The sequence below is a fragment of the Candoia aspera genome, chromosome 1 (assembly GCF_035149785.1).
Source record: "Candoia aspera isolate rCanAsp1 chromosome 1, rCanAsp1.hap2, whole genome shotgun sequence".
Taxonomy (NCBI): Eukaryota; Metazoa; Chordata; class Lepidosauria; order Squamata; family Boidae; genus Candoia; species Candoia aspera.
The window spans coordinates 244,338,817-244,482,995 of record NC_086153.1 but is presented as its reverse complement, the minus strand read 5'-3'; the positions used below and the strand labels follow the sequence as shown (position 1 = coordinate 244,482,995).

The window sequence follows — 144,179 nt, the reverse complement described above, 5'->3', positions numbered from 1 at the left end:
AAGAATAAATCATTCAATACTGGATGAAGTAAAAAGCATATTGTTTACTAGAAGCACTAATAATGAAGCTAAAGCTTAAATATTTTGGACATGTAAGGTAAAGACAAGAATCATTGAAAAAGACCTTGATGCTTGGAAAAATCAGAAGGTAAGGTAGTTAGATACCATCACTAATAACACAAGCATGAGCTTACAAGACCTCAAATAAGTCATTACTGAAAGACAATCCTGGTGAAATGATGTTCATCAGGACACAAAGGGTTGGAAATAACTGAACAACCAAGTAATGGTGTGTGTGTGGGTAGGTGGGTGTACTTTCTCCCCAGATACTAATCAGAGTGTACGTATGCATGCCGTGTGTGTCTGTTTTTGTAGGTCTGTAAGTATTTAATCATGATGGGTATGTATGGGTTGCTGGTTTTTTCATATCTATGTGTGTGAGAGACGGTCTAATAAAATGTTTCTGCTCTCCCCTTATGTTGCATCAATATGTGTCTGTATGTATATGTGCACTGTCTAGGAGGAAGGGAGGCTTACAATGGAGGTCTGTTTGTGTGTGTGTGTGTGTGCGCGCGTGCGCCTTTGAGTCATTGTTGTCTCCTGGCAACTGCCTGGACTACTCTGTCCAGTTTTCTTGGCAAGATTTCAGAAGTGGCTTGCCCTTGCCTTCGTCCTGGGGCCGAGAGAGAGAGACTGGCCCAAGGTCACCCAGCTGGCTTTGTGCCTAAGGCGGGACTAGAACTCACAGTTTCTAGCCTTGTGCCTTAATCACTACACCAAACTGGCTCTCTGCAGAATGGAGGAGTCAGCAGCATTCTGAGCCACTTCCCAACTGCCTCTCCCATAAGGATGAGGTGAAGGGGTTTTCCTTCTCTCTCTCTGCAGTGTCTGGCACAATCTAGCCTAGCTGGAAACCACTTTTTTCTTTTGCTGACTTTTTTTGCCATCCCAAGTTTGGTCCTGTTCTATTCTGTTGTTCTGTTTTTGGAAAGTTAATCTGACGATGGCAGGCAGACAGGCAGAGCCCCAACCTCTTTATATAACTTCTTTCCAACATCCAGTTGGGTTGGAAAGAACAAAAATAGAAATCCCCTCAAGCTGTATGCAAGCAAACCTGAACAAAAAACTCTTTAAGAACATCACACCCAAGATATTTATGTCCATACTGGAACACTCTGGCATGTTCAGAGTCCTGCTGATCCAAATAAACAGGGCAAAAAGAAAGAACAGCATCTGCTGCCCTTCTTCTCTGCATGTTTTGCCCTCAGCTCCTGATCTGGGGAAATTGTCAGGGAGCAGAAGGTGTTTGGGTCCCCTCACAGGTCACCAGCTGCTCAGCATCATCACATCTCTGGGCCTTTGGGATGCATCTTTTAAAAACATAAAGCAGGATGCTACACCCAGTGAGTTACTGAAGCTGCCTTGATGAGGGCCATTCTGAGAATCCCAAAGAAAGGTCAGCAGAAGATGAGGCACTGTCATCCTTTGCTATTTCAATCAGAAGGTGATAGGAGAGAGGCAGTGATATACTTCCCTGACAGGGGAAGCGAGAGCCTCGCTTTCCACTTCTCTTAAAATAGCACAATTGAACTATCTGCATTACAATTTGCTGCCAGCTGTAATTGGAGATTATGCATGCATATCAACTCTCCTTTCAAAACATTACATTTTGCATTATTTATCCAGGGATGCAAATTCTTCCCTGCTTCTCCCTGCTTGCCTATTGCCAGTTTTGAAAATCTGATGCTAAAATCCATGTTATAGCTTGATTTTCAAAAGAAGGGACATCCAGTTGCCCTACTGGTGTCACAGCCTTTTGGCAAATGTGCCTAGCACGTCACTTTGTAGAAAAAGGCTTTCATTGCCTTTCATTTCATTGGAATATTCTAATGAAATTGATAGTTTAACTGTAGATATGGTCATATCTGTTATGAAATTTGCTACCGCTTAATCTTGTTTGGCTACAGAGATGAAGGACGGTGATCCTGAATGAGAAGTTGTGGGAAAAATCAACCATGAGGTTAATTAATACAGGGTTTAGGTCATCCTGAAAAATCTATTCACAATCTAAGGACATAGATGAGCCCAACAAGTTTTGATTAAAGGTTGGTTTTAAACCAATATATTTCCTACAATACCACAGAATCACTTTATATCAGACCTGATTGTTTTTCTACAGTTGGCTAAGCACAAATCATCAACTCCACCATATTCAATCTTCAACTGATTTCACACACAACCAATTCTGTCTTCAAATTAGATGCTGGACATCTATGGAGCAGGGAAGTCAGCAGAAGAAGGGTTTTGTAGCTTCCTCAGGCTTATCACTATATACAAGACTTCTATTTGAGCTGGTTCTTGGTAAAGGTGGACAAAAGAACTTGATCAGTAGCTAGAGCTTGTTTTTGCTAGTATTAATGGTAGGCCTTAACCCTGATAAGAGCAGCTGAATAGAAATGAGGAGGAGGTAAACCAATATATCTGAATAGCATAGGTTGTAGTAGCTTTGAAGGCCACATTCTGTAATGTTTTCACTAGCGGTGGTTGAGAATGCAACTCCCAGCATTACCGTTTTCTGCCATGTATATTAACATTGATTAAAAGGCTCCCTGGCTCTCCACAACTCCCCAATTTAAAAAGACCCCAATGGGGGACTTCCCTCATAAGATCTGCACTTGAGATTTTATCACAACATGACAGTCGTAATGTTTTACAAAGAAAAGCAGGAAATTCACACAGACACTTTAGTTATCTTACCGGTAAGTATAGGAACAACATGAGTATTTCTTGGAAATTCTCTCTTCCTTTGAAAGAAATTTCTGAAGCAAATTCTTGCCAATCATCTGGGAAGAGAACCTCTTATCTGGCAAAAATATAATCTGTCACCATTAGCAAACACATTATTCACATTTGTGTAAATCTTGAGTACCCCTCAGTATTATACTGAAGTACTACCAGATAGGATGTTGATGGCAGGAAATGGCTTGCTACAGAACTCTAAGATGAAGAGAACCGTGTCAAGGCCCTTTCCTCCACACTTAATTCCCCTGACTGAGGAGCTCTCTAAGAACTTACAGTTGATGGCTAGGAAAGGTGTAAAGACCTTTGAATACGCTGATGCCCAATACTAATATTTAATCATTGGTGTTATTCAATGAACATGCCTTGGTGACCATAGCAACTGCATACCACATAGCTCTCACAGTGGGTCGGCTTAGGGTGGGTGTGGAAGGGGATAGAAACATTTGTCAGCCACAACATCTTATCACCAGCACACTAGAAAATTGCTATTCTTGGTAATGAAAGAAAATCTTGCCATGACAGTGCTTCTCTTATCCATTATCTGGTCAGGAAGTATTGGAGATGAGGCATTTGCATGATTAGCTAAGACTGAATAATTATTTTTCTTATTTGGGAAACTTTGGTCCTATGTTGGTTCCTTAGCTGTGATATAAAATGCAGCCTTTTTTTAAGCAGAACAATGAACCAGATGATGATCATGATCATGATCATGATATTGTTCAGCTGTGGATTTTGGAATGATGATGTTCTGACTCATAAGTATAAAAGAGGATATGTCTTTCCTGAAAAAAAAAAGTACGTAGTTGTCTCATATCCCTTTAGTTATGTACCATTCCTCAGAAGTATCATTGCTATGAAGAGTATAAAATCCAAGTGGCCATAAAAGATTTAATTCAGTGAGGAGAGCTCTAAGGCACCAGCCACCCCCAAGAATAACTACTACCCTTCCCACCCCTGGTGAGACGGCAGAGCCAAGGGGCCTGCCTCACCTCCAGGGACAGAGTGTTCCAGAGGGCGGGAGCTGCTGCAGGGAAGGCCCGCCTCCTGGGCCCCTCCAGATGGCATTCTCTTACAGACAGGGTCCATAACATGCCCTCTCTGCATGACCGGGTGGGACAGGTCGATGTCATGGGGATGAGACGATACTATTTGTACAGTATTATACAGTAACACTGTTCCGGCTCACATACAAATTCGACTTAAGGACAGACCTTGGGAACAGAAGTGTATTACTTCGAAAGTTTGGTGTCCTCGTAAGAACGTCACCACCTTCAGGAGACTGAACAGTGCAAGACCCTGAATAGATCAAGTGATTTCTGAATACAGTAGTGGTGGTGAACTATTTCCCAAAACATTTATGTCTTTTCCCACTTCTGAGATCAGAAAAATAGGGACAGTGAAAGCAATGTGCATATAATCAGAGAGATTCTTAATAAATACAGTATCTATTCCTGAGCTTTAAATAATTATTTAAATATCCGCCTGACATTAGTCACATTCAAGACTTGTGTAGTAATAAGTTATGCATTGCTGATTTTCTACTTATAAAACCCTGTGATTTGGTTGGAGACCCAATCAATAAAATTTGGTTTTAACTGAGCTTCACTGGAATAAGGGCTTCGCAGTGTAAGGGCTTCATTTCAGCACTAGGTCATTTGTATGAAACAGCACAAGTGGGAAAAAAGAACCGAAAAGCAGGGATTTTAAGCACGTGAAGTACTATTTTCGTAACATTACTTCCAACATTATAATCTAAAACATGTCAGCAACCTTGTCCAAAAAAAGAAAAGAAAAAAAAATGTATGAAAACATCCAATTTGGAATACCAGGATGTTTTCACTGCGCTGTCGCAGCATAAGGGCAGTGCATACTGACATTTACCAAAGCGTCTTCCATTTTCACTGGCTGTTTCTTCAGCTGTTCTGTAAGTGAAAAGAAAAATTCATAAAGTATCCAACGCCGTGTTCTAAACCAGTCTTGTTAGCGTACGGATCCTCCCTCTATCCTGAAATCCTTGATCATGATATCTGATATCACTCTTCACTTGTTTTTCATACCTATGTTACCAACATCGTGCCTGCCGAATGCATATGGACTATAACTATGATCATGCTGGAATGGAATTCTGAGAGCTGAAATTCAAATACATCTGAAGAACATCAGATCAAGAAAGGGTCTGACAACTTAGTTAATTATCTGACATTTCTTCTAGTTGTATCTGTGATTATCACTTCCCCCTTTTTTTAAAAAAATATTGCCTACATTTTTATTCATTGGTGTATTTTTTTTTATTAAGTTTATGAGCTGCTTTGCTCCATATGTAAATATTCAAGGAGGTGTACAACAATTAAAATGCTCTGATCCCCAAACTAAAACAATGCTATGACTTAAAATAATATAACTTTTAATATCTTTTTTTTCCTCAGTGCTGAAACTTACTGACTCTAGTAGCATCAGTTATCATGGGATACAGTGATGAACGCTGGGAATTTCCACCACACTGAATGAACAGTTGGCCTGGCTCTTTTCACTGATGTCATCTAAAAATGATCATGCCACACCATATATTTTAGCAAAACACTTTCTTGCATTTAATACAGCACCTCCTTTTATGATTCCAGAATGTTGAGTGGCCAAAACAAGATCCACTTTCCTCTTTGAGGCAAAATGTAAGCATGTTAATTTTTTTTAAAAAGAGAAATTACAAAATAAATTCCATACAAGAGAATGACAAGAAGATTCCCAAGATGTTTCCTGAACCATAGGTGAGCCTTCTCTTTGCTCCTAAATTAACTAGGCAAGGACCTGGTTACTTTACTGAACGAGTGCCAAGAATCTGCATTCAGGTGTTTGTGCCAGCCTTATTTTCTTTAATGACTCACAAATGGATCTCTGTATGCGTGGTGATCTTTCTATCCTTCCCAAAGAGACTTTATTCTCTAACTATTTTCTTCTATTTTTCTTTCTACAGTATATCGCATTTGCCTCCCTCTTCTTCATTCTGGTTTCCATCACTACCTTTTGCCTCGAGACCCATGAGAGATTTAACCCTATCGTTAACAAGACAGAGAAGGAAATTGTTGGAAATGACACCCAGGTGCGGGTCTATCAGGAGACCGAGACGGAGGCTTTCCTGACCTACATTGAAGGGGTCTGCGTGATTTGGTTTACTTTTGAGTTTCTGATGAGGGTCATTTTCTGCCCCAACAAGATGGAATTTATCAAAAATACCTTGAATATCATTGACTTTGTGGCCATTCTCCCCTTTTACCTGGAGGTTGGACTCAGTGGCCTGTCTTCCAAAGCTGCTAAGGATGTTTTGGGCTTCTTGCGGGTGGTCCGGTTTGTGCGAATCCTGCGAATTTTCAAGCTGACCCGCCACTTCGTAGGACTGCGGGTTTTGGGTCACACTCTCCGTGCCAGCACAAATGAATTCTTGCTGCTCATCATCTTCTTGGCACTGGGCGTCTTAATCTTTGCCACGATGATCTACTATGCCGAGAGAATAGGTGCTAAACCCAATGACCCTAGTGCCAGCGAACACACACATTTTAAAAACATCCCCATTGGCTTCTGGTGGGCTGTGGTCACCATGACTACCCTGGGCTACGGAGACATGTATCCTCAGACTTGGTCAGGCATGCTGGTGGGGGCCCTCTGTGCTCTTGCGGGTGTGCTGACCATTGCCATGCCTGTACCCGTCATTGTGAACAATTTTGGAATGTATTACTCCTTAGCTATGGCTAAGCAGAAGCTACCAAAGAAAAAAAAGAAGCATATCCCACGGCCGCCGCAGCTGGGATCCCCCAATTATTGTAAATCTGTCATAAACTCTCCACACCACAGTACTCAGAGCGACACATGCCCACTCGCCCAGGAAGAAATGTTAGAAATTAACAGAGCAGGTAGGAAACCTCTTAGAGGAATGTCCATCTGACTTTTAATCTCCGTCCTTTCTAGAGCTTGAAAGATTCAGTCAGACTGCTTTCTTAGCCCAATGGGTAGCACGTTACCCCATTACTGTCCCACGACCGCATATGGAATCATGTGTGGGACATACAGGTTGCAGGGACAGGTGACGAACAGGAAACCCTGTTAAGCAAAACTTAGCAGTGCACAGGTCTGTTAGGAGCCTTCAAATCAATCCTGTTTAACAGGATACTTAAAGGATCTGAAGGAATAACTAGATTGAGCAGAAGCATATTTGTAGAGTTCTACAACTTTCACTGACAGACTACGTTTCTATTTCAGGATGGTTCTCAAAGTTTGTCTGCTGCCTAGTGTATTAGCAGCCAAGGGCACAGTTCTTGCCCTGGAAAGAAAACACAAATGTACCGTACATTTTCCCCTAGCTTTCCCCTTTTGTTCTTAGCTACTTCTAAAGTTGCAGGAAACCATGGATTTGGGGTGGGGGGGGGGGGTTAGAGGAACAACGTAAACAGTAACTTATATCTACATGCAGATCCATAAGGAAAACACTTTTTTTTCCCCCAAGTGGTTATTACTCATTAGAATGACAGCTTAGATTTCTTAAAGACCTGTGATGAGGTTTGGAAAGGAACAAAGCTAAATGTAAGGATTTCGTTCTGTGGCAGGCACTTCAACCCATTTGATTATAGTAGAATCATACAGAAGCTTAGCACTTAGAATTCAAACCACAAGGTGCATCAATGCTTTCTCATGAAAACTTAGTCTACAATCAACAGCTTCTTCAACCATCTACTATTAAAAGGCTGATTGAAAAAGGGGAGCATGGTGGCCATTTGGGGCAGATTTGTTCTGAAGAGCCTTGAGCGATAATCTCACAGGGTATCTTTTAAAATAACAATAACAATAATGATAATGATAATGATAAATGAAAGCAATAAGAAAATATTCCCATTTGGACAAAACTATTTTTCACATTGGTTCAACATAGAGGTTGGGGAATAAGAATACTGGTCATCATGGAATATGTTATAATATCCCATGGCTAGTGGTCAGTTATGGGACTATCTCAGTTTTATGAGACTCCTCAAAGAGCACACAAACATACAGGGCTTTGATCTGATTAGTTCAACCCCATAATCTACCTCTACCCATGGAATATAATTGACCTATTCTGTGGAAAAAAATGTAATTTTAAGGAAAATAAACACAAATTATTTTGGCTGGTGAAATCAACGTAAGTTGCAAGCCATGTGCAATATTCAGCCTAAGTGTTGGGTGGCGGGGAACACTTCTGATTGGTATATATTGAGAAAAAGTCATTTATACAGCAGTTCATGCTAAACTTTAGTGATTAAGAAACCTGTTTAAAGGATGAGCTTATGATGGTCTTGCAGTACCATTTATTTATTTACTTTTGTGGAAAATCTAATTTATTGCTCCATGTGGGTGAGGACTCTTCTCTTTCCATCTCATAGCCATGCATGTGGATGCTATTGAAAGAACACAAAAGAAGTATAACTTTCCTTTGTGTGTGTGGCTTCACCAGTGCCAAATGCTAATTTCTAGGAGATGACGAAGTGATAGTAGAACTTTTCAGTTATTTCTTTGTGGAACTTGAAAATCCATCCAGATGGGTAAAAGTTTTCATTTTTGCCTCTGTTTTTCCTTGTGGATTTTTTTTTAATCTTTTAATTTAATTTGAAGACTTCCATTGCCCCAGGCTGGCCACAATCCATGCAAATGACTGCCTCGTTACTGTTTTACCCTTTGCACATACCTACATGGTTTGTCTCTGCCCATTCTTCTCAGGTTGCAAATGCTTATCACAAAGTCATCACCAAGAATAATGCAACTTCTTCATGAGTAAAGAAGTACATGTATGATTCTGTAACACAGGGACGATAAAACAATGCTTACGAAGCAGTATGCTGCATACTTCCAATTGCTGAACAATGTCCCTGCATATTGGGTGCCTGTAGTCCAGAGTAGAACCATTTGGTTTTCATGGAGGCTCTAAAATCATATGTGACCCATGTGGGTAAAAAGGTTCTGTGGCCACCTGTTATCATTGATCTATTTCTTCTTACATGTAGAATTCTGTGCAGAATGAAATGAACTGGACTGTATATGACATAAGCCAAGCAGCTATTTCGTACTAGTTATGACTGGACTAGCACCTCTATGCAGCCAGTTCACATTAGGGTGTCAGTGCAAATGGTTCTATACATGAAAAAGATTATGTGCAGAAAACAATTGGCCAGCTTGCATGCATGAGCCTTAATGCCAACCGTTTGTTTCTGCTTTTCATCAGCTCCAAGAGCCCATTTGTAATTTGTTTAATAGAGTTGGATTACAGTACCTGGTCATTTATTCAGTACAATTGAAGCAAATGTTTAATACTTAATTGGCAGGGAGGGCAGTAAGAAGTTGAGGAGGGTTCTGTCATTTTCAGAATCAAGAGATCTGGAGATTCCAAGGTGATAATGTATGCCCTATTTCCTGTGTATGAGTGCCATCATCACTCAAGCTTCTAAGTATCAGTCCCAGGACTTAGATATCCCAACCCTGGAAGTGAGAAGAAACCAAAGAGAATCACAACCAACACACAATTATCAGTGGCTAAGGAATAGATAGCATCTGAGAAGCACTGTAGATGCCCTCTCTATCGTAGGTTACTTTAGTTACTCTCATCTTCAGATCTGAACATGCTTTCTTTACAAATTTGTTATAATTCTTAGCATGTAGTGATCAGCTACTACCTTGTTGTATAGAATACAAGGAAGCAAGCTGCTTCAGAGGCAGACTTAATTAATGTTATGTGCACCTTGCAATAAGATATTGATCAGCTGTAGTCAGTTTCTGGTGCAGTAGGAAATTTTTAAAGTAGATTATTTTAAAATAATGTATTAAGATATCCCAAATTTCATTTAAATCTCCCTCTAATGGCTGCTGTCATTGCCAACACTAGTAAATTCCAGTTCCTACATGTTTGCACAGGTATCTGTTTTCTCCAGCTTTTACAGTCCATGTTACGGAAGAGACACTTTTTTTTTTTCTTCTGAAGAGTTTTGGAGTGCTTAAAAAGCTACTGAGAAGAGTAAAATGGGTGCATTTGTGCACCAGGTACCTAGCTGTCGTCATTCTGGGAGAAACATTTGATGTGGCTCTGTGCTTGGTGCAACTTTCCAATGGTTAGAAGTAGGGAACATTTTCTAGGCTATCAGATGAGCTGGGGTAAATACCATGCTCAGGCTCGGGCCAACTCTAACAATGTAGTAAAGGTATAATAGTGGATAATACGTTGTGTTTGCTGATTCTACTAAGGTGATATGAGCCTAAGCACCACACAACTTCATTTAGGATGGTCTAGATGTCTTTGTTTTGAGGATTCATTAGAAACTGCATAACCAGCTTCACTACAGGATTGCACTACCTACCTCATAATGGATAGTTTACTTTAACAGAACTGTTTTGCCTTATTGAAGGAAAAGTGATTCCTGATCTTAGTTGCACAGAAGCAAAATCACTAAAGCCAGCGAGGTATATTTGAATGCAGTAAAAGTCAGGCAAGATTGTATCTGGTGAGCATATTTGCAGTTTTCCGAGCTTGATGTGAGCACTTTCACAAAATGGCTGCCATAAAAGCACCTACCTACTCACATTCATAGATTTGTTCAGTCAAAAACACTAATGTATCCAACAGCAGGCTAGTGATGGTGCTCCCTGCCATCTGCTCTAACAAACTGTCTTCCCCCTACCTCCAAAACGCAGTCTATAATCTCATATTACTTTGCCTTCTTCCTGGAACTTCAGCAGCCACCCGCCATTATTGTTTTCTAAGAATGCCTGCAGAACCCATGTGAGTCCATAGGCACTCTTGCAAATCTGTATGGTGTTTGATTTGCAGCAAGACAGCTTCCCACCGTTTTAATTACACAAAAAACTGGTGGAACATGGAGTCTAGTGGCAGTGTCCATGGGTATAGTGATGTTCCCATTACCTAACCCAAAGGGAACAGTACATTTGCGGCATGTCATCACTTAGGAGTAAAGTGTGCTTTTCATATGCAGAAGGCCTCAGATTCCATCTCCAATATATCCAGGGTGAGCTTGGAAGTTCTTCTGGAACGATGTGGAATTCTCCCATTTAATAAAAACAAAGCAGGACCGGTGGTTATGCTTAGCAGAAGTTGACTCCTAGGTTCCAGTGAAACAACCCTAAACTTTATCCATTAAATGATCATTCTACCCCAGCTCATCCCACACCCACACAGATGCCAGACTTAAGGCAAAATGAAGCCATTCCAATGTTCAGATTTATAACAGGCTTAAATAACGGATATAACAAATACGTATTTGTTTTAATCTGGGGCTCATTACAGAAGCACCATTTTTATGTTCTTTGGACTGGAGCCCTTACCTTTCTTGCTATCTTTATCAGAACCAAGAGAAGAGAATTTGCGTTTCAGACCTTTCCCTGAAAGAGAGAAAAATCACCAGAGATTTCACGTTAACAGGCCATTTATTTATGAAAAAGAACAAAAAGCACGATATGTTTCAATCACTTAATTTAACACTGTTTGCCGCAATGATCAAGTCATAACTGTGATTCAGCTCCTCATAGACCAGTGAGAAGGATATAAACATAGTGAGGGAGGACATTACGTTTCCATGGGTATGCCATGAAAATGGGGTTTACGTAGCAAGCTTTCCCCCTTGAGCCTGTTATACTGAGGAACACTTTTTAGGGGTCTTGCTAGCATTACATTGGACATTTCTCTGCTGAGACTGATGAGGCTGGAGAAACTCACTGTGTGATTGCCTGATGTCATACAATAAGAAGTCTAAAGCATTATGAGGTTAAGGAGGAGAACATGATTGAGGGATGCAGCTTTATTATATGGGGTTTATGATGCAGACTCACGTCTTAAAGGAGAATTTGGGATGGATCCATTCTGAACTGAAACAGCAAAGCATAAACACTGACATCTTGCTATTTTGGATTCTTCTGAGACAGGGAAAATTGAGATTTTTCCAGATTTCAATGCAAAGTCAGTTTTACTTTGGCTGTCGCTTTTGCTATGTCAGAGATAGAGACACAAGTAGAAATTGAATAGAGTTTGAAGGGTTATTTATTTCCCCAAACTTGCATTGAACTCGAATTGCTGTTGGAACATTTCAGCCCACCTTGACTTAATTTGTCTCCCTAGAATCAATATAATGGTCTAAAAGTCTACATTTCTTTATTAAAACACATGATTTCAAATAGTATGCATAGCGTTCGCTCCTCCAATATTATCCTTACTAAGAGATTAGGTTAAAAGGTAGGGATTGACCTTATCTGAGGTAAACTAGATCCTGAATTCTCCGGATTCTAGACTTTCACATTCACCATGACACCACACTGGCTGTCCTTCAACACATTCCATGTTTCTATAATTAAAATAAATAGTTCAATGATTATGCTGTTTATGATCATCCCAATTTGAAATTCTAGCTTTAGCAATACAATATTATCTCTGTTTAGGAATGTCTAAATCCTGGATTCACTCATGTGTGACTAATAAATAGAGGCAACTGTGTTTCAGTTCCTTAAATACCAAGATTGGACAATCATTCACTCTCTGTTGCAATGAAAGCCTGGCAGCTATGTAATTTACTTGACACTGGAAATTCATGAATGTGAATGTCAGTCACCCATGTGAAACTGGGAAGGAGGAAAATGAGCAGCTCTCTACCTTGTGGCGTTATTCAAATCTATTTGCTTCACTGAAAATCATGCCATCACAGGGTTACGTTGACAGCCATCTGACCTTCATTGGTCACTTCCTGCACCAATGCTAATCGACATCAATGCAGCTGTGCTAAAAAAAATCCAAGACAATGATCTGATCTGAATTCGGAATTATGCCTTAAAATCAGAACTTGCAAAAAAAAATGGGAAGCTAAAGCACTGATGATTTGAATCCTGGAGCTGGTGATAAAGTTTATACTAGGCCACTAGCAGAGAACAAATGATGGTTAGTTTGCATAACTAGAAAAAGGAGCAAATGATCATTTCATAGGGATCTTTTCAGTGTACTTTTTCTTACTCTCTTATACATGTTATCAACTTCTGCTGAGGTCCTTCTGCATCTGCTATTTTCATTAACTAACCATTCTTGTGCTCATGGTCCTTCACATTCATTCCCATTCCATGAATGGCACATATCCCATGATCATGATGTTGCAGTGTTTATTATCTAAGAATGAACCTAAACTCAGGGATCTTAAGGGATAATAGGGAGAGGTAGTACCCACATTAAATCTCCCTCTCCCAGCTGTATCCTGAATGTAATACAATATCCTTCAATGTCTGACCTGTGCATAAAGCATCCTAATAGAACATTGCTATGGCGTTAGTATGATTTCATAGATAGGGCCACTATCTATGATAGGCCGTAAGTACTGCAAGACCACTTCAAGTTCCGAGGTACATGTTTGGAAGTGCTGCTGGGAACAAACCTTTTTTTCAGGATTGCCCAACTGAAACTTTCCAGAGTGACCTGTTAAAGAAAGACTGCCTGACCTTCACATGCTTATTTTGACCCCTTGGCTTCAGCTGTCAGTAAACCATTGTGCCACCTCACTTATTCTTAGAGGTATGAGACAGTGTGCCTCTAAAAATGGGGGTATTGTCTAGGAGGGAGGTCACAGTGTTGGCCAGTAAGGTTTGAGAGAGATTATTCGCTGAAGGAACTTTCCTGGGACCTACACTTCCTGGAAGGATCCAATTCAACTCACTGGTGAGTAAATACTCACAGGTAGGTTGGGAATAAGGGCCTCTGGGTTTAGCATGCTAAGCTAAATTTTACCAACATAAGTTCTATTGGTATGAAGATGACATTGAAGATCACACACAGAGACACACGCATGAGACAATGATAAGCGTTATTAAAAGCAATATTACTGGTTCAAAAAAGCTAAAGTGATAAAGCTTTGAAATAGCTAAAAAATCAGCTGCTGTATAGGAACAAATGAAGTCTTTACATGTTCTTCATGTTTCTCTTTTTCTCTCTTTCTCACTATTTAGTTTATTTATTTATTTATTTACCTCTATATGTTGCTTCCAACTTATATATGTTACAGACTGTCACATTTTATATTCTGAAGTTTTTCTTCAATTGTCATCAACCTGAGTTCCATACTGGGCAACAGAAGGACATTAGAATACAGTTCTTTAAATCCAAAACAACAAGGGATATCACAGGCTGTAGGTAAAGTCCACTGAGGTTGTGACACACACACAAATCCTGATGAAAAAGGTATAAGTGCCAAAAGAAAAAGTAAGTACTTGATGCAACATGGCACTAATTGGCTATGCTGCTCTCTTTAGTACTCTCTGCATGGGAAACAAGTTAAGTTGCATAGCTCTCCAGCAGAATAATTCCAAAATGTATCTGCTGAAAGAGAATTCCACTCCTGTTTTCAAAATCACTTCTACCATAGCTCCAAGCTGTACTTGCATCCCTCATCTTTCTAAGCTGTCATGTTCTCATTTCATCATTACTTGTCTGGGTTTTCTTGTCTCTTCTGTAATTCTTTATATTATAATTAATGACTAATATGCTAGCCTACCCTTAACAATTGAGATGAGCCCATGATTTTCAATGGAACTTACTCCTAAGAAAGAGTACTTAGCATTGGAATGAGTCATCTCCTTTTCCCATAAACAGTGGAGCAGAGATGGATCTTCCTTTTGGAATCCCTCCAGAGCAGCATTTCTCAACCTTGGCAACTTTAAGATAGGTGGGCTGCAGCTCCCAGAATCCCCCAGCCATCTGGGGAATTCTGGGAGTTGAAGTCTACCTATTTTAATATTGCCAAGGTTGAGAAACACTGCTCTAGAGCTCTGGCACATATAAATATCCAATATTTCTTTCTGAGCACAGTCTGCTGCACAAGGTAGATGGATATTTTGCTGAACTAGAGCCTGATTGAAAATGTCCCTTTTATTTTCAATGAAGCAAATCTTGATAGGTGGTTTTGTGTTTAGCTCTCAATAAAAGAGAAATAAATATATGGCTGTAATCTATAATGATATCTCATTCTGAATGCATACAGAAGGGGAAAAATTATTGAGGCTGGATCCTAATTTGTCACATTTTAATTGAGCCTAACTTAAGTCACAGTGATTAAAGCATGAGTAACTGGAATGAATTCCATTACAAATACACATATAAATATGGGGTGGGGTGGGAAGAACAAATAAATAAAGAGTATTAACAATTCGTCCAGTGTAAATCAGAATTCTAAACTTAACAGTGTAAGTGCAGTCTCCCAAAAGTGAATTAAATGTATGATTGAATTAGAATTTTACCAAATCTAATGAAACCATGAATATAATTGAAGAAATATTTTCACTTTGAAACTAACAGCTAAATAACTTGCTCTCAGTTAGAACTTAAACAAAAGTTTGTTTTTATGAAGAAATAAAATCCTATTTTTAAATTAGCTTGAAGATTTATTTATTAAAAAGAAAATAACATCTTTAAGTTAGGTGCCATTGAGTCAGGCCCAGGCCCTAGCAACTATATGGATAATGCCCACCATCTCAGCCTGCCCAAACTATAATCCATACCTCTTCCAAGGGCATTCCAGGGAGCATCTAGACCCCATTGATCCACCTGATCCATTCTCCCCTTCCACTTCCCTCAATTTTGCCAAGCATAGTTGTTTTTCCTAGTTTATCACCTGCTCTCATCTGAAGCCCCAAGTATGTGACTTTCCACTTCTTGATCATCACTTCAAGTGACTAGTCAGGACTTTATTTCATCCAGGACCAACTGGTTTTTCTTGAAGCCCATGATACTTAATAATGGTTTCTAGATCCATTATCCTTTGAATAATGATTCAAAGGCATCTATGTTCTTCCTTTCGATCTTTCTCAATGTCCAGATTTCACAGCTGCATGTTACTCCTAGAAAAGCCATTACTTTAATTATTCTGATCTTCCATTGTCACAGAAATACCCTTATCTTTCATGATCTTGTCTAAGTTTGCCCTTGCCTTCTTCCCTTGAACCAAACTCCTCTGCTGTCCATCTTGATTTGAGTCCAAGAAAACAAAAACTATCAACTACATTCACTCCCTCACATCAACTGTGAATTCATTAGCATGCTGGTTGACATTACCTTTGTAACTTTAACTTTAATCCAGAATTTTCACTTTCCATGTTTACTTATTTAATGAGCTCATTTAAATCTTCTTTACTTCAGCTAACGAAGTAGGGTTGTCTAGATATCTCAGACTGCTGGTGTTTCTAGCTTGAATTGTGATTCTAGCTGACATCTCTTCCAGTCCTGTCATGTTTCATAATAGATTTGCTGAACAAGTTAAACAGATATGGGGACAAAATGCGTCCTTGTTTCACTCCCTTCTCTATTCTGAACTACTGTATCTCTCCCTACTCATTTCTAAGAGTAGGTAATTTGGTGATATGTGTATTCTTCTGCATCTCCCTCCAGTATACACTCTGGGGCACACAGTCTTCTTTCATATGTATTGACATGGAGCTGTTAGCTATTTAAATGCTGCCTCTCCTGTAAATAGTTCAATGGGCATTTCATCTGCACTGGTTGCTTTTCTGTATGACAGCTGCTTTACTGTCTCTTTACTGTAAAGAGACAGTAAAGCAGCTGTCAGATCCTGAATACATTGTCTCTGAAATTGTTTCTGCTATTCTATAATCCTATTGGTAAAGGATTCAGGTAGATATATTTTTTCTTTAACTTCATTTGCAATTATTGGGCCTCTTCCCTGATTACTCTTGTCCTATATCAGTAGTAAATTTTCTGTGATTGCTGTTCTTTAAAACATCACTAATCACTCAACACAACGTGTTTGTGTTATTTTCATCTATTTGCTGACCTTCTTGACTGAGGGTCTCTTTTTTTGTCCATTTTGCTTGGCATCAGAAGTCTGTGACCATACATCCTTCATATTGCTCAAGGATTTCATCTTCTGTCTTATCTGAATAACAGATAATATCCTAACATGTATAACCAAGCACATCCTTGGTGAAGTCATTGTTGACAAACATTACCCCTTGATTCCTTCACATGGTCTTATGCCTTGAATATATATCATATGGTCATCTGATTTAAAGTAACTAATCTGGCCCACTTAAATTTACATATGCCTAAAACATCCAATATAGTGTGCTTCATTTCTGCTTTGATCGTTTCAAATTTCCCTTGGTACATGCTTCTCATATTGTGTTTTCCAAATTGTATATGTCCTTGAAAAATGAGGACCTCCTCTTTTAGTACTGGCATCATCAGTGACCAGACTTCCTTACAGCTTTGGTCTGGTCATATCATCGCCTCCAGTTCCTTTCCAGTAATTATAGGGACTGCTTTCTGACATGAGGTTTTCATCATCTGGCACAAAATTTGTTTCAATTTTCAGCCACGTCCATATAATTTTCTTCACAACAGTACAGAAGTGGTTTGCCATTGCCTTCTACCAGGTTTGATTTTGGAATTCTTTCTTCTAAGTGGATTGGCTTCCACCTAGGCTGCAGAGGCCCATCTTCCCTCATGCCTGTTTTGGATTATCTTTAACCCACTTTATCAGCAGAAAATGACCCTACCAAGAGCTGCCATTCTACCAGCATTGCTCTCTGGGTCATTGAACTTACTGATCCATCCCATCATGTCAACTTTCTAATCACCTGGTAGGGATAACTTAGCCTATCACTCTGCAAAATTAAGTATGATGTGATAAAGTTTTTTAGCAAGTCTCCTAAATGCAAATTTTATTTTAGACTGCTTCATCTGCATTTCTGGCTTCCGTAAAGTGCTTCACTGAGTCCCTAATCACAAATACAGATTTCAGGAGCCTTTTAAAAAAATACTGTTCTTTTTAAAATGCATCCACAGTGACAGTGCAAATAATCTCTTGATGGAGTTACAGTTGCTCATCGGTGAAAATGCACAGAGGAAACAATTCAATTGATGGGAGAAATCCCATCCAATTTTCACCTATCCTAGTGATCATCCCTCAAAATGTTCCATTCTTTCAAAATTAGATTTTGATATCCATTTCACTTGGTAAAAACCCTTCCCTAAAGAAAAAGAGTCAGGGATTTTGGCCCCTCCCCATCTGGTGACATCATGATGCTCACATGAGGACCCTTGGAAGCTAAACAATTTTTATGTTTTCAAGTGTGGTCCTGATCTTAGTTGCCCACCTGCTTATTTTTGCAAAATGCCACAATGTTCTGTCCACAAGCATTTCCTAATTCTGACAGTAGAGACATTATTTTTTATGTTGTGTTGTTTTGAAGCACTATGCTTTCTAATACAACTGTGCAGTGCTTTGTGTTTTATTGCCATGCCAACTTAAGAAAAGCAGCAGCTGCTTTAAAGCATGCAAAGAGATGGTGCATTCTCACTCCCACATGCTTTTTGGAATCTCATTCAAAGCATGGAATAGACCTAGTATCTAAGATTTTGCATATTGAGCATACTGATAGTGCTCACTTTGGTATCATTTTTTTTAAAAACCTTTATTTTGCATTTACAGAATTTGCAAGAGGTCAGAAGCAGAGGCATGGAGAGATGTCCATAATTCCATGCTTTAATTTTTTTCATTTTCTATTTATAAATGCAAGCAAACAAAATATAATAGAAAGCAATAAAACTAAATGTGACATCCATTAGGTTTCAAATAATTACATGAATCAAATATTATATAAGGAGAAAAATGATAATATCCCTTATCAAGAAGTTAATAATTGCCCTTTGTACTTTTCTTCTACCAATATAACTCAAACTCACTAATATTTTGACACATTCAGAGATCATCTGGATATACCATGGTTTGATATTTGAGCTTTCTTTGGCTCCTTCAATGCCATTTCTTACTTCTTGATTTGGGCAGCCATTGTTGCTAAATCAGAAAATTAAGAATTGTGCTTGTCCACCAAATCAGAATTGACAATCTGTTTTAAGTTAAAGAAGAGCAGCACAGGCCATTGTTTGTTGATTCCAATGTAATGCCTAAATTCCTTCCTTGAATTGGGAATTCACGAGAGATTGGTTGAGAATCAAGGGGATGGAGGATAGAAAATTCCTGTAATTTAGGAGTTGGCAAAATGTTCAGAAGTTGGGCACCATGAAGTCACTTTTCATGATGTCCAGACAGCTTTTTTAAAATCAGTTTTAAAAGAGGATGAAATCTCTAGTAGAGCAAAATGTTATGAGAGTTCAATTGTCTTGGCCTAGTTCATATGCTGTCTTAAGAAATGAACACTTAATACCCAGCTTGTAAATGCCAATTTCTGTGATCTCCCCTCTTTTTCTGGAGGATTAAATGAATAAATTTTATTAAAACCCATGTATTATTTATTCCTGTTGCAACCAATGGATCAACATTCAGTTGATCCCAAATAAAGCAGACCCTGCACCTGCAGGAAAACCGTTAGGAAGAAAACATTATTAAATGTGATTATTTACACCCTACCATATGTCCACATGCTCCCTTGCCTTGGCCACTTTTATATGTCGTGATTTAATTGCTCTGTTCTGTGGTAGAGGTCCTGATTATGTGTTTCTTTTAATTAATTTTTGTGGAAAATTAAAAATCTCCATAATATTTTACAAAACATTGTTAGGACACATCATTTCTTTCTTAGGAATGGCAATACATGTATGAACACTCAAACTTTCTCAAAATCCAAGTATCTCTTTTTGGTTGGAGGAAAACACTAACAAAAATGTAAATGATACAGTGAAAAAATGAAATACTCTATATTTACAAGCAGGTCAATACAGAGAATGTAGGAGTGGGGTTGGCAAATTTTTCAGGTGGCAGGGGTCATCAAGCAATTTCATATAATGAGACAAAATACTGGAAAAATAGAATTAAAAATCATCAAATTTTCACAAGTTCCTCCAATCCCATGGCATTTTGACAATCTCACTATGAAATCTGAGATTTCAGGATTCACACCTAAAATCTCATGAGATTTCAGTGTTCTCACCAGAAATCTTATAAGATTTTGAATAAGAACAGTATGCTCCCTGGTGAATTAGCAACCTCCTTGAAATTTTATCTTTTACATTAAATTTTAGTTTTGCATTAAAAATGGGGTTGCTTGGATATTCCCTTCAGACGTTCGGAGTTTAGTGCTGTTGCCACCTGCCATTAGATTTTGTGTGCATCAGGATCCTGTTATATTAAAGATACTTGGCACTATCCATTTATAACAGCTTGACACAAGAGGCTTCAATTTAAAAAAAGCAGGGTAGAACTAGATATGGTTAAAACTCAGCATACTAATTTGGTAAGGCACATCATAATGCCATGGGCTATTTCTATATTATCATTGTCTTCCAGGTAACTGTAATGGTAAATGTAAAGTAGTTAATTCCTAAATAAACTATAGAGTCAATATAATAGGTATAAACTATGGGAATGTAAAAATAAAAAATAATTTAGCAAAAGTAATTTGCCCACCAAATACACAAGTACCAAATGGCAGATTCAGAGCACCCTTACCTAAAATTTTATAACAGGAATAAGAAAGAAGATCAGCTTAGGAAGAAACCTCCTAATGTTATTTGTATATGTCATGCTCTTCAAACTCTTAAGTCTCAGAAAGTTTTCAAATTATTTGCTGGTGAAAACATTTTATTGTTACATGGTCTCTTTTAAATGAGGAGATTGATTTTATTAATTACACATTATGAATCAATGAAACTACCATTCTGAACAAGTCTGAGCATTAAATTCTAGCATAAGAGTGGAATATATTAGTGCTCCACCAGTTTCCCCTTTAGCTAAAACTGTGTAGAGACGCCTGCTATGTCTATCCAGCTATCTTTACGTAATAAGCATTGTGCAACTGAGATTTTGAATTATGCAGTTATCAATACTGCGCCAGTTCCTCTGAAAGGGTTACTTTTACATAAGGTGATTCCTTCTTAGCCACACTGAACTATGCCATATTTCACCTATATTCCTAATATACTAATTTGCACTTTAGTAAACTTTTAGAAGAGCACTTTAAATTGCTTTGAGATTGTGAAGCAAGTCACACAGAGGAAACAAAGTCAGTTCTCTTAAAAAACATGTAGATGGAAACATGTTTACAAGCCATTTTTAATCATGTGCCATGTATGTTTGTTTTCCAATCTCATTTGATTACCCAGAGATACTTAGCATCCTCTGCTGCCATAGAAATATGCAGGGAGGGGAAACCATCAGTCAACTTCTTGGCACATGGATTTTTACTGTAAAACAAAATCCATGTTCTACTACCACATTTCCATCGCATGCTATGTGTGTCTGCGTAAAATGAGTGCCACTGTTTTGTACATACGAAAATGGAAACTACTTATGTGCGGACAACTTTGTTCAAAATTCACACCAGAGAAGATGTAAGACAGCAAAGCTAGAAGGTTCTCCAGTACCACAATCTGAATCATTAGTGCCAGCCTCAAAAATATTGTGAGTTCTAGGCAGCTAGATGAGAAACTGTTAATTTGGGTGCCAGCTTCCATCATACTAGCTATAATCACATTTTCAATTACAGACTTCTGCTCACAGAGTTAGGAGCCATGTTTCTAGCAGGCTAATGTTCTCTTCTTTCTGTTTTCCCCCATTAACATTTTTCCTTTAAACAAGAGCGCCCTGCACTTCACCGAGGTACCTAGGACAAATGGGCTTCTTTTTTCCCCATACTGTTACCACCTAGTTGTGGAACTCTATCGAGAGATTTCATTTCAACGAAAGCATGCTTAGTGTTTCAATAGCCTTCTGCTTATATGTTTGAAGATTCGAAACTGAATGGGGAGGTGGCCAAGGCGGCGCTGGCAAATGAAGACTGTCCCCACATAGACCAGGCTATGTCACCTGAGGAAGGTCTGCCATTTACCCGTTCTGGCACTCGGGAGAGATATGGACCTTGCTTCCTCTTATCAACCGGGGAATATCCCTGCCCGCCTGATGGAGGAATAAGAAAGGGTATGTAGATAAGGTCCGATAATCACATAGATAGTAAGATAGTTTAAGATATGATTTATTGGCCAGTATTAAGTTTGCTTGAGAATATTAGTTTCTTGCACTAAAAATAACAGCCAGACACCTCAATCCATTCATCAGGCAAGAAATGGTGATGCCCAAAGTTTGCACTTGTGTACCCTTTGCAGATAATTCCATCTGATATGTAAGTCTAACATATCCTTTTATCAGACCCTATGACCTTAGTGGTCATATGACTCCACTTCAGATTTCTTCTTGTTATTATTGCAGTCCTGGGCCAGGTTGATGCCAACTTTTTCACCACCACAGATATTTTCAGCACTATTGAAGTTCTACTGTTGGTTCCTTCTTTAACTCTTCTTTCCTGTAAGGTTGGCAGAGGCAAGAAGGAAGGTCTTTTGTGGCAAATGCAGGCTTTTGACAAGGGAAAATGGTCATTAAAACATCTCTTTAGTATTTCCCCTGACACATGATCATGTCCCAATATGGGCTTTAAAATCCTAGTTTGGGAACCACCAAGTTAAGAAAAGCTCCATCATCAAACAGGCTAGTCATCCATGTGTCTAGATTTCAAGGGTCGGTATATCTTCCTGCATATTGACATGTGGAAGATACTATATTGTTAAAGCTAGTAATTAGTAGCTAATTGGACAAAGCAGGCATATTGCATAATTTGCCCACCTCTGTATTTTAAGATTTCCAAGTTGAAATTCTTAGTTTAAAAGCATAAATGGCTTTATAATTCAGAGAAATAGCCACTTCCCCACATACCACCACGAAGACCTCTACCGCCATTTTATGCTCCCATGTTCAGCTGTATTGACTGATGTTAAATTTTTGTTTTACTGCAGTTTATTGCTGAGCTCCCTGAATATTTCTGATAATACTGACTGCACACATTAAAGAAAGGAAAATAAGCAAATGGTGGAATATTTAATCTAAATCCATGACAATTAAAATGCCAATTTCTTAAACTCGCACCTATGATAAGATTAACAAGTGTGTATTTAGAAAAAGTGTATTTTCTCATTTAACTCAGTGTAGGCAAAGGCTCTGTTGTGCCCATGGTGCTTCAAATGAGCAGTTTCTTCATAAGAACGTTATACTGAATGGTACATTCTCAGTTAGGTAAATAGAGAGCCTCTGCTCATGCTGGGTTTGGGTGATCATCACAAAAAACCTTGTGGACTGTAGCTGCAGGTTATAACAATGTATCTAAAGACACTGCAAAAACTGTAGAGTGTGACCCATGGCACGAACCAGTACTTCACCAAACTTGAAGGATGCATTGCATGTTGACAGGAAAAAAAAGGGCGGGGGGACAGTTATAGAGTATACTTAATTATAATTGCAAAGTTTACTAATGGTAAGATACAGCAGGATCATTGTACTTTCATGTGAAAGTGTTTTTGCTTAAATTTACCTTTGTAGCAAAGTGCTTTATACCTGGTTCTGTACTGGAGACATGTTGGTCATTTTCCATCAACCTGAGCCCTGGTTCTCGGTTCAGGGCTTTGTGAGTTTGCTGCTAAAAGGTTCCTCTTTTAGGACGACAAATGGACAATTCCCACAAAGCAACCGAAAGAACAAGGCTCCACCAGTTGATTGAAAGTGCAGCCAGCTGGCTAAAGGAGTTACAAATGTCAGCATATTGTTGGCCTATGTTGGGGTGGGTGGGGGAATATATCAAGAACACCTTTGGTGTTTCTACAGAATTTCATTCCATAGATTGCATAACAATGGCTATAATTTGCTGAGCTGTTTTGTGCATGACTAAAAACTGGCAGAGGGAAGAGGAAACCAAATGCATGCAAAAATGCTGGTAAACAAATTGAGTAGTATCTCTATAGCAACAGAACTATAAATGCTTTTGATTGGGGGAGTTGGAGATAGAGACATTTTTAGAATCGTATGAAATGCCAAGGGTTCAGTACAATCACATACAACACAGTGACCTGGTAGTATTGCAGCTGCTCTGTGACAGATTGATGGTTTGTATTTATTTCCTTATTTTATTTCCAGCTCCTCTATAACACTCCCTATAGCATAGCAGGGGGACTTCACTTAAACATAGGATTTTTTTTTTCTCCCCCATTTCCAGCCAGGGCCGCGTTGCAAGGGATACTACTCTTGGCATGTCAAAGCATGAAGATGCTGCTGATCAGGCTATACTTCACTGATTTTGACCATTCTGTTGTTGATCCAATACTCTGTTTTGTCTTTTGTTTTTCTTTTAAAAGGAGGTTATGAAATGTTATAGAGCCTTAACAGCATAGTTTGCATAAATGGAAAAATGGTAAAATGATCCTTCTAGCCTGCATCCTGGAATTCTTCTAACCTAATGAGACATTCTTGGTCTCCCACTCTGTAGCATGGATCAGTAGCAGAGAATGGTCTAGATAATCATAATAAAGTTAATAAAAAGAGGGGAAAGAAAAGCAATGATTTTTAATTAGCTTACGTGGTGTCACTTGTAAGCAGATCATGATGTTTGAAAGTATTATGGCTTTTGGTAGCATTTCATAGGGTTGATGTTACTACTGGTGTTAGTAACACTTATTTCGACCACATCCTTGAACTCATAGTGCTAAATTGACACTAAATGGGTATTAGTTGCTTTGGCGGGCCATAATTCTGCATGATATTGGTACATAAGATGCTAAGCTGGAGGCACCACGTAGTCTCTTCTAGTGGTGCACCCCATCCTGGTATGTGCTTTTCTCAGCTAATGGTAGATCCACTGGCTGTTCTGAAGTGGGTTAGATTGTCATTTAGTCTAATGCTGAAACTTGCCAATGACTGAAGATTTTTGCTTTTCTCAGGATATTTTTGAGCCATAGGAACCTTACCGGGGTGTGAGCAAAATACAAGCAGTAGGATAAAATTTTGCATGCTGTCTCTTCTATGTTGGAAGCAATAAGATACACTGTAGAGAGGTCTCTAGCTGGCTGGCTGACTGCATGGGAAAAAAATATTGGTGGAGAAGAAAATTGGCTGCCTCTGCATGTAGCTCTTTCTCCTTTAGTCCTCCTTTCTATAAAACACCCAGCTTGGTTTGAAAAGCACAGGAGAGAAGCTCAAGTATTGATTATATTCTTTACATGCAGATCTTTGCAAAGAAAGTCCTGTCATTGCTAAATATATGCCAACAGAGGCAGTCAAAGTGACTTGACATGGAGAGAACGAGATGGACAATGATGGCTTATAAACGTCTGGGTGGAACTGTGCAGGCATAGAAGACCTCTTCTTTTGGACAAATGTAATCTCCCTCCATGCAAGTTTGCAGGATGATTATATGTGGTTTCAAAGGTAAAAAGGGAGATATGCAGGATTTCTCTATGGCCAGAATGTAACAAACGGCAGATTTTTTGTTGTTGTTGTTTCATAGCATGAATTGCATGAAAAAAGAAAACCCCTGCGATTGTACAAGTAACTTACTTTACTATTAAGGGGGTGTTTTGGGGGGAGGGAGGGGAGACAAAGTAATATATTTTCTTTCAAAGCTCTTTACTTTTAATATGTTGTGGTAGCCAAACTGTAAAGATATTCTAAAGCCGTACATTCCTTTGCAATGGATTGCTTTTTTGTATACACAATCAAAAGGGTGGATGGTTTTAAAAAGTGCAATTGGGCAGTCACATTGACCATGCCTTCATAAATTCATCACACAGAACATGAAAATTGAGAACTTTTCATTCAACTAGACTTGTGTAAAATGTACAAACAATCTTCTTTTCCTGTCTGTTTTTGTTGGCATGCTTGTGAAATCTGGGACCAGTTTTTGAACTTGACAGAAACAACTGGTCTAAACTAATTTTCCAGCTCTGTACTTTATTGGTGTATAGATCCAGTGTGAAGACCCTTCATGACAAATTGTTTATATTAAGTGATCAGTAAAGAATCTAATCAAAAAGGAACCAACATTGTTTTTAAAAAAAAAAAAAAAAGCAGCAGCAGCAGCAGCAACTGAGGATTTACAATATACAAATCAGGAAACTACTTCGATATAAATTTATCTCAGAGTTTTAAGAAACAACAAAATGGCATTGTATGCAATTTAGAATTCTGAATAAAATGCATGCACAATGTTATGCAAAATAATTCTAGCATGAAATAAATTTTGTGTAATGGTGTCAATGCCTGCTGTATAGTGTAAATCAGAATTCCTTTCTGAAATGTTCAGAACTTCCCAAAGAAATGTTTTTGAAATTGTGAATAAATACCATACAAAGATTCCCAGTGGAACTATAAAAGAAAAGAAGCTTGCTTATGCTTTGCTTCTAAAATGGTAAACTGGTGAGTGCCTAATGAAGCCACCTCCCGAATCCTTGATAGAACTCATGTCTTCAGTCTTCACAACACTAATAAATACTACCAAAATTGAGTAGATAAAATCTAGAGAGTTTGGTAGATCTCACTCTATCCCTTCTTTCTCCATTAATAATAAAAGTGTGGCTTTTTAGTTGATAATGTGAATTCAGTGTTTCTTACTTCTGTGGTTCTCTTATCATCTGGAAGCATTTAGAAAGATGTAGAATTAAATACATTTTAGTAATATTAAATGATGTCTTAAATTACCAAATATTAAAGGTAGTGACAGAGATGCGAATCGTGCCATTTTATTTCAGATTCAAAGAAGAAACTATATAGAACTTTTGTCAAAAACTTCTTGTAGCTAAAACACTGAAGCAAAGCATTACAGTTTCACCACATCATAAGATCTGACTACTTCCTAGGAAGAAGGTAAGGCTTCTGGAACTCCTGATGATGATGATGATGATGAGAAAGCCCAGGAATGAAGTATTTCATAGAATAAATGTAAGAAGAAAAACACAAGAAGCAATAAGAGTTACATGAACATACAAGATGCTTTACTTTTCCTCATCCCACTTCCAAAAATCTTTCCATTCCTTTTTTAAAAAGAAAAAAGAGAAACAAAAAAGGCAGGGAAAAATCCAAAAGAATTTTGATACCTTTCTTATCCTTGAATGTTTAGGTCAGTGCATTTAATAAGAAAAAATGAGACACCAAATGTATTAATTAGTATTGCAATCCACATTTCTAAATAGTCCTTTACTGGAGACATCTATCAATAAAACATTTATTCATATATAGGAATGTATATGCATGTTCTTCAGAACATTGTATAAACTGATAAGAGCATGGATATTGCAGTATCAGGATTTAATCTATTTATTTACATTGCTATCATAAAAACACATATGTTCCTTTATTTTTGTGTTAGTTTCCCAACCATTAGTATATAATACCAGAGCACATGAAAATCTGCAAATATCTTCAATCTCCAGAACAATAATTACTCTGTGACATAAGTCTAAAAGGGAGTTGCTATATTACAGGATCACATCACATGAACCAAAGTTGTACTTTGAACATATGTCCATCAAGTAACTGAACCAATTAATTTTTTCCCTAAACAGACACAAAGATGTCAAATAAACATAAAATCTCATGGAAATAATCATAATCTGATATCGGTTAAAAAAATATCACATAGATGCCAAATCAGTCTTCTATTGCTATTCATATACTGGAAATCTCTTGAATATTTAATCAGGTGCCTTCTAGCAAGTATTTACAGCTAGTTATTATAGCCTTATTATTTTGCAAAGAACATGTTAACGCCTCTCATGCTAAAAAATTCAGCACGTTCCACTCCTAAAATTTACCATTGGACCAGGCTGGTTGTCCAATAAAGCTCCATTTGAAAGCCAAACTTTAAAGGAAGCAGTCCTGTGCTACCTGGGACCGTGACCGAGAGGATCTTGGCCTCCCAAAGTCTCTTTGAGGAGTGGCAGAGGCTGTTCTCAGAGGCAACCTGTGGAGCTGCAGAACTCTAGAGCTTTCTTATTCTTCGTGCATGCCCAAAAGGGACTCCAACAGCCCTGAGACAGGGATCGATAACGGCCTCTGCAATCAATGGGACGGAGATGCAGCAGCATCAAGAAAACCGACACACGCTTTCTCTACCTCTTTCTCTCCCATACACACCCGCATCCTTCTGCCACTCTGGCTTTAGGGACGTGGCAGTGATTTGAAGGTGGCAGTCACGCCATTTTGCCTAATTCTGCTTCCTTTCACCGAGATTTCTGTTTTTCTAGTTTGGGCTCAGGGTGCTTGTGAATGCCTTTCCAATTTTTCTTGGTATCTTTTTAAAGCCCCCTTTGTTGCTGGAGGTGGCAGAGGATCCTAGTGCTGGTGGTGATGTTTGTGGTTACACATCTTTCGATCTCTCTGAAGCTCGCACTGAAAAAGACCCACAGGAAGAATTCCCTCATGCTGTGTTCCCTTGGCATTCAGTGAAAGTGGGAGGCTGCCAACTGCTGAAGACGTGATTGTACATGGAAGGACAGCATCTTACCGAGGCCACTTGGCTACCTGGCAACTGAGTATGTACAAGAAAATCATACTCCATCAATGGTCACTTTTCTGAAACTTACGATTGCCTTTTTTTCCCACCAGACAGTGATTTACTGCATAAACATCAGAACAACCCTTCTCTGAACTGGATGCTTTTAAAGTCATAGATATCCTGCATCTCATTCTCCTATTAATGCCATAAAAGGCTTATTTTGGGCAAACATATGAATCCTAGGTGTGACTTTTGCCCAGCGATGAGTCAGAGAATTCTGAATTTTTCTGCTAATCGGCAGCTTGAACCTCCCAAACTGCTGAAGGGATGGTGATTCTACCCTATTTCCCCCATCTAGGACAAGTCTTTCTTTTATTTGGCTCTTTTTCATAAAACTATATCTATATACGTTCAATCCTTTCCCGGATGCTTTTCGCAAGGTCTGCAGTTTTTGATAAAGCAGGAGAAGCAGACTCTCCACAGTACTAACAGCATGGCAACTAAGCTGTGCACACTTTGAAAATTACTCCCAAAGAATCTTTGGAACTTGCAGGAGCACAGAACTTCTCTGTTACTCATTAAAGCAGCCTCTTTTTTTTTTCAGGCTTCTAGATATGCCTGAAAAAATGATGTAACTTCTTGAAGATTTGTTTGAACTAGGGACTCGGTGCTAATTCCAGGGCTGACAAATCCTATTATTTGAGGAATAATTGTATGGCTCTATAGTTGCCCCTAACCTACGGTATTTTTTTTCTGGCCCCACTAGCAAGATAGAACTGGCAAAGCAGTGTATTTGCCTGAAAAGAGTTGGCTTTTCTGCATTTCTTTACTGCCATCTAGTGATTTTTTTCTGCAAACCAGACCTGAAAGCCCTAAGTAGTAGTCATGCTTTCCAGCTTTGCACCTGGGAAACTCCCAGTTGTGAACCTCCATATCCGGTGATGAGAGAAGAAAGTGGTTTCATTTATTGCACCTTAGGGATGAAATTTGTGAATTCTATTTTTTTACTTAAGTTAAAAAAAAATGGAGGGAGGAAAGAGCAAGAAACTACAGTATATTTCTGTAGTCAACCATAGTTAGACTGCTTAGATGCCATATTGGTCACTTGGATGTAAACAGACCTATTTGTGTAGTCAACTATCACCCAGGAATTTGAATTGTAATATTTGTATTGGGTGTATCTAAAACTGTTGGGACTGGATTATTTTAAGTTTTATTTTTGCTTTCTGCTCTTTTTATTCTTTGCCTAGAATAAATGAAAAGAGGCAAAAATTATTTTTAGTGCTAAAAGTCAGACATGAAAACAATTCAATGTAATCATCAGATTGGATGGAAATTAATACAGAGCACACAAATATTAGGCAAGTTCCCAAGAAAAATACAGATGAAATCCATGCTAAAATGCATATAAACTAATACTGCCATCATACACTTTAACATTTTTATCAAAACTCAATTCTGCTGTTTAAACAGATTCTAGGCCTGAGAGATAATAGGGCAAAAAGAAAAGATGTACCAGTCAGCGTACACTCCCCCCCCCCCACAATCTCTGCTGGATTTCTCACCCATCATGAGATCTAAAAGCCTCCCCCTCTCTCAGTGATTCACTTTGGGTAAGATCCATAATTCCCAATATTACAGCAGAAGGGGAGAAGGGTGACTCACTTGCCTTCCAGCTTGGCCTTCTTTGATGTAACTTCAGGACAGGCTCCAAAATCAATCATCAAAGAATTCTGTACTGCAAGTCTTTGGAGAGCAGATGGTGCAATCAGGAGGCCTCTTCTGGGATTCATGATCATGATAGGTTGCAGCAGGAAAGGAACTCCCTATGGGGAGTAAAATCTAAGCCACCAAGGTTCTGCTGATCAACACCAGCATCTTGATTTGCTGGAATGTCACAGCAACCCCCTACAGAAAAGGACTCCTAACAACCCTTCTCTCTTTAAAGGAAGAAGATGTACCTAAGTAGGGTAAAACCTGCTAAGATTTAATTATTTTAATGCTACAAGGCAAAAGTATCTCAGTAACTACTTCTACGGCATTCGGTAACATTGTCATTCTGTTGCAGTAAAATCAACAAAAATGTTGTGGCATCTTGACAAGGTTGTTTGTTGTTTTTGATTCTGTGATGGACCCCAGACAGTTGCAAGTGGACTCATTCTACCTTTAGCAATCCAAAGACAGTACCTGGCTATTGTTGGTTTGTTTTATTTTGGCAAAGATATTTTATTTGTGATTGAAGTAAGATGGAAGTAGCAGCTGAAAAACATGGGAGATCAAATGCAAAAGATATCCCAGTCTAGACTCCCCATAAAATTCTGTGGCTGAGAGTATAAACAAAAGTACAACCCCCATATCAAATGGGTTCAATGAAAATAATGTTATATCCTCCAAGAGATTTCTGCCTAAATGACTGCCTGAGTCTCACATTAGAGTGCATGCCTATCTTAACTGAGGCTAGGTAAGTTTTCTGAAAGCTACATAAAAGGACATAGCAGTTGCACAGAGCAGATTAATGCTGCATTTTCAGGCAGCAGATCCATGGCTTGCCATATGAACCAGTGGGAGGCATGAGGCATGGCAGGCTGACCCTGCAAGTAGTAGTCAGGAAAAGTCATCTCTATTATTCTGTTATTTGAAAAAAGATTCTAGCTAATGACCTTGTGATAAAAGCCAAGCATAAGAAGCATTAATCTGGGGTGGGGGATGATTATTTCATGCAACTTGCCTTTTTTCTTTGGGCTGAGGTTTCACAGCAAAAAGGGAAAAAATGATCACTGGAAGAATGCTGGGCAGGCACAAATGTGCATGCCAAAAGGGAAGGAAACAGAGAAGAGGGAATGCAAGAAGAGACAGAAATGAGCTGAGTATTGAAGCCCATCAGAAAAAGATGTGACTGTGGAGTCCTTGATGCTCCCTGAGCTTGGTTGTTTGCTTACAGACGTTTCATTACCCGACTAGTAACATCATCATGTTACCTGTTTGGGTAATGCAACGTCTGCAAGCAAACCACCAAGCTCAGAGAGCACCAAGGACTCCACAGCTCAACCTTGAGCTACAGATATTCTCTTCTATTGAAAGATGTGACTATTGTCCTTTTGTGACGCTTCACCTCCCAAATAAAGCAATGCTTTTGTTTAATTTCAAGCCAGCCGTCATGGTGTTTTATGTCCCATCAATGCTATATCCATATCCCACTTACCCCAAAAAAAGCTTGCCCCAAAGAGGGAAGTCCATTTCCCTTTTCTACAAAGAACCTGTGTCTTTTAAGACCAAACTAGGGAAAATTGGAAACAAATGGTTTTCAATGGATTTTGAACCTGCCTGCTTTGTTTTTCCTGTTAATCAAATATATTTGTTAGTGATTAAAACTTTGGAATTGGATCTTGACCAAAGGAATATGAAAAGAAATAGTTAATGCCTTTTAATGAGCTATCTATATTTTAGGGTCCTTTGTCCCCAAATGCCCTGCTGAAAACCAGAGCAGTATTGTATATTAAATGGTCTCCCTGATTTTGATCCAAACTGTGGTACTCTGAGAGTTTGTTCAACGATAGCCAGCGAAACGTGTGTGTTACTTGGAATACAGGAAGAGCATTTCCTACAGAGGCCTTTAAAATGCACTCTTTCGCAATGCTGTTTAGGTGCATCAACATTATGATTACACCATTAAGGGAATAAAATGCTGGAGACGTATCATCTTTTTATAATATAAAAGGAAACAGGTAGTTTAAAAGTGTACCTTTTCCCCCAAAGCATCATATCGTAGCTGTTCCTCACAGCTAGTTTTCGCTAGCCAGCTGCAAAGTGTTCCTCTCCCTTTCACCAGCTGCACTCTAAACTGCAAGCTATTTCTTCCCATCAGATTCATCAAGCCAAACACCTCTTCCCAAGCATGTAAATATGAACTGCAGTTCTCTATCAATGGACTATCACAAAAAACTGAAATTCCTTCCAGAATGCAAACTAAAGTATATGAATTCCTGTTACTGCTGCTACCTGCAGGCTGGGATTGGATACATTACTCCCCAATCATAGCTACCTATTTTTCAATTATTTTCTATGGAAGCAGTCCCTGCTCCAAGGCAGTAGATCAAACATTGGATTCAGACTGAGCCAGGAAGTTCCTTCTACAGTTCTCTCTTTGGGTAGCACACCTCATATATTGGCCATCATGGCTGTCATTTAACTGGGCAAATAGATTAAAGGGGTAGTACTTGACTTCTTTCTCACAGATGGACAAAAGGAGCAGACCGTGCCTGAACTACTTGTTGCCACGTACTTCTGATCTGACAGAGACTTTTCATTTTTGCTTGACAGCTGTGAAACTGGGCTAGCTAATCACCCCGCTCAGTTTTTATTTATTTATTTATTTAAATTGCTTATGGCTGCCCACTCCCATAGATTCTGGCCAGCTTATGCTGCAATCTTGCTCATGTAGATTTGCTCACAAATGTTCTAGTTCATTCATCTGCTTATCAAATGTGCTTCTCTTGTTTGAGCTTTTTCTTTTAAATGCAAAATACATGAATCTCTTTTAAGAAATAAAATTCTAGTCCTCTTTTTAATTCTCATACTCATCACTGCCAATTTAACACTGGAACAGGAGGTCTGCATTCTAGTCTTAGCCATATATCATGCCGTACTTTATGAATTAAGACAGTTTTCTTGGGCCAAGACTAGAATAATAGAATCAGCATTGGAAGAAGGCATTTAAGCAGTGCCCAGCTTTCTGTTCAATACAGAAATCCAAATAAAGCATCCCAGATGGCTTGAAACACATCCAATGAAGGGGAGGCAACCATCTCTCTGAGCTTCACTGAACTGCCCTTAATTATAAACTTATTTCTAACAATACATTTAAGCCTGCTTTTCTTTAAATGTAAATCCAGTATTCCATACCCTGTACTCTGGAACAAGAGAAAGCAGGCTTTGATCTTCTCAGCATTAACTTTTTGAGCATTTAAGAATGCTACCATACTTCACCCCCTCCCCACCCCGTCATCTTTTCTCGCAGCTAAACATATCTAGCTCCTTCACTCGATCTTCATAGGCTTCTTTCCCAGATTCCTGATCTTCATTGCTCTTTCTCAGTTTTTCTGAAACCTTCTTAAAATGTGGTGGACTTGAAGTGGAATCTGATCAAAATGGAAAAAAGTAGAATGATTACTGTCCATTATGTGGAAATTTTATTTCTATTTCATTGCTATAATTGCATTCACCTATATTGTAGGCACCTCACACTGCTGAATGGTCTTCAGTTTGACATCAACTTCTATTCCAAACTCTTTTTCATAAGTATTACTGAGCCATGCTAGACCTGTGCATTGATGTTTGTTGAACTTTGCACTTGGTCCTGTTCAATTTCATTACGTTAATTTCACCCCATTTCTTGAATATATTAATTTTATTTTGGTCTTCTCCACCAACTTTGGTGTTATCTGCAAATCTTATACACGTTTCCTCTACCTCTTCATCCAAATCATTATTAAACCTATTAGTCCTCTCCAAATGCACTACCATTTCATCATTGGTCAAGATGGCAGGGCTTAATGGAAGTTGATTCAATATATCCGAGGGACACCAAAGTGCTCATCCCAGGCTTAGGCTACAGTATCTGTCAAGAATAAGTCCTAAAACGTGGCTTACAACTGAGTAGCTATATAGTATCACATAGTTTACATTTCAATTCCACGAAATTTTACTCATAGTATTTCTATATCTCCTTACTTCTAAATAACTCCAACTTGTGCAGTTCTATATTATGTACCTTCAAAAGTCAGGTGAGAAATTTAAATGTATTTTTATATTGAATTTATATTATATGTTTTAATCTTGGTTAGCCAGCCAGAGTCGCATTTGTGAGATGGGTGGCCATATAAATAAGTATTAATTAATTAATTAATTAATTAAAATTAATAAGTAAGTCCAACCAAGTTAAAAATGACTTATACCCAGATAAGTTGTTACAGGTTTACAGCACTGACTATGCTTTGATATATTATTTCATTTATTCATTCATTCAATTTATATGGCCACCCAAGACCCCAAAGCAAATTTGGACAGCTAATTTAAAAAGACAAACAACAAAAAATAAACAAACCTACATTCCAGGCTGTCAAATTCATCATGCACCTCTCAAGACGGGCATATCCCAGTTACTTGATGCTATTTACCTAGAGGACACAGAATTCTTACATTATAATGTTCTAATTTTCCTTTTTGTGATGGTAAGGTAAAGGTAAAGGTTTCCCTTGACATAAAGTCCAGTCGTGTCCAACTCTAGGGGGCAGTGCTCATCTCCATTTCTAAGCCGTTAGAGCCGGCGTTGTCCGTAGACCCGTCCGTGGTCATGTGGCCGGCATGATGACACGGAACGCCGTTACCTTCCCGCCGAAGCGGTACCTATTGATCTACTCACATTTGCATGTTTTCGAACTGCTAGGTGAGCAGGAGCTGGGACTAGCAACGGGAGCTCACCCCGTCGCGCGGATTCGAACCGCCGACCTTCCGATCGGCAAGCTCAGCAGCGCAGCGGTTAATGATAGCTTTTGATCAACCTCAATTTTTTATTACTAGAAGTGTGTCCCAGGGATATCCAATAGAAACTTGTCTAGCAAACAGATGAAGAGACTGTGAAGAACATGAACAGTAGGAACACAAAACTTTACATGAACAATCATACTTCAGTTTAATTTAATAATGTTCCATTTCTATCACACAGAATAGTAATTCAGCAACAGTTTTCAGAGGACTAATAGGGTTGAATACATAGTTTAGGAGGGCACATAAGGCCCTGGAGTTTCTAGTTCTATGTCCCAGTATACATGATAGGCCTTTGCTTTGATCCAACAGGGTCAGGATATTATTAATATCAAAAACATTGAACAAAAGATTGTTCTATCCATCTATCTCATATCAAAAGGCCAAGCCCCCCTCTAGAAATGAAAACAATAAAGAAAAATTACAGTGATAAAAATAAAATATATACATGATCAAAGGTAGTTAAACATTCTGCAGTGCATCTTGATGCCCCTTATGTAAATTAAACAGTTAATCAGATAATTTTTACTGTTAATGTTATGCAAATCAAGGAGGAGGATAAAGGAAGGAAATTCTATTTTTATATTTTATTATACTAAATTAATTAACAAATATAAAATAATAGACATATAGCACAGAATTAACAATGTAGTGTAAATCACTGAAGGTGTACATCTTGCATGAACTCAAGTTTAGGGGAAAAATAAAAAGGAAGAGCAAGGGAGAGGGAGCAAGAGAAAATAAACAAAATGCAGCTGTGAAAGAAAATTCAATTCATAATCTTTCTCTTTAGCCAAGGACATACAGATATAACAAGCAAATGCATAATCAGGAGCTAGCGATAAAGTTTAACAGCCTGGATACAAGTAAGCTTAATAGCAGAACATGATTTTTTTTTAAAAAAAATCCTTCTGCAAAAGGATGTCAACAAGAACTTAAAGAGGTAAAACAGTTTTCAGCATTCTCAACATTATGAAATGATTTCTGAGTGCTGCTGATAGTTAAAACAAAAACAAAACAAAGACAGCTGGAAGGAGAACTAATGAATACTGTTTTTTTTTTCCTTTCAAGCAATCTTTCTCATCACACTGAACATCTTTCTGTGTTATTGAACTTTTGTGGTGCCATCTGGGGAAAGCATAATACAAGACTTTTTATCACCCCACTCAATTTCACTGAGTCAAAAGGAACTAACTAGTTCACTCCCTTCCTCAGTGTAGGATCCACTAGAGCATCACTGATCCATTACCATGTAGCCTCTGTGTGAACCAGGCCAGTATTTTGCCTTGCTGAAGAATCTCCTGCTATACAGTATACCCACCTTAATGTTGTTGGATGCTACAGAATATGTGGAAGCTGTGTGTAGAAGACCATTCTGTCTCCAAGTTCTATGTTGTCCTTGGTAATCTGGGGGAAAAAAACCTTTAAGAAAGCACAGAACTAGCAATCTGGGCAGTTTGTTTCATCAACTATGAACCCAATGCAGATAATACAATATTGTTATAAAGTACACATTATTAATTAATCTTGGAATCATAGAATTGAAGGGACTATACAAGATATCCAATCCAACCTTCTGCTCAGTGCAGGATCCACTACAGCATTTTTGACAAATGACCATCTAGCCTGTTTGAACATTTCCAGTGAAGGAGAACTCATTACTTCACTTGGCAGCCTGTTCTACCGGCTGATAATTCATATAGTCAGGAAATTCCACCTGATGTCATGCCTGAAAATGCTTCCTTGTAATGTACTGGTCTTGCCCTCTGGAGCCTTAGAGAATAAGTCCACTCTACAAAGATGCTGCTTGATAATCCTTTCAAAGACCTAGCCTAGTACAGACTTCAAGCTGATAGGTCTGCAGTTCCCTGGATTCTCCTCCTTCTCCTTTTTGAAGATGAGGATGACATTTGCTGACCTTTTGAGACCTCAGCAGTCCTCTAGGACTTCTCAAAGATTACTGAGAAAGGCTCTTTCAATGCTGTGAAATGTAATCCACCTGGTCCTGAAGACTTGGATTCATTTAAATTAGATAACTGCTGTCTTACCCTAGCCTGTCTTCTACCCTGTCCTTACTGCTACCAGTTTTCTCCTTCCCCTGGTAGCATAATCATGATCCAACTATGGCTCAATTTCTCTTCTGAGAGAAGACAGGTGCAAAATAGGAGTTAACAAATCCTGCCTTCTCACCTTCACCTGCTATTGCTTCATCACTGTTTCCTCCCAATAGACCTACGCTCTCTTTGGCTTTCCTTTTATTTCTAACATACCCAAACATCCTTAGGTTATTATGATTTATATACACAAGAGTAAGTATAAAGGGGCAAGTTACTACAATAATTTCTAGTAACATGTCTACAGGTAAAGTAACAGAGACCACAAACAGCTAAAACAGACTTTCTTGATCCATCTTAATTGGCTTTCCAAACTGCTTGTAGATGGATGGACAGATTAGGCTTACGGAGTATCAGGCACAGATTCCTAGATTGTAACCGCTATCACTGATTCAGTTAATGTGGCACAGAACTCCATATACATATATAGTTTCCTTGTTTTCAGTGATATCATGGAAGGTTCTGCATTTTATACACATGACAAACTCCAGTCTAGGCAAATAAAACATGTTTTTAATTAACTGGTTTACTTGTGAAGGCTACCATTATATTTGTGCCCCTTCTACTGCCTAATAAATATATACATATAAGGGCTGTGCAATGCTTTTGATTCAATTTCCAACAAAGTGCTTTAGAACACACAGGAGAGCAAATGTAGCACCTGCCTGCAACTCCTTAAAGCAGCCACATTTCCCCCCGTGTTATACAGGGTATCCATCTAATCCTGGGAAAAGACATGAAGGTTTTAAAGAGTTGTGTAGCAGGTTCTGTGTTCACACACTTGGTGCATGCCAAAACAATTTGCTAAAATTGTCATGAGTACTGATGGCGAGCAGGAGGGGGCCTCCATCCAGGGGGGAAAATGCAGGCGTAGTACTGAGAAGTTAAGCAGCCATTCAAAGAGACACCGATCGGACCCCCCTTAACTTTGGGGGTTTATCTGTCTGGGTTTTCCCACGCTTCTTCAGTTTGTTAGGATTCCGTTTTATGTAGCAGTAGTAAACACTAGAGACCTACTCCTCGTCTCAGCGTGATTCCTGACTGTTAGGACAAAAATTGAATCAAAAGGGCTGCACAGGCCTAATGGATATATTCAAGAAGTTGACTTATAAAACATGGATTTTTGGAGAGGGGCGTTCAATCTAGGATTGAAATAAAGAACAAAGGAGGAGGACTCGGGAAAAGTATTTTATGTCTAGTGCTGTCACTTAAAACTTGAACTAATTCACAAAGCCCTTTCAAAATGCCATCTGGATATGTGACCCAGCAACACATTCAGTCAATAGGCAGTAAAATGTAAAGCTGACAAGGGCCATGAGTAATGGCAACATTGTCTAGTACATATCTGATTGCATTTATATATTATATTATATTACATTACATTACATTACATTACATTACATTATATATATATTATATTGAATATATATATATATACACACACACACATACAGTATATTGAATATATATTGAATATATATATATGTATATATACACAGTATATTGAATATATATTGAATATATATATATATATATATATATATATGAAAAAGAATTTTACACAGAATTAAAAACTATAGAAACTTAGGAAAAAAGTAGAAAAAAGAGTTATAAAAAGATAAAAGTGAAAAGCAGAGACAAAGAGAAAGATACCCTCAGAAGTAATTTTCGATCTTCTTTGCAGCAGTTACTAGCATGATTATTCACCATTTCCACCCTCCCAAATTACATATCTTGGTTCCCTTCTTCCCATAAACAACCCTTTTTAATCAGTAAATCCTGAAATCACCAATTCATTTTTGTCCATTTTCAGCAAAAGTCCATAAAGGGTTTCCAGTCTTTTATAAAAGTAATTATTGTTCCTTCCTTAATCAGACAAGTCGATTTAGCAATTTCAGCCAGTTCTACCATCTTCACAGTCCACTCCTCCATTGTGGGTATTTCTTTTAATTAATTCACAGGAACTTAGAGTAAATAAAGCCCCCAAAAATACCACTGGTCCCTTTATCTGTTTAAAACTTTTATAGTCCAAGCTCTTAAAGTGCTTTTTGCTGCAAGTGAATTCCTGTAGTTTTTTTCTGTTCAACACATCACGGGCTGTAGGAACACTCACCAGATGGTCCAGTTAAACTGCTGCTCTGAAGATCTCTTTAGCTTTTAAATAGTTAAAATCCAAAGTAGTTAAGAAAGTGGGGTTTGGTTGGATCCAGTGTCCACTAAAGGCTCTGCTGATGCTGCAAGCCTGATCTTCCTTCCTTGACTCCTGGCACTCTTACTCACAAGGTGCCTGCAGAATCCCTTCAGGTACTGCAGGCTTCTTCATAAGGAGCTGCCATCCGGAGCATATGGGCAATCTCTTCGGCTTTTCCTTGCCTGGAGAAGCTCTGCAAGACAGAGCTCACTGCCCAGTCATAATTCCAGTCTCAGTGTCATCTCTGAGCTTTGAGAGACACGTCAATCAGCCATTTTCCCCACCCAGAAGTCTCCATACTTGATTGCATTTGTATTGATGAAAGATTATAGTCCAATTAGAAATCCCCAATACTGAGAATAATGCTCCAATATATTTTCTTCCATAAAAACTGTACAGGTAGTCCTCACTTAATTACCACAACTGAGACCAGCAACTCTGTTGCTAAGCGATGTGGTCATTAAGCAAGACATCATGTGATTGTGACTTGAAGTTTTATGTCGGCTTCTCCATTGACACTGCTTATTGAAAGCTGACTGTGAAGCGCACAAATGGCGATCATGTGACCGCTGGATGCTGCAGCAGTCATAAATGCAAGGGCTGGTCATAAAGTTACTTTTTCACCACCACCCTACTTTTTGTAGGGTTGCTAAACAGGGCAGTCATTAAGCAAGGACTACCTGTAGTAATCATGTGCTTGATATCAATAAATAGGTAAAGAACAACCTGCCTCATTTCATCACACCTAAATATTTTCCTGCTTTCCCCCCTCAAACAAAAGCAAAAAATATCTCCCCCTTTCTTTTAAATACAAACTCAGCAAAATGACTTTAATATTCAAAATATAATATGGATAATCTTGACAAAGCTAGGCATGACTGAACTGCTTTGACATTTATGACACTGAATTAACTGCATTTATTAACCAAGTACCAACCCCAGAGTGAACTTAAAATTGCACTGATAGTTCTACAGTGCTGTGTCTAAGCTGGGAAATGGCAAAATGCTAAGGAGTGCCCAGCTCCACATCCAACTAAAAGCAGCTCTGCAGAACTAAGAGCCCCAACAGGCTGAGGAAGACAAACATTTTCTTCTGTTTCATTGCCACACATGCCATGTTCGTTCCATCCCCAGGAAAGACACTGATTACCTAAGCGAAAAAAAAGAAAAATTAATCAGGATATTAAAGCAGCCAGTGAAAAACATCCAAAATCCTAGTGAATCTTTCTTAGCAAGGCTCACTAACCTAAAAGAAGCTATACTAATTCACTGGCCTGTTAGACCAGGGATTAAAATTTATGACGGAGGGACTGCAATTGAATTTATTATTACATTGTGGATCATTCATAACAGTTCAGTTAAAAAGAGAATAACATGTGTGGTGTGAACTTTTTAGTTGCAATCCAATTTTGCTCACACAAAATTTCAGTATTTTCCATGGTATCTTCTCTATCCTGTCAGATCAAGAACCAAGATTATTTATTAGTGGTATTTAGAGTTAGAAATTCAGTATGAAATTCTCAGACACTTAAAATAATCTGATGCCAAAGGAAACTCTTTGCTGAAAAGAAGCAGTTTGCTTGTGAGAGAATTATTTCAGTTATTCTAATGCTCTTTTGGGCACTTACAATCAAAGAAAAATACTTATAAATAAAATTATTCTTAAAAAATAACTTTCATTAAAGTATCTGCATGACGTTTAGCATTGAATAGATTTATCCAGGGAAGAAAATTCAGCTGAACAACAAAAACCAAACAAGCTTCTAGCAGCATCTTGGGGAACACTTAAACCACCGGGGAGGCAACATATTTTATCACTGCTAGCAGCAGCTTTGTTTATCTCACCTATCTTTGTGAAAAAGGAGGAGATTCTTTATAGCAATGCTTCTCAACTTCTTCAACTTTAGGATGCATGGACTTCAACTCCCAGAATTCCCCAGGCAGCATGCTGGCTGAGGAATTCTGGGAGTTGAAGTCCACACATCTTAAAGTTGATGAGGTTGAGAAACATGCTTTATAGAATTCATGAAGATCCCTATTCTGAAAAGAATATAGACCAAATTGTGATTTCCTAGTATAAGAGATTTGTTGAATTTTGCCCTTGAAAATCTCTTCTCAAGTCACATGGGGCAAGAAAAAAAACTCTAATGAGGCTTAGGGACAGATACTTTTCACCAGAAATGACCAAAAAGAGAGAAATTCAGTGTCAGTCCTGCCAAAATTGTCAGTATATAACACCTAAGGGGGGAAAAGATAAGGCACTTGTTGAAAGAATTCCCTCAGTTCCTATTCCATTTTCTAGAATTGCTATGGCTACAGCTGGGCTTCTGCCAAAGTAAGCAAGAGGAAATCAGTGTATGCTTGTGATTTCTGATTTTAATACTAAATAGCCAGAGGCAAACTCCTTGTGCCTAGTCATAACAACAGTTATTGCTGATGAGCTTGCTTAAGTGTACGGTAGTAAAGAGATCCCTGATGAGCTTCTCATGGATCAAGCCTCAAGCTCTGAATCCACATTGTTAAAGCATTTGTACATCAACCTTGTATAGAGCTAAATGAGCAAAACCAAGTTTGATATTTATCCTATGTCAAGAGTAGATTACCTACTAGATCAGTTACATGGGGCAAAATACTTACGTATTATAGACTTATGTAATGGCTAATGGCAAGTTCCTCTCAAGGAAAATCTCCAAAGAGAAAATATCCTTTGCTGGATCTGAAGGACTATAACAGTTCATAAAAATACCTTTCAGCTGTAATGGAGCTCCTGCAACCTACCAGAGACTCATGGACAACATACTTCCAGGCCAGGGAAGATACTGGGAAGCACACCTGGATGATATTTATTTACAGCTCTATCTAGAACATGTGCAGCAGTTAAAGGATGTTATTTCCAGTTTTAATGCAGCAGGAGTAACCATCAATTCAGCCAAATGTCACCTACGGTTTTCTAAACTGCATTACCTAAGTTACATAGTTGACCAGAAAGATGTTAAGCCACGAGAAAATAATTTGCAAGCTGTTCAGCAGATGCATCCTCCAGGAACAAAGCAAGATCATTCCTGGGAACTTGGGAATATTATGGATATCTCACTTTTCCACCAAGACAAAAGCCTCACAGACTTAACCATGAAAGAAGGAACCTAATAAAGTTCACTGATCTCCTGAGTGAGAAAAAGCTTTTCAAGAGTTAAAAACTGCTTTATTTAGTCATCCTGTCTTAAGAGGGCCATATTTTAACTGTCCATTTGTTTTACATGCTGATACTTCTGATATGGTGAGAGGGGTAGTATTAATGCAAAAGATTGATGATGGTAGGCATCCAATCTTACATCTTTCAAAAAAGTTCTAAGGGAAAAAGTATTGCAGCCCTATAGGGTAAATCAGACTAACAAACTAATCCCAGATAGGTCTAAAGCTACTTTTATTAGAACAACAACAATGACAGAATCTTGCAAGTCTCCTCCCTCACTTTATCTTCATGTGAATTCGGGAGGGGCCTGCCTGAGGCATTTTCTCAAATTACAGAGAAAGTTGTCTGTGCTCTTAAGAGAGCAGTGGAAGCTCTATAGTTATCTGTGGGGTTGTGAATTTAATACAGTCAGACCGCCAACCACTAGTTTGGTTAGTAAAACTGAAGCTTCCTAAGAGAAGACTTGCACGCTATTTGATTCTTCAACCACACAAATTTGTTGTGCAGCAACAGGCAGAAAAGCAGCACCAAGATGCTCACTTTCTGTCTTCATATGAAACTGACCCAGAGGTGGCCATCTATAAACTGGGTATCACTGACCCCTGTGAAAGTCCTTTTCATAAAGGGGGAGGGTGTGTGATGGCGCTGTGCTCCACCATAGCATCTCATTGGCTCTTCACCTATCCCTACCCAAACAAAATAGTTTGTTTTCACTTTGCTGATAAGGAACTGAGAGTAGGAGCTTAGTTTTGACTCTCATGAAAAAGTTCTAATAGGAGAAGAAGAGACAGCAGGTGGGGTCATCAGATGCCATGCTGGCATTAGAGGTGGAATGAAACCCAATCAGGGAAAAGCAGCTTAGAGAGAAGAAGGTTGGAAATAGAGATAATGGCTGGTAGCTCAAATGGCTGAAATGGACCTAGACAGCAACTGACTGTTGATGTTGGGTTGTTAGTAAAACCCAATATGGACTAGTAAACCTGAGCTGGACTAGTTCATGGGCAACTGGAAAGAATGCCGAAAAGAATTGTTTGGGCACAACCCAAAGAAGCATGCTGCAGAGGTAGAGATGCTGTGTGACCTTTCTGCTCAGTGCAGAAAGTTCCTGGTGGAGCTGAAGAAGGCAGAAGAGATGATCAAGGATTTACCTGCCAGCAAAAAAAAGCCAGGAGACAAGAAGTTGTTAGTCTGATTGATGGAGGAGAATGCCACTATACCTTTAAGCCCTTTTCTACCTCTAGTTAGAAACACTTTAGTATTTAGAATTATACAGAAGGGTATATATGTGCTGGGTACATATATATCTTAAGTCCATATTATAACTTGCTACGTGAGTCATGTTTAATATGGCTTTGAGCTAGAAGTTAGAGTTCAGAGGGAAAAATTACTCATTTAATACATCTGCAACAGACTGTCAGTTGGGACGGAAAATTGTTCACAAAGTATGCAAAGCAGTTAGTGAAACTGCTTGACTGTTCTAAAAAAGTTTGGCTGAAATTGCTTTCTATCATCTTATAAGTGACTAATAAAGGGGGAAAAACTGGAAAACTGTGTGGCTCTGCCTCTTTCAATCAGATCCCGTGAACTCATGTACCTAGCCCATGACATATTGCCTGCAGAAAGAGCACTCACACAAATGTGACCCAGTTTTAATTAAACCACTGCTTCCCATGTTCTTCAACTCTGTGTCCCCCAATCTCCTGTCCTGATCAGTTATATAATTAAGTTTGATGAATTCTGTTAACTGAGCAAACTGACCTATTTATTTATTTGTTTATTATTACTATTACTATTATGAATATTTTATTAAAGACTAAAAACACCACTTCCTTTTACTTTATCCTCAACCCTCAACAACTACCTTCAACACATTCAGAAAAGAGAACCTTTATTCCTTAGAAACACCTGTTTTCTTAACATAACTCTCATCCTGCATGCATCTGCCTGAAATCTGAACATCCTCTTTCTTGCCATTCCCCTGAAAATATTGTCACATTCTGTCCTGAAGCAGGTTATACAGTACGCACTTATACGGCAAGCATTAAAGGGAGCATAGCTTGAAAACTCTGCACTGACTTCTCTGTTAGATGATGGGAGAAATAAGTTCTGCTTTTCTGCATCTCATTCTGGAAGTGGCCACTGGAGTCAGATAAAAGCAGAGTGAACTTTTGTAGAGCTCCAGCTGGTAGTGTGCCCATATTCCTCTTCTGGCAGACCTCTCTGGAGGAGACTCTCAGTTGCGAAATACCCAGTCTGCAGTGGTATGGTTCCAGTCATACCCCAATCTTTTCCGTGTGAAGTCTAAACTTTTTTCTTTGCCTAGGCATTTCAAATGGGGAGACAGCTATCCTTTATTTGCATGTTTTAAAATTAAGCCAAAGGAAAGTTGGAATGGAGTTCTGTACGCTTTCGTAGGAGAAATCGAGGACTGATGTCCAGAAAGATAAAGATAAGCAGAACTCCAGGATGGAACATTCTTCAAAGACAGCAACTGTCCTGTCTGGTAGAGCAACACTTTGAAGTGAGGTAGTCCCACATACGGTTGTTTTGTGATTGATTTGGAAGCCCCCTGCAACCATTTTGTGAGAATGCCCACAACATGCTTTCAAAATGCCAAATATGCTCCCCAGCCTCTGTGGCAAGATGAAGAGGTTTTGGAAAAAGATTGTGAACCACAAATAAAAATATCATCCATCAAGTTTTGTGGCTGAGTACAGATTTGGATCCTCATTTCTTTGGAGCAGAAAATCTATTCCACATCCACAAAATGGATGTTGGGGAAATTTCCTCTAACTGAGGTGTTGTTTAATATCACAAATAGTGAAAAGTCTGTTAGAAGAGACTTTAATGTTTTATGGGGCACTAAGTTTCAAAGTATCTTTCTGAACTTGTTTATTATTTAGCTGGTATTTGGCAAATAAGAGTAGCCACATGAAAGGTGACTTCAGATACAAAAAGAACCACCTGTGATGTAACTTAGCAAGCAATTTTTCTTTTCTTCTTCCTTTCTGTGTGTCTCTCTCCTTCTCCTATCAAATGATTCAGCAGTTTATTTTCTTTCAGCTGGACATCTGAAACTGGAAGTGGGAATAGCAATACTGAAAAATAAGAGCTATTCTTATGTTCTATTCTAACAGGGCTAGTTGTATACGAAATCCAATGAGAAAACACGTTCTCTTTTCCTAAGCTTATTCTGCTCATTTGAACAAACAGAGGACATGCATTAGGATCTCAGAACTTGGCTGCTTAAATAATTGTTAAACTAACCAGACCGAAGTTTTCCCAGTTGTAAACTGGGACAATAATGCAACTCAACCTTTAGACAGGTTGATTTCCTAAAAGCTTCTCAATTTTAATCCAGGTAATTATAGCTGCATCCCCTTCCTGCCTGCCTAAATTGGCTTAAATTTTGCCCAGTGTATATAAAACATAAAATTTTTTATCAGTTTTACATTACCCCCAGTACCCTGGTTTAGTTTAGTTCAAATGTGGGCCATTTGAAGGGTTGAAAACAACTTTCTTTTCAGACTAAAAATCAAGGGAAAGGATTAATTCCCACAATTCAGAATTTCCTGTCATATGATGTGATAATGAAACAAGGAGGCTAATAAGATGGACAGGAGGAGGAGCAGGAATGAGTTGCATGATCAGCATTGCTTACAGAGCTGCACTTTGGCTAACCTGAAGATCAGAATCATTTGAACAGAGCAGAAGATGATAGGGATGAAAATACATAAGGTTTTGTCTCTGAAAATAATTATGTCTGCGAATGTAAGTACATGTCAGGTACAAGAAATCTGCTCTGCCACTGTATCCTTTAAGTGAGGTTCTGAACATAATGTTAAAGACACTTTAATACAGAGCAATTCAGTGCAGGTAACAATGGACAGCAGGCATTGATTCTGTCAGCTTGTTGGAAACCCACAGCTATTCTCATGTTTTTTAAGAGCACATCACTTCTGAAAAGGCAAATTACTTCCCTTTATAAAAAATCCAAGTCTAAAAAATAAACAGCCTTTTTGTCTAAAAAATTACAGTTTTCCAGGAGGAAAGACATTTCTCCTTCTCTTTTCTTTCTTAAATGCCAGTGCAGCCCATTTTCATGCGCAAACACTTAGGAAATGGAAAGACACTCAATTGTTAACATAATTCTGCTGAATCTAATACCCCTGCAGCATACTTGCTATTTTGAAAGGACAGAGATGCTGGGTTGCTATAGAAACAAGGCAGCAAGTCTTTAGATTGCTCATCCCTGAAGACCTACCCTGTCAATATATTTAAAGACTGCAAATAAAAATGTAAGCAGCAATGAAAAATAAAAGAAATTTTCCACAATTGTTTAATACTAGTCCCCCAGTTTAGACACTGTCATGCTCTTTTTTATGGGACACCCAAAACAATGTCTTTCAACAATCTAAAGTATGAATGAAAGTCATCAACCTGCAGTAATATCCAGTTTAGCTACATAAAGAGATGCACGCTCACAGCGTAAGATACCAGTTCTTACATGCATACATTCCAAGCTATTCCTCTTCATGATTTATGTTGAATGCAAAAAGGGAGTAAGAAACAGTAAGCCAAAGAAATTAAATGAAATGAATATTAGCACAGCAAAAACTAGTTTACACCAACACTATTTGCTATTCTTTCTGTATACTTTTCTGTCCTTGCAAACCATCCTTCTCCCACATCAAAACACTTTGTACATTTGCCTCTGGTATCTTTAAAGTTCTCACACCTCTTTTTTTCCCAATGTCATCAACTCAATTCAACCACAACTGTATTGGTCTTCCCTTTCCTCTTGATCTTTCTTGATCATTCTTCTTTCATATATTTGCTTTGCAGTTTGCTCCTCAACATTATCTTTAGATAATCAAACAACCTCAAATATCATTTTTATACTAGTCATTCACTTTTATATTCAGTTCACATGTATTCAGCATCCATTCATTCTTGGCCCCATCTCTTCTTGTTTTATCACACTTTTTAAAGTACCCCATTCCTACTGCATTCAATTTATTATGTTCATCTTTATATATCCAACTGTCATTTCCATATAACAAAGCAGGCAAACACATGCTCTTACATTTCTGCTTCTTCTGGCAAACATTCAATCGTCATAATAGAATGGGTACTACCTATTACCCTTCTACCTGCATTTGTCTCAATTTTTTCCATCCATTTTCGCATATTTAATTCACACTCTACCAAGGTATACAAATTCACCTACTTGCTCTAATTTTTTGTCATTTACAACTTGCAATCATTCACTCTTGTCAAACACAACTATCTTGGTTCTCAAAATATTAATTCTCAAATCCATATTCACTGAAAATCATTTGGGTTCTCAGCCAACAATATGGTGTCATCTGCTTACAAAAGTGAATGTACTTCTGCATCTTCAACCAACTCACCTCTACTGTCACCACCAGAATTCCATGTATATTTATCCAGAAATGCATTAAGCGATCAAAATTGCATCATACATCCTTGATACTCAGTATTGAACCATTCACAAAGCATTCCTTTTGTTCTCACAAATGCTTTATTATCTAACTTATCATAAAAGCCAGCTGGGTGACTTCAGGCCAGTCACTCTCTCTCAGCTCAACCCACCTCACAGGGTCGCTGTTGTGGGGAAAATAGGAGGTGGGAGTATTAAGTATGTACACTGCCTTGAATTATATACACACACAATCACACACACACACACAGAGTACATATCTATATCCATACACATATACATAAAAGAAGGAATAAAATAATAATAACAACAACAACAACAACACCTATCCCAGGTCCTTGGGAAGGACTCAACAGATGGGCAAAAATGCCAAATCCAGACTAAACATCTGGCTGACTGTGCGACCAACCATAATAATAATATTGATAATCTTATTTTACAATGCCTGTAACCCACCCCAATCCCAAACAATGTAGCCTTGCTTGTTTATGGAGTATTAACAAATTAGGGCTAATGTATTTCCAGGGAAAGTAAAATTACATCAAATGCAAGATCGCCACACAAAAGGCCTGTCACCTAGTTCATATCCCACAAACCTCACAAATTGCAGGGATTTTCAAGAGGCCATCTCTAGATGGGTGGACTGAATAAGCAGATTCTGTGCTGGCAAAGGCACGCCTGACATATCCTGCTCCTGTACCATATAGAGTTTTAAAGATGTCAACCAGCACTTTCAATTGACCCCCGAAGCTTACTGACAACCAATGCAGCAACTTTAAAATCAGTGTTATACCTGCCAAAAGCCTCGCTACCATAGGACATAACTAACATGCAGTGTTCTAATCTACAGTACCTCATTAGATAAACCCATTTTTTTCTTCTCTTACCATATGTTAAGTTATTATTTTTAAATACTCATTTCTTAATTTTTTTCTAAGAGAACAGCCCCAAAACATCAGAGACCTACATGGTTTTATATGAACTACAGTTTTAAACAGATCTTGAAACTGGAGCAGGCTTGAAGAATCCAAAAACGTTACAAGTTTTAAATTCAAACTTAGCCAAAGTGAGAGAAATTTTTTGGAAAATTCTTAATTGAGGTTCTAGAACATGAAAGTATTGAACAGCAGTTCAACCTATTCACAAAAGATTCACATTAAAAGGACTTCCAGAAAAGTGCTACTAGATCCCTACATTCTGAAGTATAATAAAACCATTCTATAAAACTGAAGACAAAATTCAATATGATGGTCAACAAGTAGTTGCTACCAGAATAATATCTATTCATCTACACTCTTCCCAACTTAGCATACAGTCTTATGGAACTTCCTATTGAGATATCACAGTTTTCCTACCATGTTCACTTCATTGCCTGCCAACAGTGCAGAGAGGAAATACAGAACGTTATGAAGTCCCAACAGGGGTAATCCTAGTAGGTGTTATGGAAAGTATGGGTGCAGCTAATTATGCAGTTTGTGCACATGTACCACACATCTGTATTTAGCCACTGGCTAATATCTTAAATGACTTTAAAAGGGCTTACATAAATTCAGGACTGGGATTCATGGTTACTAGCCTCAGTAACTAAACGGTAACTGAATGTGCAGAGAAAATTAGCCTCAATAAATATCAACTACTGAGGATAAATGGGAAAAGGATAATGACTGTAGCCTTCTAAAACACATCCAATTAAATGGTATTGGAAACAGGACCTGGTCCAGTACAATTGGTTTCTTATACTTTTGTCCCTCAGCAGCCAAAGGGAGACAAAATAACTCAAGTGAAATGAGTTAAGATCATATTGCCAACAAGCAATATTAACGGGCAGGTCTTGCTTTCTAAATGCATTACTTCACATACTCTACCCCAAGAATAGTGGTCCCTGTAGATGCCATCTATTCCTGCTCCTAGGCCATACCCCCACAACTGCATCCTGAAGCTGGCAGGAAATCATGCACCTTAACTCTGGATGCCCTCATGGCATGCCTGTAACTGTACACCTGGAACAGGTCTGTGCTCCACTGCTGCCATACAGCTTTCACTCACAATATTAGAAGGGCTGTGACTGTGGTTCCTTTGGTGTGCCCAGTATCATCCAGCATGTAAAAAAAAACCTCTAATCATCATGAGCAGCACTCTAGTTCTCCATGCACTGCATTATTTTTCCTCTTTCCTGTTGTACCAATTGTCCCATTATTAAACAATTGAATTTATTATTCACTGAAAGCTATTTGACTTAGGTACCAATAGCTGGTAGCAAAGAATTAGGATATTTTGGTATCTCTAAGCTGCCGTCTACTGGTTGTCCAGATTTATCAAGCCAAGATACAGCCAGTTGATAAGTGCTGCTGAAAAGATGGAGGAAGGTATGGGGAACAGTGTGGGAGCTGTAAACTACCCTAAGAACATAATGTGAGGAGAGAAAGAAAGGAAACAGGGCTTCGCTGGGAGCAGCAGCCTGTGGGAAGGGAATTCCCTGCCAGGCAGACTACAGAAGTACAGTCTTTTCCATTATACTTCCTATTACTTGCATTAAACCCAGCCCAGGTTGGTCAATTTCAAGTCCTCATACTCTCTAAGAGAGCCAATTTGGTGTGGTGAAGGCACCAAGCTAGAAACCACAAGAATGCGAGTTCTAGTCCCGCCTTAGGCATGAAGCCAGCTGGGTGACCTTGGGCCAGTCAGTCTTCTCAGCCCTAGGAAGGAGGCAAGGGCAAACCACTTCTGAAATCTTGCCAAGAAAACCACAGGGACTAATCCAGACAGTCGCCAGGAGTCAACTATGACTCAAAGGCACACACACACACACACACACACACACACAAACCTCTCTAGACAGAGGTGATGACCAGCCCTTTAAAAAATGTGGTTCTGGAAGCTAGAGTTCCAGTCTTCCTTGTGGCCAAAAAGAACTAACTGGTGGGCAAAGAGGTCAAAGACCAAAAGAAATTGATGAACTAATCTAAACTGGAACCATAAGATTGCCAGCACATAGCATTTCAGGCTGCTTCCCCAAGCACATCAACATGTCCTACATTGCCTGGACTTCTGAGTGAGACAGTGGCAAGCTAAGACGTCTCTGGTGGAGCAGAGACAATGGCACAGCTAAGATCAATGGACCAGAGATGAACCTGGTCCAACAGAACCTCTCCAGACAAACAGAGGACAAGAGATTGCCCACTTGTGCTCCAGACAGCTGCTCCTCATGAGGAGACCACAGGACAGCAGTCAACTCGCAGGTATGAGCACCGAGAGATAAAGGAAGCCATCGATCTCAGCCGCAGCAGAGCCTTTAAGGACACCGGGTTCGTCCACCCTCACTTTCTAAACACCCTCACTTTCTAAACCTGTTTAAATTAGTTTGCTTGCATCTAGTCCCTGAGGGTACAGCAACATGATATATGAAGGGACAGCTAACAAAACTGGGGCTTCAAATCTCCATATCTCATTTTAATGGTTACAGACACCCACTGTGCAAGAATGAAGACATGGGACAGCCGTACAGGATAGGTAACTCATAACATGTTACGTATCTATTATACCTCCACTCCACAGACAAAGCAAAACTGTTCACCAGAGAGGGGAATACAAGGATCCCGATAAGATCCTCAATTCTACCCATGAGAACATTCAAAATGTTCTGCAGTGGAAATGTGGATATGCCAATCGTTAAAATTTTCCCCAATTATAGCAAGAATTCTCTGGAGGGGAGCAGCTTAATTGGTTCATATTATCTCCCAATTTTTTTAAAAAAAAAATCATTAATGACATATATTATTAGGCTTAAATCTTCATTTTCTAAAAAGGAAATAGAGTAGCAGTTTAATGCATTAATATATCTTAGCAGTCTGCTATTCTATGCAGGCTACAGAGATTAAAAGACAATTTGCAGCAGATGAGAAAATTCCAACTTATCATAAAAAATAGGTGTCATTGGATAAAGCAAAGAAAGTGATGAAGTGAAACAAAATAAAACATACAATCACAGGAAGAACTTGCCTATAAATAAAAAAAATGTAAAAAAAATGACAGAACACAGGGCTGACAGCCACAAGTTAGAATGCCAAATAAAGCAATTAAGAGACATTCCTTTATATATGAGTTCCAGTCCCACCTTAGGCATGAAAGCCGGCTGGGGGACCTTGGGCCAGTCACTCTCTTCTCTCAGCCCAACTCACCTCACAGGGTTGTTGTTGTGGGGAAAATAGGAGGAGGAAGGAGTATTAGGTATGTTCCCCGCCTTGAGTTATTTATAAAAATGATAAAGGTGGGATAAAAATTAAATAAATAAATAAATCCAAAGGTATGCCTTCTCCATGGCAACATAATTGTCTCAAGAATAAGACACTACTTCTAAAACAAAGTTAAATAAGCTTCAGCTCTTGCGTTACTATATTTATAACAGCATTTTAAAATAGAAAATAGTGGCTGGAGAGAAGTTAGATATACCCTTTTTTTTAAAGATGCATATTCCTTTTTCTTACCCAAGGTGAAAACTTTGAAATGTTATTAGCAAACACATCTTTTAGCAGCATAAGCAGACTTCAGCAGAATCCAAGGCATGTCAGTTGTTTTATTGTTTATTTGTTTACCTCCATTTGGATGCCACCTAACTCCAGCCAACTCTGGGCAACTCCCAACAATAAAATAATATTAAAAACCACAAAATACAGAAAATGCACCAAAACAAGAACAAAAATAGCTACAAAATAATCACAAGATGGCAATCCAACAACAAAGCAAAAATAAAACATCACAAAGAAGGGAGTTCCATCCACCTGACCCCAAGTCCTGTGTAAATAGCCAGGTCTTTAAGGGTTCGGGGAACATCATCAAGGTAGGAGCCATATGGATCTGCAGAGGGTAGTTTATAGGATTCCAGTTTATAGAACGTAGCCCTTTCCAGATTGCTCAACCATGTTGCCCCCAATTCATTCTGGACTTCTGAATAATTTTTCTGGATGTATAAGAAAACAAGACCAGGGCAATCCCTTTCTGAAGTTACCATCACAGCTTCGGAGCCACTGCCATGCAGCTCTTGCCTGTTCTAGAGCTATAATACCAGAACCCTCAGGTCCGTGAGAAAGTCCATGAGCAGCCAGCTAATGCAGGAGGCATCTTTTAAATGACTTTTCCCATATTGGCACTGTTCTGGGAAATGTAATAATGGCGTGACACTAGGTTATAGATAGCAGAGAATCACAGAAGTTCTGGTCTCATAGGAGTTGTTGTATTTACTGTATTTATATATGCCTTTTGTTCAGGAGCTCAAGGCAGTGTAGATAGTGCTCCTTCTTCCTCTTCTTTCCCACAACAGCCCTGTGAGGTAAGCTGGGCTTAGTGAAAGTGACTGGCCCAAAGTCACCCAGTGTGCTTCCATGACAGAGTGGACTAAAACCTGGGTCTCCTCGCTCCTAGTCCAACACCTTAACCACTACACCACACTGGCTCTTCAGCCATAGCCTCCTTTTCCATCCTGATGCTTTCCAGCTATATGAGACTTCAGCTCTCCCAGCCATGAGCCAGCGCAGCCAAGCAAAAGCAACAACAATACATCGCAAGAGCCTGACATCACAAAAGCAACATCAGAAGGTAGCCTTTTGTTGCAGAGGACAGTAAAATACGACCTTATTTTTCAGTGTTAATTAGCAAAAATGCAAGAATGAAAGAACATTGCAAGGGAGCTTGATCTTTGTCAAACAACTGAAAGGTAAGCCAAGAGCTTGTTTTTGCAGATCGCCTTTTTCGGTACTGAAGATCAAAGGGAGAACAAACAGTGACTTCATTGACAGAGCTTCGCTTTTCTGGAGAACGCTATTCCCATTAGATGGTCCTAAAAAGAGCAATTCAACTACCATCAGACTCCCAGCCCCACAACAATGCACTTGGAACATTCTGACATTTCCCATGCCCTTCTTAGACACAGGCAGTCTGAGTAAAATATAGGAAAGAACAACAATTGCTTCTCTCCTCTTGCTATTTCTATTTATTCCCACTGTGTGCAAAGGAATAGACTGACACTAGGCCTGCAGCATATTGAATATTTACCCAGGCACAGCTTGTGGGGGAAGACTGGAAGGACTTTGGATGCTGCCAGACCTGCATCCACACATGTCTCCAACAGGGTCTTTCCCTGGCCAAGGTTTCTGATTTCCAAAACTGTCTGCTTCAAAGACTTGGAGAGATCAAAGGTGGATCTGATATCATACATCTACTGGTGGTGGTGGTGCTGTTGTTATTTCTATTACAAGACTGGAGTCCTGACTCCAGTCCTGGATGGGAAGAATCGAATGAATTATACAGCCTGAGGTTCAGCCAAAAGCTATTTTATTTGAAATTCCTATTTTGTTTTCTCTTCACTACAGTCACAAGAGGCAGGGCGGGGGGTGGGGGAGCCTTCTTTTTAGAAGAGATACTATAAGACATACCTAGCAAACAAAACTACATTACACAAATGTATGCTACTATGGCCCTTTAACTCAGATAATTCTATATTTAGACTTGCCAAGATGAGTCAGACTCATTCCCAAGGGGAAATACTGCCTGCAATGGAAGTAAAATGGAACATGAAAAATAAAAATGACGGAAAGAATCTGTCAAGTAAGATGCTAGCAGAAGTCCCCTAATGCCTTACCTTGTAAATGCATACATATACAGAACTAACTAACCTGGGTTAGGGGAAACCAGGGCTGCATTTGCCAAAAGCAGATAAAACAACCAGTTCTTTGTTTATTCGTTTAGTCGCTTCTGACTTTTCGTGACTTCATGGACCAGCCCACGCCAGAACTTTCTGTCGGTCGTCAACACCCCCAGCTCCCCCAGGGATGAGTCCGTCACCTCTAGAATATCATCCATCCACCTTGCCCTTGGTCGGCCCCTCTTCCTTTTGCCCTCCACTCTCCCTAGCATCAGCATCTTCTCCAGGGTATCCTGTCTTCTCATTATGTGGCCAAAGTATTTCAGTTTTGCCTTTATTATCATTCCCTCAAGTGAGCAGTCTGGCTTTATTTCCTGGAGGATGGACTGGTTTGATCTTCTTGCACTCCAAGGCACTCTCAGAATTTTCCTCCAACACCACAGTTCAAAAGCATCTATCTTCCTATTTCAGAGGGCACACTAACTAGCCCTGAACATTCAAATTATTAAAAAAAAAACTTCTCCCAAATTAGATCATCATCTATGAGACAAAATATTCAATTGTTTGTGCAATGGCCTTTTAATTTAGCCAATGAAGTCATAGCTCAGAGATAAGTTTGTCTGTCTGGAACAGGGATTTCTTACATGATATGGATCTCCTTTATTGGAATACTCCTTTTTTTTAATTATAATATAAAGAAAAATTGTTCTTGCATTGCCATTTTTGTATATAAGAAGGGGTTCTCCCTCCCTTCCTCTCTGCATATCTGTACAAACATGACATTTTCTGGGTACAGAGAAGAAGCCCACTGACCAAGATCCAGTCCTAGCATTAAAAAAATGGAAAAAAATGTCTTGATCACAAAATTATATTAATAAAAATCTAGAACTGCCTTATAAAGTATGAAAACAGGTACAATTCTTATGAAATTATTTTAAGATGTGTTTGGAAAGAAAGGAAGTGTGGTCAAGGGTAGGCAATTTAAAACTTACAAGCTTTGAGACAGAATGTTAGAACAGAAGATAAAAAGTCAATCTCTTGGATGTGGGGATTAATCATGTTTTCTTGCTTGGAAAACAAAATACTTGTCAGCATTAGTTCTGAGTGGTAGCCAGTTTAATCCATTCCAGAAAAAACTTCAAGAAAATCCATATTGTACCTTAACAACTAACAAATAAATTATTTTCTGTATCTTACATAATTTAAGAAAGCTTATCCTGTAATTTATATTTATTTTTGTCCTAACAAAGGATGATAAAAAATTATCACCTCCCCTCAGTAGGAAAATCACATTTCTATGATTATAAATCAAAAGAATGGAAATCTTATTCAGAAATAATTTATAGAGATAGAGATAGAGATAGAGATAGAGATATAGAGATAAATTTGGTGCCTTCAAGTCAGTGTTGACTCCTGGTGACTGCCTGAAGTAGTTCCTGCATGATTTCAGAAGTGGTTTGCCATTGCCTCCCTCCCGGGGCTGAAAGAGAGTGCCTGGCCCAAGGTCACCCAGTTGGCTTCGTGCCTAAGATGGGACTAGAACTCAGCGTCTCCTGGTTTCGAGCCTGGTACCTTAACCACTACACCAAGCTGGCTCTCTGCAGAATGCAGAATGGAGTGTATTCTGCTTGACAATAAAGTCTACTGGTTACTGTCCAGAAATACAATATATTATGCATATCTACAATCACAGACCAATCAGAACACCAATGGCGGTAAATGTTGCAGGAGCACCATATCCCAATCCCCTTATCTGAATTTCTGTATTCATATCAGAGAGAGCATTAGTACATGACCTTTCCATTTAACTGAATCCATTTTCCTGGCAAATTTCTATATATGAAGTCCCTTTGAATCAATATCACCTCTTGTTGGCATTATGGACACATCAATACCGTTTGCTTGGCAATAATAGCAAAGTACTTTGAGATTAACTTATTCCAGATTTTGTTTTAAATTTCACAGTCTAGGGCTTTCCTGGAATCTCCCATCTAGATACTAACCAGGTCCAATCCTGCCTAGGATTTTTCAAGATGAATTAAAGGTGGTTAGGTGCTGCCACCTAGCTGGCTGGCTTTACTCTAAGACCTTCAATGCAATGGATTGATACAATTACCGCAACAGTGGATGCAAACATTGGAACAGTCAGGCATATGACGCAAGACCGAACAGCATTTCGTTGTTATACATAGGGTCGCCATAAGTCGTAAATGACTCAATGGCAACTAACTAACAATAACTCTACTCTACTCTACTCCTGCCCAACTCCAGACTGACTTTGGGCAGCTCACAATATAAAAAATAAACACAAATAGAATAAGATAAATAAAAAATACAGCAAGGGAATAAACAACATGGCAAATCTGGATCACTAACATCAAAACTTATGAAGATATGACAAACACATCTAACAAGGGTTCTATCCACCCAACCCCAAGACCTGAGAGAATAGCCAGGTCTTTAAGGCCTCCCAGAACACCATCAGGATGGGAGTCAGCTGGATCTCAGGGAGGGCCTCATTCCAGAGGTCAAGTACTGTGATAGAGAAGGCTCACTTTCTGGGTCCCAAAAGATTACACTGTTTAATCCGGGGGATCCAGAGCATGCCCATTGTTGGCTCTTACCTGCTAGACAGACACCACGGGAGATAGGTAGTCCTTCAGATAACTGGGGTCCATGCCATGGGCACCATAGGTGGTAACAAGCACCTTGAACCACACCTGGAAGCATACTGGCAACCAGTACAGCTTGAAAAGCAGGGGTGTCATGTGGGCTTGCCTAGGCAGGCCCACCAGTCCTCGGGCCAAATATATTCAAGTATATTTGGATCTAAATCCACTAAATGAAGAAAAATACTGAATGTAGACTTTGACTCAGAGAAAATTAGAGATTTTTCGAAGTGTATGGCAGATGTATAAGAAGAGGTTAAAATAATAGAAACAAAATTGTTCACAGTGATGATAACATGATGATTTATATATTCTCAGAAATAGGTATATAAAGTACATGTGAAAGTTGTTTCACTTCCATACTATCATTTCTTTAAATATGATTGGAAAATATTAAATGACAAAAACCAGGTAAGAATTTTTTTATTTTTGCAGCATGACCAGTCTCGTCTCTTTTTCTCTGAAAGGAACACTGATGCTTTGTGGAGCACCACTGACAAATAAAGGCCCGAACAAATTCTCTAAGTTACCTGAGAAAGAAAAGAAAATGACAACCCTCGAGTGCAAATTAATAACAAGGGGTCACATTAAAACCTCCCTCCAGATTTTTACTTTTCAAAGACAGCTAGAGATGAGAGTTCCTGCAGAGATCTATAAACTTGTCTCCAGTTATGTGTAGAGCAACTGTGATTCCCAAATTCATCCATTAATCAAATACTAAATGACAAAACCTACGCCACACAGTAGGTTCTATAGCTTGACCTGGACAATGTCATCAATGCTCAAATACAGCCCTACTTTTCTTTAGACAAAGGTATCAAAATCAGTGTAATATTTTCAGTGAGCTAGACTTTTTGACATATTAAAAGAAAAGTCCCAGTATCAGGACAAGCTTTTTCCAAAACTCAAATTTTGTTCTCCAGACTTTTAGTAGGCCCATCATGTGATTCTGGAAAAGAATAGCTCTATACAGAGAGTTGGTGATCCCATGCTTGGTCTTTACACTGATAAGTCACCGAAGCAGAAAGATTATAGTATATTTGTTAAGGTTACAGAGTATTTTTTAAAAATTCTCATGTACACAAAATCAATCTGGCGCATCTTGATCCTACAGTTTAATAGGGCTGTTCAATGATTTGGACTCAATTCCAAAAAAATGCTTTGGAGCATATAGGGACATAAAGGCAGCCTGCAGCTCTTTAAAGTAGCCACATCATTTCCTGATGTGTGACAACTGTGAAGAACAGCCATGCAATCCCAGGAAAAAAAACATGTCTGGTTTAATAAGTTACAGACAGATGCTACATTTGTGTTCTTATGTTCTGAAGTACCTTTTTGGAATCAAATCCAAAGCACTATGTAGCGCTATTGTTGAATATTTAGGCTTACTCTATCTCAAATATACATAGATTATCTGGAGACCTAATATTAGACATATATAAATCAGTATCAAGATGACAAACAGTGCCACATAGTCTCCCACCCCCCCCAATATTATTTCCATTAGAGTTCAAAAGTTTTTACATTTCAGATCACAAAAATATAGTTCTTACTGACCTCCACAGCAGACTTTAGAAGAGTAAGAACTACAGACAAGAAAAGGCCATGAATTCAGGTGGCAGACAGGGAAGATGCGCAGGCCCCCACTCAAAGCCAATGCCCAGAGCCAGCTGACTCCTCAGTGCTTTATTCTGAGGACACAGAGTAAATTTTCAGGGTGAGCATGGAGCTAGCTAGGATCCCAACCTTTTCCCATGTCTGACCCTGAGGGGGTCCTCAGAAGACGACACTGCAGATAAGACAAAAGCTTAAGGACCACCCCAAAATGAGGGTGTTTCTTAGACATGCAAGGTGGGACAAAGTTTATTGGCTGGCAATGGGCACACAGCATATATCTCTCTTAGCCCATCTTAGTATGTGGCGGATAAAAATGAAAGCAAGTGAACGGAATTCTAAATTCATCAAGACTTGTGATGGAGATAAGCTGAACATTCCTACCCTATCTCAAAAGACTTATATGGGGAGAGGGAAAAACCATCCTAAATCTCATGTATGTTTTGTTAAAGTACTATTTTTGTTTTTAATTTAAAGCATCAACTATCCCGCTCATCAGTCTAAAAGGACTCCAATTCTATCACCTCAAACCAGTGGCTGGAGGCGGTTTTGAGCTTGATGAAGGTGAATCGGCTGAAGCTTAATCCAGACAAGACAGAAACGCTGTGAGTAGGAAAGCCAATACACCTGAACAGAGGCATACAACAAGTTTTGGGTGGAGTACCCTCCTCCTCTTGAAAGACCAAGTGAGCGGTATGGCAGATTGCAGGACTTAAGTCTGTGGAAGCATAAGTGGTTACAGTAGATGGACATTAACAGTTCTGGACAGATATTAACAGTTTTGGACAACAGATCAAACAATCTGGATCTTGACTTAAATCATGCATGCATTAATCTTATCCAGATTAGGCTTCTGCACTTTTCACTCCATGGGACTGCACCGGAAAACAATTCAGAAACTGTTCAGCTATTTTTGGAGCTAAATAGCCAAAACATATAGCATCAACACTATACCTTTCACGTTGGTTTCTGATCCAGTTCAAAATGTTGGTACTGACCACTAAAATCCTAAACCCTTTAAAGTCACTACAGCCATATGAATCTGCACTAATCTTAAAATCAGCATCAGAGGCCTTGCTTGCTAGTCCACCGCTGAGGAAAAACTGACAGAGATGACAGACTGTGGACATCACAGACAGGGTACTTTCAGTCATGGCCCCTAATGTATACAATTCCTTCCAAGGGAAGAACTTTTTGTTTCAAATGACTTTTAACTGAGATGACTCTATTATGGCTGCTGCTGATTTCAGATTCAAGATTAATGGATTTTTACTGTTGGTTTTGCATTATTGTGCACTGTTCACATTTGCTAGACTGAACAGTGCTAAATGTTTGTAAACTGTAGTTATTGTTCAATTGTTTTTGGAATGTTTGATGTATAAGCTTTGCATTTTAAATTGTACTAGATCCTTGAATTGCAATTTTACTGTATTATCTTTTGTAAGGCACCTTGGGAGGACAATTTCCTTTCAGGCAATCTAAAAACCCTAGTAAAATATAAATAAATATTAGTTTATATGATGCCATTAGTGTTCATAATACTTCACGAAGTTATATAAAACAAAAGCAGACCTGTGTACCAGAGTGCTTATGTTCCAAATACTGACTGTGGGGAACCAACAAAGAAAAAACAAAAGTGGGAGAGGCAAGATTAACAAGGGATGTACAGGTAGTTCTCATTCAGCAACTGCAATTGGGACCAGCTGCTGTTAAGCAAAGCAGTCGCTAAGTGAAAACATGACTGTACTTATAATCAGCTTTCCTTTGATTTACAGATCTGCAAAGGTCATAAATGCAAGGATTGGTCATAAAGCTACTTTTCCATCTCTGTCATAACTATGAATGGTTGCCAAACGAGGCAGTCACCAAACGAGGACTACCTGTATATGAACATTTAGGATTCAAGTACTTATGCCAGAGGCTTTTTCTATGAGGTCTGAGCAAAAATATGAAAGCAAATATTCTGGAGCCAGGCAATGGGGAAAACTAAAGAACAGGAACAAAATAATTTTGAAGTAATTTTATTCTGTCCTTTATTGGATGTCTCCTCTGAAACAGGCAGTGGTGATTTTTTTTTTTAGCTCCATCAAAGGCATTGCTGCTCTCCTTTCCTTTTAGCTGCTGGACTCAGTCACAGTACTTTGGTAAAGGCAAAGTGACCTGCAGCATCCCTTCACCAGCAGCATTTACAGGAAGTGGAGTTAATTGCTAGAATGGATGCTCTGCACCAAACCAGGTATTAAACTACAATATCAGGTGCTTTTCCCTCCCTCTACCCTCCTCCCCTTGTAAACAGTTCAGGAATCAAGAGGAGGAGAGGAGGGTAGAGGGAAACTCAGAAAGCTGCCTTACCCTGAATCGAACTATTGGTCTGCATAGCCCCGTATTACTGACTCTGAGCAGCAGCAGTTCTTCAGGGTTTCATGCGGGAATTTTTCCAGACTGATCAGGTATCAGGGTGTGGATCTGGGATCTTTTGCATGCCAAGAAAGGTTCTCCTACTGAGCTACTTATCAAATTTCATTCTTAAGGGGCATGAGACACACAACAAATAAAATACTAAACCAAAAAAGAAAGTAAACCAAAGGGTTTGCTTAGCACTACAGCCAAATAAAACTAGCTCTTGTATTCCACGTAGGAGATAACCATCGGAAATAAGCACTAGGAAAATTAAGACTCTCTGCCTGTGTTGGTCTTGACTACTTATATCCTCAGATCATGTGGGACGCTTGGGAAGCATTATACTCAGGGAAACACCTCACAAGACAATGCAAAAGCAGATCTGCCCTGTTGCAAATGGGGAGGAGAGGCATAAACGTATGAGATGGAATGCACGGTGTCATAAAGCTTTCACAGACCTGTGAAAAACTACCAAAATTCAAACCATTAGTGCTAACCTGCAACTGTCAGCTTTAGGTAATCAATCATTGAGGGGGAGGGGTACAATTCCCTCATCCACAAACTACAAACTTGTTTAACCTTATCTACTATAAACAGTACTTTTTATTAGCCCTTTGACCGGATCTGACCAGGAACGTCAAGAAGCAAAACACAATTCAATAATCAACAACTGTCAGGGTTAGCAGTTAAGCTAGCACCATTGGGATACAGTCCAAAAGAAGCTATATTTAGGCAACTGGGTGCCTGGGAGCATCTTTTCATAGTGTGTGGGACTGCCACTTTAGGGCCATTTATAGTAATAATTAACAACATAAAGAAGCTGCCCAATATTTCCCAATCTTATTTGCTAAGATGAAAAAGTTAATAGAACAGGTAAAGGCTGAGAAGACACCAAGAAGTAATCATACAGTCCCAGTGTTAATTAGGACAGATGTGGAAGGGTGGGCTCTGTGGCTTTTTTCTTCACATACATTGATGAGACAGCAGTGATACCCAGTAATTGAGGGTTGGCTATTATAATTCCTATTTTTTTAAAAAGGTACAGGTAGTCCTCATTTAGCAACTGCCTTAGACAGCGACCGTTCACAGTTACAACAGTAATGAAAAAGTAACTTTGTGACCAATCCTCACCTTTATGAACTTTGCAGGTCTGTAAAGCAAAGGAAAGCTGAAGTAAGATTGTAAGCACTGGTGTGGTTTCACTTAGTGACCATTTCACTTAATGATTGAGTTGTAGGTCCCAACTGGGGTTGCTAAACAAGGACTACCTGTACTAGAAATGAGCCTGGCAATTACAGACCAATCAGTTTGCTAAATATTACAGATAAACTCATACAGGCACCTATCATGGAAACTGGTTTGATCTAGATAAAAAATGAATCTATTTTAGGTGATAAACAAGCAAAAGTTAGGGCAGGACGTGGTCCGGTAGATCCTGGCATTTTGCTCCAATACCTGACTGACACCAATATCCACCAAACTCGGGGACAAACGCAGGTACGCTACTACTATATGCTGATAGTGCAGTGCTGCTATCAACAATTTTAGGCGGCCTTAGGAAGTCTTGCCTGTTACTGTCCGTGAAAAACATTTACATGTTAATTTACAAATAGCAAAATAATAGTAGTTGCCAATGGACTGAAGTTTCATAAATGGGTCACTAATGGTCAACAGCTAGAGCTGATTAAATGCTTCAAATGTAAAATCACAAACGGAGCATGTAACTAACATGGTTCTCCTCACAAGGGTAGGAGAAAACAGCGCACAGCCATTTTGAAAAGCTTCCGTTCTGGGAGGAGGGTCCTAGCAGCTGTCAAATTCTTACAGGCAAAAGTACTATCCCAGCTTATACACAAGGTACAACAGGAGCTTTATTCCAATTACAGATTGCTCAAAACAGTACAATCTAGTTTCTCAAAACAATTTTTACAATTTCTAAGGTGTGCAGCAAACAGAGCTTTGTGACTAGAAGCTGGGAGGCTGAGGGTTGCCACCATAGCCTGGTTTGCAGTGACTCATTATAGGCTTTTCTGAGCTACAGTATATCTCCACTCGATCTGCAGCATCTCAGCTCGATCTGCAGATCCAGATTCCTACACTATAACCCTGGGTGGCTAACAATAACCAAACGCACATGCTGTATTTGCCATGGCCAGCTCGGACTCTGACAATGAGCAGCCAGTTCCAGAGTTGCTGGACAAACTGCAGCTGCCGGCAGAGGAGGCTGCGCTGTCCAGTAACCAGGAGACACCGCTGCCGCCAGAGTCGGAAGATGAGGAGCCTGAGCTGTCACCCCCTCCCACTTCCTTGGGATTAACTGGCTAAAACTCTTCCCAGATAACCAAGCAAGATCGTGTCTCAATCACTTCCACAGGACCTGCCCAGCCAGGGTTCAACACAGATTGAAGCTGAATCATTTGATCTGACAGATGCCTAGAATAGTCCTCACAGTGGCCCTGTAGGAGCTTCCCAAGCCCCTCAGTGCCAAGAAGGGACCTGGTCACCTGAAACAGGACTGTTGACTGGATACTGGCAGACATAGTAAGAGCAGAGAAATAAGTCCACTTTGCCACTCTTATTGCCACAATGTAAGTCCTAAGAAAGGCTCTCACCTGTGCCAAGTTGGATTCATTCTTTGTCTTCAGTGCTCTCGGCATTTCTTGTGTCATCTCATCTCCCAGAGCTTCTCTATAAACCAGAATCCTTTATGTGATCCACAATCACAAAAAGTCCACACGTGCACAGTCTGATCCATGGCCCTCATTGCCTTATTGTGACTAAGGCCTTGGCTGAACAGTGCACCAGAGTTTTGAGAAGAACCCCAAATTTCCTATTTAGTCTATCAGTCACCTGCAGCAGGCCAATTGAATAGGCCCTTTTTCCTTGCAGCAGAGGGTGGCTACAGAGAACTTCAGCCAAGGGGGAGTGATCTATCCATGAATAGGGACTGGGGTTAACATCCCACAACCCCAGATCATGTCACCACTGCTCCAAGACAAAAATCTAGTATGGGACCTCCACTTTCAGTTGGGCCCCCAATAAGCAGGATCAAGTCCATGGTAGCCATGAACTCCTGAGCTGCTTCTGACTCTGGGCCCAGAGAAGGTAGATCCCTCAGATATATAAGTCTGGGGAATTCCACCACCAGTTGAGTCACAGAGTTGAAGAGCTCAGGCAGGGACACCATTATGCCTCAGGGAGGGAAGTAGGCTAGCACTAGTCCCAGATTATCCTTAAACCCCAATTTCACAAATAAGGCCTTACATCTGGCTGTATCTGAGGTAGCACCCCTGAAGGCCACCAGGGATTCCTGGGTGACAATAGCCACACACCCCCCTACCCTGGAGTCTCAGCTGGTGTCACCCTTGAAACCCAGAAGGGCACATTTCTCAGAGGGGACCCCCCACAATGCCCAGTCAAATTTCAGTAATGTATGCCAAGTCAACTCTCTCATCCAGGATTAAATCAGGCCAACCTTGCATTAAGTAACAGCAGCCAGAGTCTGGAGCCTCCAAAGTTCCAGAGACCAGTTCTTGGGGCTAAACATAGGGGACTGGAGCATGACATCAATATTAGGCACCAAGGCCACCTTCCCCAAGAGCAGCTGACCCCTTCTCCCATCATACCTTCCCATACCCATCACCACCTCAATGTTCCTGCCTGCCCTTTCCCTCCTTGCATCATCCAGCCTCCTTCCCCATCCCTTGGCATCCTATCCCCAAGCCAAAAAGTCCCATCCCAAATTCTCCAACTACCCCATCAAAGGTGGGGCATATAAACAAAATCCCAGTACTTCTGCTAATGCTAATTCAGTGCCTATAGCTTGAGCAGCTCTTCCATCTCTCACCACATATTCAACCTAACCCCCTCTCCACACTATCCCACTAGCCACCCTGCTCTCACCCAGGCCATCAGGGGAAGAACATCTCACATTCCACAGGCTATGTGAAGATCCACTCCCCTCCCCCATCTCTCACCCAAAACAGGGGATGTCAAGCCCCACTATATAGACCAAACCAAGAAATTAACTCTACAAGGTGGCTAAAACTACCTTTAGTAATATTGGCTGTATTTACAGAAATGGTAAGTCTGACTGTAAGAACTTCCTCCCCTCCTTATACTCATGTGAATTAAGGAGGTGTCTGCCTGAGTCACTTGTGCAAACCACCTCCTCCTCGTCCTCCTCCTCCTCCTTTCTGCCAGAGTCCATAGTGTAATCCCGCGAGGTCTGCTCCAGCTTCCCAGCAACAGAACAAGTCCCAATCCTTCCAAGTCCAGAGTCCAGGTAGAATAGAGGGGAGACTGCAAAAATGGCCACTGCGCCATGTGGCCAGTTAAGTAGCAGTCGAAAGACCACCAGCCTGCTCTCATTCCTACTACCCACCTAGACATCTAAACCCTCCATTTCACCAACAGCCTCTCTCCAGGAGGCTTTTGCCACTGCAGTGCAGTGCAGTCATGCCAGCCTAGTCCAGCCTGACACCATACCATCCCCAACACTGGCCTCAAAATGGAGGGGTAGGTCAGCTCCACATCTCTCTAGCTGCTTCCTCCACCCAGCCTCCAGCCAGATGCTACTAGTCAACTGAGCAAAAAACAGCTGATCCACATCATTGCTGAAATCCCCAGACCACTGCTCTTTCCCAGAGGGCTCTCCACAACAAGAAAGCACGGTCCAAATGAAACTGTAACTACATTCTGCTGCTGACTGCCATGCCATCCATCTGCTGCCCAGCTGAACACATATGAAGCCCCCATCTCCACCAGCCACCTATGCTGCCACTGCTTTCCCCATCAATTCATACTTCACCCCAAACTGACCCTGGAAGCAGACTGCTCTAGGTGAGACCCCGCCAAACCACCACATACCAAACTTACAAAAACCACTGGTATCACAGAGCCCAACACTAAAACATCCATTTCAATGCTAATTTTTAACTGCACCCAGTTTCCTGAAGTTCTATAGAAAACATGGGTAACAGCGCTTTTACACTAACTCCATCTCTGCTATGATATTCTACAGATGTCTACAACAAGCAGGTTACTGAAAACATTGCTAGTTATACTTTGTCTAAGTTAGTATTGGCTCCTTTTTCACATTGAAAAAAGAGTAGGAATGTTAGTGATTCAGTCCAATGTGTTTTCTTTTTGATTACACAGTATCTAGGAATAATTTGTACTTCTCCACAATCTTTCCTTTTCTTACTTTATACCTTGGAGCAGTATTGCATTGTACATTTTACTGTAATATTCATGACGTATTGAAGTTAATATTTGTACTTTGTATTTCTTAAAAAAATAAATATGGTCTGGTAGTTTTCAACACAAGTGTGACAATTTAGAGAATCTGCTTGATCTTAACACATTCTATGTATTTCATAATGCTGATGTATCTTTATATACTAAGCCATGATTTTTATACCCTCTGCTTATAATACTGGCCAAAATATGTAAGATATGTGAATACGGTTTTTTTAAAAAATAGATTTATGTATAAATGAAAATGAAATGAAAATCTGAAAATGTCAAATGAGCAACAAACCTCTATTTTAGTTTTTTCACATGGAATTTCCACAATGGAAATCTGGCCTTCGTGATTCCAAAAAATAAAAGGAACTAAAAACAAACAATCCATCCCAGCAATGAGAAGTGAGCTCTGACAATTTGTGCTTAGTACATCTAAACTGATCTTTTAAACAAGCTTTATAAATGCACCACATTATTTGGAATTCCATTGTTTTAACTCTCTGTAAAATCCCAAAGGGACAACTTCCCAGGTGTCTGTCTGGCTCTGCATTTGAGAATGCGATATACACTGTGTTTTTTCAACCATGATCTCACAATGGAAGATTCAAGGATGGATCATGCAATAATACTTAATCTGGTTCCTCCACCTTGGAGCTGTCTTGTCATACAAGTAAACAAGCCCCTGGAGGGGTGCAGGGGGAGGCTTTTCATTTATTGGTTTTAAGATTATATATCCTCTGACCTATTTTTTTTACTAAAAATAGCCCTTCCTAGGTCACCACTGAAAATTGAATTCTGCTGCTTCATTGCCCAGTGCATCTTACTGAGCTGCCTACACACAGAGCTTGAATAAGGTTAACTCGTTCTCTGCCAAACAGATGTGACTGATCTTCGGCAATGAGCAGGCTTCAACGCATATGACTAGTAGGCGTAGTTTCAACACCCTTCTAGAATATTTCATATAGATATTTATTTGGAATCTAAATTTGATCTGACCATAACAAAACCTTGCACAGAATCATAGAATGTAAGTATTGGAAGGGACTCTGGACCTCTCTAAGGTATTTGCTATCCCATCTATCTCTGTGAAAATTTCAGAATCATATTTTCGAACCCCTCATCCAACTCACTTATAAATACGTTGAGCAGCATACAGCTCTGAAGAGAGCCCTGGGCACACCATTCCACACTTTCTCCAGCCCAAATAAGAGCCACTGATGTATACTTGTTGGGTATGATTGTTCAATCAAGTCTGTATCTATGTAATGGTAGCACACAGTCCAACCCACTTTCTGAAATCTTCTCTGTAGAATTTCATGTGAGACTTTGTTGAAGTCAAGGTACACTGTGTCTCTCACAATCTCATGGTTAACTAAACTTGTCCCTCTATCAAAAAATATCAGTTTTGTTTAGCATGATTAACTGTTGATAAACCCATGGTGGCTCCTATAAAGCAATGCATTATTTTCTAATAATCACTGTTTAATAATTTGTTCCAGAGGTTTATCTGGTATCAGCATCAAGCTAATTAACCTTTAATTAACCATGTCCTTTTTGAAGATACGAAAAACTTTTGCCCTTATCTAATCCTCTGCCACTACATCCATCCTCCGTGGTTTCTCAAAATTCATAGAAAGACACTGAAGGTGACATCTGCAGGCTCCTTCAGACACTTGGATGCAATTATCTGCACTGAGACATAAGCTTATTCATGATAAGAGAGGTGCTCCCTTTCTATCTCCTTACTTATCTGGAGTTGCTACTCCCTCCTTTTATAAATTGTTCTCTTTAGGTCCATTTGAACACTTTGATTTCAAATCATGAATATATAACATCTATTGCATTAAAAAAGCACTCAAACACTACAAACCTATACATGTTAATTGTAGATGCAAATAAAATTGATAGTGATTATTTGCTTTCAGTACAAAACTTATTTATCAACTATGAATGGGTAGAAGAAAAATTAGGTTTTAAAGTCTCTTTTACAACTTGGTATCCTGCAAACATGCTGGGTAATAGCTTCAATGGTCATACTGGGTAGAGTTAACATGATTTGGCCAGCACATCTGGAGAGCACCAGTTTTATTCTGTCTTCCCAATAAAGTAGATAAGGATATTGCAGCTTATGACTATGTCTAATTTGGCTAGTGATTAATATCTTGATTCAACCATGCATTTTATAGGTTGCAAGTCAAAGTATGGAAGATGGGGTAAAGGGGTAAGTGATTAAATATTGCTTACTGTTCAAATTAGGCCATGTAGATTTCAGCAGTTTTGTTTATTGTGCACAAATCATGGTTGCCCTAAGGGAAAACAAGCAATCTGCTCTTCTTGAGTTTGGGCCAATAGAGTTCAGGGCCATGCGATGTTGAACGCAGCTGAGGTTACCATGTGCCAACTGTGATCTTCACAATATATACCTGAGGGCTTTTTTAGTTTATGGAGACAGAAGTTAAAATGTGAGGAGGCCCAATCAGGAAATTATAATAAACAAGTACATTTTAAGGACAGCTTCCACCGGAAGACTGAATTCTCCTTTTCTTCCAATATAATTGGGAGGGTCAGGAACCCCTTCTTGGCAGTTTTGGGAAATTCACAAAGAGCTATGATCCAGAGACCAGGGAAGTTCCACTGCATAAATGAAATCACATAACACAACAATGTAGCTCTGAGGAAGCCCAATAACATTTATAGAAATATATATTCTAACACAACCTTCTCCAGCCTGGCATCTCTCAGGTTTTCAACCCAACAAGATAGACCAGACTAAGAAACCAATGCCATATAGGTCATAAATACTTTTATTGTAACAGCTCTAGTAACAGAATCTTGCAAGTCTGAATGTGTTTCCCCCTCCTTCACTTTATCTTCATATGAAATAAGGATAGGCTTGTCTGAGATGTTTTCTCAAGTTATTTTCTTGGCCCAAGCTCAAGCTCCTCTTACCTGACTGCTGCCTTGGTACTGGCTCTTCATCCTGTCCATCTTGGCTGGAAATTAGGGATATTGCAGCCCAAACACATTTGGAGGACACTAATTTGGGAAAGACTCAACTCTTGGATGTGGCTTCTCAGATTCTGCTGCCCATATCAGATCTCTGCCTTTCTATGTCATGGAACTTCCATAGAGCTCTACTGCTTCAATGATTATCTATAGATCAGAAACTTGGTATTTACATTTCCCTGGGTGCCAGGAATAATTCCACTGTGTCATAAAGGTGTTTAAAATATTATTGAAAACTGCCCTAGTCCAGAACAATACACATGTAATAACTGTCCAGCCATCTGGGTTGTGTAACAGTCCAGTTTCCCAAACCCTAACTAAATTGCCTTTTAAAATCAATTACGATAAAAGCTCTGTCACTGGCTGTGATTTTCTGTCAGTCAAAAATAACCTTCAAAAGATGTACTTAAAAAGATAAAAGAGATGTACATATTGGATTCTGGAAATTAATTTATCAGAGGTCAAGAAAAATCTTGAAACTCTTATAAGTACAAATGAGGACAAGCAAGGACGAACAATCTCAGCTAAGGAAGATGATTTAACACAGAGCTGAGAACAGAGGACCAGATGATCAGAAAACTGAAGATGTTACATCTATACACAAAAGTGAGTGAAGTGAGTGAAGACTTAACCAGTGGGATTCAGCAGCAGGTAAGGCACAAACTTTAAAGGAAAAAATAAAAGAAAATAGCATATGGGACCCAAGCCAGGACAGAGAAGTTACATAGCCATAAAAATAAGGGACCATTCCACAAAAATATTTATTATTATTGTTGTCGTTACTGTCATCATTTTTATTACAATTTATAGGCCATACAACTCCCAGTGACTCTGGGCAGCTAAAAATTAAAAAGTAAAAAACTACAAAAAACAAAAATAAATCACGAGAAGTCCCAAAAATAAAATAAGATATAACCAGAAAACTCAGCTAGCAGGGCTCCCTTCACTCAGCCGCAAAGCCTGGGAGATTACCCAGGTCTTTAATAGCATCCTGAATGTCATCAAGATTCTCAAGCGGGGGGAGGGGGGTAGGTATCATTCCAGAGGGCAGGCACTGCCACAGAGAAGGAATATTTCCTGGGTCCCAGAAGATGATACTGCTTGACTGATGGGACTCTGCCCATTTCACCATACGGGCAGAAACAACTGGAGACAGGTGGTCCTTCAAATAAGCAGGGCCTATGCCATGAAGGGCTTTATAGGTGATAACCAGACCCTTGAATTGTACCCAGAGGCCAACTGAAACCAGCCATAAAGAAAGAGGAACTACCATAAAATAGTGCTCCAACTCCCAGGCCTTGCAGTTGGTCCAGAAAGATGCTGTGATTGACAGTATTGAAAGCTACTGAGAGATCAAGGAACGCAAGGATGAATGCACAACCTCTATCGCGGTTCCACCACAAGTCATTGACAAGTGTAACCAGTGCTGTCTCTCTACTGTGACCCAGCTTGAAACCCGACTGCTTTGAGTCCCGATAATCTATCTCTGTAAGAAATGACACCTTGAGTCCCAATAATGACCTGACTCATGCACAACTGAAATATGCAGAATTCAGATTTATTGAGAGAAGTGTACAGATCAGAAGAAAAGCTGCGATTGGAAATTCCCACCTAAACTAGCTAATTAAAACGAGCAGACACCCTGTCCCCCTCCCCTTTACACCTCTCCCCATTTCATTCCAATAGTTAGGCAATGCCAAGCACAGATGTCTCTGCTGGTACAACCTTGGCGTCTCCCCTTAGTCCAAACAAGACAGTTTCTCACTCCTTGATGTTCCCCCTCCCATCTGGTTCTTGACACGCATTAGCTCATCAAGGCAGATGAACACGATCAGAGGAGTCATCATTTATCTGATTGTGGAATCTGACAATCTCCTTCAGGATCCTCTGGAGTTGAAGCCAACCACATTCTTAAAAAACTTCTCTAAGAAGGAAAGGTAGGAGCCTGGATGGAAATTATCCAGGATCACTGAGTCCAGTGATGGTCTCTTGGGGAGGGATACTACAGCCTCCTTCAAAGCTGAAGGGACAACCCCCTCCCTCAAAAAAGCAGATATCACTGTATGGTCACTCTCAGACAGCCTTGACCAACCAAGATGGACCTGGATCTAACAAAGAGGTGGCTGAGCATGCAGTCTGGAGGACCCTGTCCACTTCCTCAGGAGTAACGGCTGCAAAGTAGTAATGTCTGGCTTACTCACATGGCATACATGTCAGATTCCTGAAGTTCTCCCCCCCACCACTAAATTCTGTCCCTCCCCACCAGCTCATCCTACTTCCCTACTCTTGCCTGTGTACATACTGTAAACAGATCTTTTCTTCTCCCATGCACTGTGTGGTAGCATAGATCTAGATCTTTAATATTTATCCCAGCTGAATGTATGGCTGTTTTCTAAAATACATGTCAATGAATTATCTAAATTGCTTTCTGAAACTTTTATTATGGCCCACTGGGTTCAAGAACATTTGTTTGACTGTCTATGTCATTATAGATTGTCTAGGTTTCTCTTCCTGCCTTTCCCACTTCTTCCAAATCATCAAACTAGATGTCCAGATATTTAGTAGATGAATTACCATCATGAATTTGAGAGATTCCCCAACTTGAAATACAGTACAGAAGTAATATGAGGTAATATTAACAATCGTTACTGTTATTTTCTACTTCAGCATGAACTGTGAAAACCATCTCAAGATACTGTACATCAATTCTTAGACTGCATTCTAATAACTTTTCGGGTGGGGGTGTGTCAGAGAAATTTTCTACATTTTCTCATTCATTCCTTCTAATTTTAACTTATTTTTGTTCAAGATAAATTCAGCATTTGTTAGGGTGAATTGGAGCATGCTGTAGGTTCAAATGTTTCATTTTTCCACAGGCCACTAGTTCTTTTATACACCATCAGCCCCATAATATCCCAGCTACATTTGGACTTTATAAAAGTCCATTTATTTCCATTTTCAAAGAAACACTTTCTAAGAGAAACCTGGTATATTCTGCACACAGATTATATTTTTGGGACATTATAAATCCATCTGACTTTTCTGTCCCACATGGTTAATAGAAAATCAAAACAGGTCTCATCAGACCTAATTCTCTAATGGAAAAATCAAAGTGGTATTAATTAACATTAGATCTATCTTCTGGTGGGGGAGGATAATCTGGGCATAGAAAGGGGAAGAGATAAATCTGAAGTGAAAGTTCAATTGCAGTAAATGTTAGTCCAATTCGGTTTTCCATGGGGATACCTGTATGTTCAGTGGTTCCAGCAAAATCAACCAGAAGGCTTATACCACCTTAACTAACCATAATTCTCTGCACTAGAAACTGCCTTTAATCAAATGTGTGAAGTACTAATCTCAGATGGTAAATACCCATTTATAAGCTTAGAGAGAGGAAAGAGTTAAACAGTCTAGTCAGATGAAAATTCAAAAAATATTGTCTGTGGGTATTACGTTAAAGCATAAATGTATACAAAAGATATTATAAGTGATCTCCTCATACTGGCAGTGATTAACGGGATAACATCCTAACATTGCCAAGTTATTTAACACCTCCATAAACCATTAATTCTGTTCACACTGAGAGGGATAGAATTTAACTTCTAGATCATTTGTGATCCCATTACAGTAACATCAAAACAGCTGTAGTTTTTCTGGAAACCAGGTTCCCATTACATCTGATTTCTTCAATGTAAATATCTTCTTAAAAGTTCTCTTTCTATATGCATATATGGATACAGAGACAGACTTGGGATACAGTATTTGTTGCTAGTCTCACTTACTGCTGGCAAGTAGCCATTTTAGGTTAAGGGTTCTATTGTTAAGTGAGAATCAATGGAAATAAATTATTTTCCTGAATAGACTATAAATCATTGATTATATGCTGGAAGCAGATTAATCTGAGAGATGCCTTTCTCTTCTAGGCCTGTTCTGCAGAATATGGGTTGTAGATACGAAGCTTTCAATCTCTAGAGTCTTTTATCCTTTCTAGCAAAACAGTAACAGGATATTTAAGCCCAGAATCTCTTGAAACTATAAACTCTATCAAGTGCCAAGAAACACAGAGATCAATTTGAACATAGTGATTATCGCACACCACACATTTTGCAATACAAGGATGAAAAACTTAACTAAACAATGGCTACAGTATTTTCCACATTGGCACATATACAAAATCCCAGCAAAAGGATACAGAAACATCTAGAATTTGCATATAGCTACTAATGACTGTATTATCATTTATGTGTTTCTTTCTTTTGGTCACTGGCATGCCTTTTGCATGTGTATTCAAAACAATATTTATACGGGTTGTAGATACAAAGCCAAAAATATGTAGATCAAAAATGATTTTAGTGATGTAGCCTATTTTGTCTTTACTTTTTAATACATAGTAGTCTATTACTAAACATTTAAGAAAAATGGAACCTGAACTTGCATTAAAATGTCAATCAATTATTATGATATTTATTATTAAATAGAAGGGGGTAAAATATGTATTTTGTATATACTCTAATTTTAAAAAGACAGTTATTTCTCATGGCTTTCATTGAATATATTTCCAATATATTTCTGTTTTACATACTTTTCTATTTTAGGAGGCCTGAAATATATTCCTGCCTTTTATTTAATCTTCATATTTTTAAGATGTTTTGCATTCGTTATAGGGTATTTGTTAGGCAAGTTGTGAACTGTAGTAATTAATTAGCCTAATCATGCCCTAGAATCACATAAGAAATGTATTAGAGCTGATCAACAATCAATCTAGCCCAGCCTTTCTCAACCTTTTGACCCTGGAGGATCTCTTGAAATATTTTTCTGGACTCAGGGAACCTCTTCATATTCAGGGTCAAATGTAGGGCAGAAGTTACAAAATTATTATATTCGTTTCATGGCTAGGCCTGTATATATGCATTAACAGTGTTCTTAAACTAAAAATAAATAATGAAACTTATCTCTTTAATGTGAAGTTGCCCAAATTTGAAATATTTTTTTAAATAAATCATGATCTCCCAGGGAACCCCTAGTGACCTCTTGCAGAACCCTAGGGTTCCATGAAACCCTGGTTGAGAAACTCTGATCTAGGCCATTATCTGCTTCTCACAGCTGCCAGAGAGATTTTTTGAAAGTTCATTTTTTAAAAATGAAATATCCAGAAAAAGAATTGGACTAGTTGGACTAGAGTGGTCAGGGATCATGCTAAACACTCACATAATTTTATTTACACACACACATATTGCAATGCAAGACTCTTAACGCAGGAACTACTTTTCCTGAAAAGCTTTCTGATATGATTATTTATAGGATAGGAAGCCTCTGGACAAGATCCAGGAGTGGTCTGAGCTTGCATGACATTTTTATAGGGGAAGAACTAGAACTCCCACCACCTCATTCATTCTGAAAAGTGAATCAGAATTTTTAAAAGAGAAAGATAAACACTAGTTGCTCTTTGTGCCTAGTAGCAATTGTCCCACCAGGGACCTGCCAGAAGCAAAACACCCACAAAGCAGAATTTGTGACAAAATTTGTTGATGCTTCTATCCCAGGAAAAATTGCCATTGATCTTCCACTAGCCACCAAGAGGGCTAAACAACCTGATGCTTGCTAAATATTTAAAAGAGTTGCTTTAACCAGGTAGGGTCCACTTCTGATCTACACTGTGAAACGCATAATCAGCTTAAACCTTCCTTCTAGCCACTTGCTGCAAAATCTCTCCCCAAGGGTTTAAACACATAATGTTTGAAAAAGAAAAACCTCAGCTGGTGACAATAGAGAGTTGTCTTTTAAAAACCCTATGCGGAAAATTTGGCAAAGCAAGTGGGAAGAGAAGCACCCTTCTATCTGTTCATGGTGGTCTCAGTTAAGGTTGGGCTGTCATCTGTTTATATTACTATAAACAAAAATCAGAAGACTAACTATGCACTACACTTTATATCTCACATTAGGTCATAAGGTAGGTTGTTTGTTTCATGCTTACTGTGATTTGCAAACAACTCATGAATAAATTATAGTTTAGGGCAGAAGCCTGCCATTTGGACTCAAGTTGTTTTCTTACTGACTGTAGGATTAAACACAATATGCAACACATGAAGACACTGTTTGTAATTTCCTGGATTTAAAAAAAACGTGTTGCCACACCCAAGCCTCATTCTAACCAATCTATAAGACAACTGCAGCGAGAAAGATTTTCTTTCACACCAGTCCAGATTACTGAAGGAACCTGCACTCAAGGGCAGAACTATATGATTTAGATCAGTGTTTCCCAATATGGGCTAGATATTTCCCAATATCTAGGTTTGTGGACTTCAACTCCCAGAATTCTCATCAACAGCTACACTGGCTGTGGAATTCTGAGATTTGAAGTCTACACAACTCAAAATTGTTAGGGCTGGAAAACAGTTATTTAGACCATACAACATTTGACTGTAACTACTGGTCAACAGGACAGTGAAAATTCCAGAAGTTGATTATGCATTTGATCACTGATCTGTATTCACACTATGCCAAGCCATTATTTTCTTACTGATGCTACATTGCCTATACCATAATGGCTAGATTCACACAAGACATGAAGTCACCATCAAATAAATTTAAGGATGTTCTCTGAACCCAGTAGTCTGAATTCATCCATTGAGCTCAGACAAGTCTAAAATGCATTTGATAATAGCTTTGTGATCTCAAATCTTCTAGCAAATCAGCTTTCTTAAATGGCCCTGAGAAGTAGTGTTATCAGAGGGGAGACCAGCTTTTCTCCAACCCATTTTTTTGATGTTATACATATTTTTAAATAAGCCTCTATATGAGGATCTCATCATTTCAGGGTAGGTGAATGCAGGGAAGCACTGTATAACAGGCCAAAGCACACAGTTTAATCTATCGTGATCAAACTCCTCAGCAATTTCCATCAACATCAGAAAATGTGAATTCAAGTATGTGACAGTAAGATCATCTCACTCATAAATGATGGACAGCACAAAACGTTTGCTACAGAGGGAAAAGCAGTGATTGGTCTATCTCTTATAACTAGCTGACAGTGATATATTGTCATTGTGCAGCCACTGACAAATTGGAGATGATGATGATTGAAAGCCAGAGATCTCTGGGCATTTTAAAATACCTGATTAACATTTGCATATGCATTTGGTTTACTTTAATTTTTCATCTCAGAAGCAGCTAGATATTTGGGTTCTGACAGCTAGATCTTCCAAAGCAGGACACATGTTGTTAATGCTCACTACCCTGTTTATAGGAGGCCACCATGTTAAATGACTTGGTTGATATCTAAATTGCAAGGCTTTTTGAGGTTAAAATGGGGTGGATGGGTGAAAGACTGATATATGCTATCTTGCGTTCCTGGGCGAAAGATGGAATACAAAACAGAATTTAAATTTGTTTTTTTGTTTTTTTGAGGAATTTATTAGCCACCTCTATCACTGAAGCAACTCTAGGCAACATACACAGTAATAAAGAATGTAAACAAAAGAATCCCTGTTAACCTTCCGGAAAGCCCTTAAAATGCGGTTTTTCCAGCAATCTTGGGGATACCAAGGGAAGCCTGTGAGGTGGTTGTATTATGTGAGGTGGTTGCATTAGGTGTATATATTATGTATTCTCCTGCAATCTTGGTTTTTCTATATTTTTACTTTTATTTGTACTTTAGTGTTTTAATGATGGTTATACTGTTTTAATTGTCACTGTGGTTATACGCCATTGGGTGAGATAGGTGGCTATATAAATTTGCTAAATAAATAAATAAGAAAACATCAATAACAATAATAAAAAACATAGCACACAATTTTGGGGAGCAATACCATATAATTAAGCTCAAAGAAAGGCCTAAATAACATCACAGCTAGGTTCACACAAAATACTAAACCATACATCTTGGTCATACCCTTTTATGACCAAATTTTGCTTAATGTGATGACCTGATTCACACATGCTAGGCAAACAGCCCAAACCTACCATTAATCTAGTCTAGAGCATTTCGCACACTGAGCCCATGCGATATCAGAAGAAAATGACAAAGGCACTAAAGAACCTTTCTAGCCTCTCTTCAGTTGTTAGGTGACTAATCACTCTCTCTCAGTAAAACCTATTCCCCAGGATTGAAGTAAGGTAAAACAAGGGAGGGGAGGTCCATGTACATTGCCTCAAGTTCTTGGAGAAAATACAAGCAAGCAAGCAAACAGGAAATAAATAGATGTAATTCTTAAACTGAAAAGTATTAAAGTGGCATTCTGACAGTTGCAGCGAGTGAATGATGCTGGGACAATATTAAATATGCAACATTTCTTTTTAATATACATTAATTACACTTAACATTACTATGTCCCATGTATTTCAATTTGGCAGCAACTCTGCAGGCATTTGTTCTGTGTTCAGAAAGAATGCAACAAGCATTTTACCCCAAAGCAAAAGATATTGTGAGCCGCCCAGAGTCATTGAGAGTCAGGCAGTAGTTTAATGAACTATTATTATTATTATAATTATAAATATAGAATACTATGCTTATTGGTACCTAAATAAACTATTTTTCAACTGTTTATATTTCAAAATCTCTGTAGGATCTGTTCTTTCATGATAATCTAATCAACCATAACATGCTAAGTTATAATAAAACTTACGTTCTTCAACGGAAAATTATTGTGTAACTAGTAAAGTCTCACTCTGTGAGAGAATCTCACTGAGTATGGAAGCAGATTTAGTATATTTGGGTTCTGTTTATTGTTAGATCCTGCATCTACATAAAATACATAAATTTGAAATGTGCATTTTTCATTGTAAACTGTAGCTCAGCAAAAATTCCAAAGATTTTGTTGTTTTGGCATTCACTACAAAACAATGGCATTGTGCAAATATCCATTTTTTTTCCTCTAGAGAGTTTCTTTTCTTTTATTCATTGGAGTTAGCAAATGTAAATATTAATGCTGCACATTTATATTGGTTTAACTCTGATTATCTGCTAAGATCCCCTGTACCTATATCAATTCTTCCTGACATAACTGCCTGCTGGTTATGTTTTATTTTGTACTGATATTTCTCACCTATTTATTATTCTTGTGTTTTGCTCAGTTTTCTTTTGTACAATTAAATTTAGCTGCTGCCTAGATCAGAATATATTATTATAATACAACTGAACAAGGACTTTGACAACAAGCAAATTGAACGGTTATATCTATCTCTTACTCAAGCAAATAAATCTCAGTGCCATGGTGATATAAATGCTAGACTTAATAAATAATATGTGGTTGTTAGGAAGAATTCCTGCTAAGTACCCTTTAAGCAAACTATGGTATGATTAGGACAGCAAGGAGAAAGAAGAAGGGGTTGTTAACATGCTACCATGCTGATCTTTCAGGAAGCTCATACAATGTAGTCTTAGTCAAAGCAGAATTTATCATGTATAATTGATAAAAGTAATACAAGGGCATGCTGTGCTTCCTTGCTGTACACAAATGCTCTGTGCTGGGTGAAAAGATCTCCCCACTATTAGAGCATTAAGTGGGGAATCACTGCAATTGCATGTATTGAAAACAACAAATTTTTGTGTGTGAGAAATTATTAATTGTATTATTTGAGATTTGCAACCCAAGCTTTGTTAAAGTTAGAATTTCACCAACAATTCGAATGGTCATGCTTAAGATTATATACATAAACAACAACATTCATTTTGTGACTGCAATTTTCATCTTGGTTTAGAATACATACCATGGCATACATTCTAAATAACCTGGCATACAGTTGGCATACAACTAAATGACTTCAGAGCATTTAACAGAAATTCATGCTACTTACCAACTATTGCTAGATTGTGCTCTGAACCACATGCCACCTGCAAAACAAGTGGTAAAATAATAGTAAACAGAAATACTAAACAGAATAATACATTTGGAATGCATAATTTAGTTATGCTATTTATGATAAAAATAAACTTGGTATTGAAAGGCATATTGCCTCTCATATTGGAGATGATATATAGCAGTTATATCACGGATAATCTAATCCTTTTTTGCAAAGAAATTCAATCTCAGGGGCAATACCGCACAATGTTTAAAGGAATATTTTCTTTTATCTGTCTACAATTTCTTTTCATTAAGTCCCAAAGGTGTCAGGTTGAAGGAGAATGGAGACAGTCCTTAACAATTTTGACTGCTACAATCAAGGGTACTGATAAGCAAGCAGTAATTGCCTCAGAAGTGAAGTATAACTACTGTAATAAAACTATTGATAAATATACATATCAAATCATGATAAATCTGCTTTATAATAGTGTTGGTAGCGCAAACAGCAGTGTCCTTAGTTCAGCGATAAGCAACCCACTCCTCCACCCCGACAACTCCTAGTGGTTATTTTTCAGTGCCAGTTAAAAAGAAAAATTTACAATGACATAAATTACAACTATATGCCCTCTTCACTGTTTAACAGGACTACAGCGAAGGAAGAAAATTGCTTGGAAGTTGCATCAGCTATGGGTTGAACTACAAATCTCATAATCGTCAGTGAACAGTGTATGTACAAATCTTTTAAATAAATAAATAATAAATAAAATATATGTTATGTGCTTTCCTTTTCACACAGCTAACTCAATCCCTTGTGAAGTTTCTCAGATTTGTCCTGAAAAATGATCTGCTACAAAAAGAAAGTAAGCCACTAAAATACTTGATGGATAGGGATGGGAAGAAAATGTCCCATATTCTGTTCTTTTCAGACAACATTACAGAAGTGCAGGAACATAAAATGTTATCTATATTGAAAAGGATAGGCTGTGAGAGTAATCAACATTTTATCAGATTTCCTGCCATTTTTCTTATTAAAGCACCTGATGGCAACCAGAGGAATTTCCATGCTCCTGTGGAAGGAAAAAGAATATTTAAAATACCTTGAGGGGATTAAAATGTTTTTAGTTTTGCTCCTGTGCTTATTTCATCTCAGCCTGCTGAACTTTTATGTCTAGCATAATCAGACATTCCTTGTTCTACATATTTCTCCTTAGAGCTACAAGCAAAAAATTTTAAACTTTAGCCTTGACACTGTGGTTTATTCTTTAATTTCCTTGCTCTCTCTTTTCTTCTCCAATCCTTTGCTATTTATTTCTTCTATTTCTCTGTCTACTGGCTAACCACCAAAAATATTTTTATTTCTTTTTTCACCCTGCACAGAGACAGGCATTTTAGAGGGATTCAAGAGAGAGGTAACCAATTCAAGAACTAAAGTAGATTTTATTTTCATCACAGAAAGAATGTGAGACATTCATGTCTCTTCAGCTGTCAAGAACCACTCTGTTGAAGGCAAGACATTTGCCCTGGGGTGCATCCTGCTGCCAGAAAGGCATGGGCTGCTCTGCACTTGAAAGAATGTGAAACTCTCATACTTTTCCTATAAGTAAAACAAAATAATCTACTCTTCTACAATGGTGTGCCTCTTAAATCCCTCTGAAAAAAACTGTCCAAGGTGACAGTATCTTACTTTTATCAGGAAGGGGAGGTGGTAGTGGTAGCAGTAGTAGTTATAGTTATTAATGTATGGAGGAGGTGGCAATCAAGTTTGCTTCATGTCCCATTTTCTTTTCCTTTTCAAAATTTAACATTACATCACATTAATGTTACCTCATATTATTAAGACAGTCACTGTTAGCTTGTTTGATACAATAAAACAATTAAAATATGATTACATATCATTCAATTTTAAGAGACCCAAACTTACAAGTTTTGGTCATCCTACGGAAACTCTGCATACAGGATGTTGACAAAAGATAGTTTACCCTAGAGCAGTGTTTCTCAACCGTAGCAACTTTAAGAGGTCTGGACTTCAACTCCCATGCTGGCTGGGGAATTCTGGGCGTTGAAGTCCAGACCTCTTAAAGTTGTCAAGGTTGAGAAACATTGCCCTAGAGCAACTGTTAAATGAGTACAGCAATTATAGTCTATTGGCTTCAAATCATATTTTAAATATGGTATGTACAGTGACACCTTTAAAACCTCTGCTTTTACTTTTGACAGCATCTACTTGACATCTTACTTGCATTGTCCTCTCTCTTTAGGCCAAGGTAGATCCTCTAATAGATGGATGTAATTATTCTGTCCGTGGTTTGGTTTACTGGACCCGCAAACAAAGATTCCATATAGAAAACTGCATGACATAAAACAGCTACTCAAACAAGCCTATTCTATGTGAAGTGTGACTGATGTATTACAGAATAGCCAAACTGGCCCAGAGGTGGGGAACAGCCAAGAGATTTCCTGTATTTGGGCAAAAAACAGTATCTCCCTAGCCAGAAACCTTAAAGAAATCACAGCTACTTTTAGATAAATTAGAATTTCTGATAGTTGTAGGCACAGACAAGCAATTGAGTTAATTCTGAGCATATGTGGAAATACTCACCCACTGAGAAATTCCCCTGATTGCAAAAGTTTAAAAGATGAGCAGGTTTTTAAAAAATTCAAATAACACCTTTCTCTCATGAATACACGCCAGTCTGTTTACAGATAATTCCTAACATAAGGCATAAAGATAAATATGGATTATGGTGAGATTTTAGCATGATTTTCATGCTTCGAAGCCCACTGCAGATTTATACTTTTGAGCAACCTTTTGAGTCCTGTTTTCCAAATCAGTTTCATAACAACCCCATCATGCCTAGACTGGCAGAGACCTGAGGATGATAGGGTGTAGTCCAAGAGGTCTAAAGGGCTCTAGGTTAGGACAGACTTCAAATTCTTTTAACTGTTTAAACACTGCTACCAACTTTTATAGATGCGACAAAGAAAACGGCAACATACATTCTTTTCTGTTCAACGTCAGGGGCCTGCCTTCTGGTGCCCATAATACCTGGCTTGCCAGCTGACACACTGAGCCAACATCCTACAGAAATTAGAGGGAGAGGGGGCATGGAGGAGGGTTGTTTGGTTTTGTTTTTAACTATCAGAAGCATGACAAAGAAAAAGAGAATAGATTCTTCATAATCCAAGCAACACCATTAAGAGCTATATTGTGGCAACACATCTCCATAATCTGCAGTGTCTGTGAAGCAGAACCCATATGGTGGAGGGGATGCACACACAATACACGTACAAAAGCAGCAGTTTCCATAGCAACCAAGCCACAGCAAAATGTATCAGGACAGCTCTTCACCATCTACCAATTACTGGCTAGCATTGTATGAATCAGCTGACACCTAGTGTCTGTTCTAAACACTCCTGTGTGGAACTCTTTCCAAGCACATTCCCGCAGGCTGTTAAAATCTCCTACTAAAAGACAAGGGAGCACTTGGTTTTTCAAGCCCCCCTCCCCCAAATGATCAAGCAGCTAGGAGATCTAACCAGCTGATAATCATTTCTGCATATCAGCCTTCCCCCAGCAGCTTGGTTCTTTTTAAAGCTACAGGAATGCCAAAAATTTTATAATTTATTCCACAGATGTACAAAACCACAACCAGCTTCTACCTGGAGGGTAATAGTATGAAATTGTGCAAAAGCTGGTAAGCTGAAATGCATCCAGACAATATGATCCTAAGCTTTGAACTGCAGAGTGAGCCGGAGCATGGGATTTACTTCTGAATAAACACAGAAAAAATTGCATTCTAAGGGTAAAGTAGCATAGACGAAATTGTATTTATTGGCATAGCCAGCTCCCCCTCCACCCACATCTGTTTTGAAGAGTTGAAAAATTATCTTCCCGCAAAAGAGAATAGAACAGAAAAGGGTGGGGGGGAAATCTTCACTTTCCCTTGTACTGAGATAAATGGGCATTTCAACAAATGAAAAACCAAATGGAAATAAAGAAGGTATCAAAACTGTTTCCCTTGCAAACTCAACAGAAGAAACATGTTTCAATCAGTACAGATTACACCAGTGTTTCTCAACCTTGCAACTTCAAGCTGTGTGGACTTCAACTCCCAGAATTCCCCAGCCAGCCATGAAGTCCATACAGTTTGAAGTTGCCAAGGTTGAGAAACACTGGATTACACAATCAGGCTGGTTTCATTTAAAAAAAAAAAGAAACTCCCCACCTGTTCGGGGGGAGATGGGTGGTGACAGAAATTTGAATAATTAATAGGTAGGTAGGTAGGTAGGTAGGTAGGTAGGTAGGTAGATAGATAGATAGATAGATAGATAGATAGATAGATAGATAGATAGATAGATAATATTAAAATTGGAGAAGACTCCAGAGAATTCCATGGACAGGCAAGAAAACAAAGCAATGGATCATTGAACAAATCAACCCAGAGTTCTCACTCAAGGCACAAATGACCAGGCTCAGATTATCCTACTTCAGACACATTATGCAAAAACCCAGCTCCCTGGAAAAGGCAGGGCCACAACTGGGGTGGGGGCAAGCAGGGCATGTGACCCAGGTGCCACGCTGGGGGGGTGCCAAAATGAGCACTGGGGGGGGTACCAAAATGGGCACAGAATCCAAGTTTGCCCCGGGTGACAAAGACCCTAGTTGCAGGCCTGGGAAAAGGTTCTAGTGCTGGGAATGGTGGAAGGAAAGAGAAGAAAAGGATGACCAACAGCAAGGTGGATGGACTCAGTTACGGTGGTGATGAGTGCACCATTGGAAGACCTGAAAGACCAGGTTAGGGATAGATCATCATGGAGAAAATCTACCTATGTGGTTGCTAGGAACTGAAAATGACTTGATGGTGCATAATCAATCAATCTATTATATTAAAATGTTACTAGCTTATTAGGAATGGCTGCATGAGGATTGTGGAGCACCATCCCTCTAGTAGTAACCTGCTGCATTCTTCCTCAAGCAACCCTCCTATTTAATTCAAATCTCTCCCAAAATAACATCAGCTTAGTAAGGTTGGGCTTACTGGAACATCCAAAGGAAGGCAGGAATATTTGTCAAAGAAATTGTCTCATTTCTATTTAACTTTTTATCAATAAATATAATGCAACAGATGGCTACTCACACACAAATGCATACAACCTTTTGGCTTAGGCAAAATTCTAACTCAGATATATCCTGATCATTTAATTCTGCTGCCAATCAAACAGGTTTGCAAAGAATAGTGAGCAATTTTCACTCCTTTTGCAAAAAAGAACACTGAGGATTAAACATGAAGATGGGAAGAAAGAACTTGGGGAAATCCAAATAGACAAAAGAGAGCTCTCTTTTAGTACTGTTACTAAATAACATAAATAAATGATACATTTATTTATTTTTTATCCCGCCTTTATTATTTTTATAAATAACTCAAGGCAGTGAAAATACCTAATACTCTTTCCTCCTCTTATTTTCCCCACAACAACCCTGTGAGTTGGGCTGAGAGAGAGTGACTGGCCCAAGGTCACCCAGTCAGCTTTCATGCCTAAGGCGGGACTAGAACTCACAGACTCCTGGTTTCTAGCCCAGCACCTTAACCACTAGACCAACTGGCTCATGATACTTAACAGAACAAAATTTGTATTTGTCAATGTGTCTTGGTCTACTGAGTTAATAAATAATGTAGCAGCATACTTAATGTTTGCTAAGTATGAATGCATATCTTGTCAAACAGCATTATTTGAAAGATCAAAAAAATGAACTTCAGTGTTTTGATAGGCCAACGCAATTATTAAACCTCACTAAGCTAAATCAAAAGCTTTTGCTTTTGGAGAAGTCTGTTACTTATATTTTAAAGCTTTGTTTCAAACAGATTTAGCGCTGCAATGGCCTATGGCACTTTTTGTATTTATAACAGCTTTAAAAAGTAAATCAATAAAGGTTAGTAGCCTACAAAACATTTTAGCCTCCTGGAGGCTTGTAAAGAAGTAACGAAGCATTCTGTAATATTTTCCCTGTCATTTAGATGTCCTCACAAACCAAAACTATCCTGTCTTAATTCAGAGGAGAGTAAGCCTGCATTTCCAGTTCAGTTTCCCTAGGAACAGTTTCTTAACCCAGGAGTTCCAGCATTCTTTCCACACTCCTTCCCTATCCGTCTCAACTTACCCTTTCCATCCTCATACCATGAGTGAGTTCAGATGGGAAATTTGTAGTGTTAGCAGCCTCATATAGAAATGCTCCAAGACAATACAGGTAGTCCTCATTTAGTGACCACAATTGGGACCAGCAACTAGGTTATTAATTGAAGAGGTTGCTAAGTGAAACCACAACTGTGCTTATGACCTTACTTCAGCTTTACAAACTTGCGAAGGTCGTAAATGCAAGGATCAGTCATAAGTTACTTTTTCATCACCGTCATAAGTTGAACAGTCGCTAAACAAGGCAGTCACTAAACGAGGACTAGCAGTACTGCCTAGAAACCACATGGCACGGTTGAAGAAAAAAAGTGCTCATCTCAAATTTCCAATTCTGAGATCAAATTATTCATTTTAATTACAGACCATGAATAATTCCAAGCTTTTTATGGAATAGTAGAGAGAATAGTTCTTGCTATTAGTCAAAGATCTAGAAGTAGAGATCAAGGCTAGGTACAACTGTGCAAGTATATTTCCAGTGACCTTTTGTTGGCCATGTTTCAATTGCCAAAACAAAACTGAGGTGCAGCAAGGTGCTAAGAAATATACAGATCATATAAAGTGTTGCAATTGTGATAGAAATTGCTGACAGAAACATTTGATGGACTCATTTTGCTGTCCATGATGCTACAAGCTAATTAGAATCATTACATTGCAATTTGTAAACGTGTCCACTGCTGGAAATAACTAAGAAATACAAAGAGCGTAAGACGTCGGTGGCCAGCTCTTTAATTTTAAGAAATCTTTGTGCATGCATGAGTGCTTGCTTGTTTGCTTGAAGTGGGATCTCTTCTTCCTCATTCTTCCTGTATAACACAATGCTGTGTTACAATTTGACCAATGTGTGGTCGGTTGATCATTTTTCCAAGAAAAAGGAAGACAGAGTGGTAAATACCATTGCAAGTGAGCAAGCATAAGGTTTGGGTTTTTTTAAGAAAAAGAAAAAGTGCATTGGGGAGAGAAGCCGAGACGTCCTTCCCCACTTCGTGAATCTTTTGCTGTAGGCCCAAAATCCAGAAAACAGACTGCTTTTGCAGGAATTAAAGAACCTCATGGGCAGAAGAGGAAGAACTTGGCTCACTCTTAATATGACTTCAGTCAAGATAGAAATAAGAACAAAAACTGGTAATTAACACTCTCTTCCCATAACAAACTATATTATAAGACATGACAAGTTGAAAACAGTGGGGGAAATATTTATTTAGTAGGGCAGTGCAAAGCTTCAGAAGGGTGCCCCCATTTTAATCAGCATTTCTGCAAAGCAGTCCTTCTAAGATGTTTCGTGAAACTGTGTGTCTCTCCCTCACACTTTTTTTTTTAAAAAGGAAGGTTAGGCAGCCTTACTACTTCTATTTGTTTCTACTAAGGTTTTATTTGAGTTCACATAGAATGTTCCTGTCCTTGTTTCCTTATATTGTATATACTGTTGCTTTGCATATGTTGGAACAATTGTTGCTTTAGTCATATTTCATTTCTATCTCCATCATATATACTGAACTATTGCTTACTCAATCCAAATAAAAATGCAAGTCCATTATCTACCGTACATACTTCAAATGTTCCTGGATCAGCCTTCCCCAAACCAGGGTCCTGCATATGCGCTGGATTACAACCCCCATAATTCTAGGTAAGCATGGTCACTATCAACAAGGACTGGGAATTATGTGAGTTCAAATCTAACATTTCTAGAAAAAACAGGATTGAGGAAGGTAGTCCTAGGTTGAATATCTAGATTAAAATCCACCTCATGCATTGTTGCAATAATTGGAGACTTAACCTTTGTGTTATATACATTGTGATGCTCAATACAAATACTCCTCCTGCCTAAGTATTTATGTATGAAGTTGTACTGGCTTCATATAGAAGGAATGAAAGACTGTTCTTCAAAGCACTATAGGTAAGTCTTATAGGGCATTAAATTGAATCTATGCAAAACGGTCATTGCTACATTCACTTGCCAGTCACCAGCTGAAAGACACATTATGGCAAACTCTTAGCAGTTTTTCCCAGTGTACTTAGTAAGACAGTGCCATGCTGTGGACAGTCCCACTTCCATGCTGTTACACTCTGCAGTCTCTTGCAGGTACAGGGATCATGTTTTCTGACCCAGTTTCCTCACCGATCTCTACTTAGCAGTATGCTAGAGATGCTTCTAGCATGCCAATTGGGGGCTGCAGCCTGCAGTGCAGTTTGTTGTGGCACATTCACAGTTCTGAATTCTTAAAAAAAAATCAGTGGAAAAGTACTGGACCTGCTAAGCCTAGCTGAGCTAAAGCCACTTTCATACATCTGTTTCATATACCTTTTCATGTTTGTGCTGTCAGCAAACAGAACTTTTTAAAGCTATGTTTGTGACAGAGAGGCTGTTAGAATTCAGATGTCTCTCTTCTGCTCATGAATAGTGAAAAAAATTCATTAGTCTATAAGCCTGAATATATCTGTTTGGACTGGCTAATGTAGTATAACATCCAGTATAAGGAAGACATTTCTTTTATGCTTGCTTGCTTGATACTATGTGTGTTCCTTTGAGTCAGCTTTTTGACTCCTGACAACTGCCTGGACAAATCCCTGCAGTTTTATTGCCAAGGTTTTTCAGAAGTGGTTGGCCCTTGCCTTCTTCTTCCCAGGACTGAGAAAGAGTGACTGGCCTAAGGTCACCCAGCAGGTTTCATGACTAAGGCAGGACTAGAACTCACGGTCTCCCAGTTTCTAGCCTGATGTCTACACCAAACTGGCTTGATATTATACCAGGTAAAAAAATAAAACCCTATTCCACCTCAGCTAGCAAAATCAAGAGCTATGAGGCAGTGGAATGAAAAAATATATCCAAGAGAAATACCTGCACATATAGCTGAGATCATTTTGCCCCAAAGAGGTGTTAATGTTTAACTAAGGTTGCTATTATATTATCCTCTCTTCACCATAGTATGCTAAAATTCAGCCGCTACTTGAAATTATCAAGATCTGTTGAGGATAAAATAATTTGTACTGGGACCAGATAAAAGGAATCTTTGGGAGGATCAAGACACAATGAATATTTAGAACCTGATTAAAAAAAAATAGAGATTCATACAAACAGGTGGAATAATCTAAAATTTAAATGGATACTCAGAAAAAAAATTAAATATAGGGACAATGACAAGCAAAGTAATGTTATGAAGGAGAGATAAGGTACAGCTTTGCACATCTGTGTCCTACAAAACATAAAATATTTGAATTATCAAAAAACAAAGAAGACACACAACAAGCTCTCCTCTGAAAACTATACTGTCACTATTTCAGGTAAATATGAGAGGTTTCCAAGTGAGGTTCTATGGTGAACTAGACATCTCAGAAGGAGCAGATATAGCACTGCAGCAGTGAACAGTGGCCAGTGAAGATTTCTGGCTGGCAAAGTCTTCCCGGATAAAGGAGAGACCAGAGGTTGCCCACCTACACCCGGACCGCTGCTCCTCATGAGAAGACTGCGGGATGGAAGTCTTGTGGGGTTTTTTCATGCGTAGAATGTTGATTGTCTGACATCAAACAGAAAAGGCAATTGGCAGAATTTACAAAACAAGGAGATTAGTGTAACATGAGATTGACTGTGTCATTACAACTACGGAAAGACAGATTGGACTAAAGCCTTAAGAGAACAGAAAAGGCGAAAGAGGGGGAAAATGGAGAAGCCTGCCTTTTACTTTCAACTTCGTAACTGATTTATTTTTGGATTCTAAATAAAAGAATGGCGACCACCAGAACAGCTGGAAGGCTTGGTGATGGAAGGAGAGGTTCGTTGGAGCAATGGACAGACAAGGAGATTACTCCAGAAACATTACAAAAGGCGTTTGAAGAGATGGAGAAGTGGGTATCTGAATCTGTCAAATCTATTAAAAGTGAGTTGGTTGCTTTTGAAGTGAGGATGGAAGAAAAGGTTGTAAAGATGAAACAGGAGATGAAAGAAGAAGTTATAAAAAAATTGAAGAATCTTATAGGACAACTTACAGGAGAAGTTACACAAATTAATGACAAAGTGGAAATTTTAGAAAGTAAAACAGAAATAATAATCAGAGAGATGGAAAAGGACTAGACAATCTGGCATTACTGGAATTGAGAGAAAAAGAATTTTGCTTGAGACTTAGAGGAGTTCCAGAGGATCCTGGAAAAGACACCAGAGAAAAGGTTATTCAATCTTTAACAAACTTTTTGGAATGGAATAAAGATGATATGGAGGCAGAAATTGACAAAATTTATAGAGTTAACACATGATTTGCAAAATTAAGAAATATACCAAGGGATATTCTTGTGCACTTTGTCAGGAAGAAGACTATTGCATCTTCTATTTGCAGCAGCATTTTACTATCAAACTGAATATCAATAATGCAGATATGATTATACTTAAAGAAATTTTGATCAGAATATTAAGCAAATGAAGGTTTTTTTTAACTGACAAGCTCAGAGAGAAAAAGATACCATTTTGATGGGATAGCGAGACTACTATATACACAAAAATGGAAAGACCACAATGGAGGAATGGTTGGTGAAGATGATGGAACTGGCAGAGATGGTAAAATTAACTTGTTTGCTTAGAGAAAGATCAACTATTACATTTATTAGTGACTGGAAACCCCTTACGGACCTTTTGCTGAAAAAAGAAATGAAGTTGTGATTTATGGGTTTGACAATTAGAAAGGATAGCTTATGGAAGAAGGAAAGTATGATGTAACCTTAGAGAAAGTAGGTAAAATATAAATGCAGTTATAACCACTGTCAGAAAGACCAGAAGCCACTTCTTTATAATCTTTTCTTTTCTTTCTTTTTCTTTTTCTATTTTCTTTTCATTTTTTCTTTTATTTTCTATCCTACCTTCATTATTTCTATAAATAACTCAAGATGGCGAACGTATCTAATACTCCTTCCTCCTCCTATTTTCCCCACAACAACAACCCTGTGAGGTGGGTTGAGCTGAGAGAGAGTGACTGGCCCAAGGTCACCCAGCTGGCTTTCATGCCTAAGGTGGGACTAGAACTCTCAGTCTCCTGGATTCTAGCCCATTTTGCCATTGCCTTCCCCAGTCATAATTACCTTCCCCCCAGCAAGCTGGGTACTCATTTTACTGACCTCAGAAGGATGGAAGGCTGAGTCGACCTGAGCCGGCTACCTGAGAATCCAGCTTCCGCCAAGATGGAACTCAGGTCATGGGGAGAGTTTAGGTTGCAGTACTGCCGCCTACCACTCTGCGCCACACGAGGCTTCTAGACAGTTATTCTTCCTTGTTTTCTCTGTTCCTTTTCTAATATTTGTATTGCTTTTATCTTGTTAAAAATTTCTTCAACAAAATTACAGTAAATATGAATGACAACTTGGACTTATCTTTTACTTGGAAGAACAATTAATTTGTTCTTTTAATCAACAAAAGCTTTAATAATCAGATTGTCATTCTACCAATTTCAATGAAATAGGTAACAACGTACAATTCTTTTATGAAACAAGATTTCAACTTTCACCATGCAGTCATCAGGAGTCAATCCTCACATAATTAAACTTTTTAGCGCTACTGCAACAAGAGCTTGTTAGCAGATTTCTAATAAGGGGAGTTGTCAAGCAATTACATGTACTAGAAAAGAAAAGGCTAATTCCTGTATGTTGGAAACCACTCAGATCTCCAGATGATGTGCCATCAGCTTCTAAAATAATATCTCCCTCTCTGATCAACAAGTGATTCCTAGGCCAAAACAAGTGAACTTAGAATGGCATGTGGTTAATCAAATAGGACAGGGTCAAGGAATAACTCCAGGTTTCAAGGATGTCCTAAATAGCAGACAGATACAGGTAGTCTTCACTTACCGACCGGCCATTTAAAGGCCGTTTGAAGTTACAATCGTACCCCAAAAGTAGATTTCCAACTGGGGCCCAAAATTATGAACCTCACAAGGCCTCCACGATCACGTGACCCAGATTCGGCCACCCCGAAAGCAGTGGCCATTTTGGGTCACATGACCACCCTTTGGTACCAGGAAGTCCTCCAGGCTTACAATGCTGGATTTCTGAGGCAGCAGACCCAGTCACATGGTTGCACTACTTCCTGTGATTTAGCAGCCAGCAGAAGGAGCCTTGTGTGTGCCTTATAGTACTGTACAGGAAAGGTAAGTACTTTTTCCATGCAGTACTCTACTTATGCTTGCTTTCAATTTTTCCCAGTTTTTGTTCAACTTAAGTAGAGATTTGTATGGTGCCATGCAGGTTCCATCCTCTGCCTGTCTAACTTTTAATTATATTTAACAATATGAATGTTGGTTTTGTTTATTCGTTTAGTCGCTTTTGTTGTCAGCTTCTCCGAACTACATTTTGCTTTTGTTTATGCGTTAATAAATTATTATTCAGAAAAAAATACTACACAGTAAAACAGGAATAAAACGCTTATGTTCTAACATGGAAAAATAATTATGATGTATTGTGGATGTCTTTAAAGTTAAATCTCTTTATCTAAAGAGACTTAACTCCAAGTAATTCTGCTTTGACATTCTAAGCATGAAATCAATATAGTTAAAGATTGCCTATTGCCAGCCTATCTTCACATCACAAGGTACACAACCAAGAGTCACCTTTGGGTCTCACTATTAAGGAAAAAATTTGGAATGAGATATGTGGAAAACAACAGCTTATGACAGCTTCTACAAAACCGAAAAAGGTAGCAATAAAAGCAGTCAACTAGATGGTACTATACACAGTAAAGTTCAAGTGAAGTGCTTCCACATACCAAATAATCTCTGACACTCTAACTTGCATAACTGGATGGAAGTCTTAGAGCTAGAAGCATTTAAACCATATTGAAATCAACACTTTGCAAGCCTGAAACTCTCTCTTTCATGCCAGACCTGCAACTGGTACAGTTATTTACCTTTTCCAAAATTACTTAATTTGACACAAATTTCCCGCTAGATTTTCAGAAATAAACTTTGTAATTTCTGCTTTAAATTAGGGAGTCATCAAGCAAAATGAGGAAAGTGTGGAAAGTGGGAACTCCAATTAGATGAAGGTTAGGGGTAAGGTACCAGAGGGAAAATGGAGATAACTTCTTTTTATCCATGCATCCAACAGTAAACAGACAATATGCAAGTAGATTTGGTATCTAGAATGCTTACCTTAGAGCTTTATATGAAGTTGATGTTCTTACTAATCAGGAATGGAGCTCTATGTCGCTTAACATAATTCAAGCTGCTATGGGACTCCTAATCTAGTGCTTCCCTAACATGCTGAGACTGCAACTTCCACAGTACTTTGATCACATCAGCTGCCAATTCTCAAACCGCAGTCCCAGAAAGATGGTCATGGGGAAAGGCTGGCCTAGGCTTTCTTCTTACATTCTTAGAAGGGTGAGAATTTTGGGCAGCTAGTATGGTAAAAGAATCAGCTCCATTTACATGGTTCATACCTGATTATATTTGGCCTTTCTAAAGCATTAGAGATCTATTCATAACTGTATGCTCAAAACACGGCAACTTGACCTGCCAAAACTGTAAAGACTGTAATTAACAATACACTAAAATAAAAAACAAGTGACTTCAATAAAATTCAACACTTTTTAAAACATGAATTTTTGTGCTGAAAATTTGTCCACTGTGTTTCTGTTAATTAGAAAAGAGGCTTTTCTTTTCCTGGTTGTTTCTCAGAGATTATTTCTACAATTACTAACACAGAGGTGGAAGATAGCAATCTGCCACCATTTTTTGTCAGACTGTGCCACTTCCTTCTGGTATATATAACCTGAGAGGTACATATGTCTCTTGCATTCTATCAAATATAGATAGAAAACAAATATCTATGATTTTTTTAGAAAGAAATGGAACAACTTGCTAGTATGAACTCCATCATATTAGGGTGGTAATAATGAATGAAGATCATTAAAGCCAGTTTTTCACAATTCAGATACATTGTACAAAATAACTTACATTTTATAAAGAATTATCTACAAAACAAGTATGTATTAGAGACTATTGTGTTTTAAAAAAGCAAATACCAGGCAAATACCACCACATTTTGATTTACTTTCAGTTTTCACAAACTAAATAATTGGCAGAATATTGGGCAGAATATAGTAAGTAAATGCATGCAATATTGATTTGATGGATTGAGACAGTACTGTATCCCTTGGGCCAGAGGTACCATTCAGATTAGGAATAGACGGTCTAAGCTGACAACATGCATAGTTTTTCCTTACTTCAGATGCACCAGCGAGTCTGGGTACTATAGCAGGAGCATAAGATGGCTCTTTCAAATGATGCTCTGTTGACCTCTTTCCATCCTGGCTCTGTCCTTCATATAGTATCCCACTTCTTCCAAGTTGACCATAGTCTCCTCTACCCCACGTGAAGATTTTCCCTGTCTCTAAATATCAATATCATAATTGCACAGTGTTAGTTCTTGAACTTAGATAAAACCATAATAAAAATTCTTAAGCTGAGCAAGATTGGAATACATCACATTAGCTTTCCTTTTTATTAAATATTTCCTTCTCCTCAGTTTACATATTTTCCACACAATGAATTCAGGGGCTGAATTCATAAAATGTACTAACCATTAATGGGGTTGCCTGGTTTTGGCTTAGTATATTCTATGAATTCAGCCATGGTGATTTGTTGAGCATGGTTCCTTTTGTTTGTTATATTTATATTCCACATTTCTTCCAGGAGCAAAAGGCAGGATATATTATGTACACTCTTCAAATTTTATTCTCACAGCAACTTTGATGAGTAGGTTATGCTGAGAAATAATTACTGCCCCCAGAGCATCCAGGGACCTCGTTTTGAATGTTTGCATAGTTATATTGTCTAGCAATATAACTATGCAAACATTCTGGTTTATGACTTAACACAGGGGTGGCAAGTTATAAGCTGCAGCTCATATCCATTTTCAGTCCTCAGAGTCTTCAGGATGGTCACCATCATGTCCCCTGCAGCCTCCAAAAAAGAAAAGGGAAAAGGAACTACCCTCCTAGCAGAACAAAATCTTTTCTGACTTAGTGCAATGTGTGAACTTAGCTTATTAGAGTTTAGTCCAACAACTATAGTTTAGCACGATCTATGAAATCAGCCATAAACTGAATTACAAAAACATCTGTATGGTCAAATATCATGCACACATCACTTTCAAGATGAAGAGATGCCCATACCCAAAGCCACCATCCAAAATTCAAGACCCTAATACAGAGACTTCCTTCCCATTTTTCTTAATCTCATGACAATCTATCTGTGATTTCAGCCTTCAGGAATCATCAGGAGCAGATCTTAAGTTTGTGAATATTTTAGCTTACTTCTCACCAGCTCTCCTGATCTCTTGTGAGAGGCAATGAGTCAAGAAACCTTCCTACATATGGATAAAATACTCAATTAACATTTTTTCCAATTCTACCAGGAAGTCACAGGTCTACCACATTAGCCATAGCTTTGTCCTATTTAAAATTCTTGATGCACCTTTTCCTTTGAAACTTTTGATAGTCATAACTAAATGCTGACTGCAGTCTAATTTTAGTGGTTTAATTATAAACAAATCTAATATCATTACCATTACAAACTTAATTGCAGCTCTCAAGATACAAGTCAAGTCTTGATTTCCAGCTTAATAGAGCTCTTAAAAAAAACAAGGGACCTGAGATATGCTTTATATTTGACCAAAGATATATGAACTGGGGAGATCACCTCTAGGATACCCCAACTTCCATGTTTCCAGTACTAATCTGATTTTAGATTTTCAGATCAGCTTTTACAACCACTGGCAAAAATGACTATTAAAGAGCTTTTATCTGAAGAAAGAAAAGTTGTTCTATTTACAAAGAAAGTTGGTTCTATCCGTATTTTTATTTTGTACTGTGAACTATTCCTTAGTTACACATGATTGTTCCTTGCTATTATTATTTAGTTTACACTGGCACTTGTTCATTCCATGAGCAAGACAGGTGTGTCCTGAGCAATACAAAGAAACACCACTTATGTTTAAAATGCGAGTACTCATTCTTAATTTCCACTTTGGAAAGTACTCATTAATAACTTGCACTTGCATAAGACAATTGTTTCTATTACCACTTCCACTGCTATTTCATATTGTTTTACATTGTAATTTGATCCTTCTTTATTACATTTGATATTAGGAATTGAATAGTGTATTTTCTCCCTTGGACTTTGGTCCCTTTTATGATTGAGCATCTCCTTTTTCTTAATATGTGTACAGTTAAGAAGAGGACTGTGTCCAGTTGCAGCCACCAATTCTGCCCCCATATTACCTAAAAGAGTTTATACAGTACATATACTCCTACACCTTTCCCACAACATCAGGGACTCTACTAAGTTAATTGTATACTGAATGTATTTGAGCTGTTTCAAGCTTTCATTCTGATCAGATAATTTCTTCAAGAGGAAGGGAGTTATGCAGGCTGGCTGCATCCCTTCGATTCCCAAATGGGAATTTGACTAGCATGGCTTGAAGTTGGGTTCTGCATGTATTCAGAGGAACTTTCTGCACAATCAAGGATCTTGTTTAATCACTTATTGATTTATGCTCTCATATATTTCAATTTTATATAAAGTACCTGCTGTAACTTAGAGGTAAAGGGATGTCAATTTCTGGAGACTCCATGGACATGTAGAAATATTTAAAGGTAGATATTAATGGTGCCTGCAAGAGGATAGTTATCACTATCACATATCAGAATCTTTGTTCCAAACTTAACTAAAGGCCAACACACAACCAGACAAGTTAATGCTATCTTAAATTCAAACTTTTACAAAACAATTTTTCAATTCATATTTCACTGCATATTCAAGACAAAAAGTTCAGAGAAACCCAGTCTGTATTCCTGAGCATGGGCAGAGAACTGATATCCTTTCAGAGGTTGTTGGACTTCAACTTCTACTTTGCCCTTAGTTGATTTTCTGTCTACCACCTAATAAGTACATATCAGCTGGTTACTTATTGTGTGGAACCTCTAAATTAGTATGGATACATATTTTACAATAAATAAATTTGCTTTTTGCCCCTATGCTTTCAGTATCTGCTGAGGTTTCCCACCACTGCAACTTCAGTTTGTCATCTCAGAATACTTTAAGATTTATGATGACATACGACATAACATTTACAGTATAATTTGCAATTTTTACCCTGAAGGTATAAAAAACAGTATTAATTTACTCAGCTTAACATTTGACAAAACTCTTTGAGTCTGCAGGAATTAGCATAAACAGAAAACTTCAATACACTAAGTGTAATTCTTTGGACAACGTATTTACTGTTATAAAATACGTACATACATACATACGAACACCCAAATCTCCTGCAAAAGTTCTTAATGTAACTACTGCCTGTGCTCAGTCATTCATTAGATGGACTTTGCAATAGGGTGAAACACAGTAAATCCTATACACTTGCTCCCTGGTGTGGCTCTACAGTCTTGGCTACCTGTTCTGGTTCAATTTTTTGAGAAAATATTATACAAAGATAATAATTTGTAAAGCTTCTAAGTTAAGTTGGACAACCTGAAGATCTCCAGATGTTTTGGATTCCAACCACTACAGCTGCTTTTTATGTTGTGTGGAGGCAGCAGTTCAAATCCAAACATCTCTGTGACAGAATGGAGAAGGTAAACACTGACTGCCATCCTGTTGCGTTACTGCTCAGACATACAAACTGTACTTGTGGTTGATAACCTGAATCTGGAAAAAGAACAGATAAAGGGCTTCATACACAGAAAGTCTCTCACAGGAGGGGAGAAGATGAAATTATTTAAGAGCTGGAAAGGAGGAGTTGAGGGAAAGAAGATAAAAATGACTAGGAAGCAAAGATAGCATTACACTATCTCAAGCTGCTGAAAAGATACCTGTCCCAGTATGACTCAGGATGATAGACACCGTAGGATCCCTATGAAAGGAGGACAACGCCGTATGAGATCTATCTACCCTGCACAGATATTCAGAGGGAGAAGAACCACAGACACCAGAAAGAAGATCCAAGTTTTGCTAACCATAAGATGTTGCAAGTTACGTTAACTGACTCAATTAACTATTTTAGAAATTTAGTAGCAATTACATTTTTGGATAAACATATTGTTGTTTTAGCAGAAACAGTAATATCACAAACAGAGAGAGACAATTAATCTCTGAGCTGTGGAATAGTTAGGTCATAAAATAATTTGCACTCCCCCCTGTCTTTTTTGTTATTGTAGTTTTAACTGTTTTTAATTGGTTTGAATGGTTAAATGTTGTCATTGTTAGTTGTGCTTTAGTTGTGTATGCTGCCCAGGGTCACATGCAAGTGAGATGGGCAGCCATATGAAAGAAGAGCAGAGCAGAGCAGAGCAGAGCAGAGCAGAAAGAGAGAAAGAAAGAAAGAAAGATAGAAAGGCAGGCAGGCAGGTTTTTTTAAATATTAAAACTACTGTAAGAAGTCTCACCTTCTTTCTGCCACTGACATAAAATGCATGTTCACATGTATTTGGCAAAAGCTGTAAAGAAGGAACTATTTACACTTACACCTTTTGTGGCCTACATTTAAGATAGAAGCACCATGCTGTTTCTAAAGGTCCTGCCAAAAAAATTAATAAATGAATTAAAAGCTACTCCATAAAACTGACCTGAATTACATGGTATCAACTGTTAGCGATTACAGCTGAAAGGCCAGTACACTGAGAGCTTCAACATGCTTGATGAAAGCCTTTGAAAGGAACTGAGGATACCTATGAAAGCCCACTCTCTCCATTTTATGTGGCCTAAATGGTTTGCAGCAGTTCTGAGATTTAGACTAGTCACAGAATAGCCCCAATAACACAGAAGTTGAATTGCTACTTGAAATGTGTATTATATTATAATATAAATATAATGAACTTCCTAGGTAGACAGCATTTCTATAATAAGGCACAGCATGTAAACCACCAGCAGACCTAAACATTAGAGTCCACATGGATCTGCACTGTTGTAAGTCAGTCTTTCTCTCTCATTCTTTTCATCCATTTGCTAAGACTGCTTCTGGGTCCATGTGAGAAATGAGGCCTGGAGGCATTTTTGGAAATAGGTTATGCTTGAGGGTGGTATGTTGCTTTGTGGTATGCTATTTTTTAATTTTTTTAATTAAATGACTTAAAAATATACAAAAATAGATAAGGCAAAGAATTTGGAAATACCAAGGAATGAATGCTATTGTCCACATATGCCACACTGCAAACCCTGAATTTGACCCTTTCACATCATCCTGTACAATGAATTGCATGAACCATAGCCATCGAGTGAAGGATGCTTAACCCCAGCAGAATCATCTATCAGAGCAGGGAAACATGAAATTCCAGGACCAGGTTACTTGCAGGACTGCCTCTCCCTGAAGATATTTTTCCATCCTACTAGGTTAGATAGGGTGGGTGTGCTCCAGGTCCCTTCCTTAAATATTGGCACCTGATGGAACTTCAGAGGCCCACGTTCTTGGTGGCCCTTCCAGTCCTTTGGAACAGCCTCCCACTTGAGATCAAAGGGATCCCTACCCTTTCAGCCTTCCAGAGGGCTGTGAAGACCTGGCTCTTCCTCCAAGCATTGGGCTAGGATGGGGGTTGAGCAGTAAGGATGTTTGGTCTGGTGCCTGGGGGGAAGGGTACCTTTGTTTTTAACTACATTTTATGGATTGTTGTGAGACGTCTAAAGTCATTGTATGACATAGCCAGCCAAGGGAGGGAGGGAGGGAGGGATGTATTGGGTAATATGGTACCACTAAGTTGTCTGGGCACCAAGTTTCCAGGAATGGAAGAATCAGATCTTGACCAAATCTCAGAGGGTGCTTGTACATAAAATATACTCAAATATATTGCCTCAGCAGAATATGTCTGTAGAGCATGTTCTGATAAAGGCATATGAGTCTATCCACCTAGAGCATGTTCTGATAAAGGCATATGAGACTATCCACCTTGCTGCCTCTTCATCCTCTTCTTCTCTTTCATCCTCTTCTTCTCTTTCTTTCCACCTTTCCCAGCATTAGAGCCTTCTCCAGAGAATTAGGTCTTCTTATAAGGTGTCTGAAGTAGGATAATTTGAGCCTAGTCATTTGTGCCTTGAGTGAGAACTCTGGGTTGATTTGTTTAATGATCCATTGGTTTGTTTTCTTGGCTTCCATGGTTTTCTCAGGAGTCTTCTCCAACACCAAGTTCAAAAGCATCAATACTCTTCCTATGTTGCTTCTTCAAAGTTGAACTTCTGCTTCCATAGAGTGTCACAGGGAATACCATTGCCTGCACAATTCTGATACTTGTAGGTATAGACACATCACAGCATTTGATTATCTTTTCCAAGGCCTTCATGGCTGCTCTACTGCCCTAGCAAGTGCTAGTCTGTGACATATTTCTTAACTGCTTGTTCCTTTACTGTTGATGGCTGACCCTAGAAGGCAGATGCTATTCCCCACTTCAATATCTTCATTGCCAATTCTAAGGCTGGTTGTTCTACCTGTTGCCATTAGTTTGGTATTTAATTTCAGTCCCATTTTTTCACTGTGCTCCTGGACTTTTATTACTAGGGCTTGCAGATCCTTTGCATTTTTGGCTATCAAGGTAGTGTCATCAGCATAGTGCAGGTTATTGATGCTTCTTCCTCCAATTTTAAAACCATGTTCATCTTCTTCCAATCCAGCTTCCCTTAATATATATTCAGCATATAGGTTGAATAAATAAGGGGAGAGTATACAGTCTTGTCTCACTCCTTTACCAACCTGAAGCCAGTCTGTTTCACCATGTTCTCTCCATCCTGTGGCTTCCTGATGCTTGTTAGTCCCTAATTTTCACTAAACTGCTTACCTTGTTTGTAAATATGTATACTATTTTCAACCTCATATAAGGACTAGCTGTTTAAAAGTACTTGAAAATGTTTATTACTTTTTTATTGCATCAGAGTTCACCTATATATTAGGCCTTATAAAAATCTAGATTAGATAGATTAAGAATTTGACTCCAAGTCTCCCTAGTTTGAAACTTTAACTACAAGACAACATTACTTTCCAAGGGTTTTCAACAGAAAAAATAAAGAGCACAAAATGTAAGATTGACCCTTTCAAAACTCTCACATCCCTCCAATTACCATTTTGCTCATTAACTATCTTTCTGGTATTTTCTGACATCCTATTGCCAATTATGGGAAAGAAGACATAAAATAGATGATGAAGCCTCCCAAGATTTCACATGTTATTTTGCCAGCACTAATTTATCTCTCATTTCTTTCAGAATACCTTGGGTCATTAATACTTCATATTTCACCTAGAAGTTCAAACAGAACTAAACTGCTCAAGAAAAACAACAAAGGTCTTGCAGAACACATTCATGAAGCAAAATAAATCCTATCTAGTACTTCTCTAGGACATCACTATGTGCCTTTATAATACTGCACATGAACAGAAGTGTTTTTCAGATGGTTTTAGCGCAGGGCCCCAATCCATAACAGTAGCCTACTGGGTGGGACAGCATTTTTCCTCTCCACCACAGAACTTATCTGCAAGAAGCTTCCCAACTCAGCCTAAAATTTTATGGTGTATTCCTTCTCTGGGTCTTTGGTGTAACTGCATTTGGACATTTATAAAAAGGGAGAAATGACACTGTAAACATTTTTTTCCATTTCCTTCAATCCATTTTCACAAGAAAGATGTGTAAACCTTTAATGTACTGAGAATTATTTACCCATTTTAATGATGCATAACAAACAGATCTGTGGATTTATTCAGAAGAACACAAAGATAAATAAACTTCCATAATTAAGGCTGTCTTTGATATTGGCCCTACTAATATAAGAAGGAAGGCAGTTATTCTGAACTAAGGATGAGTCATCTTTTATAAGGCTTAAGACTTTGTTCTCTCCTTTCTTCTTCAACACCCTTCAGCTATATTTAAAAGTTCCTTCAGTCGAACCATTTCAATGAGATCCTTACATAATCTAATTTACATCTGCAACATTATAGAATCTAGTCCCATTCTCACAAAAATATCAATTATAAAGGGTGACTTTCAGTTTGGGCTTTACATTCTGCAGTTCATTTTAAGGAAGCATGCTGCAAGGATGGGCTTTTCACACTACTACTCTTTTCACTCCCAAATCCTCAGAAGCAAAAGGGGAGGCAAGCAATCAAGGAAAAAAAAAAAGGACTCAGTAATATGAGACCCTAGTTATGGGCTAGATGTTTGCAGGAGGGGGAACCTAACAAAACTCTTGCCAACCTCACTTCTGCCCTTTGTCTGGTCAACTAAACTGAAGCTTCCAAGCCCTCAAACTATAATTTCCCTTTCAGAACCTGAAGCTCATGATCCCACCAACAGGGAAATGGAGTATCCACAGTATCTCATTAAAAAAAAAGCAGGTACATTGTACCTAAGCCTGAAATTAAACAGCTGCCATGGACAGCTACAGTGGACTGTATTTCTGTCCAATATTGATGGCATATTGGGAACAGAATTCTAGAGCTATTGTCGGAGTAGTGCAAAATCCTGGTGAGAAAGTACCCAATATTGCTTAGAGCGATGTTTCTCAACCTTGGCAACTTTAAGCTGTATGGACTTCAACTTCCCCAGCATGCTGGCTGGGGAATTCTGGGAGTTGAAGTCCATACAGCTTAAAGTCACCAAGGTTGAGAAACACTGGCTTAGAGAAATTACATATTCAGATACAGAGGGCTGGCCATGCTTTTTTCAGGGAGGGCTGTCACATGAAGCATTGTGGTACTTGGAAAATTCATTTTAAATACATGGAACCTAGGCAGAAAACAAGATACCACTTTCTTCAACCTTCTGAAAAAAACTTTTATCTGATTCCAGCATAGATATGCAGTATTCATTTTCTTTGAGTTTTATACAAAAGAAGCCAAAGCAAAATTTATGAAGTTCTTTTATTTCAATAAAGAAGGGTTGCAGTAGGTTTTAAAAGAGACAATATAATGTGAAAGTATTCTTAAGAAGTCCTGGTTTGTTAACCTTCTGGGGAGATAAAAAATTAGCTTGGACTTTAGAAGCTAACACAGCTATTAGAGTAAGATCACTCTATGAAGGGAAGTCTGAAAAAAAAAATGTGTGTATCACACCAGTTAGCTTTCCCCTGAACATAGATCAAATATCAGAAAAACAGGACAATAAAAACAGATAATATGGCTATTCCCCTATCAAACGACTGCCTGATGGTCAAAGTCTGAGATAATATGATACTGAAGGAAAAATTCTAAAACTCATGTTGGCATCTGTTGCATTCTGAGTTAAGAACTTCTAAGAGTAGGACTGGGAATATGTTTCAGGGGGTGTTCATATTTGGACATACAGTATATTTGATTATTGCATAGCAAGGCAAAGTTGCTGATTGCTTCCTCAACACTACCTCAGAGTAGAACATGGAAGAAGGGGAACACAAAAGACTAAATTACAGCTTATCATGAAGACCAATCAGCGTATTATGTTAGAAATCAAACTTTACATTTTCTTGACACAGGATTTTGCCATGCCTTCCACACATTTCAGTCTAAAAGCCCTTTTACTGTAGGAGCCATCCAAATATTATTTTCAGTCAGATGGATATTGTTGTATTTTAGATACAGCTTTTAGGATATATATATATATATATACATACATATATATATACATACATATATATATACATATATATACATATATATATATATATACACATACATACATACACACACACACATATACACATACATACATACATACATATATATATATATATATATATAGGTTATATATATATATATATATATAAGGGACACAGTGGCGCTGCGGGTTAAACCGCTGAGCTGCTGAGCTTGCCGATTGGAAGGTCGGCAGTTCGAATCCGCGTGATGGGGTGAGCTCCCGTTGCTAGTCCCAGCTCCTGCCAACCTAGCAGTTCGAAAACATGCAAATGTGAGTAGATTAATAGATACCGCTTCGGCGGGCAGGTAACGGCATTCCCTGTAGTCATGCCAGCCACATGCCCACGGAAGTGTCTACGGACAAACGCCGGCTCTTCGGCTTTGAAACGGAGATGAGCACCGCCCCCTAGTGTTGGACACGACTGGACTTAATGTCAAGGGAAACCTTTACCTTTACCTTTAGGTTATACCTGATTGCACCACCATGTGTGTCCATCCACTCCAGATTCTTCTGATTTTTTCACCTTCAAAATAGTGAGCTTCAATCTTCTGAGGTTCCAAAACAACAAAATCTTTGCTTAGTAGTTGCTTGTGTTTATTGTTTCCCCAAACATATAAATCTCCTTCATCTTAAAAACAGAGGAAGAATAGAACAACAATTAAGACATGTTCTGTATTGTTTCTTAAGGACACAGATATAGTGATTAAGTGTCATTGTTCTATGCACTGACAGTAAAGATCTTAAATTTTTAAAAGAAGCTACAATTCAGAAATGTGAAAGCACAAGAAATAAAGCATAAGTCACAAAGTATGCAATTAGCCACAGTTGCAAATTAAGTTTCCACAAAAAAACAAATTTGTAGTATATTAACCAAAACAGCCCCATGGAAACAAATGCATCCAGAATATACAAACACACAGCCTTGACTTCATCGAGATACAATACATACACACAAAGCAAGAATAAACATTCCCTTGACAACTCCTCATAATGAAAAAGCATACTGACCAAAAGTTCTCCTACTGTCAGTAAAACAATAAGAACGAATCTTAACAAAGGACAGATGGAAACAAGCCAGGCCACTCAAAGGAGGGAGCCAAGGAGTCAGTTAGGTACAGTGAGAACTAAATACAAGGAGGTTTGCATTTTGTCTTTATCAACAGAGCTTGTATGTGTGTGTGTGTGTGTGCCTTCAAGTCAGTCTTGACTCCCAGACACAGCCTGGATAAGCCCCTGCAGTTTTCTTGGCAAGTTTTTTTCAGAAGTGGTTTGCCTTTGCCTTCTTCCCAGGGTTGAGAGAAATTGACTGGGCCAAAGTCACTAAGTTGGCTTTGTGCCTAAGCAGGACTAGAAACTCAGGGGGTCCCAGTTACTAGCCTTGTGCTTTTAACCACTATACCAAACTTGTTTTCCTCAATAGTTGCCAAAATTCTTTTGGCTTTAGTTTCCTGACTTTTCTCAATCCATTTCATTTATTCTCAGTTCTTGGATTTTCTTGCAAGCTTATCTAAGTGGTTCAGTTCTGCTTATGAGGATGAAGCCTGAAAACAGCTAACAAAAATACAGACAAAAAAAAACACAAGTCAAAGTCACATAAAGAATATAAAGGAGATTTGACCTAGGACTTCAAAACAACAATAAACCAACCTCCATATTTAATATAGTTTACATAATATTCTGCTCTCTTTTGGAAGAGTTACAAATCTGTTAAAATGGGAGAAGGAAATAGGTGCTGGAATTCTGTCTGAAGACTGAAACCACTAATGCATACACGCAGACACTTCCGAGGAAACTTGAGCTAATATCAGAAACAGAATGTTTTGTATGATTCAGCCAAGCCAAAGGAATTGCTACAGACAAGGAAACATACCTGTGAGTGACATGACATGATGTGATCCTGAAGCCACAATCCTCACTTTGACATTTTCAAAACCTAGGACAGTAATCCATTTATGTCATGAGCTGAAGAAAGAGAATTCCTTTCACAGAGATTTTCTGTGTTACACAATGTCACAAACACAACTGTAAATGGAAAGAGCTAAAAAATGTAAGCTACTGCATGTAGAAAAAACTGCTGTATAGGTGATGTTGGGTTACTACACTTCAAGCAAATTTTAATAGATCAGAGGGCACTTTGATATGGCTGAGTGTTTTTTTAAGAATACAAGCACATACATTTACAAATGGAATTAATTTTCAAGAACCGTGACTTGGCTTAGGCAGCCTGAGTCAGTCACTGCTACAGGGAAAGTACTGAAACAGGGGCTTGAACTAAAGAAATGTTGCCATTATGAAAACCACTGAAAATAAAATGAATAGCAATAGAGAGGTTTGAGGATGTTCCCCCCTTGAAATGTAATTCCTGGATTCCCAGGTTTCCCATAGGAAAAAGAGCTGTAGTTCACGTAGAACACAATATGAAAGAAAATATGAACATCTGTCTAAAGGGTTTTTTTAGAATTTTTTTTCTGCTTTTCAGTGTTTTCAGTCAATGAACAAAGCCTTAGACACCCCTAACTATCCATTGAAAGTGAAAGTACGGTAAAGGGCTCTGGCAGGCAGAAAAGGGAATCTGGCAGGCCAGATGCAGCGTTCATGCCATGTTTTTGCACTTCTGCATTAGAGCTCAGGTAGACTCTACTTTCAGTGTCAACCTGCTGCTTGGGGGAGAGAGAGATCAGGGGGAAATAGGCGTCAGCAACAGAAAGAAAGTGAACAGCTGGTGTGCCCAGTTTTTACTCTAATTCAATGTTTCTCAACCTTATCAACTTTAAGATGGGTGGACTTCAACTCCTGCTGGCTAGGGAACTCTGGGAGTTGAAGTCCACCCATCTTAAAGTTGATAAGGTTGAGAAACACTGCTCTAATCCCATCCATCATGCCATGTAGTCCTCAGCAAATTCACTAGGAGAGAACAGGGGAAAGGCTATAACTACAGTAATGCAACAAGGAAGGTACTAGTCACTTGCCTCCCCTCTAAAGGTAGGAACAGAACTTTGTGTCTGACCAAACATTACACTGAGATGAGGTAGTTTTCAGATATCCTATCTGACTAAGTGGCTATTCAGGAGCCAAGAGATGTAGAAGCAGACATAGTATGGCAAGGGACATGCTGTTCAACACTTTCCTTACCACCTCTGTCTCTCAAATGTTATGAGTGGAGGATGGCAGTGATGACTTTTGCAAAAACTGGAGTTCTGAGATGTGCCTTTGTTAAGGCCAGATGGCTTAATGGAGTGAGAAAATACCTTCTTAAAGCCAGATACAGCCCAATAGCAAAAGGCTGAGTGGTAGAGAGGTCAGTAGCATTGTTAGTTCACCACACAAATAGCTGCATGCCAAGTGTGGTAGACATCTGCATGCGTACAAGACATAGTTCCTTCCTTTCAGTGTTTCTGTGTCCAACATATGCACAAAAGCCCAAAACATGCGGAAATATCTTATATAAAAAAAACAAACCTGGTACTTTGCAAGGCTCATTTGCCCTCAAGAAAGAAGGAATAATTTTTCCTTGGCATGTTCGCTTTGCTTGAGACGCCATACCAATTCCCCACTGAAACACTGAACCATTTTCTGCTCACACAAGAGGAAAATAAATTGTCACAATTAAAAACTATTCCCCTGATAAAGAGACTGAAGAAATACATTAATGTGTCTTATTGATACCAGCTTAACAGTTAATATTTAGCACATAAAATGTAACAGTAATGTGAATTAACACGAGGGTAACATTTTCAAGACCCCAATACACTACACCTTCAACTAGTGAAGGCTGCTTCATGCACCCCATTTTTAGAATGAGTTCCATACCATGCCATCCCAGTTAATACCAGAAGAGGCAATTTAATATTGATTTCCAGGGCTTTCTTTAATAAAAGTTATTAAGCAATTTATATGGTTTAAAAGTCTAAAGGTAAAAGACCAAAATAATCCTAATTATAAATTCCTTTTAAAAGTCTTCCAAACCACTTTTTGTTAAGAGATACATGAAAGGTAAATGATCCCCATACAATATATTCCATAAAATACCTGATTTATATTGGCCTATTATTGAATACTGAATCAATGAATTATTTCTTAAATATTTCATGTTTTTTCTTGACCACAGAGCAATTTCAGCTACAAAATTAAACTCATCTGGCCTGACACAGCATTGTATATTTATTATTGTTAATTTCACTATAAATGTGTAACTCACCAATCACAGCAACTGCATGCCTGAGTCCAGCAGCAACATTTACTACGTTATCCTGTAAAGACTATGGGACAAGGGGGGAGTGGGGGAGACTTTTAAGGAAATGTGGATCAAAAAAATAATTCTGTTGAATAGAATACTTTTTCAAGATGGCTCAATAAACAGGAAGCATGAAGATATTACAAAACATCCTCAAAATCAACAGCAAAAATCTACAGCAATGTGTAGGAATAAATAATCTCATTTTTATAAAACTACTGTTTTTTCCTTGACAAGGTGATTAAAAAGCTTTTGTGGCAAAAGCACCAACTTTTCAAGGTCCCTTACCTTAATCATTACTGGAATAGTACATCTGCCTGAAATATCTGGAATTCCCAGTTGTCCAAAGGAATTAGAACCACAAGAGAATACTTGGCCATTTCCTGAAAGATAGAGCAGCACATTTCAACACCTTTATTGTCTAATTCAAGTCAAAACTATGGTGAATTTTCAGCCATACAATACTTATTATTTCATAGCTCTATGGTTGATTCTAAGTCATGTAATCATAGTCATTCCTTGAGCCCCATGACATCTATATTCATTCATTATTTCTAGTGTGACTTAAATGCAATGTAAGAATATTAGAACATCAAAGGGAAAAATTGCAGGAGGCTGAAGAATAGGCAAGAATGAGGTAAAAAAAATTGTAAATAAAGGAACTGTATACAAAAACAGGGCCAACAAAACAGCTGAAAACCAGAACAGAAAGAAAGTCTCCTACCTGCCAAGTAGCTTCAGAGGACTCAAGTTTATAAGGGAATGGTTGTTTTACTTGTTTTAACCTTCTGTAAGTCTCCCAGAGTCATTGGCAAGTGAGCACAGAAAATGAATGAATGAATGAATGAATGAATGAATGAATGAATGGTCCATTATCTTTGAGCTAAAAATATCGCTAAAACTTACAAAAGGCCTATGATAGAAAGTCAGTCTGAACAAGTCTCCATAAGAAATATGCTAACCAATTCTAGGAAAGCCTTTAGAGGCTGCAGATGACCTTTGAAGAAATCCACCATCATTCCCTGAGGTGAGACCTCTTTTACTGTATGAATGACCGTGTGGGCCTATCTAGAGAGAACATTACTAATAAATAATTATTTAAGCTGTACTAAATTGAGGTGTTGATCTCATGCTTGGGTTGTTCAATACCCCTCCCTAATGAACTTGCATTGCAGGATTTACACTCTGCTTTGATGGAGTGGAAGGTAAAGTCAGTTAAAGAGAACTGTGCTTTAACTTTGTACTTAACTATTCTGAGCGCAGCACACCATATCCTGTCTAATCTAATTCTTGTTACTTTAAAAAGCCAGTATAATCCAATGAATATTAGCTACATCTACATCCCATTGGAAGCAACTGAATGGGACTTTTAATAGTAATTTAGCTTTATTTTAGGACTTCATTGCTAAGTTGTGCAGCACTACAAACAATGGCCACACAGAGTACAAAAGTCTTTGTTCATAGCTCATTTTCTTAATTACTGTGCTTAATTCAACTGAAAATGGTCCCATTTCAAAACATTCAATAGGTTGTTTTGTAATTTTTTTATACAATGCAATATCCTCTGAAAAACTTGGACACCCTTGGAGGCCTGCATAGGGTCCAAGGCTTTCACTGTATGCAACGATTTGCTTCAATGTTCACCCAGGCCTTTGGCAAGGGAGAGTAAGATCCCTCCCTTTATCCTGTTTGCCATCTTTATATTTTATGTTTTATTGATTTTATTATAATTTCTTTGTTTGATTGTTAGGAGCCATCCAGAGTCATTGAGAGTCGGGTGGCATACAAGTTTAATAAATTATTATGACAGATTTACCAGCAAGTACAACTGTAAAATCCCAGCCACAGGCAACTTGTATGACAGGACAGCCACAGAGTGAAGAACATAAGGTAAAATGCATCACATCCTCGGTATGACCAAGTCCCAACTGTCCATCTTTATTCTGGCCACAGAAAAAGATCTGTCCAGTGTCTGTGAAATAAAGAGTTAGCATCAGATTTATCTGTAGCAAACGGACCGTGTAACCCAATAGATTTAACCATCAGGGGTATATTATGCCAGCAACTGCTATTTAAGGAATGTTTTCATGTTAACAATTCCCAGTGCTGTTTTCCTCTGTTACAGAATACTAACTTTGTTGGATTCCCAGTCCCAACCAGAATAGCCAACCAGGATAGCCAATGGCCAGGGATGAAGAGAAATGGAGTCCAGAATCATCTATGAGACTAGTTCCTCATTCCAGCTTTTAGTACTTAAATAAATATACCCAGAAACTACTCAAGGTAATGAAGGATGTGGGAGTATATAGCCCCTTGACCCTTATACATAGATTCTATCTGTGTCCTCAGGATAGCTGCCTGAACTCCCAACTTGGATGTTTTGCCCTACAAATGAAAACACACAGGGTCTGTGGTGAAAATGCAGGGGACCTTCAAGGTCTTGTCCCACCTGTACATGTAAACCATGCGGGATTAAATGAACACATCTGACTATGGGTATTTGCGAAGGAATGGCAAGTGACAGGGCATGTGACATCACATGCATCATGATGGAAATGGCATCATGAAGGGCATGACATCATTTGACATCATCCTGACTTTTGACAGATGCCTATGCAACTGATCTTAAATAACTCCTATACAGATTTGACCAAATTTGTTTGTTATTGCACTCACTGGATTAGCTTATGATTTAAATCATTGAATCAGTGATAATTTGCATCACAGTCTCCTAAAGGGACGCGGTGGCGCTGCGGGTTAAACCACTGAGCTGCTGAGCTTGCCAATCGGAAGGTCGGCGGTTCGAATCCGCGTGACAGGGTGAGCTCCTGTTGCTAGTCCCAGCTCCTGCCAACCTAGCAGTTCGAAAACATGCAAATGTGAGTAGATTAATAGGTACTGCTTCGGCGGGCAGGTAATGGCGTTCTGTGTAGTCATGCCGGCCACATGACCACGGAAGTGTCTACGGACAAACGCCGGCTCTTCGGCTTTGAAACAGAGATGAGCACCGCCCCCTAGAGTCGGACACGACTGGACTTAATGTCAAGGGAAACCTTTACCTTTACCTTACCTCCTAAAGGACTGGTATATTAATTCTTACAGAGCAATTGTGTGAGCACTGTGGTACTTACTAAATGGGTTCTTTAAGGGTATAATTAATGAGGAGTGATATAATCATTTCTTAACTAACTGTATTTTGTTGCTTTGTTTTTATATATTCTTCAGCCCTGCATGACGTTGGCACAAAACTGCACATCCACACAAAACTGAGGCAATGATATCCACCACAATCCAATTCTGGATTGATGTTTTTCTTCTAAATTCCATAAACTCTATTTCCCCTCAACTCAAATATTTAGCTCATCAAAAATGTTAAAAATCTAATTCCATTTCAGAATGGCTTCATATTTAGATATGGCCCTGAAACAGCCTTCAATGAACCCTGATTGATGACATTTACCAGTAGAGACATAGGGGAGAGCTACCATGTGGATTTTTCTGGATATCTCAGTGACCTTTAATATCATTAACCACAGAATATTGCTGGAGTGCTTCAGTGGGTCAGGAATTGGAGGTTCTGTATTAAGCAGTGATTCCATTTCTATCTGCAGGACTGTCATTGGCTAGTAGCAATGGGAGATTTTAATTCACCCCATGGCACTTGCATTGTGGAGTCCCATAGAGTTCTATTCTTCTTGAAAATAGTTATCCAGAGATCTGGCATTCTGTGTAAACAATATTGTAGATGACAATTCTATCTCTCCTTTCCACCTCAAACAAGAGAAGGTATACAATTACACATATATTTCAAATTGTTCTATTATCTACAGAGGGGGGAAACTTGGATTCCATAAACATCATACAAAGACAGAAATGTGGTTGGGGAGTGTTCTGACTGATCATGCAGGAAAGATCTACAATCTGCCAAAGCTAAACTTCACAGTATGCAAGGAAAAATTATAGTTGGATTCTTACCAGTAAGAACAGCAGAATGACCTCCTCCTCCAGTAATGCTTTTGATACAAGTCTGATTGAAGAGCAATGCCTTCACAGCCTTAGGCAAGAGGACATCATTTTTATGACCAACACCAAGTTGTCCATAGCTGTTTGCTCCCTGTAAAAAAGTGGGGGAGGGGAGGGAAATAGATTTATTTAAACCCTGATCAATTCAGAGATGCCCAAGATACTATCTATTTGTTATATGGTAATTACAGGAATTACTTAATATTAATACAGTACTTGTGATAGTCCTGTCAGGACAATCTAAGACAGACCAGTTCATGGTCATTCAGAGATCATATTTGCCAGTCAAGAGTTCAAACTAAAGCCTTTAGACATTTAACACAACATTCTACCTATCACACATACAGCTCTTTATTGAAGTTCACATTTGCTAGTTTGTTACTGAAAAGATAATCTTTTACAAACATATGTATTAGAAATTGGCAAAGCTTACAGTGAGTCAGGCCACTGAGTCCAGTTTTGTCAACACTGACTGGCAGCAGAGAGGGCTATCATACTTGGGCTGCAAAACTCCAGATGGCACCAAGGTGATTTAGAAAATACTATTTGGTTGTCAGAGTTCCAGCAAAACTCTGGAATTTCAGAAGGGGATTTGTCAGCCATACCTAGCAATATTAAGGGTTGAAATGTGCCCTTCTCCAAGGAGGTTATTACAATAACTGTAAATTTAAGAAAAGTACCTAATGTTGCTTTTTCTTTTTCCTTTCCAATCATTTTTTTGATGTGAGCTGTGTCTTTTACATTATAATTCTGGGATTTCATATTAATACTCTCTTGCTTTCAGAGGAATTTTAGATTTAAAAAATCCAATAAGAATATTTTATACAGCATATCATATAAATAAAATACCTACTCAGGCCTTCAGCAAAGGATCGTTACCTTGTCGTGGTGCTGGAGCTTGAGCACCTCAGTGATGCCATGAGCTAAACCGTGAAGGGCCACCCAAGACGGGAAGGTCATGACAGAGAGGTCAGACTAAATGCAATCCCTGGGGAAGGTAATGGCAACCCACCCCAGTATTCTTGCCATGAAAACTAAATGGATCAGTACAACCAGAGATATGTCGGTATACCATCGGAAGATGAGACCCCCAGGTCGGAAGATGGTCAAAATGCTACTGGGGAGGAACAGAGGATGAGCTCAACTAGCCCCAGACGTGATGACGCAGCTAGCTCAAAGCCGAAAGGACGGTTAGCGGCCGACGGTGCTGGTGGTGAACGGCGAATCCGATGTTCTAAGGATCAACACACCATTGGAACCTGGAATGTAAGATCTATGAGCCAGGGCAAATTGGATGTGGTTATTGGTGAGATGTCAAGATTAAAGATAGACATTTTGGGCATCAGCGAACTGAAATGGACTGGAATGGGCCACTTCACATCAAATGACCACCAGATCTACTACTGTGGACAAGAGGACCACAGAAGAAATGGAGTAGCCTTCATAATTAATAGTAAAGTGGCTAAAGCAGTGCTTGGATACAATCCAAAAAACGATAGAATGATCTCAATTCGAATTCAGGGCAAGCCATCTAACATCACAGTGATCCAAATATACGCCCCAACCACAGATGCTGAAGAAGCTGAAGTAGAGCAGTTCTATGAGGATCTGCAGCACCTACTGGACAAAACGCCTAAAAGAGATGTTATTTTCATCACGGGAGACTGGAATGCTAAGGTAGGCAGTCAAATGACACCTGGAATTACAGGTAAGCATGGCCTGGGAGAACAAAATGAAGCAGGACATAGGCTGATAGAATTTTGCCAAGACAACTCACTCTGCATAACGAACACTCTCTTCCAACAACCTAAGAGACGGCTTTATACATGGACTTCACCAGATGGACAACACCGAAATCAGATTGACTACATCCTTTGCAGCCAAAGGTGGCGGTCATCTATACAGTCAGTAAAAACAAGACCTGGAGCTGACTGTAGTTCTGATCACGAACTTCTTCTTGCACAATTTAGGATCAGACTAAAGAGATTAGGGAAGACCCACAGATCAGCTAGATATGAGCTCACTAATATCCCTCAGGAATATGCAGTGGAGGTAAAGAATTGATTTAAGGGACTGGACTTAGTGGATAGGGTCCCGGAAGAACTCTGGACAGAAGTTCGCAACATTGTCCAGGAGGCGGCAACAAAATACATCCCAAAGAAAGAGAAAACCAAGAAGGCAAAGTGGCTGTCTGCTGAGACACTAGAAGTAGCCCAAGAAAGAAGGAAAGCAAAAGGCAACAGTGATAGCGGGAGATATACCCAATTAAATGCAAAATTCCAGAGGTTAGCCAGAAGAGATAAGGAATTATTTTTAAACAAGCAATGCGCGGAAGTGGAAGAAGACAATAGAATAGGAAGGACAAGAGACCTCTTCCAGAAAATTAGAAACATTGGAGGTAAATTCCAGGCAAAAATGGGTATGATCAAAAACAAAGATGGCAAGGACCTAACAGAAGAAGAAGAGATCAAGAAAAGGTGGCAAGAATATACAGAAGATCTGTATAGGAAGGATAACAATATCGGGGATAGCTTTGACGGTGTGGTCAGTGAGCTAGAGCCAGACATCCTGAAGAGTGAGGTTGAATGGGCCTTAAGAAGCATTGCTAATAACAAGGCAGCAGGAGACGACGGCATCCCAGCTGAACTGTTCAAAATCTTGCAAGATGATGCTGTCAAGGTAATGCATGCTATATGCCAGCAAATTTGGAAAACACAGGAATGGCCATCAGATTGGAAAAAATCAACTTACATCCCCATACCAAAAAAGGGAAACACTAAAGAATGTTCAAACTATCGAACAGTGGCACTCATTTCACATGCCAGTAAGGTAATGCTCAAGGTCCTGCAAGGTAGACTTCAGCAATTCATGGAGCGAGAATTGCCAGATGTACAAGCTGGGTTTAGAAAAGGCAGAGGAACTAGGGACCAAATTGCCAATATCCGCTGGATAATGGAAAAAGCCAGGGAGTTTCAGAAAAACATCTATTTCTGTTTTATTGACTATTCTAAAGCCTTTGACTGCGTAGACCATAACAAATTGTGGCAAGTTCTTAGCGGTATGGGGATACCAAGTCATCTTGTATGCCTCCTGAAGAATCTGTATAATGACCAAGTAGCAACAGTAAGAACAGACCACGGAACAACAGACTGGTTTAAGATTGGGAAAGGAGTACGGCAGGGCTGTATACTCTCACCCTACCTATTCAACTTGTACGCAGAACACATCATGCGACATGCTGGGCTTGAGGAATCCAAGGCTGGAGTTAAAATCGCTGGAAGAAACATTAACAATCTCAGATATGCAGATGATACCACTTTGATGGCTGAAAGCGAAGAGGAACTGAGGAGCCTTATGATGAAGGTGAAAGAAGAAAGTGCAAAAGCTGGCTTGCAACTAAACCTCAAAGAAACCAAGATTATGGCAACCAGCTTGATCGATAACTGGCAAATAGAGGGAGAAAATGTAGAAGCAGTGAAAGACTTTGTATTTCTAGGTGCGAAGATTACTGCAGATGCTGACTGCAGTCAGGAAATCAGAAGACGCTTAATCCTTGGGAGAAGAGCAATGACAAATCTCGATAAAATAGTTAAGAGCAGAGACATCACACTGACAACAAAGGTCCGCATTGTTAAAGCAATGGTGTTCCCTGTAGTAACATATGGCTGCGAGAGCTGGACCATAAGGAAGGCTGAGAGAAGGAAGATAGATGCTTTTGAACTGTGGTGTTGGAGGAAAATTCTGAGAGTGCCTTGGACTGCCAGAAGATCAAACCAGTCCATACTCCAAGAAATAAAGCCAGACTGCTCACTTGAGGGAATGATATTCAAGGCAAAACTGAAATACTTTGGCCACACAATGAGAAGACAGGACACCCTGGAGAAGATGCTGATGCTAGGAAGAGTGGAGGGCAAAAGGAAGAGGGACCGACCAAGGGCAAGGTGGATGGATGATATTCTAGAGGTGACGGACTCGTCCCTGGGGGAGCTGGGGGTGTTGACGACCGACAGGAAGCTCTGGCGTGGGCTGTTCCATGAAGTCACGAAGAGTCGGAAGCAACTGAATGAATAAACAACAACAACCTACTCAGGCAACTCCATCTTATAATATCAGCCGTAGTACCAAAGATTTTCACATGTTCTTCTTCCCATGTTATTAGTTTGTTTGTCTGAGCTTACCTACAACTCCAGTCCACAAAGATTCTGAGTAACTTACAAATCCCTCTCCGTTAAGAGGTAAAAGGACAGTTACAATAAACTGTGCCAGAGGAATAAATATCAAACACATACCACAGTGGGAGTATTTTATCTGTAACTAATTCTCAGTCAAGGTCTTTTTGAATAACTGAGTCACAGAATCATACAATTACAGAGTTGGAAGAGACCACAAGAATCATCTACATCTAGTCCTTTGCAGTGTGCAGGAAAACCAATGAAATCATCCATGAGGGACGGCTGTTCAGGCTCTTCTTAAAAATCTCCAGAGATGGAGAACCCATAGGTACAACAACACTATACCACCTCCTCTCTTGCACGGTGTGTTCTTCTGAAACAAGGTTGTTCCAACTGGTGGGTTTTGCCTTTCCAAAAAATTGACAGACTGGCAGCCAGCCTAATGTTGGGTTGGCAGGGGTAGGGGATGCTGTTCCAAAGAACAAGATCTGTGGACTGAGAAGCCTCATTCCTGTGGTTCTTGATGGTTATACCTCTTTAGGGGAACCTAGAGAGATCCTTTGTTGTTATTTGTTCAGTCGCTTCCGACTCTTCGTGACTTCATGGACCAGCCCACGCCAGAGCTTCCTGTCGGTCATCAACACCCCCAGCTCCCCCAGGGATGAGTCCGTCACCTCTAGAATATCATCCATCCACCTTGCCCTTGGTTGGCCCCTCTTCCTTTTGCCCTCCACTCTCCCTAGCATCAGCATCTTCTCCAGGGTGTCCTGTCTTCTCATTATGTGGCCGAAGTACTTCAGTTTTGCCTTTAATATCATTCCCTCAAGTGAGCAGTCTGGCTTTATTTCCTGGAGGATGGACTGGTTTGATCTTCTTGCAGTCCAAGGCACTCTCAGAATTTTCCTCCAACACCACAGTTCACAAGCACCTATCTTCCTTCTCTCAGCCTTCCTTATGGTCCAGCTCTCGCAGCCATACGTTACTATGGGGAACACCATTGCTTTAACTATGCGGACCTTTGTTGTCAGTGTGATGCCTCTGCTCTTAACTATTTTATCGAGATTTGTCATTGCTCTTCTCCCAAGGATTAAGCGTCTTCTGATTTCCTGACTGCAGTCAGCATCTGCAGTAATCTTCGCACCTAGAAATACGAAATCTTTCACTGCCAGTTATCAATCAAGCTGGTTAGAGAGATCCTATTGGTCAGAAAAATATCCTAGTCCCAAACCATAATATAAGCTGTGATTGTCCACAAATGCCTTTCTTCATGCAACAGAGGAGGAATAAGATTGTCACTGCACAAAAGAATACCTGGATACAAGTCTGCCAATATTTCACATTCCTAGGATATTCAGCTAATACAGTGGCTAATCTTGGGTGCAGCAAATCCCAACAGACAATTTCCAGCATTAAACTAATGAATTAATATTAATCAAGCATTATGTTTATCGAGTTTAATTGTGTCTCTTGACTTACAGGTGTTTATCCTAAAGGGTGCTCATTAATTTACCAGGGCCGGAAACTTAACGCTTTTTTGTGAATGCTCACAACAAAACAGCCACCGCAGAAGCACTAATAAAATAGGAACCGTTGGCCAGCAGGGAGCAGCAAAGGCTAATGCTGCTCTCACGGCTGGCCTTCAGGACAGGAATATACACTTTCTCCCCAAAACGAGGACCCAGCCTTTTGGACAAGCCTTAAAAGAGGTCTTTAACTTCTGCCTTAAAGTCTGAACTCTTCAAAGAATTTGAAGGGATAACTCTTCAGTGACGCTCTTTAATTGCAGTCACTGCAACTACGCGAACAGCTCGGTCTTCCAAGCAGCGCTGCCGAAGATGTTGTGAACGGAGTTCTGTGTCTTTCGAAACCGCGCGACAGTGAAGACATTAAAGGGATTGTTAATTTGGATTGCGATATTATATGTGTCTGGATCTACGCAGCGCAGCTACTACGTGTGATAAGAGGAGTTTCTCTCTCTGCTTGCCTGCCTGTCGTGTAATTATTACAGCCGCAAGTGTGTCCCTTTCGGATTTCAACCCAGACAAAGCAAATCGACAACGAATTCCTCCGAAGATAAGATTTTGCCCCTATCTTGGTTGTTTCGGTAATGGGGGAAGGTGGGGATAGGAATATTAATCTCCACCACAGGCTTGCTGCGTGATGCAAGAAGCATTTCAAAGGCTTAAGTTAGAAAGAAAACAATGGTCTGGAAAACGCGGGAAAATCCCATTTGCAACGAAAGAGTCCGCCCTTTTCCTCCTCAGCCATAGCCTGACCCAGGATAGGCCCTTTTTCTGCCTCCCGTACCCATAGGACGGCCGCGTCCGGCCGCCCTCTTAGCACCGCTTCGAGGACCTACCCAAGCGAGCAGCGCTCGTGCGGCGTCCTGGCGAGCGACGGCCATAGTCGCCGAAGAAGGCGGGGCCGCTTGCGGAAGCGCTCGCGGCGGGGAAAAGGTCCGCCTTTCCCTCGTCTTCGCTGCAGCTGCAGGAGCGGGCGTTGTGAACTCAAGCCGGAGGTTCGTCAGCCGGGCAGGTAGAGAGAGGATTGCGGCCGATGCAAACCCTTTTGATCGTTTGGCGCTTGCAGCTGTGGCTTGGCGTTGTAGAAGATGTGGCGATGCGAACGCGTGAGAGAGGAATATGATATGCGGACAAGCCATGTCAAAGGAGTTGCTACGTTGGTCTGGTGTAAAAGGCAAAGCCGCCTTCGAGTGGAGCTCGACTCCTTAGGGACTTGGGGGACACGTCCATGTGGTTTCTTGGCAACAGTATGGAAGTGGTTTACCAAAGCTTTTTAACTGCCCAGCCCTGGGATTTGGCGTGGTTTCCCACAATACATGTTAAAGAACCGATTTAGGTGTGAAAGAAAATCCTCACACTGGGATATACAGTTCGTCCTCACTTAATAACCATAATTGGGACCAGCAGCTCTTGCTAAGCAATGTGGTTGCATGACTGCACTGGACTTACTCAGTTCCACTGCAGTCATTAAGCGAATCACGCGTGGTTATTAAGCACATCATGTGACCACAACTTGCAACTTACTGCTGGTTTCTCCACTGACTTTGTTTGTCAGAAGCCATCTGTGAAGCTTGCAAATGGCAATCGTGTGACCGTGGGGTATGCTGCAACGGTCATAAGTTTGAGGACCAGTCATAAAGCTACTTCAGTGCTGTCGTAAGTTCAAATGGCTGCTAAAGAGGGCAGTTATTAACCAAGGACTACCTGTATTTTCTTCCATGTCCAGTGGTGGTCTTAAAATAGCTCTGAATAAAAGTGTCCTGTGGCATTTGAACTCATAGGTGGTTTCATGATTGTAGCATGTGAATTAACACCTTAGAAAGGGCCTGAATATATAATTTTGGTGAAGATACCAGAAGTCAATATGGGTCTAAATCAATCTAATCTACTTTGTTCAGACAGACTGAATTTGTAGCACACCCTAGGCTACAGTGGCTGGCTAGTTTGTGGTTTATTGTGTTTTGAGAATCTAGATAATTGAATTAATTCAGTAAATTATTGTGTGAACACAGCCATGTTTTGGGGAATGAATAAATCACCCAAAACTCATCAGCTCTGTCTTTTCAACGGAGTACTCAAATGTAGCTATCCATGCCTTGGCTGTAGTCCTCTGCTGCGCAAGAACAAGAGCAGAAAGGTCAGGAAGCTACATACAGTAATCACAATTGTCGTCGTCTTCATATTTTGAATGATAAATAGCTCTAGAATAGCCTTTCCCATCTGCAGCCCTCCAGTTGTGTGGGATTACAATTTCTAACTTCCCTGGTCAGCATATCCAGAGTCCAGACCAGGAAGAACCACTTCTGAGCAAAGATAAGAGTCTTGCCCTGGATGATCTGCCTCTCTAAATGGTTGCAAGAGACTGTCAAGAAATCTCTAAAAGAGTATCTGTCTGAATATTGTTGATACACTTTAGGCTTTTTCTTCATTTTTGCAATTTTTATTGTGATTATTATGAAAAAAATCAGCCTCTTTGAATGGCATAACAGAAATAATAAAATAGAATCAGATGTACAATATAATGCATTGACGAATAGCTTCCTGAAGTCTTCCCTACTTTTTAATGTTTCCTCAGCTCTCTGTTCTTTTTATTTCTTCCCTCTGTCCTTGTTTTCTCATCCAGAGATCAGCTCTTTCTCTTTTAGTGTTATAATTAAACTGTTATTTAAATAGAACAGTTAAAATAATCCAGTTATCATAACATCATGGTTTTGGTTTGCTTCTCTCTGCACTATAAGGAATAAAGGAGCTATACACATTTTAGCATAATCTCCAGTCCATTTCACCGTCATTTGTCCTAGCTTCCACCCTGATGCAACACCATCATTATTTGGATTTTATGGCATCCATGATACATCTGTGGTCAGACATATCCATGATGAGCAAGGTTACCTAAAAATCTCACCAGGAAGATTCTCATGGACTCAACATTCTGAAAAACGTTTTTCAAATTTACTGAAGGTCCATCACTGACACTTTATGCTCATTCATTTCAGAAGCTACAAATTTATGAAATATGTTAGTGTAGAAAGAGAGCTATGGTAAGAGAAAGTCAGGATAAGCTGTCATGAGCTTCGATGAAGTAAAGAACTGAGCTGATGAAATGAAATATGTAATACTGAATTCTAGAATTTGGTAACCTTTGTTGACCTTTAAGCAAAAACACTGCTGGCTGCCATTATAAGTGCATTTTACAAATAGTATTTCATAGGAGTGATCTCACAGGTTACTATTGCTTACTGAAGCAGGAGAAAAAGCTTACATTACAGCTGTTAGAGTGTTAGATCAAGACAAGGGAGACCTGGGTTCAAATTTGAACTTAGACAATTTGTTTGTTATAACCTCCTTTATAGGAAAGAAGTGAGGACTAATATGTATACAACATTAACTTGGATTGATCACATAAAAATTGAATAAAATGCCTGTTAAACATGTAATCTATTACTTGGAAACTATTTCAAGTAATACTTGTTCTACTGTCAAAAAAGAGCCAGTTTGGTCTAGTTGTTAAGGCGCTGGGCTAGAAACCAGGAAACTGAGTTCTAGTCCTGCCTTAGGCATGAAAGCCGGCTGGGTGACCATGGGCCAGTCACTCTCTCTCAGCCCAACCCACCTCACAGGGTTGCTGTTGTGGGGAAAATAAGAGGAGGAAGGAGTACTAGGTATGTTCACTGCCTTGAGTTATTTATAAAAATAATAAAGGCGGGATAAAGAAAATCTAAAAATAGATTATCTCAATTTCAACTAAGAAATAAAAATGCAAAAATTCCATCTGTAGTTTACTTTGCTTCCATTAATGTTATTTTTGTTGGATAATTAATTCAAACTCTAAATTAAGACAAAGGCATCTGATTTCTAGCATTTAAAGAGGATGGCTTAGGTTACATCTGCATGGGGTAAGGAAAAACAGGGAAGTTGGAGCATCTCTCTAACAGGGCTGTCCATTAAAGAAAGTAACTTCGGGTTAATCCTCTGTTTGTGTTCTAATGATATGGAAAGCACTGGATTCTCTGGGGATAGTTTGCCCTGCTCTTAATCTAGAAATGTCCAGACTATCAGATTCAGATGATACATTAGGTTAACTGATAGTATGTTACATGAATACATCTTATAAATTCAACTGATAATCTAGTGCAGCCTTCCTCAACCTGGTGCTTCCAGATAAATGTAATGGTTAGAAAAGATGGAAATTAGATTATGGACCTTTCAATCACAGCCCGTATCACATGCTGGCATTTGGGTAATGTAGTCCAGTGTATCAAGAGGTAATGAGGTTGGGAAAGCTGATCTAGTGTATATTATCAGATTTTACATTTGCAGCTGGCAGGAACATTTTATAACATGCTGAATTTTTTCCCCTGTGTGTGATCAAATCAATACATGGGATTCAGATGATTTTCCAAATCAAAAATAACAACTCCTTTTCTAGTATTAATAGCTAAAGCTATGATAATATACAAGATGTTAATGCCATGATTTTCAGGCCAAGCACTTTCTAGGGAAAGTGCAGAATGTTTGTCATAACAGGAAACATTTGCATGCATTTGACAGTGCTTAATACTAAACCAGACCTGATTTATTTGTTTATGTTTGCCTACAGTTATTTGTCATGATTTACCTCACCTTCATCTGGCCTTACCTCAAGATGCCAAGGACAGAAACTGGGACTTACTGTGTGCAAACTACATTTTTTGCCTTTCCTGCTGAATTGATATCACTGGTTATGTTGCAAGAAGCTGTGCAGGCAGTGGGATCAATTTCCTCTTTCTCCCAACCCTTGCCCTCCCAGGGTGTTCATGTATATATGTATATGTACCTTGTCTGCCTCTGCCAGTTAAGTCTAGTCCCAGCACCTGCCATTTTAAGGCATCTCAGAAAACATGGCTTTGCCATCTGGCCTGGGGATATCTGCTAGTGGTGGTGTGGAGCTTGCAAAACAGCTGTACTGTTAGTGAGATTGATCACGCTCTCCCGCAGGTTGTTTTTTTATGATTTTAAGAGTTTTTAATGATTCTTGTGATTATTTTTTGGCTATTTTGCTGTAAGGTTTTGTGTTAACTTCATATGCCACTCAGGGTCACATATGTGAGATGGGCAGCTATATAAATCTACCAAATAAATAAATCTGCTGGAGAGAGGCTAAGAAATCAGCTGATCAGTCAGGTTATTTGATGGCGGTGGCTCAGAAGTTCTAAGTTTCTCACGGTTCCTCGGAAAGTCCCAAAGTTCTGCTTTGGTATATTACAGGGAAATTAAATTTTCACCCTTTTCTGCCTTGTAAACTCTAGCTTAGGAGGGTAAAGTTTAGCACATTGCTACTGACTCCCTAGAACCTGATATAAGGCAGAAGCCTAAGCAACAAGGAAGACAGCCAATCCTTTCTGAACTTCTTCTGAGAACTGAACAAATTTCACAAAGAGAAGAAATGAATTTAGACATAGTTTTAATCTGAAAGGACTGGGTGTCATATTTCTGAACTTCAGATTCGGTTGCATGAGGTCCTCGAGCCTGTTACTGATCATGAGCATCAATTTTCAGGAATTAAGAATTCTCCGATAACATTGTCCCTAAAGGTGGCTGCTGCTGCTGCTGCTGCTGCTGCTGCTGCTGCTGCTGCTGCTGCTCATCTGCCCTGTGTAATTCCAGAGTCTGCTTGTTTTTCCACTGCACTCACCTAATTCTTGCAGCAAACCTATCAGTGCATAATGTAACACAGGGTTTTTGTTTAGTAGATGGCCTGTCACAGAGCCTGATACTGATTAAGGATGATAGAGAGTGACTGGCCCAAGGTCACCCAGCTAGCTTCCATGCCTAATAATCTACTAGAATCTGGATCTCCTTACTTCTATTCCAGCACCTTAACTACTACACTAGGGTGGCTCTCAATGCCTCTAAAGGCTGACTCTCAGCAATATATGCTTAATATTATGCAAAATCTGGTAGCAGCCAACAAATGTGTGAATTGTTTCCATGACCAAATATGAGATGTATTCACTCAAAACAGTATGCCAAAAAAGGTGCTACTTTATATGCACACACACTCTGTTGCTTGGCTCTTTCATCAGAATTTGCCATGTCTTCTGAACTAGTGATAAGGGTTTGTGAAACTGGAATATCACTTGCAATAAACTTTTATTACAAATTCTGGTCTCTGTCAAGCCAAAATGGATCATTCTAGGTTTGGATGACACAGAAAACTTGATCTGATTTAAAAATTGCAACTTGCAGTTGGTATCAGAAGATAATGAAGTTCTGCATGGCTAATTTGTCTATAAGTAAGTGATGAAAATAAATATATGTGTGAAGCCGCCCCCCACCAAAAAAGATTACATTTGCCAAGTAAGAAACATCTATACTATTATACTTTTGCCCAGTAGCATAATTACATCAGGCATCAGCTTTCCACTTCATCCCTTATATCTGCAGCTAAATTTGATAAGCAAATAAAGATATAATGGATTGGTCAACACACATCCCTACTGATTTCACTGTTTTCACTAAATCATTGATTTATTTGATTTTTGTTTCAGGTATTGTGTGAACCAAGTTACTGTGGTTTGTAAACCATGCAGCAATCCCAACCTTTTGACTTGCAGAACAGTTCAACATTTCAGAGCATATTCTGGGCACTAGAGTTGCAATGGGGAAGCAGGGCCTGTCCATTTACAAAATAGCTGGCAATCGTTCAATCATAAAACAAAAACTCAGGTCAAGCATGGAGCCTGGCATACACAGTGGAACTGGTTCTTAGGCACCCTGGTACCCTTTGGCACCATGATGGGAGAGCCAGATTTATGGATTGGCATGATATGTAAATTCAGACAATTGCGGCTGGTTCAAGAAATCATGCTTAAGTAAACCATGGCTTACCATGATGTACAAATTCAGTCACAACTTCCCAAATTATAAGGTCTGTATTCTATTTCATATTATTCATACAGAAGAGAAATGTAATAGGTGAAACAGAACATGCTATGCTTACTCAGAAATAAGTCCCATTGTATTCAGTTGATTTTCCTGCTAGGTTCATATGTATATGATTATAGCTGTGGTTCTGCAACTAAAAAAAACGTATTGGGAGATAAACCAGAATACAGCCTTCTTGAAATAGTTTTAAGGTTTTATTACTCCTTCAATAGCAGGTAATGCTAGCCATCATTGGTTACATAGAACAGTGGACTATATGGACCATTAGCCTTTAAATGTAGCATTTCCTAATATCTTCTATCAATTTTTCTAGATAAATTATTTCTACTTTCTTTTCAAATCATTGAGGAAGGACCTGAAAAGGGGGGTGGGGGGTAGCATGTAAACATTGATATGAAGGCTTCCAGGAAACTATATTAAAACAAAAATATTTTTCCTTTCATTGATCATTTTCAGAAGAAGCATTCTGCATAAAGCACATGAGCAGTATTATCTTGATAGAATGGGGGGGGGGGGGATCCACAGCTACTGAATGCAGAAAGGCTGTTAGACAGATTAGACTCCCATCTTGTCCATCTTGCTGAGGGCCTCACTGACAATGTCCAGTTCATGGCGTAGCTCATTCACCACATGAGCAATACTTCGTGGATCTTTCAGGATCTGAACACTTTGGGTATATGGATTGTAACTCACTCCAAATGGACGTTTGATTGTCTTTGCAAACTCTCTGTTCAGATAGGGAAAAGGGGAAATTAATTGCCCATATAGTGGCAGTTTCATTCAATTATAAACATTTATATAGCTCAATAATTGTCCTAGCACGGTTTCTAATCTATTGGGTGAAAGAAGAGGAAGATCACCTTCACAGAGGTGATGTGGCAGCTATGGCAGATGTGATACTGTGAACCAGGAATAGACAAACTGGTGCCCTCCAAATGTTTTCCACCCCAACCAGTAGGTCCAGTGGCAAGGGATTACAGGAGCTATAGTCAACAGTTTCCTACTGTATTGTGGACAATGCAGAAATAATATCCCAGGAAATATCCCACAAATTTGTCCTAACTTGGGAAAAGATAAATCCAGAGAAATGACTAAAGAATGAAGGCTGCTTGTGAGACTCCAGCAGGGACAGGCACTAAGGTTAATTAACCCAGAAAAAGATAAGAAGGAGAAATAAAGTTAAATGGAAACAGAAGATGAGATCACATAGCATTATAAGCCATAATTTTGTTTGCTTGCTTGACTTGTAGTTCAGCCCTTTTGGTGAACCCAGTTATCATAGTTTACTCCATAAACCATGATAAAACTGCAAATTACCCTCGTCTATGAGTGGACATTGGAAAAAAGCAAAGTAACAGTATCTAAAATATAATATTTGGCATTATTTTCTGAGTGTGACTGTCTTTGTCACTAAGATAGATAATAGCAAATATAACAGGTGCCTTTGGAAAACCTCAAAGCAGCACTGGCAATGTATTTATTACAAATAGCATTTATGTATTGTGCTTTTGAGTATCAGGCCTTGCAGTAACCTAACACCAACTTTATCAGATAGGTATTATCTTTTTTCCAAGGTCAAAGAGTGGGACTGGAGCTATACTTGGATGTCTTTCACTCTGCCACCTTTCAGCCTCCCAGTGGCAATCAGTAAATTACCTCATCTTTTCTTTCGCATCTTCAAAGCTTTCAGAAATGAAGTAAACTTCCTGGAAGGTAGTAATCATGCATTCTTGCTTGCAGGTGACACTAGGTTCAAAAGGCTTGACTCTGGCATTTCCAGAGAGTGCATGCTGGTTATCAGAAACACCAGAATAGAAAAGATTGAAATGTGCATATTTTAGAGACATCAGTACCGAAAAATCTACAGAGACAGCTAGTGACTGAAAACCACAACATTACATTCTACTTGGACTCTTAACTTTTAATGATTTGTGATTGTTTGTTTTTATTTTTTGCTAATTACTGTAATGCTTAAGAATACATCTTGGTATATAAAGTGCACAGCTTTCAAACCAAAAGTCACCCTTGACCTTTGAGTCACTCAAAATTAGTGAGTGGCGCTAAGATGAAAACCAAATTTCACTTACATGTAATTACAATTAAGTAGATTTAATCCTACTGATATTCAGTCATAATTCCTCCCCATCTGTCATATTCAGGTTTGTACTTTGGTAACACATTTTGGAATTTCTATTTATTTATTTATTTATTTATTTATTTATTTACTATCCCGCCTTTATTATTTTTATAAATAACTCAAGGCGGTGAACATCCCTAGCCTGCCTTCTTCCTCCTCTTTTCCCCACAACAGCAGCCCTGTGAGGTGAGTTGGGCTGAGAGAAGAAAGCGACTCTCCCAAGGTCACCCAGCTGGCTTTCATGTGTGGGCCACACTGAAAACTTCTGAGGGCTTCATGTTGCTCTGGGGCTTTAGATTGTATATTTCTGGACTAGTAGCTGCCATTATATCAGTTGAATGACACAATTACATACACTAGACTCTTGTCAATGTCAAGCTTCCTTCTGCCAATCTTACTTTAACTAAGCAACATTTTATTGGATAAAACATCATGCTAGAACACCTAACATTAGAACCAATGAATATTACATTCAGTGATCCTTGGCTATATTTCATGAGATTTATGCTCATTAAGAGTTGACACTGACTTGATGGCATATAATCAATCAATCACCATATCATGTCCCTTGCTGAGAAGATAAGCAATGACAGATTTCTCTGAAGGTACAGCTGTTCTTCCCTGGCCATCAGTAGCCATTCAGGTGAAGGTCTAATGTATTTGAAGCTACATTATCAGTTCAAGCAGAAAAATGAAGTCAAACAGAACAAAGAAAAGTTCTATCTGAGTGTAGAGTTGTAAAATTATTACACCAAATTACAGACAGTATTTTGAAGGTGATTTGGAGGCTTACCTTCAGTTCACTAATAGAAGAGAGCAAACCAGCTCCATAGACTCTCAGCTGCCCTTCTTGTTTGCATAAGCCAAACTCCACAGTGAAAAAGTAGCACTGAGAAGGAAGAAAGTTAAAATGAGAAGAAATAACAGCTCTCTAATAGAGATGCATACAGTGAATAAAGCATAAACACTGAGTGCTCCGTGTTGTCTTTTCTTGGTGAAAAGTAAAGGCCATTGCCCCAATCTTTCCAGATATATCAGCTGGGTCCACAAAATACACCATCTCGCAGTTAACTGAGCAATGCTTAACCCAGATTGGCTGGATTTGCATAACCAACTAAGCCACATTCTAGCCAATAACATTTTAGCCTAGCATGTGCTGTCGGCCCAACCTTCAGTGACAGTAATACCTCAGACAGCATGGCCAACATGGCTAGATGACCTCAGAGCTCCATGAATCCCAGAGACAGACAAAAGCTAGACCATTCCCTTTCTGATTGGGATGGATCATGTCAACTTTCATTTCTTACTGATACCATCATCCACTAATTATAATTTTAAGATCCCAGTCTGAGAGTTACAAAAATCTCAAAATCCACTCTGAGAAATAGTAGCACTGAAGGGTTAGGTTCCCTTGCATGAATGAGAAATAGAAGATGTCTTCAGAATTTTTCACATGGCAGACATCTTACCTACCTCAGCCACACTGGAAAGGGAAGCAACTCAGCAGTGTTTTTCAAAGAGAATAGGGCTTCTAGATTGCAGTCAACTTGAAAATGCAGTGTTCGATTTGGAGGAAAAAAATAGCAGAGTTTCTGTCACCTCATTTCCCAGTTCATGTGATGGTATTAAAGCCATGGTAGTTATAGTGAGTAAGGTGTTGGGCTAGGATCAAGAGGACCTAGGTTCAGGATCATCCTCTGCCATGCAAACTCACTTTCTTGCAGCCCCATTTATTTCACAGTTCCACTTTTTGTGGGGGGAGGAATTGAAGAAGGGACCACTATGTATGCTACGTTGAGCTCCCGAAGGAATGGCAGAGTACCATTTGAGTGCTATTTAACTTAAATAGTTAATTTAAAAGGCAGATTTACTTATATTCTCCAGCTCGCAACATGGATTGCAGCAATCTTCCATTCTGGCAAATTTGTAATGAATAATTGGAAACAAACTTAGCAGAACTGCATTTGATAAATGTTTTTGTAAAATGGGAAGCAAAATGGTACCTGAGGACATATTTTTAAACTCCCTGCTGAGTGAACAAAGCTTCCCCTTTGGAAGGGGCCGTTTTGTCACCTTGTTTGCATGAAAAGAAAAATACTTGGGACAGTTTATTAAGGTATAAGTCCTTTAAACCTCACTGACAGCCTCTCTTCCAGGGAGATGGAGGGCTGAATCCACAAGACCAGCTTGCCCCAGAACCAGTACAGGCCACCGACCATTACTTAAGGGCAGGAATGCACAGTGTTGTCCTCTACCTGCCAAAGCCCACTGGGAAGGCAACAAGCACCCATCTTTCTCTGCTATGTGTCAAAGGTAATTGTGTATTGACTGGTGCCACTTGAAGCGATTCTGCCCAAGTTGCCTGAATTTAATTTTATTGTAGGCAAACACCTCCAGGCAAATTAGCTACTGTGCACTGTAGAGGAATGCCACCTCTCCTCTATAATGGTCACTGGTCACTCTGCCTCCACGGTCTTTTTTTTTTCCACATTAACAGTGGAGCAGTGAAAGACTAGGTTTCCCCTCAACCCCAAATGTGCTGATGAAACCATGAAAAGATAGACCTTCCTTTAAAACAAACAAACAAGTGAAAATGATCACAATTCTGCCATGTTTCCCCTGTAGCCCAAGTGATAGGAACGACTATGAAACTGCGGTGTTTTCTTTCATTCTTTTTACCAGGTAATGTATAAAGAAGCAGGGGAATCCAATAATTAGGGGCCAGGGTAAACCTGGTCTGGCAAGACATCAGGCCATTCCTATAGCCAAATAAAGAATTCCTGTCACCTCATTTCCCAGGTCATGCGATGGTATTACAGCCATGGTAGCTATAGTAAGGTTTGGAGGATCAAGAGGACCTAGGTTCAGGATCATCCTCTGAAAGAAACTTGCTTTCTTGCAGCCCCATTTATTTCACAGTTCCATTTTTTTGTGGGGGGAAGAATTGAAGAAGGGAGCACTATGCCATTCCTATGGCCAAAGAGGAGGAAGGGAATTAAATCCAGAAAAGGATTTCCTAAGCCAGCTTCATTTTCAGGCACTTTATAGAAAACAAGCAACTGAAGCAAGGGTGTCCAGGGATGGGGGACTGGGGCAAAAGGCCAGGATGGTAGACATGACCATGCAATTGAAGCCCCACCCCTTCAATACATACATGCAATATTGACACATGTAGAATGGTCATGGCTTCAATTGCAGGGTTGAGTCTGCCATCTTAGCCTTTTGCACCTCCCCACCCCACCACAGATACTCCTAAGCTGGAGCCTACAGTGTAGAATAGCCAGAGTTAAGCCCGCTGGAATCAATGGTACTTTTAGAAGATTAATTTGGCTGACTCACACTCAGTTCACATGAGTCAATCTACCCTTACCCTGGAATAAACATTCCTGTGAGCTGGAGGCAGATGACCAACAATGCCCAGCAACCAGGAGTAGACATACTCCAACTTTGTTCTCTTTAAAAAAAAATTACCCCTTTTTTTAAATTTCTGAGATTGCTAAGAGGGATATATAAATAGAAACACTGCCATATAACGGAAACATGTTGCACTGGGCAGGATTTTCTACTTACAGTGGCCAGCTTTTGAACAGCTTCATCTGAGGCTCCAAGTGATACCAATCCAATTTCCTGTGAGAACTGAGCAAAACTGGGCTCAGCCAGAAGAGGGACGTGGCCCAAAAGCTCATGACAAGTATCCCTGGAAAAATGGAAAACCAGGTGATACTGAAACTCGAAGGTTGGTATTTTGCAATTGCTGGGTAGAAACCATCTCATATTAATATAGTTAGCATAATATTTTTTTAAAAAAAACTAACTACCCAGTTTTGCTGTCTTTCCTCTCCCATGACTACTCTAAAGGAAGAAATCTGTCCCAGTAATAGATGTCTTAGTAGAGGGACATAGCTAGATACAATCCAGTACATGGATTTGCAATATAATAAATTTGCAGCACTCAGGTTCCAAACTGGATACACTTGAAGAAGCTTGGATACACTAGATACACTTGAAGAAGTGGTCTCTATTTCCTGACCTTAGGGGCTGACATATAATCAGAATCAATGGATCACAAACACTACTTACGGTTCCGGGGTGTAAAGAGGATCTGAACTGTGCCGAACATACTGAGTGCAGTGAAATACTCTGAATGCTAGGCCTGCCAAGAAATCCCTGGGTGACAGGTACCCAGCAACAGGGCGGATGGTAAATCCAGTGCGCTCTGCAAAACCAAGGAATAGTTCATAATTTGCTTTTATATATCTCTTAATGCAACATTGAAAATGAACTTAGCATCAAAACATCACAACAGAGGGGAAAGTGGTGATAGCACTCTTCCGTAACAGATTTGGTTAAAAAGGCCCAAGTGAGGTTGAAGGAATTATGTCTGAGCAAGAAGCTGGAGAAATTGAGTGTGCAAAAAACAAAACCGCAGTTCATAATATGATAAAACATCAAAGCAGTGATATACCACCTTGAGTCATTTTGACATTGGGCTGTTCAGAAAGGTTGCTATAAATAAATCATTATCCAAAAAATATTTTGATAAAAATGTTAAAATTCTCAATAAAAAAAATTAAAAGCTCAGTTAAAAACACCCTTTCCAAAACAGAGGGGGTTAATCACACAATACAGCAGAAAGTGGATTTCCCAGATTAGGACTGATACCGAAGACAACCCTGCCAATGGTACGCATCAAATGGTGCTATCTCTGGGACACAATCCTCAGATGGACTTCTGCTGCAGTTATTTATCACCAGACAGGTTCATAAGAAGACTGGAGGGCCATAATTTGTTCAGAGTTTTAACAATTAACCCTGGAAAGCAACTGACAAGCAATGCCATTTGATACTGGAGCAACACCGCATAGCAGTTACCATTCTAATTATTGTCTGTTGGTAAATGAATTCTAGACTCTTTTCAGCATTCATCTCACCCAGCACATGTTGCAATTCTTGCAGAACCTTTGACCAACACTATTGTATGCAGGATTGCAAGGGTGCTTAGCTCAAGAGAAACATCCCCTTGATGCTGCTTCCAAAGCAGTGGGTGATCCTCCCACTTCTGTGCTCTTCAACACTTACAGATGCAATGCCTCAGGCTGTCCAGAAGACCTTTCCTGGTTATTTTTTTTTACAGGCACTGAAGGAGGCTCCTAAGGGATGTGAAGCACTTTGTCAAGGCAAAGGGCATCACCCCTTTGCCTCAACAAGGAGCATCTCCTTGCCTCTGCAGTTTGAACTTGTCAAGGTAAATGTAAGCCATCAAACACCAGCCTATTGGTAATCTAAACATAATATAACCAGGAGTAACGAACTGTTGCCAAAGCAGACCAACAGATTACTCTCCAGATAAAATTGGTCCTTAATGGAGAGCTTGCTGCTCCCCTTGTGTAATAGAAGCTCTGCTTCAGCAGGACCCCATCACTGGACAGGCATCTGCCCCTTACCTTTGAGAAAAAGGGACACATCCTCTAGCTGGGGTATGTTGTCTTCTCGATACCCACAGTACTTTGAAAGCAAAGGCAGATTTTTCAGATACTCTCTGCACGCATGGGTTGGATACAGCTGATTGAGCTCCCGAAATACAGTACCCCAAGTCTTGATTTCCTCCTCAGTGAATTTGACTTTGGGAATTGGGTCACCACTACAGAAAGAATTAAACAGTTAATTTTCAGTTAGTTAAAAATTTGTCCAATATGAAAAATCATGGCTTTTTGCATAATGAACATCTTTTCTATTACTCTGCATCCTGGCCATTGGTTGTAAATTGGGATTAGCCAATGAAGAATGGAAGCTGAGCTGTTACAAATCTGGTGTAAATTACTGCTGAGGGACGTTGAGGTACAGCCAAAGAGGGAAGGGGGATCAGAGTGTACACAGGCACACACGTAGCACCTGTCAGAGCCTCTTTCAGTCAAATGTGTCCATAAGAAGCTGCCATAAATGCCCCCACGTGCTCTGCATCATCTTCTTCAATCCCATGGATCACAGCCCAGCCTTATCAATTAGCAAAGCCAGAAAATGAATGAAGACTTATCCAGAAGTGCTATAACCTTCAGCAGAGGCTGACAAGAATTTTAAGAGAAAACTCTGAAGCTGAATTTATACAATGCACTAAGTAAAAATGTGCTTACTATGTATTCGGTACACCCCAAACATAACCACTATCACTTTTTGTGATTAGAGCAGCCTGTCAGCCTTGTGAGATAGTCCAGACGAGACGTACACACAGAAGCACCAGCTCTAACTTTCTTGTAAGGTTACATTAACAGAATCTTGTAGGTCTGAAAGATTTGCCTCCCTGGCCTTTACAGTCCAAGAAACTAGGGAAGGACCCTTCTGAGATGTTTGCCACATCCCCATTGCTTCTGCAGGCTTAGCTCTCTTATCTGACCCCAGGGAGAGTACTTTTCCACTTCCCATAGTGAATACTACTCCTCCCTCCACTCAAGACAGTCTGCTAGTTGAGGGGAAGAACTAATACTGATCAATGGACAGTCAGTTTTGGAGGATTACCTCCTTTCCATGGATAGTGACCCACATCAAAGTGAGGATCCATAGCTACCTGTCAAGTATGAGAAATAAATACACTGACCATACATTCTTTATTATAAAGGACAGTCCATTATTTCAGAAAGCTGTCCCTTAGATTTAGTTATTCTTGTCCTTTATTTTGGTCATTTACCATACAAATGGTACCACTTAATGCACAGTCTTTTACATTCCTGTGAAAACTATGGAAATTGAATTGCCTTTTTAAAATAAATTTACATATACTGCTTGATTTTAGATATTTTTATTAGAATATGCTCTTTTTTGGTAAAGTTTTTCTTGGTTTTGCTTTGTAAAGCAAAATTATAAACAATTACAAATTGTTATCCTTGTGAACCTCTTTCAGATTTGCCCCTTTTCAGATTTGTCCTTTATTTTTTCCAAGAAAATATGGTCACCGTAGGAACAAAAGCACTTCTGTCTGGTCTAGAAGCCCAACTAATTCACTTCAGAGGACCCCTTAATTTTGCTTTGCTCAAATCTAGTGTGGATTTTGGAACACCAAAGAAACCTGCCCATACTTTCTGTGTTGTGGAATGTCCGTTCAGTCGGTATTTCTAAAAGTCTTCAGTGCTTTATCTTCTTTCAGTTTTTTTTTAATAGTCTTCATTACTTTCCCTCCATATCTGTCAGACCTTACTATCAGGCCAACATCAGCAATAGCATTTAGTAAGTACTGATACATACTGTTTGTAATTCATAGCCAAGTCAGCAAAATACTTCCGTCTCTTGCGATAAACGTTGTCTTTGAAACCCTAGTGCCAAAGCAAAGAAAAATTTCCCAGTTATTAAGATTAAAATGTCTTAGTTCTATCAAGCAGTTGGACAGGAGATGGGGAAAGAACATTTGGGAACATTTTGTGAGCTAAATATAGGCAAACCAGAAATCTATTGTCTCCTTTTATTTTTTATTTTTGCTGTTATTTACCTCAGTCTTCAATCTGGTGCCCTCTAGATATATGAAACCACAACTCCACCTCCCCATAGCTACTCAGCCTTTGATCATGCTGCCTGGATATGATGAGAGTTGTATACATCTGGAGAGCATCAAAGTGGGGAAGACAGATATACATAAACTCCTGCAATTAAAAGCAGCGACAAACTGTCCAATATTATATAGACCCCAAATCCCAACACACTGCATACACATCACTCAAAATAAATAAATGGTAACTGCCAAGAGGAAGCAACTGGACCAGTTGTGTGGTCCGTGTCCCATCGTCCACCAGAGCCACCAACTTTGGCCACATGAGTGGTGCAACTTTCTGGCTCTTCATCTCAGAGTATGATTGGAATCATACACATTTATAGCATTTATCTCTCAATTCAGCACCTTTGCCCTTCCTCTTTTGAGACATTTCGACCTGCACCAAGCAAGCACATTTGAGGAAATGGAAGCACATGAAACCTTATGTATAGTATCAAAAAGATAAAAATGTTTGACTCTTTTCCCCAAGTTTTCCCTGAATCTCACACATCTTTAGAGTTTCCAACTTTATCTAAATTCTACATACTTTAGTATACTTAATATGTAACACAACTTTGATAAGGAAGAGGAAATTAGAAAAAAAATGTATTCAAGCTTGGGAGTTAGATTTCCAATGATTCAAGCACCTTTTTTCTGAAAAGAACCAAAATATGGGGAGGCAAAGGCCATTACAAATCTACTCACTGGATGGTCTGCATCGAGGTCTGATCCATACATCAGAACACGGTTTGCACATTTATCCAAATCTGAGATCTTCTTAGGAAACCAGGGTATATTTTCCATATCTAGGGAATGGAGAAAATACACCGTTGTTAATAAAAATTAGGCTGGCTGAAAAAAGGAAACTGGCCTCATGACAGTCCAAAATGAAATCTAGCTGTTAAGAAATAAATGGCAGAAAGGGAAGTCAACTTCTTCCTATCTTATATATGCACAGCAGTGAACACTTCCTGCTGTGGTACTTACAATGAAACAGAATAGCAATATTAAAAGTAAGGGGAGATGCTTGCATTAAATTAGCATCACAACTGCAGTTGTCACAGAAGTTAAACATGGGCATAAGCAAAGAGACATCAATATTAAAATGCTCTGGAAATCTTTTGGAATGAAATGCAGGGCAGAAATGCTTAAAATAAAAATATATCACTCCAAACTTAACAAAACAATCATTTACTAACTGAATTGTTAGTAAAGTATTGTTCTCCATTGTCCCAGAATGCAGAACACTGAACAATGGCTTCAAGTTGCAGAAAAGCTGATTTTTGTTGGATGTTTATTTAGAAGAGAGACAAACTTAAAACTTAAATCAACTTTTTTTTTTAACTTTAGTTCAATAAGCTTTGGAATAGCATGACATCTTTAGAACACACATGCAGTTTTAATCAATCACTTGCTTCTTTTCCTCCTTCTTACCATCTTCCTGTACGGTAAAATTGTTGATGGGGTTCACAGTCACAAAGTTCACATGGGATTTCAAGAGATGGAAGACTTCATCTAGCTGTTCCCTGTTGCTATCACAGTCAATAAAGATCTCAAATTCTGAATTTCGTCTTCTGGATTTTCGAGATTCAATGTGTACCAAATTCACATGTTTTTCCTGAACAATGAGACCATTGTAGTTGGATCATGAATAGCATCTAAGAACAAAAATCTAGGGTATTCAACTCTTTCTTTAAGATGTATTTAGTCAAGCTTTGCAAAAATGAATTTGCACTTTGAATTAATTCATAATGATTTTAAACTTATTGTAAATACTATTCATATTAAACATATCCATTCATGTTCAATCTTCTATTCCTCCCAGTTCATATGTAATAGTTTTTAAAAATAATTTCCCACTATGTGACTGAGTCATTGCAAATGCACCCTTGTGTCCTTTCATCTCTTCCTCTTCAGCATGATCAAATCTGAAGAAGGGAAACACCCACTTCCATTTTTTGGACAAGCTATGATCCAAAATAGATTTAATCTGCTTGAACTTACTATCATATATCTTTTAAAAGTCATAGTTTTAAGTTTGGACTATGCAACAAGGAACTGTGATTTATTTCCAATTAGAAGAATGAACTTCAAGTCTATTCCTTGTAGAAGTGAAGTAGGAGGAGAGGTAGTAACCCACGTAAAAGAAAACATGATTTGTATAAAAGAGAACAGTTTCATAGCCAGCAGCAGTGATGAGGTGGGTGTGGGGAGTGTCAAATCAGTCTGTCCAATGAAAGGAGCATTGCACTATCCTGATGCAAGCTGTGCCTCTGTGGAACCCATTTCATGACATCACAGTAGGGCAGAGCTTATGGCACTGTGCTGCTTTCATTATTTTAACAAAAGCAGAAGAAGCCTGTGGACACCCATGTTTATTGCTGATCAGGACCTGTCATCAACAGTGTTTACCAACTCAGAGAGGTCCACTGGAGAAATTATGACCAACAGCATGCTCAAGTGAATCATCCCAGAGTTTTCCATTTAAATAGGCCAATTCTGCTCCCATTGAAAATTATACTAGAAAATGGAGGAAACTGAATTGTAACAAAAATCAACCCCTTAGGATCATTTCTGCAAATGCTAATTTGCAGAATTCCCTGACTTCCATCCTTGAGTCAGACTGGATTCCTGGTATAATAGCCTTTGTTGTGCTCTACAGCGGAGGTTTTCAGAATCTTTTTTGGGGTCAGCTGGTGGTCTGAAACATTATATAGGGAGTCCACAGAACTACTTTGTAGAGTTGTTCTGCCTTAACATTTTTTCAATAGGATTGAAACAAAAGCAGTTTTTATTCTGAACTCCATTGCTTGAATTTTCAGGAAATCCTTATGGACTAGCCCTTTAGAATGTATCTCATTCTTCTTTAAGCAGGCTGTTTATGATATAGAATGATACTTATCCAGCTGGAATATTTAAGGAACAAAGCGAAATGAAAAGTGCATCATGGCATTCTCAAGGTTGTTCCTATCTACTTGCAACGCCCACACAATATATTTATTCTTTCAACTGTGGGTAAGAGAAACAGCCTACCTGAAAGAGTTTTAGGGCTTTGACAAGTCCTCCAACTTCATTCTTTAAGGAGAAAATAATAGCAGCTCTACTCCTTTCAGATGAACTGTCCTTGTTCTCTTTATTATCTTCATTTGTAGTATAGTTCGGTTTGAAGATCTAAAATGAAATTTTGTGGCCATCAGTGTTAAGTAAATCAGGTCTATTTTTATTAATTAGAAAAACATCAAATTTGTACAGTGATCTATTATTTCAAGGAAAAGTATTTCCCAGTGGTTGAATCCAGTGATATCTGTCAATGATTTTTTTTAGATGGGAAATAGTCCAATGGCCAGAATAATTGTAGCCCTGTCTCTTTCTTTTCAATAAATCTTGCTAAGGACACTTTCTGAGAATTTTTCTTGGAAAAGAATTACTTTTGGTTTAGACAGATCTCAAAGAGCCTGACAACTCATAAATGGTTTCCCTTGATTTCCTTGGAGCATGCCTCATTCAATTAAGGATGGTTATGATCATGGCTTTGTGATTGCTTTTGAACTGACAGCATTTTGAAGTAATCCCACAGATACTCTGAAGCAACAGTAGATGCACAGATAACATTTCAGTGTTCAAGTTCATTTCATACTTGCTCGAGTTTCAAGTGTCTCATAGCTGCATCTAATAAAACATGCATATTTTTTTCAGGTTTTGCTCTTTTTTATCAATCAATATTTAAAAACAATTAGACAGAATTATGTTTTTGGAAATAAGTTTTTTTTAATTGAGTATCCAAAACATAACACAGTAAAATGCACTTAATCGCCTAGATTTCAGTAAGCATAAATTCACATAAGGCTGTGCAGGATTAAAACTTCCTAAGGTGACTTTGGCTGATCTCAGAAAAGCAAAGCAGGATTGGACCTGGTTAGTTCTTGAAGGGGAGACCCTCAGGAAATTTCAGGGCCATAGGCTAGACTGGGAAGAATAAATTCCAGAAGGCGGCAACAGCAAATCGTTTTCATGATGTTTCAGGATGATGAGGAAATTCCATGAATGTGTCCACATGGACACCAGGAACCTAGCTCAGCTCAAGGAGACTTTACTTTTTATGTCAACAATTCTGAAAGATAAACTAGCAAACAAGGTGTGGGATAATAATATTAAAATATAGCTGAAAGTAATAGGGATGAGTAGATGCAATCCAATTGCAGTCTAAATATATGAAAAATACATTCAAATACCGCTACCAAAGGGACCTTGTATTGCATGAGGAAGCAAAGCTAAACCCAAACAAAAAATATTGTTAATTTGTGGGATAAGATAAATGTAATGGTTGTCTAGAGCCAGTTTGGTGTATTGGTTAAAGCACCAAGCTAGAAACCGGGAGACTGTGAGTTCTAGTCCCGCCTTAGGCACAAAGCCAGCTGGGTGACCTTGGGCCAGTCACTCTCTCTCAGCCCTAGGAAAGAGGCAATGGCAAACCACTTCTGAAAAACCTTGCCACAAAAACTGCAAGGACTAGTCCAGGCAGTCTCCGAGAATTGGACACAATTGAGCGGATTTTTTTTTTAAAAAGTGGTTGTCTAAGCCGATTTCCTTATTTTGTCTTCAGGCCAAATATTTCTGTTTCTTTAGAGACAGCTGTCCATATACAAGTTTTAATTCCCAAAACATGAAAAATTCACAACCTATTGCCAAACTAACTTAAGCCATTCAGTAACTTGGATAACAAGTTAATTTCTCTACGACCCTTGACAAAGAAGCATGTACAACTTTGAAGAAAGTGTAGACCATTCCTAGGATTAAGAAAAAGAAACCTCCTCTGGTCTCATTAGCTATTAAGATTTTGTTTATCAAAATTACTTGAAATTATACCCTCAAAAGGTTGATTTCATTTTCCAATTGCTGTGACTATCAGAGATGCTGTGGGCTGTTTTGTTTTGTTTTGTATCATGTTGGATGGGCTGCTGCTTTATGATTTTTCACTTCATAGATACCAGTTTTTAAGGTTATTCTATCTTACATTCTTCTGGATGCTCTATATCGAGCGGAGGAGGGGGGAGAATCTAACTAGAAAAAAAATTAACTAGAAATCTAAGCCACCTTAAAAATCAACAAGACTTTTGACTTTGTAAATTAAACCAAGTTCCTTAACATTTTTCCTCCGATATTGGTATTGATTTTTCTACCCACCTATTTTATACACAACTGTTTAAACTGCTTTTCTGTAAAAGCAGCCAATCTGATGCAAAACAGTTTATAAATCCAATACCTAAAAAACCCCAGTCTAGGTTCTTACAAGAAAATCTTCAAAATTCTTCTTCTTCATCATCATCATCATCAATTGCTAACAATATATTTGCTAAAAAGTGAGTTGGAATTATTTAAAACAGTTCCTTCCAACTTGAAGTCTGTGCTTCCATTAGAACTAGAACTTCCATTATTCTTCAGTCACCATGGCCAATGACCAGGACAGCTGAAGAAAGATCCAAGTTATAGTCAGGTTCATCTGAATGGCACACCAGGCTGGGGAGGCTGAGTGACGCATTCAAGGCCAGAGGGAAGCCCAGAAGAGCTTTCCCTATATACAAGCCAAAGCTTCCTCTATGGTGGTATTAAACCCTCTCTCTCTCTTTCTATTCTCTGTTATTGGCCCTCTAGCACTTAGGCACTTCTACCTATGCAGCTCCTTCCTTGCTTTCCTCATCCAGGCCTCTATCATTGTCATCTGTTTCCTAATTCTTTTGCAATCCCACTAAAAAGAAAGATAAATTTTCAACGTTGCTAGAAGCATTTCGTTACTTGATTGTGAGTGCAGAAAAAGGATCCTGGATGCATAATCTGAATTTATTTGTTTGAAGAATTGTTATCTCACTTGTCAACCACAAAGCCCCCAATGCAAATTACAAGAGAGTACATTCTGTCAAACTTACAACCTAAACAGTTCAACACAACAGGAAGATGAATGGGGGGGGCAGTGTAGGAACTAGATTTTAGTTGCTGGATTTTTAGGCATGGCAAACTGAAGAACTCCATTTTTTCCACTGACTTAAATTTTAGAATGTTTTTACAACACTGAAAAAAATTACTTTCTAGGTGACTTGTGGCTGGCCATTCAATTATATGAATCTCTGTGTTATGCTGAGCTTTTCAGCTTCTCACTAAAATAAAGTACTATATTCACAACATTTTTCAAATGCATGGGCCTATAAAGCATTACCAGCCAAATGCATTTATTGTGAGAAAATGATACTCTCTGGAAGCTTCTGTCCGATTCTGCCAGCGCTGCACTGTAATTCTGCAACTTTACAACTCAAACATTCAGATCATAGAGCAAGCATGTGCCATCTCCCTAAGCTGGAGACTGCTCTTACCTTTTACATGGGATGCTGGGGGCGGGGGGTAGGATGGGAGTGGGGTAGAATGTGAACTCCAAAAAGTGGGTAAGGCCATGACCGAGATGTGGCCAAAGTCAGGATTGGAAAAAGAACATGCATTCCATTTACTTTTACTTTGATTAAAATAAATGTAATTAAGTACCATTAAAATGCTTACTCCCACTGTTTAATAATTTGTCATGTTTAGTCACATTAAACATTGTAACATTAGCACAGAGTTACTGTTGAGTATATTTATTTATAATTTCAACTTTTATGGTTGCTCGCTCATCCAAAACTCTAGGTGGCTAACAAGGACTAAAACAATATAAAACAGAATTCCAGTGGCCATACTGGGGTGTGGTGGTAGAAGGTACCCCCCATAGACATGTAAACTGCATTCATTACCAAACCTATGGGATGCCCCCTGCCACATACAGTATAAACTACTTAAAGTCCCCTTGTAAGAAAACATTCACAGCAAGCTAAATTGACCCTGAGCGGCAACAGGGAAAAGACTCAGCCAGGAACCTGTGGCCCAGTAAACCAGATTGTTTCCATTCACTGACCATATCTCAGAGACAGTATGGCTAGCATGCTGGCCTAGTAGGAAGGGATAAATAATAATAAGGTCACACGGACGGGTTTATCTAAAACATTCCAACGTCATGCTGTAATTTCCACCGTGTCTGCCTTTTTCTTTGTTTTGCCTTTGCCTTTTTTTGCCTTGCAGTGTAGTGGGCCAAAGGTATAGAAGTTCTGGTTCTGCTTTTGCTCATTGCCACTCAGCAAAGTATCAAAGCTTTGCTGCGGGTCCATTATGTACTGTATTATTGCTTGCATGCATGCAAATAAATTATGTCGTATCTTCAAAGTGATTTGGTTGCTTTAGGTGAGCCCAGTTTGGGCCACAACAGGGGAAATGAAAACAAACAATTCCAAAACCTAGTAATAAGTACCCCAATTGCCCTAGCCTGGTACCTGTGAAAACAGTCAGGTCTTCAGCCATCTCCTGAAGGCAGGCAAGGTCATGGTAAAATCCAAGCCAACTTAGAACAAGAAAAATGCTCTAACACAGCTGGTAGAACATTTCAGTTGAGAAGGACCTGGAAGTGGATTTCTTTTAAGATGGCCAGTGCTCCTTGATAAATGCTTAGCAGCCTTTGGATACATACAGACAAGGGCAGCATAATGTTTCATGTGGAAAAAATGAGCCAATTTGGATTAATTTTAGCTGCCTTGAAGCCACCCTGGCCATCTCATATTTAATACAGCCTAGCTGACATGGAAATCAATAGTAAACCAATTTATAGATCCATCCCCAGACCCACAACTAGGGTCTGTGTCACCCAGGGCAAACATGGATTCCGCACCCATTTTGGCACCCCCCCTGCTCATTTTGGAGCCCCCCCAGCATGGTGCCCGGGGCACATGCCCCACTTGCCCCCCCTAGTTGCGGCCCAGTCCATCCCACTTAGACTGCTTGAAATCTTCAAACTGATGAGATGAACAGAAAGTTCAGCATCTTCTTATCTCCTAAACCAGCCTTCCCAAAATTGCTTCTTGCAAGTCCCTAAGCAACTGCTCAACACAGGAACTACAGGACCATTTCACTGATTGACCGATGATAGTTATCAATACGGCCATTATAACTTCTACCTATGATTTTTTAAAGGATGCTTAGAATAAGTTTTAATTGCAGCTGAGAATTTTTTCTGTGTCTTTTTATGATGAACATCTTTAAATCACAAAAGTAGAAAAATTATAATAAATATAATTTATTTATAAATATAAATTTATCCCATGGGCCAAAGTTAGACCCCAGCATAATGCTATAGTAGCTAACCTTGATGCAAATGCCATTGTAGAAAAAGGCACAGCTCTAGGAGTTGAGATGCTTGTCTGCCAACAACGAAGCCTTCGTTTTCCAAACGGGACCTTCTCACCCCCACTTGTCGACAGTTAATATAAAGAGATAGAGTCTATACACATTGATGCTCAGAAGTACACCCCATATTTGATACAGAGAAAAGAGTTAGTGAACTAGCCAAGACGGTCTTAGGAATGTGTGTGCTATTTAACATTTAGTATTGATAAACTGTGGACAAGATTAGCAGAAATGAGTACTGCCAGAGGGAGAGGTAGCCAAAATGCAGCCAAGGGGTGGATGGAATCTAAATTAAAGACTACAATCAGCAGTCTCTTTTTTAAAAGTCTACAACATGAGCATGCCCATGTGTCACCATGCAAAGAAGCCTCTCTGAGTTACTGGACTGCTATAAATGAACAATACAAGAGTATAACTGCAAATGCAGTTTTTGACCCAGTGCACTTAATGTATAGAATGGCTACTGCAAGGTGTAGCAAAGAAAACTAAGTGGACAGCCGCCACTCTGGTTGGCCGCTGGCTTCTGGGTGACCCCTTCAGGAAGAGTGCTGAGCTAAATAGTCAATCCCATCCCAAAGGGCACTTGGGCAGGAAATCTCAACTTATTCTGGTCCCTGGAATTCATGCAGAATTGACAGGAATGGATCCATCTGCACTGCTGATTTCCCACTCAAGGATCCAAGACAAAAAAGTGCATGCAACTTTTCCCAAGATGTGCTATAAGAGCCAGACTAGAAAACAGGCAACTGGAGGCAACCTTAATTAAAGAAGTGCCTGCCAATTCTCCAGTTATTTTACCTTAGTTCAACTGGATTGTGCATTTTTGAACAACAGGAGTATAAAACAGAAACATCAGATTCCATATCCAATATGGATCTTCATCTGAGTAATTTCAAACCTTCCTCCCACATTTTTTTAACCATCGTAAGAGTTACCAGTCCCAATGGAAGCTCTCTCATCTTCCTCTTCTCCCCCCAAATCTCCTGTTTAATTGGACCAGTCAACCAGCTTTAACAGGAGCTCCTGCAAAGAACCCACTCTGCTGTGGAGGTACCCTGCTTTTCTGTAATAGGGATGGATACAGAACCGAAGGGCCCTAAAAGCTCATCCCATCCAAATGCATTCTGAAGCACAGATGCAGAAAAAGCACCAAGTAACAGAGCAAAACATTGATAAGATTCTTGATTTAGATTCTTTTGCCACTTGGACTTTTTATTTTTCACTCTTATTTATAGCTGTACTTTTATATTGTATATTTTATTCATTGTATTATTGTTGTTTTAATTGATTATTGTAAACCGCCCAGAGTCCCCCGATGGGAGGAGATGGGCGGGGACAAATTGGATAAATAAAATAAATAAGAACAGCAGGAAACAGAAAGTTTTCACTTACAGAGGAAGGGAGAGAGTGGGATTCTTTAAAGTAGTAGCATTCCAAAGCACTTCTAAGTCCTTTTCGGTTCTAGCAACCAAATTAGTAGGAAGAAGGGGAAAACCGTTTTCCAAAGGAAGGGGAAGGGGAAGGAGAAGGAGAAGGAGAAGAATTCCTGCTCAGTTCCTACCCCATTCAGGCCCGGGGGAGATGACAGGTTGCCGAGCTGATTCTCTTCCAAGACGGAACTCACGGAGTCGAAGGATCGACCTCTCCGTGGCAGCTCGATTCTATTGGAGTACATGCTGAAGCCGAGCAAACTCCACTCGACGTAGGAACAACCGGTGGCCGCGCCGTCTGCCTGCCCGCTTCTGCTGCTCCTCTCGCTGCTACTGGGCTATTTATGGGCAGGGGAAAGGCGGCGGGGCCCCGGGGCAAGGCTCCAATCTCTCGCCAAGCGAACCAGCGCAGGGCGGGGCCGAGGCAAGGCGAGAAGGACGCCCCTCTCTGGTTTTCGCGTGAATGTAAAGCAGGCCTTCGCAAGGGAGAAGCGGCCGTCCCGTCCTGCGGGCCTGGCACGAAACACTTCGCCCTATCGTCTCCGCAATGAGGTCGGCCTGCCCAGGAACAAGACCACGGTTCTTCCCCTCGATCAGTCTCCTCTGTCCAAGGCGGTGTCATGAATTCCCTTCTTGAACTTCTTGAACTGCCATCTTTCCTCAAGGGCCCAGCAACTATGTGTCAGGCAGACATTCAGTTGGTATGACTTCCCACTTGCAGTTGCGATGTTGCGGATTGGCCTAGAGAGGAATTCTGCCATGAAAAAGGGGAAACAAACCTCCGTTTGTTCTGTCAGGAATGGTTAACAAGTTTGGCTACTGGAGTGGTTAAAGTGTTGGACTAGGAGCAGGGAGGCCCACCTTCTAGTTCACCCTCAGCACAAAAGCTCACTGGATGATTTTGCACCGGTCCCTCTCTTTCAACCCAATCTACCTCACAGGGCTGTTGTTGTAGGGAAAGCGGGGAAAAGCAAAGACTTTATATGCCATCTTCACCCTGAGTGAAAGGTTGGATATAACTCTAACAATTAAATAAATGCACACAGAGAAGGTGTTGGAGTGAAATAAAAGCACAGCCTTCCTGCCTTCCACTGGCTGAGTCAGTCCAGTTCCCTCAGACTTCTTCTGCTTCCTGTTAAGTGCTCAGAGAGTCAAT

General features: G+C 39.1%; 3 protein-coding genes and 1 long non-coding RNA gene across 7 annotated transcripts in view; 1 reads left to right on the top strand and 3 right to left on the bottom strand.

The window, feature by feature from the left end:
* KCNC1 (potassium voltage-gated channel subfamily C member 1) overlaps positions 1-25,146 on the top strand; it is a 126,143-nt gene extending 100,997 nt beyond the window's left edge. Inside the window, exons 2-4 of one of the 2 annotated variants that reach the window (XM_063289386.1) lie at positions 5,774-6,707; positions 21,555-21,743; positions 24,869-25,146. In XM_063289386.1, coding sequence (XP_063145456.1) covers positions 5,774-6,707; positions 21,555-21,743; positions 24,869-24,933 — 1,188 coding nt within the window. In that variant the 3' untranslated portion in view covers positions 24,934-25,146. Of the gene's footprint in view, positions 1-5,773; positions 6,708-21,554; positions 21,744-24,004; positions 24,197-24,868 lie in introns of those variants that run through there. The other variant, XM_063289387.1, reaches the window with a different exon arrangement.
* Positions 25,147-26,366: 1,220 nt separating this feature from the next.
* Positions 26,367-33,498, bottom strand: LOC134487536 (uncharacterized). The gene is made up of 2 exons (XR_010066866.1): positions 31,337-33,498; positions 26,367-26,522 (listed from the first exon to the last, which is right to left on the bottom strand). It is a non-coding gene; the product is annotated as an uncharacterized LOC134487536 (long non-coding RNA).
* Positions 33,499-39,568: 6,070 nt separating this feature from the next.
* SERGEF (secretion regulating guanine nucleotide exchange factor) lies at positions 39,569-117,640 on the bottom strand. Of its 3 annotated transcripts, none has more exons than XM_063289390.1 (11): positions 117,595-117,640; positions 111,016-111,154; positions 108,857-109,012; positions 107,329-107,423; positions 107,005-107,065; positions 106,266-106,379; positions 104,677-104,739; positions 103,276-103,434; positions 93,384-93,550; positions 79,008-79,044; positions 39,569-40,132 (listed from the first exon to the last, which is right to left on the bottom strand). In XM_063289390.1, the coding sequence occupies exons 1-11, from the start codon at positions 117,637-117,639 to the stop codon at positions 39,966-39,968; spliced, it is 1,203 nt and encodes a 400-aa protein (XP_063145460.1). In that variant the 5' UTR covers position 117,640; the 3' UTR covers positions 39,569-39,965. The 3 variants fall into 3 exon arrangements, with proteins under 3 accessions (XP_063145460.1, XP_063145461.1, XP_063145462.1); XM_063289391.1 differs by lacking the exon at positions 39,569-40,132 and adding an exon at positions 57,359-57,475; XM_063289392.1 differs by lacking the exon at positions 39,569-40,132 and adding an exon at positions 68,388-68,840.
* Positions 117,641-123,857: 6,217 nt separating this feature from the next.
* Positions 123,858-143,312, bottom strand: TPH1 (tryptophan hydroxylase 1). Its single transcript, XM_063289383.1, has 11 exons — positions 143,155-143,312; positions 136,371-136,508; positions 134,772-134,955; positions 134,043-134,143; positions 133,058-133,125; positions 131,266-131,462; positions 129,903-130,038; positions 129,393-129,519; positions 126,616-126,711; positions 125,342-125,475; positions 123,858-124,412 (listed from the first exon to the last, which is right to left on the bottom strand). Exons 1-11 carry the CDS (start codon positions 143,266-143,268, stop codon positions 124,241-124,243), a joined length of 1,467 nt encoding a protein of 488 aa, XP_063145453.1. The 5' UTR covers positions 143,269-143,312; the 3' UTR covers positions 123,858-124,240.
* Positions 143,313-144,179: the final 867 nt, after the last annotated feature.

Excerpts from the sequence above, each read along its gene's own strand:
- SERGEF (XM_063289390.1), bottom strand. The coding sequence starts at position 117,639 with ATGGCCGTCGCTCGCCAGGACGCCGCACGAGCGCTGCTCGCTTGG. Across the intron at positions 104,740-106,265 it reads TGAGCCTTGCAAAGTACCAG|GTTTTGAAAATGTCAAAGTG; the intron begins GTTTGTTTTTTT and ends TTACTGTCCTAG. Across the intron at positions 79,045-93,383 it reads GACTCGCTGGTGCATCTGAA|GTGGCATGTGGTTCAGAGCA; the intron begins GTAAGGAAAAAC and ends CTTGTTTTGCAG.
- TPH1 (XM_063289383.1), bottom strand. The coding sequence starts at position 143,268 with ATGTACTCCAATAGAATCGAGCTGCCACGGAGAGGTCGATCCTTCGAC. Across the intron at positions 134,956-136,370 it reads AAGCCCTAAAACTCTTTCAG|GAAAAACATGTGAATTTGGT; the intron begins GTAGGCTGTTTC and ends CTCATTGTTCAG. Across the intron at positions 125,476-126,615 it reads CTTCTATTAGTGAACTGAAG|CATGCACTCTCTGGAAATGC; the intron begins GTAAGCCTCCAA and ends TCTGATAACCAG.